This window comes from Bubalus kerabau, chromosome 5, assembly GCF_029407905.1.
Source record: "Bubalus kerabau isolate K-KA32 ecotype Philippines breed swamp buffalo chromosome 5, PCC_UOA_SB_1v2, whole genome shotgun sequence".
In the NCBI taxonomy this organism is placed as follows: domain Eukaryota; kingdom Metazoa; phylum Chordata; class Mammalia; order Artiodactyla; family Bovidae; genus Bubalus; species Bubalus kerabau.
In genome coordinates, this window is record NC_073628.1 from 19140739 (window position 1) to 19284917 (window position 144179).

At 43.4% G+C, this 144179-nt stretch overlaps 1 protein-coding gene across 1 annotated transcript; it reads right to left on the reverse strand.

Annotated features, from left to right (window-relative positions):
* Window positions 1–31390: 31390 nt before the first annotated feature.
* On the reverse strand, window positions 31391–112453 carry BARX2 (BARX homeobox 2). The gene is made up of 4 exons (XM_055581189.1): window positions 112037–112453; window positions 46136–46433; window positions 40656–40740; window positions 31391–32351 (listed from the first exon to the last, which is right to left on the reverse strand). Exons 1-4 carry the CDS (start codon window positions 112221–112223, stop codon window positions 32085–32087), a joined length of 837 nt encoding a protein of 278 aa, XP_055437164.1. The 5' UTR covers window positions 112224–112453; the 3' UTR covers window positions 31391–32084.
* Window positions 112454–144179: the final 31726 nt, after the last annotated feature.

The window sequence follows — 144179 nt, forward strand, 5'->3', positions numbered from 1 at the left end:
CGATCCCTGGGTTGGGAAGATCCCCTGGAGAAGGAAATGGCAACCCATTCTAGTATTCTTGCCTGGCAGATCCCATGGACAGAGGAACCTGGTGGGCTACAGTCCATGGGGTCTCAAAGAGTCAGACAGGACTTAGCTACTAAACAACAAGAGAAATGAGAGGGACTTCCCTGGTAATCCAGTAGTTAAGAATCTGCCTTGCAAGGCAGGGGACGCTGGTTCAGCCTTTGGTCAGGAAACTAAGATCCCATACGCCACAGGGCAACAAAGCCTGTGAGCCACAGGTACTGAGTCTGTGAGCTCCCTGCATGCCACAACTAGACTCCATGCGCCACAACGAAGGATCCTGCAAGTCATAACTAAGACCCAATATGTTTTTTTATAGTCTTTTTAAAGAAAAATGAGAAATGTGAGTTCCACTATAAAGTACTCCCTAAGAGAAACAGCTTATGACTTTTATGACTGTAAAATGTCTTGCCTGCCGGACCATCTGCACTCTCCCTCCATCAGCAGCACACCAGCACCCTTTCTTTCTCCAGTTTGTTTTCCTACCTTCTGACCCTCATGGTGTTGATCACCTGGCTCCTTCTCTTCTCCACCTTCATCACTGGCTTAGCCCCAATCGTAACAGGTAAACTACTCGAGGGTGGAGTAATACCTGTATACAGTCTGCAGATTAGTAAATGATTATCATTATTAAAGTAATAATGACACCTTTGTTTTTATCCTGATTCTTTGAGCTCAGATTAATCCTGCCTTACCCGCCCAAGATGACAAGTAAATAATTGCTTAGACTCTCCTAACTGAGGGATTTGTATTTTCCAAACGCTTCACATGCTCTGTGACAGCTCAGTGGTGTCCTCCCTAGTTTGCCAAGGAGATGACAGACACAGATGAGAGAAAGGGCTTTTTCAGAGCCTTGCAGGGTTTCAGTCCCTCCCCCCACTTCCTCTCTGATGGTGACAGGAAGCCATGAACGGCGTGGAAGGAGTATTTGACTGGGTTTTTGTGCTTCTGGGATTAGTTTTGCTGGAATATCTTGGTATCCTTAGGCAAAGGCAAGTCACTATATTTTCCAAAGCTTCATTGTCTTCATCTATTATAAGAAGGGATTAGACCAGATGATTGGTGAGCTTGGACCTTGGAGTCACAGACATTGCCATACTTCATTGTTGTTCAGTCACTAGGTCATGTCTAACTCTTTGTGACCCCATGGAGTGCAGCAAGCCAGGCTTCCCTGTCCTTTACCATCTCCCAGAGTTTGCTCAAACTCATGTCCTCGGTGTCGCCATCCAACCATCTTGTACTCTGTCGTCCCCTTCTCCTCCTGCCTTTACTGTTTTCCAGAATCAGGGTCTTTTCCAATGAGTTGGCTCTTTGTATCAGGTAACCAAAGTATTGCCGTACTTAGGAGTTTGGAAATTATTCTGAAAGCAGTAGGGAGCCATTAGACCAGGGAAGAAATATGATCGAGTTGTGTAGTTGAACAAAATTCTGGTCGTGATTTGCAAGTTAGATTGAAGGACAATGATATGTTAGATCAGGAGATCATTTAAGACCATTCCAATAACCCAGACAAGAGGCCACAATGGCTTGAATCCCTCACTATGGATGCAGAGGGGGTAGGGGAAGGGACCAGTGATGCTCACACAAGTGTCTAACTTGAACAACCAAGGGAATGGTGGTCCATTTACTTAGGTTAAGCATGAGAGTAGCTTCCGGGTTTTTCCGATTGGTTCCAAATTACTTTTCGTATTTCCTTTCCAGTCATCCCTTTTCTTCCTCCTTCTGCCCACTTCCAAATTGTGGAGGCCAGGATGGTAAACGCTTTCCTATATTGATTATGTTGGAGCCTAGAGACAAAGACCTCAAAAAGAACCTTTTTAATCCCTAACAAGGTCCCTGGATGGAAGCAGCGAAAAAGTGGAGTGTAATGGGCTATAGAGAAAAACCTGTTGATGGAATAAAGATTTATTTGGAAAGCGCTTGAGAAGCAATCATAGTCGCTCTTTTTCCCTCAGTAACTCAAGTCCTGACATGCAGTTTTCCTGCAGCTGCTAATTTGTCCAAGTCAAAACTTTCCTGGTGATGGCCATCCTTGGCCATGACTGTCCCATCTTAGTCCAAGCCGAGAAGGCCCATTTCACTCCACAGGAGTTTGCCACACAAAGAGCCATTGACAAAAGTAAATCTAACAGGTGAGAACCTTGAACATGACGGATTCTTCCTGACCTTCCCTTTTTGTTATGGACCAAGGGGCAGGCATGCATCCCAATTCTTAGGATTAACGGATTACCTTCAGAAAGGGAAAGAAAAATAGTGTTAATTAATTTTTATTTGCACCCTCCACCCTTTTCCTGTTCTCTATTCCTCCTTTGTCTAGTCCCAGGGAAGGCCTGTGGGAGAGGCCTGGCCTGTCAGCCAGCGGAGTTGGCTTCTCTGCGGCTGGCGACTGACTGCAGCCACTGTGAGCCATCCTGCGCCGACTGCTCCTCTTCCCCTTGCAGCTCTTACACAACAGCCAGGCAGGCAGATGGAGAGTCCAGATCGTGCTTTTCTTTCTGGGCTCCCAGGATTCTCAAAGGATCCCTTTGTTAGTGAATGTCAACCTCTCCCCAAAGGCCTGAAGTGGGAGCCAAGGAGGCCAAGCCCAGATGAAGTGGAGGATGGGGACTTGCCAGTGGCCCCTGGGGTAACCTTGGCTTCTGTGTGTTTTCCAGGGTGACTGTGGTCTAGCACATTCAAAGTCCTTGGTAAGACTCACCTCCTAAAGGAAGCCCTCCCAGATTACTCCTATGCTTGCCTGTTAAGTTGCTTCAGTCACGTCTGACTCTGCAACCCTCTGGACTATAGCTCCCCCACCCATGGATTTCCCACGGCGAGAATACTGGAGTGCGTTGGCGTTTCTGTCTCCAAGATTACTCTTACTTCTGCTCTGATTGTGTCTGCACTGGGCCTCCTCTTGGGCTGCTGTCCATGTAATGCCTCTCGACACACTTGGCACCATTGAAAGGGAAACTTGAGACCATTGAAAGGGAGGGAAAAAAACACGTGCTTGGGGCAGAAACAAATTCAAAGCCAAGATTCAGCTAAATCCTGTACTCTTTCTGCCACACCCAGCTCTGTGGTCCACACAATACTCTGGGATCAATTACCTCAGTTTCAGATGCCCCAGGGAGAGGTCAAGCCCAAGTGCAGTGTTCACTCAGAATTCTGTCTTTCTGGAAGCCTGGGGTATTTTGGAATATTTGAATGGAGGCCTTCATTGTTCTAGGGCTTCCCTGGTAGCTCAGATGGTCAAGAATCTACCTGCAATGCAGGAATCCTTGGTTCGATCCCTGGGTCAGGAAGATCCCCTGCAAAAGGAAATGGCAACCCATTCCAGTATTCTTGCCTGGAGAATTCCATGGACAGAGGAGCCTGGTGGGCTACAGCCCATGGGGTCACAAAGGGTTGGACATGACTGAGCGACTAACACTGCTTTCCTCATTGCTCTAGGCCATGGCACACTCTGCTTTTCCCAGCAGGCACTGTCGAGGACCTCTGACATAGTAACATTCAGGTTAGGGTACAAAACAGCCAGCCCCGTGAAAGGCATTAAGACAGGACACTTACGTCACCACATGTGTTCCCCATCACTCAAAGCTCTCACTGTCAGAGGTGACAGAGGGGCAGCTGGGGGAGAGGAGCTGCTCAGAGGGGTGTGCTAGAGCATGAACTGAAATCAGGGGGCATACACAGGGCTACCTTTTCTCCAAATCCTCACCAACACTTTTCTCTTGTCTTTGTGATGACAGCCATCTAACATGTATGAGGTGGTATCTCACTGTGGTTTTGATTTGCATGTCCCTGATGATTACTGATGAACTTGTTGGCCGTTTTTGTGTTCTTTGGGGGAAAATGTCTGTTCAGATTCTCAGCCCACGTTTCAACAGGTTGTTCCTTTGTTTTGTTTTGTTTTTTGCTATTGGGTTGTTTGAATTCTTTCTGCATTTTGGATATTAACCCCTTATCGGATACATGATTTGAAAATATTTTCATTGCATAGGTTGTCTTCATTTTGTTGGGCAGAAAATGTTTGGTTTGATATAGTCCCACTTGTTTATGCTTGCTTTTTGTTAGTGTTGTCTTTGCTTTTGGTGTCAAATTAAAAAAATCTTTTCCAAAACTGATGTTTAGGAATTTTACTCATTATGTTTCCTTCTAGGAAGAAACATGGCCTTCTTATGGTTTCAGGTTTTACATTAAGGGTTTTAAGCTATTTTGAGTTTATTTTTGTGGATAGTGTGAGACAGGAGTCCAGTTTAATTCTTTTGCATGTGTTTGTCCAGTTTTCCCAACACCATTTATTGAAGAGACTATCCTTCGCCATTGTATGCTTTAGACTGTGCTTAGTGGCTCAGCCATGTTCGAATCTTTGTGACCCCATGGACAGAGCTATCTTGTCATAAATTGTTATTGTTCAGTTGCTAGGCCATGTCTGACTCTGAGATCCTATTGACTGCAAAATGCCAGGCTACTCTGTCCTCTGATATCTCCCAGAGTTTGCTCAAATTCATATCCATTGAGTTGGTGCTATGTAACTATCTCATCCTCAGCTGCCCTTTCTCCGTTTGCCTTCAATCTTTCCCAGCATGAGAGTCTTTTCCAGTTGAGTTGGCTCTTTGCATCAGGTGGCCAAAGTGTTGGAGCTTCAGCTTCAGCATCAGTCATTCCAGTGAATATTCAGGCTTGAATTCCTTTAGGACTGACTGGTTGGATCTGCTTGCAGTCCAAGGGACTCTCAAGAGTCTTCTCCAGCACCACAATTCTATAGCATCAGTTCTTCGGCACTCAGCCTTCTTTATGGTCCAACTTTCACATCTGTATGTGACTACTGGAAAAAAACATAGCTTTGACAATATTACCTTTGTCAGCAAAATGATATCTCTGCTTTTTAATACGCTGTCTAGGTTTATTATAGCTTTCCTTCCAAAGAGCAAGATCTTTAATTTCATGGTTGCAGTCACTGTCAGCAGTGATTTTGGCACCCAAGAAAATAAAATCTGTCACTGCTTCTACTTTTTCCCCTTCTATTTGCTGTGAAGTGATAGGACTGGATGCCATGAACTTAGTTTTATGAATGTTGAGTTTTAAGCCAACTTTTCACTCTCCTCTTTCAACATCATCAAGAGACTCTTTAGTTCCTCTTCACTTTCTGCCATTACAGTGTATCATCTGTATATCTCAGGTTGTTGGTGTTTCTCCCAGCAAAGAATGTTAGGGAGCTCAGCAAATTTCCAGGAAAGCTGGAAAGACAGAATCTGAGCAGCGCAGCAGCCACACTCAACAGCTTCTCTAGCAAAACCATCACGACCAGATGCCACTTGGCCCCTGTAATCCCTGGAACCAAATGATGGAAAGGTTACAACTGCCCATGTGAAGAATCCCCTGCCTTCACCAAGTTTGCAGTTCAGATAAGCATCCCCTTACATGTAGCTGCCTCCTCATGGGATTCACTTCTGAATTCAAGTCCCAGCAGTGTGCAGCTGGTTGGTAGAATCTGGATTACATTCCTCCAGGCACCTTAGTTGGCTTCTTCCTTAGAATCAGTTCAGTTCAGTCACTCAGTCATGTCCGACTCTTTGTGATCCCATGAATCGCAGCACGCCAGGCCTCCCTGTCCATCGCCAACTCCGAGAGTTCACTCAGCCTCACATCCATAGAGTCAGTAATGCCATCCAGCCATCTCATCCTCTGTCGTCCCTTTCTCCTCCTGCCCCCAATCCCTCCCCGCATCAGGGTCTTTTCCAATGAGTCAACTCTTCGCATGAGGTGGCCAAAGTACTGGAGTTTCAGCTTTAGCATCATTCCTTCCAAAGAAATCCCAGGGCTGATCTCCTTCAGAATGGACTGGTTGGATCTCCTTGCAGTCCAAGGGACTCTCAAGAGTCTTCTCCAACACCACAGTTCAAAAGCATCAATTCTTTGGCACTCAGCTTTCTTCATAGTCCAATTCTCACATCTATACATGACCACAGGAAAAACCATAGTCTTGACTAGACGGACATTTGTTGGCAAAGTAATGTCTCTGCTTTTCAATATGCTATCTAGGTTGGTCATAACTTTCCTTCCAAGGAGTAAGCGTCTTTTAATTCCATGGCTGCAGTCACCATCTGCAGTGATTTTGGAGCCCAGAAAAACAAAGTCTGACACTGTTTCCACTGTTTCCCCATCTATTTGCCATGAAGTGATGGGACCAGATGCCATGATCTTCATTTTCTGAATGTTGACCTTTAAGCCAACCTTTTCACTCTCCACTTTCACTTTCATCAAGAGGCTTTTTAGTTCCTCTTCACTTTCTGCCATAAGGGTGGTGTCATCTGCATATCTGAGATTATTGATATTTCTCCCCACAATCTTGATTCCAGCTTGTGTTTCTTCCAGTCCAGCGTTTCTCATGATGTACTCTGCATAGAAGTTAAAAAAGCAGGGTGACAATATACAGCCTTGACATACTCCTTTTCCTATTTGGAACCAGTCTGTTGTTCCATGTCCAGTTCTAACTGTTGCTTCCTGACCTGCATACAGATTTCTCAAGAGGCAGGTCAGGTAGTCTGGTATTCCCATCTCTTGAAGAATTTTCCAGAGTTTATTGTGATCCACACAATCAAAGGCGTTGGCATAGTCAATAAAACAGAAATAGATGTTTTTCTGGAACTGTCTTGCTTTTTCCATGATCCAGCAGATGTTGGCAATTTGATCTCTGGTTCCTCTGCCTTTTCTAAAACCAGCTTGAACATCAGGAAGTTCACGGTTCATGTATTGCTGAAGCCTGGCTTGGAGAATTTTGAGCATTACTTTACTAGCATGTGAGATGAGTGCAATTGTGCAGTAGTTTGAACATTCTTTGTCATTGCCTTTCTTTGGGATTGGAATGAAAACGGACCTTTTCCAGTCCTGTGGCCACTGCTGAGTTTTCCAAATTTGCTGGCATATTGAGTGCAGCACTTTCACAGCATCATCTTTCAGGATTTGAAATAGCTCAACTGAAATTCCATCACCTCCATTAGCTTTGTTCATAGTGATGCTTTCTAAGGCCCACTTGACTTCACATTCCAGGATGTTTGGCTCTAGGTCAGTGATCACACCATCGTGATTATCTGGGTTGTGAAGATCTTTTTTATATAGTTCTTCTGTATATTCTTGCCACCTGTTCTTAATACCTTCTGCTTCTGTTAGGTCCATACCATTTCTGTCCTTTATCGAGCCCATCTTTGCATGAAATGTCCCCTTGATATCTCTAATTTTCTTGAAGAGATCTCTAGTCTTTCCCATTCTGTTGTTTTCTTCTATTTCTTTGCATTGATCACTGAGGAAGGCTTTCTTATCTCTTCTTGCTATTCTTTGGAACTCTGCATTCAGATGCTTATATCTTTCCTTTTCTCCTTTGCTTTTTGCTTCTCTTCTTTTCACAGCTATTTGTAAGACCTCCCCAGACAGCCATTTTGCTTTTTTGAGTTTCTTTTCCATGGGGATGGTCTTGATCCCTGTCTCCTGTACAATGTCATGAACCTCATTCCATAGTTCATCAGGCACTCTATCTCTCAGATCTAGGCCCTTAAATCTATTTCTCACTTCTACTGTATAATCATAATGGATTTGATTTAGGTCATACCTGAATGGTCTAGTGGTTTTCCCTACTTTCTGAAATGCAGTACTTGGATGCAATCTCAAAAATGACAGAATGATCTCTGTTCCTTTCCAAGGCAAACCATTCAATATCACAATAATCCAAATCTATGCCCCAACCAGTAATGCTGAAGAAGCTGAAGTTGAATGGTTCTATGAAGACCTACAAGACCTTTTAGAACTAACACCCAAAAAAGATGTCCTTTTCATTATAGGGGACTGGAATGCAAAAGTAGGAGGTCAAGAAACACCTGGAGTAACAGGCAAATTTGGCCTTGGAATATGGAATGAAGCAGGGCAAAGACTAATAGAGTTTTGCTAAGAAAATGCACTGGTCATAGCATACACCCTCTTCCAACAACATAAGAGAAGACTCTACACATGGACATCACCAGATGGTCAACACCAAAATCAGATTGATTATATTCTTTGCAGCCAAAGATGGAGAAGCTCTATACAGTCAACAAAAACAAGACCAGGAGCTGACTGTGGCTCAGATCATGAACTCCTTATTACCAAATTCCTTAGAATAGTAGGTCTTAAAATAAAGGAGAATAGCAAAATAGCAGAAGGATATTTTTCAGTGCTGGCTGCTAAAACAATATCTCCTCTACACAAACCAAAGAGCTGAGTTAAATGGGAACATAGGAATCATTGCACCTGCATTTTTAGTCTTTCAGTTCAGTTCAGTCACTCAGTCGTGTCTGACTCTTTGCGACTCCATGAATTGCAGCACGCCAGGCTTCCCTGTCCATCACCAATTCCCGGAGTTCACTCAGACTCACATCCATCGAGTTGGCGATGCCATCCAGCCATCTCATCCTCTGTCATCCCCTTCTCCTCTTGCCCCCAATCCCTCCCAGCATCCGAGTCTTTTCCAATGAGTCAACTCTTCGCATGAGGTGGCCAAAGTACTGGAGTTTCAGCTTTAGCATGATTCCTTCCAAAGAACACCCAGGAGACACAAATTTTCATGGTGTCCTTGGAGCTGAAGAATTGCTTGTGCTTCTTTGAAAACAGGGAATTTGTTAAGGCCCCATAAAACTTTATGGTAATTGCTAAAGACACACCTCTTTTCATCAGACCTAGGATGTGTTTTCTCTTTAGGAGTTCAAATAGAACATGGATGAACTGACTATTTCAGTTCTTGAGAACCTATGGTCAATTAGTCTCTGATAATGATCATTCCAGTTACTCCTTTACCCCTGTGTCAACATAAAAAATATTCACAACCTAAAGGTTAAGTTGTGTTTTATTTGGTACAAATTTTTAGGACTTTAAGCCCAGGAGACAGCATCTCAAGTAACTCTGAAAGAATGGCTCAAAGGAGGTGAGGGGAGGAACCAGGTTATACAGAAGTTTTTTAACAAAGGGGAGGTGTATGAATGTCAAAAGATTATTGTTAATTAAAGAAAACTAGATATCCCAAGTTAAGGAATTTAGCACTTTTCTATGTATGGGATGCCCAGGTGGCTCAGCGGTAAAGAATCTGCCTGCCACTGCAGCCATCACAGGAGACGCAGGTTTGATCCCTGGGTTGGGAAGATCTCTTTGAGGAGGAAACTGTGACCCACTTCAGTATTCTTACCTGAAACACTGCATGGACAGAGGAGCCTGACTGGCTGAAGTCCAGAGAGGTTACAAAGAGTCGGATGTGACTGAGCAACTGAACATGCACGCATTACTTTCCTCCAGAAAAATGGAAATACAGGTGACATAAAGAGGAGAAATAAGACCACAGTGCAGTCTTGCCTGAGACAGGAAGTCTAGATATGATGCCAAAAATGTCCCTCCTCCAGGAAATTCCATTGCTCTGTCACCATGCCACATGCCTCAGTGGCCCTTCCTCACCGCAGCCTTGCATACTGGTTCCTCTGTCTATAATGCAGAATTTCTGGGTAGAAGAGCCTTAGGGAATATCAGGCTGCCTCTGTGCCAAGCTAGGGTTAAGGTTCTCTACATCTCCATCACACCAATTGCTCCAAGAGAGACAGAGGCATGCTGTGGCTTAAATGACAGTGTCCTGCCCCACCCAAACAGCCCATTGTGCCCACTTATGGAACAGCTAGTGTTCTCTGCCCCTTCTGAGGATCAGGTGGCTGGAGACTGCAGCCAGGGCTCATCTGTATGGTGATGTGGACTCCAGGGTTTGCAGCAGAAGCAATATCGCCTGGGATTAAAGGATTGCTGCTTCTTTAAATCTGATCTCTTTGAGTTATTAGTAGACTGTTCTCTGGTCCATTTTCTCCTACCCTCATTCACCCAGGACTATACTTTGATCCTGAGAAATACATTTCTGGGTTCAGGAGGGTCTTTTCAAGCCAGAAGCATTATGTGGAATGATCATCATTAGCAAGATAAATAATTACCTATTATTAGTTGGTCTGCCAGGACTCTGCACACAGAGAAGCATAAGGTACATCTCCTGCCTCAAGAACATATAGCTTGGTGCAGATATGGAGGTTTGGGCAGGTCTGTAAAGGACAGACATGTGATGAAGAAGAGTAGGGAGGAACTTCCCTGCCGGTCCAGTGTAGAAGAGTTCTGCCAATGCTGGGGGTGCAGGTTCGATCCCTGGTTGGGGAGATAAGAGCCCACATGCCCCATGGCCAAAAAGAAACATTAAAAAAATAGAAGAAGCAGTATTGTAACAAATTAAATAAAAACTAAAAAAAAGAAAAAAAAAAAAGGTCCACATCAAAAAAATCTTAAAAACAAAAAAAAAACAAGAGAGCAGCTGACTCCTAGCCAGGCCACAAGATATGATGCTGTCCTCAAACCCACTGCTGTTCACCTCCTGCGGGTCCTCATTACTTCATTCTGGAGCTATCTGAGTGGCCTTCTCCCTGGCGTCTCCATCTTCAGTAGTTCCCTTCCTCAGTTCACCCTGAGCATCCATTAGTCTTCTGCTCAAACTCCCAGGATTGCCTTTTCATATTGTTAGTTGTTTCTGTTGTGCCAAAGCTTTTAATTTTGATGTCCCATTTGTTGTTTTTCACTTTTCTTGTTTATGCTTTTGGTCTCGTCACCAAAAAATCATTGCTAAGGCCAATGGCAAGGAGTTTCTTCCCTATGTTTCCTTCTAGGAGTTTTAAGTTATCAGGTCTTAGGTTTAAGTCTTTGATCTATTTTGAGTTACTCTTTGTGAGTGGTATAAGATAGGGTCCAAGTTCAATGCTCTACATGTGGTTATCCAGTTTTCCTAACACCATTTGTTGAAGAGACTATACTTTCCCTACTGGGTATTGTTTCTCTTGGTGAATATTAGCTGACTGTATATATAGAAGTTTAATTTGAGGGCTCTTTCTGTTCCATTGGTCTCTGTGTCTGTTTTTATGTCAGCACTTACTGTTTTTATTACTATAGCTTTGGTGTGTAGTTTGATATCAAGAAATAGGATTCCTCAAGTTTTGTTCTTTTTTCTTAGGGTTTCTTTGGTTATTAAGGAGGTATCTGTACCCCCCATATTATTTATATTAAATTAATAGCTATATTATTTATAATAGCTAAAACATGGAAACAACCTAAATGTCCTATAAGCATCTTCATTGAGTTCCTTGATTGTGTATTGTATATTCTGGTACATATAACAGAATACTACTCAGTCTGAGAAAGAAGGACATCCTGCCACTTGCAACAACATGAATGGACCTCCAACACCCCATGTCCAAACTCTCCCCAGCATTTGAGGCCTAATTTAAATACCACCCACATCAGAATAATCTGCATGTCTTTTTTTAAAAACAGCTTTCCTGGGCTTACATTATGCTAAGTGAGATTAGTTAGAGAAAGACAAGAACTGTATGATATCACTACATGTAGAATCTAAAAAAGCCAAACTTGTAAAGCAGAGAGTAAGATTATGGTTACCAATAGATAGGAGGTGAAGGGATATGATAGAGGTTAAGAGCACAAATCCGCAACAAGTTAGGAAGTAAGTCCTAGAGATCAAATGCACAGTATAGTTAACATAGACAATAATAATGTACTATAATCATCAAACTTGCTAAGAAAGTAGAACTTCATTATTCCAACCACCAAAAGAAAGGATAATTATGTAAATTGATAGAGGTGTTAATTATTGCTACGATGGCAATCACATTACAGTGTAAAAATGTATCAAGTGAACATGTTGCACATATTTATATGTAAAACATATTTCAATAGAAAAAGTAATAAGAGAATGACACCACCCAAACAATGGAGAAGGAAATGGCAACCCACTCCAGTATTCTTTCCTGGGAAATCCCATGGACAGAGGAGCCTGGAGGGCTACAGTCCATGGGGTCACAAAAGAGTCAAACACAACTTACTGACTGAACAACAACCACTACCCAAACAAACGGGGGTCCCCCTGAATCCACAAGCCCATCTGAATCTTTTGGTTAAAATAACTCATAGCATCTCACATCATGAAAATTGTACTCTAAGATCTGCTAAAAATAACCAAACACTACCTAGAATTCAGGAAGGCTTTTCTATATATTAATGTTATGTTGTGTTAATCCAAACAATATCCATTTAAAATGGATAAATCCATAAAAAAATAAAATAAAATAATACATGGGACATTATCTGTTCTGCCCAAGGACAATGATTTTTGCACGTAAGGAATTCAGTACTTTTTCTTCCTTCTCCCTTGGAGGAGGTTCTAGTATTCTTGGTAAAGGTTCAGTTTGTCGCAATTGAACCACCACCTACCTTTTGGTCAGCACTTCATCTGCTCCCTTGTACAGGCCATCTATCTGGTCCATGTGGTCCACTGACAACTCCAAAACTTGCTTCTCCTCTTTTCCACCTTTGTTCACACATTCGCTCTGGAGGCTTCTTCCTGCCAGTACCCACCTCCAACACCCCATGTCCAAACTCTCCCCAGTGTTTGAGGCCTAATTTAAATACCACCCACATCAGAATAATCTGCATGTCTTTTTTAAAAACAGCTTTCTTGGGCTCTCATTTTCCAGTTCCTTGGGCCTGGGACAAGGTCCAGGAATCTATTTTTTATTGTCCTAAATGATTCTTAAGTCCCGCAGACTTAGGGTCCATCCACTAGAGCTACGGATCCAAGACTTTTGGATTTCACAGACCAACAAGGTTTACATATGTATACACACAGTCAAGGGACTCAGTGTTGGTGCCATATATATTTTGCTCAATAAGGATATTATAAAACATCAGGAGAAAAGGACATTGTCATTTCTTTCTCTTGGATGAAGCTATCACCCCATCCATCAGCGTTACTTAGTGAAGCCCTGAGTGTGGGCTCAGCCCTAGCCCAGGTCCTGGGGGTGATGGGCACTGCAAGATGATCCCTGTTGAAGAGGCTAACAGCCTGGGAAAGGAGCAGGGCACGGGGTAAGAGTCATTGACTAAAGAACAATTCATGTCTGCTTCAGTGACAGAGAAGGTCAGAGCAGGAAGAGGCTCTGCCAGGCCAGTACCACAGAGCAGGACTTCACAGCTGAGGCTCCTGAATGGGAACCCCAGAGCTGGGAGAAGAGGGTGATATAAGGTTAAGGAAGCAGCCTGGACAAGCATCACCAGGCCCAAGGGCCTGTCTCCTCAAGAGTGAACTTAACTAGCTGTCTCCCCAAAGAACCAACTCAGTAAGGAGGGAACTAAAGACAGGTATAAGCTGAATTCCAAAGCTGGGCACTAACTCTGCTGTGTATCTATTATTTCAGTTCAGTTCAGTTACTTGGTCGTGTCCGACTCACTGCGACTCCATGGACTGCAGCATGCCAGGTCTCCCTGCCCATCACCAACTCCCAGACTTTACTCAAACTCATGTCCACTGAGTCAATGATGCCATCCAAACATCTCATCTTCTGTCATCCCCTTCTCCTCCTACCTTAAGTCTTTCCCAGCATCAGGGTCTTTTCCAATGAGTCAGTTCTTTACATCAGGTGGCCAAAGTATTGGAGTTTCAGCTTCAGCATCAGTCCTTCCAATGAATATTCAGGACTGATTTCCTTTAGAATGGACTGATTGGATCTCCTTGCTGTCCAAAGGATTCTCAAGAGTCTTCTCTAACACCACAGTTCAAAAGCATCAATTCTTCAGCGCTCAGCTTTCTTTATAGTCCAACTCTCACACCTATACATGACTACTGGAAAAACCAGAACAGACCTTTGTTGGCAAAGTAATATCTCTGCTTTTTAATATGGGCCTAGGCTAGTCATAACTTTTGTTCCAAGGAGCAAGCATCTTTTAATTTCATGGCTGCAGTCACCATCTGCAGTGATTTTGGAGCCCCAAAAAATGAAGTCTCTCACTCTTTCTGTTGTTTCCCCATCTATTTGCCATGAAGTGATGGGACCAGATGCCATGATCTTCATTTTCTGAATGTTGAGTTTTAAGCCAAATTTTTCACTCCCTTCTTTCATTTTCATTAAGAGGCTCTTTAGTTCTTCACTTTCTGCCATAAGGGTGGTGTCATCTGCATATCTGAGGTTATTGATATTTCTCCTGGCAATTGTGATTCCAGCTTGTGCTTCATCCAGCTCATCAGTTTCTCATGATGTACTCTGCATATAAGTTAAACAAACAGGGTGACAATATACAGCCTTAACGTACTCCTTTCCCTGTTTGGAATCAGTCTCTTGTTCCATGTCCAGTTCTAACTGTTGATTCCTGACCTGCAAACAGATTTCTCAAGAGGCAGGTCAGGTGGTCTGGTATTCCCATCTCTTTAAGAATTTTCCATAGTTTGTCGTGATCCACAAAGTGCTGCACTCAATATGCCAGCAAATTTGGAAAACTCAGCAGTGGCCACAGGACTGGAAAAGGTCAGTTTTCATTCCAATCCCAAAGAAAGGCAATGCCAAAGAATGCTCAAACTACCACACAATTGCACTCATCTCACATGCTAGTAAAGTAATGCTCAAAATTCTCCAAGCCAGGCTTCAGCAATACGTGAACCGTGAACTTCCTGATGTTCAAGCTGGTTTTAGAAAAGGCAGAGGAACCAGAGATCAAATTGCCAACATCTGCTGGATCATGGAAAAAGCAAAAGAGTTCCAGAAAAACATCTATTTCTGCTTTATTGACTATGACAAAAGCTTTGACTGTGTGGATCACAATAAACTGTGGAAAATTCTTCAAGAGATGGGCATAGCAGACCACCTGACCTGCCTCTTGAGAAACCTATATGCAGGTCAGGAAGCAACAGTTAGATAGAACTGGACATGGAACAACAGACTGGTTCCAAATAGGAAAAGGAGTACATCAAGCCTGTATATTGTCACCCTGCTTATTTAACTTCTATGCAGAGTACATCATGAGAAAAGCTGGGCTGGAGGAAACACAAGCTGGAATCAAGATTGTGGGGAGAAATATCAATCACCTCAGATATGCAGATGACACCACCCTTATGGCAGAAAGTAAAGAGGAGCTAAAGAGCCTCTTGATGAAAGTGAAAGTGGAGAGTGAAAAGGTTGGCTTAAAGCTCAACATTCAGAAAACGAAGATCATGGTATCTAGTCCCATCACTTCATGGGAAGTAGATGGGGAAACAGAGGAAGCAGTGTCAGACTTTATTTTTGGAGGCTCCAAAATCACTGCAGATGGTGATGGCAGCCATGAAATTAAAAGACGCTTACTCCTTGGAAGGTAAATTATGACCAACCTAGATAGCATATTAAAAAGCAGAGACATTACTTTGCCAACAAAGTTCTGTCTAGTTAAGGCTATGGTTTTTCCAGTGGTCATGTATGGATGTGAGAGTTGGACTGTGAAGAAAGCTGAGCACCGAAGAATTGATGCTTTTGAGCTGTGGTGTTGGAGAAGACTTTTTTTTTTAATTTTATTTTATTTTTAAACTTTACAATATTGTATTGGTTTCACCAATGTATAGAACAGTCTTTTGGACTCTGTGGGAGAGGGAGAGGGTGGGATGGAGAAGACTCTTGAGAGTCCCTTGGACTGCAAGGAGATCCAACCAGTCCATTCTAAAGGAGATCAGCCCTGGGTGTTCATTGAAAGGACTGATGCTGAAGCTGAAACTCCAATACTTTGGCCACCTCAAACGAAGAGTTGACTCATTGGAAAAGACCGTGATGCTGGGAGGGGTTGGGGGCAGGACGACAAGGGGATGACAGAGGATGAGATGGCTGGATGGCATCACTGACTCAATGGACATGAGTCTGAGTGAACTCCGGGAGTTGGCGATGGACGGGGAGGCCTGGCGTGCTGAGGTTCATGGGGTTACAAAGAGTTAGACACGACTGAGCGACTGAACTGAACTGAACACAGTCAAAGGCTTTGGCATAGTCAATGTAGCAGAAATATATGTTTTTCTGGAACTCTCTTGCTTTTTCAATAAGCCAACAGATGTTGGCAATTTGGTCACTGGTTTCTCTGCCTTTTCTAAAACCAGCTAGAACATCTAGAAGTTCATGGTCTATACTTCTGCTACCTAGAAAACTGTTCTTGAACATTAATAGTCCAACTTATTGAGTTAGATGATATTAATGACCAAAACACCACATCTACTTGCTAACTACCCTCCAAAAGCATTTCTGCAGTACACAGAGCAAGTATTCCTACTTTAGATGCAATAACATAAAGCCTATCATAAAAATAAATATCATAATAAATGAATAATATCTAACATACAATTATGTTAGAATATGCTTTATTTTTTATCTGATGCTAGAACTTCAGGTTGATATTATTCAACAGAACACAATTAGAGCAGTGTGAGAAAATGTCGAATTTTTCATTTGATAAAACAAAGCTGGTTATTTCTGTGGGCTTGGAATTCTAAAGATGTTTATGACTGTGCCGTAAAGTCAGTTTAAAATTTTGAGCATAAACAGTTAAATATTCACCAGCTTTGTTTTATCGAATGAAAAATTCGACATTTTCTCACACTGCTCTAATTGTGTTCTGTTGAATAATATCAACCTGAAGTTCTAGCATCAGATAAAAAATAAAGCATATTCTTCCCAGGGGAACTTCTTAAATTAGTTTGAGAATCAGAGATATATTGATGTTAAAGAAGAACCACTAAATAATGCTTTTTAAATTACTTATATATATATATAATCATTTAAGTTATTATATAGTCTTCATAAAAACACACTAGAATCATAAGGACACAAAAAAGTGAAATTAACATTTGACTGGAAAATCTATATTAGACAAATACTTTTTTATTAATTACACATATAATATTTATAAAAATTGACTACTTCTGTATTCCTGAACAAATCTTAACCAATATCAAAAGAATTGCTATCACAAACCATGTTCTCCGACAGTAGTAAAAGTATTTCTTAATATTTAAAATATGTTCTTGTTTCACATGTCAAAGAAAAAGGAAAGATTGAAAGTATAAAATAATTAAAACTAAATCATAAGAAAAACAGGATAAGAACAGTAAATTCCATTACCTAACATATATGTGTGTATACATGTATGTATAAAGTAGTGAAGGATAGTCTAAACATTAATAAGATAAATAGACAAATAAGAAGTTAGAAATAATGCAGAGGACTAAACATACACACATAGGCATATAGAGGGGAAAAAAGAAAGTATAATAAAAGAGCAAAACTTGATGAAAAAAAGTTTAAATACAGTAACACCAGGAATTTAAAAAGTGAAATAAATACAAATAAAATAAGATTTCTTTTTAAATTTAGGAAAATTCTATGGAAAGAATAGGGCAACCAGTTTTTTAAAAGGCATAGTCATTCTTGACATTGGTGAAGACTTGTGGGATCTGACATCAAAACTAAAGGCAACAAAAAGGAAGCCTAAACAAATGAAACTACATCAAGCTAAAAGGCAAAGGAAACCAGCGATGAAATGAAAAGGCAACCTACTGATGGGAGGCTATGTTTGCAAATCATCTATCTGACAAGGAGTTAATATACAAAATATATAAAGAACAATACAACTCAATAGCAAAAAAAGCAATCCAAATAAAATATGGACAGAGTATCTAAACAGACATTTTTTTTCTTAGAGAAGATATACAGGTGACCTGCAGGTACTCAAAAAGATGCTCAGCATCACTAATCATCAGGGAAATGCAAATCAAAGTCTCCATGAAATATCACCTCATACCTGTTACTATCAAAAAGACAAGAAATAACAAGAACTGTTGAGGATCTGGAGAAAAGAGAACCCTTGTGCAGTACTGATGGGAATGTCAATTGGCTCAGCTACTATGGAAAACAGTATGGAGGGTCCTCAAAAAATTAAAAATAGAGCTAGTATGTGAACCAGAAATTCCATTTTTGGATATTTATCCAAAGAAAATGAAAACACTAACTCCAAAAGATATATGCTTTTTAAAGTAAAAAAAAAAAAGGTAGATTACAGTAGATTACTGTGGTAAGGGAAAAAAAAGATATAAGTGTCACTCTGTTCATTGCAGCATTTTTTACAATAACCAAGATATGAAAACAACTTAGGTGCCTGTTGATGGATGAATGGATAAATAAGGTGTAGTTTATATATATGCAATGAAATATTATCCAGCCATAAAACAGAATGAAGTCTTGTCATATGACTTGAGGGCATCAGGCTAAAGTGGAATAAGTCAGACAAAGACAAATGTCATATGATCTCATAAGTAATAGCCAACAAAACAAAACCATACAACAAACAACCTTATAAATATTGACAGATACGGGAGACAGATTGCTGATTCCCAGAGTGGGGAGGTTGGGGGAGGGGCAAAATAGGTGAAAATGGTCAAAATGTACAAACTCCCAGTTATAAAATAAATAAGTCCTGGGAACATAATGTATAACATGGTGACTATAGTTAACAATACTATATTGCACATTTGAAAGCTGTTAAGAAAGTTGATCTTAAAAGTTCTCATCATAAGAAGAAAATCTGTTAACTATGTATGGTGATGAATGTGGTTAACAAGACTTACGGGGTGATCATTTGGAAGTGTAGACACATATCTAATGGAGAAGACAATGGCACCCAACTCTAGTACTCTTGCCTGGAAAATCCCATGGACGGAGGAGCCTGGAATGCTGCAGTCCATGGGGTCGCTGAGGGTAGGACACAACTGAGCAACTTCACTTTCACTTTTCACTTTCCTGCATTGGAGAAGGAAATGGCAACCCACTCCAGTGTTCTTGCCTGGAGAATCCCAGGGACGGGGGAGCCAGGTAGGCTGCCGTCTATGGGGTCGCACAGAGTCGGACACGACTGAAGAGACTTAGCAGCAGCAGCAGCAGCAGCAACACATATCTAATCATTATGTTGTACACCTGAAACCAATATACTGTATGTCAACTATACCTAAATAAATAAACAAAAATGAAATAATTTTAAAAGGTTGGCCAAATGGGCAATTTTCCAGGAAAATAATTTTTAAAACTAATTCAAGAAAAAATAGAACATGAATCAACCTAGAGTCATTAAAATTGATTGAGTAGGAAGAAAGGAGATTGAAAAATATAAAACAAAACTGCTATTGTTCTCAGAGGATATAATTATTTAGAATACTTGAGAATGTCTATAATCCTAATATTAGAATTTTAACAAAGTTCTACATAAAATCAGTATATAAAATCATCAGTGTTCTTACAGACAAACAGTTATCAAATGGAAAATATAAATTTTGAAAAATGATATCATTTGCAATGGGGCTTCCCTAGTGGCTCAGACAGTAAAGAATCTGTCTGCAATTTGGGAGACCTGGGTTTGAACCCTGGGTCGGGAAGATCCCCTGGAGAAGGGAATGGATACCCACTCCAGTATTCTTGCCTGGAGAATTCCATGGACAGAGGAGCCTGACAGGCTACAGTCCATGGAATCACAAAGAGTTGGACGCGACTGAGTGACTAACACAGCCACACCATTTGCAATACCAACAAAAACTATAAAGTACCTAGGAATAATTCTAACAATGATGCATAAGACTTTTGTGGAGAAAATTATTTTTTAATTATGAAAAGGAACTTAAAGAGCTTAAAAACAACTTTAAATAGACAGTATATCTTCCAAATTAAAGTACAAATTCAGTGCAAAATATAAAATTACTGGTAGAGTTTTTCCCACCTAGTTGATCATCTAATTCTAAATTTAACATTTAAAAATAGGCAAAACAATTGTGTACATGAAGAGTCTATGGAGATGAATTAAACTTACAGTAAGACTCACTAGAAATTAAAGGAACTCACTAGAAAATAAAATAAAGTGAGCATGGTATTATAACATAGATAGACAAAAGGCAAATTGAGAGAGCAGAGACTCCCTAGACACAGATCTAAAAATATATCAATATATCCATAAGTTTGGTGTCATTACAAGTCAGTGGAAGATGGCTATTTAAGGCATGATACCTGTCCATATGGGAGGAAAAATATGTCCCTACCCTACAGTGACTCAGCAGTAAAAGAATCTGCCTGCAATTCAGAAGACTCAAGTTTAATCCCTGGTCGGGAAGATCTCTTAGAGAAGGAAATGGCAACCCACTCCAGTACTCTTGCCTGGAGAATCCCATGGACAGAGGAGCCTGGCAGACTACAGTCCATGGCATTGCAAAGAGTTGGACACGACTTAACGACTAAAAATAACAACACCCTACATGATATATAAAAAAGATAATAAATATAAATAATAATGACAAAAATAACAACACCCTATATGATATATAAAAAACATATAGTCCAAAGATGTTAATTTTTTTAAAAGAAGCATTCCAAATTTATAGAACAAAACATTAAAAACACAAAGTGAAAAGTACAAAATGGGAAAAGATTTTTGTAACACTTTATAACTGAAAAAGAATTAATATCTATAATACATAAACAATTACTCAAGTAAGAAAAATGAATGAAGGATATTTATACACAATAAACAGAGGAATAGATCTGAACAATAACTATGTGAAAATATGCCACACCTCTCTAATAAAGAGAATATGCAAATTAAAATGATAATTAAATACCATTTCACCCTAATTAGATTGCAAAACATTAAATCTGATCACACTGTCATTCACTGCTTTCAGTTGGGACATGTAGGAGAGTGATTTGGCAACATCTATTTTGCTGGCCACGTACACCCTAGCAGACGCTAGAAGAGTTAGGTGTCTATTCTAGAGATGCTTGCAAACGTGCCCCAGGAGATGTATATAAGCATCTTTCTCATATTCCTCGTGTTCCAAATTTTCATGACAGTTGCCTTGATGTGGACCTTTTCTCATTCACACTAAGCATAAAGTAGACTTTCTTCATCTAGAAATGAACACACTCAAATTCTTGGAACTATTATCACACTTATTTCTTTGATAAATGCCTTCGCTGCAAACAACTTACAAACATAGGTACCCCCTGCCCCCCAAATAGGCCAGGTCCAAGCCTGAAAGCCCTATGGTAAATAAAGCCCACCAATTGATAATTCTACCTGAAGTCTCCATCAACTACCTCATGCATCATTTATATAGTTGGGCAAGGACCATGGATGAGAAAAGCTGCCATATGAAAGACAGACAAATCAAAGAAAAGGCAGAGGGAAGAGAAAGCGCGGGGCAGGAAAGAAAGTTCTTCCTCTGCAGCCTCTGAATTAGGAGCTGTTCTTGGGACTTGGGGTGGAAGTTACTCAAGGATCTCCAAGGAAACAGAGCCAGTGGAAGACATAGATCATCTATGGATAGACATGATAAAGAAAAAGATAAATATGTATTGGCTTATGCAATTGTGGGACTGGCAAGTCCTAAATATGTGAGGCAGATTGGTGGGCTGAAAATTCCAGCAGGAGTTGATGCAGTTTTGAGTCTGAAGGAAGCATGGAAGCAGAATTTCTTCCTTTTGGCAGCCTCAATGTTTTTAGTTGCAACTTTCAACTGATTGAAAGAAGCCCACCCATATTATGGAATATTATCTGCCTCACTCAAAGTCTGCTGCTCATTGTAAAACTTTCTTTAGTTTGACAATTTTTACATTTTTTTTTTCAGATAGAATTGACATGCAACATTGTATTGGTTTCAGGTGTACAGCATCAGTTCAGTTCAGTCACTCAGTCGTGTCCGACTCTTTGCAACCCCATGAATCGCAGCACGCCAGGCCTCCCTGTCCATCACCAACTCTCGGAGTTCACTCAAACTCACATCCATCGAGTCGGTGATGCCATCCAGCCATCTCATCCTTTGTCGTCCCCTTCTCCTCCTGCCCCCAATCCCTCCCAGCATCAGAGTCTTTTCCAATGAGTCGACTCTTCGCATGAGGTGGCCAAAGTACTGGAGTTTCAGCTTTAGTATCAGTCCTTCCAAAGAACACCCAGGACTGATCTCCTTTAGAACTGACTGGTTGGATCTCCTTGCAGTCCAAGGGACTCTCAAGAGTCTTCTCCAACACCACAGCTCAAAAGCATCAATTCTTCGGTGCTCAGCTTTCTTCACAGTCCAACTCTCACATCCATACATGACTACTGGAAAAACCATAGCCTTGACTAGACGGACCTTTGTTGGCAAAGTAATGTCTCTGCTTTTTAATATGCTGTCTAGGTTGGTCATAACTTTCCTTCCAAGGAGTAAGCATCTTTTAATTTCATGGCTGCAGTCACCATCTGCAGTGATTTTGGAGCCCCAAAAAATAGTCAGCCACCATTTCCCCAACTATTTGCCATGAAGTGATGGGACCGGATGCCATGATCTTAGTTTTCTGAATGTTGAGCTTTAAGCCAACTTTTTCACTTTCGTCAAGAGGCTCTTTAGTTCTTCATTTTCTGCCATAAGGGTGATGTCATCTGCATATCTGAGGTTATTGATATTTCTCCTGGCAATCTTGATTTCAGCTTGTGCTTCCTCTAGCCCAGCGTTTCTCATGATGTACTCTGCAAATAGCAACTTTGAAATATTCAACAAAAAGTTGTTAACTGTAGTCACCATGCTGCATACTACACCCCCAGGACTTATTTATCTTATAATTGGACGTTTGTACCTTTTGGTCACCTTCACCCATTTTGCTCACTCCTACCTCTGGAAACCGCCAATTTGTTCTTTGTATCTATGAGCTCAGTTTGTTCTTTTTTTTTTTTTTTTTTTGACGGGGGTGTATGTGTGGTTTGGTTTTTTTTTTTTAGATTTAATACATAAATGAGGTTATATGATACTTGATTTTTGTCTGATTTATTTCACTTAACGCAATGCTCTCAAGGTTCATCCATGGTGTCATAAATGGCAATATCTCATTCTTTTTTATGGTTGAATAATATTTCATTAGGATGGCTGGATGGCATCACTGATTCGATGGATGTGAGTCTCAGTGAACTCTGGGAGTTGGTGATGGACAGGGAGGCCTGGCGTGCTGCGATTCATGGGGTCGCAAAGAGTCGGACACGATTGAGCGACTGATCTGATCTGATATATATTATACATATATACACATACCACATTTTCTTTATTCATTCATCTTTCAGTATTCACTTAGGTTGCTTCCATATCTTGGTTAGCATGTATAATGCTGCAATGAATATGGGGGTGTAGCTATCATTTTTGTTTTGGTTTCTTCAGATAAATACCAGAAGTGGAGTTTCTGGATCCTATGGTAGTTCTAATTTTTTTTTTTTTTTTGAGGAAACTTCATACAGTTTTCCAGTGATTATAAATGGCAATCATATCTATCTGTGCAGCAGCATTTAAACTGATGTTTGACCAAACAACATAGCTTAGCTAATTTTGACACATAAAGTTAATCATTACAGGGTCTAACTGTTGTCCATGTCCCTCATATCAAACATTATTTAGCACTTACTTTCTTTTTTGGAGGGTGGGTTGGGGGTGTTCTGGGGCTTTTAAAAAATTTTATTGAGAATAATTGATTTATAATGTTGTAATAATTTCTGCTGTATAGCAGTGACTTAGTTATTGAGACTCCTAAATGTGATTGGTTTGAAGAACATCTGAGGGATTTAATTTTATGGTAGATGTCAATGCTAAAAACCTGGAAAATGAGATTTCTGATACAAAATCAAAGAGAGATGCAAGTATAATAAATAATATGGCTTAGGAAATGTGGATACCTAAAACCCCACTTTGGAAAAGAAAAGACTTTACCTTGATCTAGAATAAAAGAACAGAATGTAGAATGGAGACTCAGTTTTCACTTTGGTTAAATCTATACAGATGTAAAGTAACTAGATAGTATGAAAATTTCCAGGTTCCTATCTATGTGTACAGTGGAGGGAACCTGCAGGTTCTACCTTGAAGCTTCTTTGTATTATTTCAGCAGCACTGATTTAATGCTGACTTATTCTGGATAAAGGTTTCCATTGATAAGCCTTCACTGTTCTCTTGGGAACTAAATTGTTTCCTCCAGGGTTTTGCACCTGACTTGCCGAAAGTAACTGTCGTGTGCCAGAGTAGTTATAGATTGGAAACTACCCCAAATGGAAGATAATTACTAAATGTTGCTTATAAGCCAAAAAGGTTGAAAACTGGGCATTTCCCTTCACATATTCCCATTCACCAAAAGAGTCAGATTCTTTTGGCTGAGAGAATATGACCCCAAATAAATTTATTTATTTTAAAGAATTATTTGACTATTTATAAAAACTTTATTGAATGTGTTACAATATTGCTTCTGTTTTATGTCTTTGGGCCCTGAGGCTTGTGGGAGCTTAGCTCCCTGACCAGGTATCAAACCCACACCCCTCGCACTGAAAGTGAAGTCTTTACCCATGGACCACCAGGGACGTCCCAAATAACTTTAAATTAGTGCCTTTTTTTCAGTATATGTAAAAATTTAAAACATCCAGTGAGCATTTTTTGTAAATCTTGAAAGAAATTAAAAAAAAAACTGAGGTCAATTGAACATTGGAAACTTACCTGAATTGAGCTCATAAAAATTCTTTTATGCTATTTTTATAAATACTTTTTCCACCTTCATGAATAAGGCTAGCATTGAAGCACACTCTGTCAGCCAGTGTTTTAAATGGTTAGAACCTGACACCTGGTCTAAAAACAGCTTGATTCTGGAGAGTACGTCTTATACAACTGTGTGTGCAGCAGCCTGTGTTTAGAAATATGCACTCACTGTATTCTTTGATTACCATGACCATACTCTGGTGTTCCAGGGTCCAAATAGGCGTATAGTCTTGATAACAAAAGCAAATATTTGCCATTCTTAGAAAACAGTATAAAACAAGCATCTCCAACACATCTCAAGCTTTTTTATGCCTCATGAATACTCCTTGTTGCTTTCTATTCGTGTGTGGAACATCTGCTTGGATCATCCGTGTATCTGTGTAACAATGCTTGGATTCACAGTGACTTTCTCGTATTAGGGAATTTGTTTGCATTGAACACATACTACAAATAAAGAGAAATAAATGGCTGAGGGAGAAATCAAGAGAATGAGGACAGGGAGGAGCAGGAAAAGGAACACTAGCTTTGGGACCTCTGGGTCCAGAAGGCAAGCTCCAAGGCTGGCCTAGACCTCAGAGGGCACCCAAGACTGCCAAGAAGGCACAGCATCCATGTCCGGAGCCAGAACAGAAGTCTCAGGACTCCACATAGATCCTACCGGGGGTCTCCCAGCTTCTCTGTGCCCCTCCCACTTTGGGGTGGAAGCCGGTGTCCCCTGGCACTGCCTGCCACTTGGTAGCGAGGATCTATGCTGTCTCTGTGCTTCAGACATGACCCCTCCCATCGAGCTTCCTCCAGATGCCAGCAACCCTTTCCAAGGTCACTGCCAAGGACAACACAACCCCAAACTCCGACTCTTTCCAAGCCTCTGAAAACACAATAGAAGTGGGAGGGAACCAGGTATTCTCCATCACAGGTGGGTAGTTGGAGGACTTGATCATTCACACCCGAGGGGAAGACTGCGCTCTGTTCTCTGTACCCCGTGCTGTAAGAGCATGCCATGATGGGGACCCCAGTGACAGCTGTGTGGGAGGTGGGTGAGGGCACCTGCAGGGTGCTACTGACCTCAGATCAGACTTGGTCACCTCAGCCTTCTTAGAAGTAAGCCCAGGCATGGTTTGTGGGGGAGACAGACCCATAGCTGTGTCAGGGAGACCTCACCATGTTGGCCTCGCTTCCCCATCTCTGAGCCGAGATGCTAATTATGCTGCCATCACAGGGCTGCTGAGGTGTTAGGTGTGATGATGTAAGTGGTCCTTGTTGCAGGGCCTGGCATCTGGTCAGAGGGTATAGAGAGACACGGACCAGGGTCAGCTACCCTCTGTGTGTTTAAGCAGTGGGTGCTTGGAAAGAGATGCCACCTGGATGGAGGAGGGGAGCCCTGGCAGAACCGGCCCATCAACCGAGGATGCCCAAGGGGCACCGACTCACCCAGCAGGCCTTGAGGTTCTCAGAACCACTCAGAGCAGGCGCATGCAGCCGAGACAAAGGAGTGAACTCTAGACCCCACAGTCCCACGGGCGCGATGACACCTGTCTTGACGGACAGGGTGAGTGCAAGGCGGCTCCAGGCGCTGGCTGCATTCTTGAGCTGAGAGGCCGCGCTCCGGTTTCGGTCCCTCCTGGCCTCCTCACTGACCCGGGGCGCTACTTCCTGGTCCTCTCCTCCCCCCCATTCCTCCCCACCCTCTTGTTAAAAAAAATGTTTCAAAGGTTTTGTCAGTGAATAATCTTATTCATAAAGCAGGGGTGCTGACAGTTTGCAGAGCTAAATGGGCACTTAACTGCGTATCTAATAAATCGGCACCAGAGTAAACAGAGGGAAGAGGGTTTGGGAAGGAAAGGAGGTCAATATGAAAGGGGCCTGTCACGGTGACTTACCAGCCCTCAGCAACCACAGCGTCTGCCCGCACGATCCCGGCCACCACTGACCAGGAGCAGCCAGGGGCCGACAGTGCGCATGGCTGGATGAGCACACACACCTGGACGGGCACACACAGCTGCAGGGGCACACACAGCTGGATGGGGGAGGAGGCGGGGAGGACCACGCATCCCCTGTCCACAGGAGGGGCAAGAGCAAAAGGAGGCAGGGAGGTCAAAGCAGGCTGGTACAGAGCTCCGTTCTTTTCAGCATCTGCACCTGGATTAGAGGCGGTGTTACCAGGACCTTTTTGCCTCCCAAACCACCCTCCGCCCAGGATTGGGGCAACAATCTGGGATTAGAGGCAGGTTCAGGTGATTTATCGCACACCTGTTGTTCCAGTGTTAATCACCCTCCCAGGTGCACAAGGGTCCAACCTAAGGACTCAATGCTACCTTAGCAGCCTAGCCTGGTAAGGACATGGTGGGGATGCGCCCTCCATGAATCACCTTCCTTGTCCACAAAGAACACCAGCTCCTGGGTAGGGGCAGGGTAGAAACATAGAGATCTAGCTGGAATCCCCACCTTTGCTCCAACACTCACTCAGGTGTGTCTCTGGCAAGCTTACTGAGGACAGAAACATGTTCCTTGGCCCCCTCGCAGCTCCCCTGCCCTTGGCACCAGCCCTGGGCAGGCACGGGAAGCACCTGCTGACTCCAATGGGGCTGACACTGCTGCTGGGCCCAGAGGCCGGGACACCCCGCTTTCTGAGGGCAGAGGTTGCTGCTGGCTTCCCACCTGAGTGTCAGGCCTCTCTCTGCTGTCTCCCCCAGCCCTCCCTCCCCACAACCTGCAAGTGCTGCCAGCCCCAAGGCTTTAGACTTGAGCCCTAGGTGCAGCTGCCACCTCCCCCTTCCCTGTCCCCCCAATCCTCCAGGACCGATGCCTTCCCTTCAGCCACCTCCCACATCACCTCAGGAGCCAGATCAGACCGCCTCACCCACCTGCCACCAGCTACAAATAGGATTTGCGTCTAAATATGAGATTTAAACATTTTTTTATTTATTTATTTATTTTTGGCTGTGCTGGGTCTTCTATGCTGCATGGGCTTTTCTCGAGTTGCGGTGAATGGGGGCTACTCTCCAGTTGCAGTGCTTCGGCTTCTCATTGCAGTGGCTTCTCTTGGTGTGGAGCACAGGCTCCAGGGCGTGCAGGCTTCAGTAGTTGGCAGCACATGGGCTCCATATTTGTGGAGCACGGACTTAGTTGCTTCTCAGCCTGTGTGATCTTCCCCAACTAGGGATCAAACCTGTGTCTCCAGGACTGGCAGACAGATTCTTTACCACTGAGCCACCCGGGAAGCCCTAAATAAGATTTTAATTCTGTTTTAGACAAACACCTCTGTATGCATCTTTTTCCCAGGCTGCTGGCTGCATCCCAGCCTGTGATCTGGAGAATGTTCCAAGGGTTTCTTCTTCGAAGCCGCTTCAATGCCTTTCCCCTCAAAGGGTTAGCCAGATAGAGGTGAGCTGACCCTCGGCCCTGCAAGGCCAGCAAGTGGGGGCTCCCCATCACCCTCCCCAGTGCCTCTGTCCCTGGGGAAGAAGCCTGGTACAGCGTCCCTTGGCTGGTGGGACTCTTTCTGAGGACAACAGATGTTTTGCTCAGCCTTCTCTCTCCTCTCTGAAAAGTGCTGGCAGCCCCCTGCCCTGCCACCAGCAAGCGAGGTGCTAACAGGGGTCAGTGATGGGAGAGGTGGTGCATGGCTCAAAGCCAGACCGACCCTCCTGCTGAGAACACAGAACCCCTGGGCCAGGAGCGGTGTCAGCAGGTCCTGATCTTCCAGTGCCTGTGTGTGGTTCTTGGGAGCCTCTGTGCAGAAACTCAGAACGTATCAACTGGAAAACAGCCTGAAGGAATTCATGCTCTAACAGGGAAACCAAACAAATCCGTGTGCTCTTTGGAAGAATGGCAGGATCACAACGATGATGACAAAAGATGCATTAAGAGGAAGCAGGGAGAAAGGAACAGGTTAGACTGGCGTAGAGGTGAGCTTAATGAAAGAAGGGGAAGACGTGGCTTCAAACTCATGCTGGAGAAGGGGAAGGGAGAGGGAGCCAGTGGGGAGAAGGACATTGTCTCCTGAGTAGGGAGGGGCGCAGCCTCGTGGAGCGGGACTGGAAGGGTCCAAAGAGGAGGGAGAAGCCTTTGGAGAAGCCTGGAAGATTCAGCTCCTCCCTCCACGAGGATAGCAGAGAGGGGACTGCCAGGGAGTCTATGTGGACACAAAGCAGCAGCCTCCCACAAACTTTGGACAAACAGGCATTCAGTGTATAGAAATCCTGAGAAACAGGTGTGCGGGGTGTGTGTGTGTGTGTGTGTATATATATATATATATATATATATATATATATATAAAGCACATTTCAGCAGTCTAACCCCAGTACTTCCTGGTCTTCAAATAATGGATGTGGTAAGATTTCTGTCGCACCTACAGAAAATCGCCAGGGGCTCAGGCAATCATCCAGCAGGTAACCCAGGCAGGAGCTCTGTGGGGTGAGTCCCCAGGACAGCCTTTAACCCGGTCCTGTTAAGTCCCTGGTCATTTTCTGCTGAGTAGACAACATGCAAGCAGGCTGACAGAGCACAGCTTCCTGAGGAAAGAGCTTCCTGCCCTGCAGTTCAGTTCCAGCCCCGGCCCTTCTCAGGCCATGGGGCAAGGCCGGGTGATGAAGTTGAAAGGTGTTGAGAAGTGCAGGGGAATCTATACACAGCTCAAAGGGCAGATCACTGAGGTCAGCAGGCCCCCTTCTCTAAGATGGCTCTAGGACTGATCAATCTCTGAGACTGACTGGAAACCAGCCCAGTTAAGGTTGGTTTCTGATAGATCTGTCTGGGCTAGTGTGAGGGCTCGAAGCTCACAGCGTGACCCACTGGGAGACTGTGTGAGTCAAGCTGGGTGAGACCTTTGCAGACCATGGAGAAGTCATTCAGGGGGTGCCATGCCCCAGAACGTGAATGTAGAGCTCGGCAAGCAGGCCTGGGCACCCTGGGAGGCTGAGACCTGCCCTGGGAGTCCAGGTGGTGGGAGTGGAGGCAGGGAGGCCACCTTGCAATCTGGTTGAAGCTGTGTGCAGGGAGCAGACTGCTGCTGGAAGCAACTTCCCCACCACCACCCCAAGAAGGCCCAGGTGGTTTGCAAGTGGGGAGAGAGGGCAGGCCAGTCATGGAGACCTTCGGCAAGGACAAAGGCCACCAGGCTTAGTTCTCGGCATGGCTCCCTGCCAGCTGCACGACCAGGGTTAAGATGATCAACTTCACTCCAATGAGTAAGCTTCCTGTAAAACTGGGAAAAACAGTCCACATTACAGCCCGAGGGGCAGCATCAGCTATAGTGCTTGTAAGAGACTCCTCCATCCTCACAGGGATGCAGGAATCTCACGTGGTCACCTTCCCTCCGTGGTCAGTTTGCCTCAGCCCTCTTCCATCCTTTGAAAAACAAAAGGCAGCAGGTGAGCAGATCCTAAAATAAGACCCTGAACCCACAGGGGTCACCACCCTGGATGCTGGAGGAGAGAATGCTTTTGTTCAGCAGGGTCCTCAAAGGTAGACATCCAGTGGCTGCTGATAAAGGAGGCGGTCCCCCATAGGGACTTGTGGAGCTGGTTTCTGGGTGCCGGTCACGAGGCTTGAGACTTGGAAGGAAAAGGGAAGGATGGAGGTGGAGAAGGAGCTTGACTTGGCCCCTGAATCTGCACCCACCGGCTTTGGAAAGGCCCAGCCCAGACCCACCTCTGAGCCATGGGGCTGAACTCCACAGAGCTGAGGATGGAGGACAAGCTCAAGGCTGGTCAGTGGAGGTGACATTGAGCTTGGGGCTTCGAAAACAGGAGGCAAGATACCCCAAGCTCTTAAGACTCTGCACTCACCCCACCAACCAAGTGCTGTGCTGTGCTAAGTGGCTTCAGTTGTGTCCAACTCTTTGTGATTCCATGGACTGTAGCCCACCAGGCTCCTCTGTTCATGGGATTCTCCAGGCAAGAATACTGGAGTGGGTTGCCATTTCCTCCTCCAGGGGAACTTCCCGATACAGGGATCAAACCCCTGTCTCTTACATAGGGCCAAGAAACAATACCAAAGATGATGGGCCAAGAACCCAGGGCTGGAAGTCAGAAACAGTGCCCAGAGCCTGGCTGAGGGAAACCCAGATGTGTGCATACACCTCTCCCTGAGCCGTGGTGGCCTCTGTCGGACGCCTAGGAGAAGGACAGCATGAGAGCCCAGACCAGAGACAAAAACCAGCCTAAGAAAGCTGCGTCCTAATGAGGGCCTTCCTGGGGCAGGAGAACAGGACAGAAGGGAGACCCAGCTGGCAGGACTCACCTGCTTACTTTGGCCTTGGTGACACCGCCTGGTGGGCAGATCCTAAAGCCCTGGGTGGGGTGGGCTCAGCTGAGAGAGGCAGTGGCCGACAGCTGGGTGTGGGCTGCACGAACTGGTTCGCAGAAGCCAAGTCCTTACCTCTGCGTTAAGAGAGAGACTGCTTTCTCTTTGTTGATCTCAACGGCCAAGGGAAGGCACGGCCTTAGCAAAGTTGAAGTGGCAGTCATGATACTTGAATCCAGTCCTGTCGAAGGAGTTGTATACTACAAGCTCACAGGCTTACGAGTTTTGTTTTTTTGTTTTTTCTTAATTTTATCTTTGGCTGTGCTGAGTCTCTGTTGCTGTGTGTGGGCTTTCTCTAGTTGTGGTACATGGGCTTCTCACTCCAGTGGCTTCTCTTGTTATGAAGCACAGGCTATAGGGAGCTCAGGCTCAGCACACGGGCACACAGGCTTAGTTGTCCCATGGCATGTGGGATCTTCCTAGACCTGGGGTCGAACCCGGGTCTCTTGTGTCTCCTGCATTGGCAGGCGGGTTCTTTACCACTAGCACCACCCTCTTTCCATAGGATATATTCAAGAAGATCTAAATACACTCCCTGGAAGAAACAACACATCCCATCTTTTTTGAAAGATTTATTTTTAATTAAAAAATAAAAGTTATCTTAACATATCTGCATTGCAGCTTCAGGGACGGCAACTGAATCAAGCGAGAAAAACAAGGTTTATCAGTTCCTGGGTCACCTGACTACCTTATAATGGGTACAAAGGCACACGTGTCTTCAAACAAACTTTATTCTATTAACTCAAAACTCCCTTCCCCCAACTCTTATCTGCCCACCCTCACCGACCACCCCTCCCCCCCAAAAAAAACAACAATCAAAAACATTAAATTCTCTTTTAAAGCTACAGAAATAAGTGCTGAGTCAGCAAGGAACCTGGGCATGCTGCCCACTCCTCCATCTCTCTCTGCTTTGATGGCTAGCTGCTCCGAGGCTGGTCGGAGTGTCCCCCATCATGCCAGGGGGAGCTTGGACCTGGACAGCTCCACAGCGTCACCCCAACTGGGGCTGGCAGTTCCAAGGCACTGTGGCCCTTAGTCAAGGGCTTGTGTGGCTTAGGCAGCCTTTCAGGAAGAGCAGGCCAAGGCTAGCAAGTCTTCCTCAAAAGGTGGAGCTGAGAGCCGTGGGCAGGAGGGAGGGAGCTGGCTGTGGTCTTCTCCCCCAGGTCTCGGGCTCTTGGCAGCTTTCTTCTCCCTGGTCTCCCTGCCCTCTCTCTTTCCCTTCTTCCCAGTCTCCCCCTTCCCCCCGACCAAGAGTTTTATTTTAGCTTGATGGTGGGGGTTCCGGAGAGGCTACTGGCAACTCCTGGACCTGGCCTGGGGACTCGGCCACCTCCACAGAGACAACACGTGCCTTTGGTTCCTGCGTATCACAGAGCCCCTCCAGGCTCTGGGTGGGCTCCCGGAGCTCCTGGCTGTGAACCTGACTGTTCAGCTTCTCTTCAGCTTCTATCTCTTCTGATGTGGGGATGGAGTTCTTCTTGGGACGACCTTTGGGTTTTGTGGGTGCTTCCTGTCCACCTTTAAGAACCTACGTGGGAGACAAATGAGATCAAATCTAAGAAATAACTTCTTCCCTCCACTTTCCCACTCCCCCACCTCTGAACCAGCGGTCCCCAACATTTTGGCACCAGGGATTGGTTTCGTGGAAGACGGTTTTTCCACAGACTGGGGAGGGGATGGTTTCAGGATGATAGAGGCACATTACATTTTATTGTGCACTTTATTTCTATTTTTATTGCATCAGCTCCACTTTAGATCATCAGGCATTAGATCCCAGAGGTTGGGAACCCCTGCTCTAAACCATTCCTTCCCGGCAGTGAAGTTGCAAAGTTTGGCAAAAAATATTCTCCAGGAGTCACCTGCAGTCTACAAAGACAGCTTCATTCATGAAAGGTTCGATGTACTTTTAGTCAGTATCATTTCTATTAAATACAATGATCATAAATACATTAGAAATCCAACTTCAAAAATAGGGAAACAAGTGAAAATTAAAATATGAGTGTGACAGCAAGTCGATAAGTTAAAAGAAAAAAACAGTGTTTGTCACAAACAGGAAAATAAACACTCATATGTCTGTGTAAAAGTGTAATTGGTACAGCTTTTTCAAAAGACAACCTGAGGATGAAAATCAAAAGTCTTAAAAAAAATGTGCATAATGTTTGACACAGAAATTCTACTTCTAACAATTTAGCCTAAGGAAGTCATCAAAGATTGGGATAATGATTGATGTGCAAAAATGTTCATCACAAAAATGGCAACAACAGCAAGAAAAATACTCTACAGTTTCCACCATATAATTGAGTACATAATTATAGTATATGGCAAAGAGAGAAAACTTAACCATTACAATCATTATATGGGAGAACATATAATAACATGGGAAATATTAATATATTTTTGTGAAAATGGGTTCTAAACAAGCATAAATTAATTTGGTAGCTAGACAACTACACATTACCCTGCCTGTAGTCTCAAGATCAAGGATAATTTCAATTCTTTTTTAATGTCTTTTTAAATTTTTCAACAATGATCATGTATTTCTGTAATCAGAAAAGGAATATGAAACATATGGTTTTGTTGTTTGATGAAGCAGTAACACATAGGAGAGAGTGTGTTCTTGTTTTGAAAGTAGAATAACTAGATTAAACACCAACTGTGCCCCTTGTCTACTTTGTTTTTGGGAGAGTCCTTTAAAGACTCTGGGCCTCAGTTTCCTATTCTGTAAAACAGCGATGCGTGCGTGCGTGGTAAGTCACTTTAGTTGTGTCCAACTCTTTGCAACCCTATGGACTGTAGCCCAGCAGCTCCTCTGTCCTTGAGATTCTCCAGGCAAGAATACTGGAGTGGGTTGCTGTGTTGTCCTCCAGGGGATCTTCCCAACCCAGGGATAGAACCTGGGTCTCCCGCATTGCTGGCAGATTCTTTAGCATCTGAGCCACAGGGGAAGTCCAAGACTGAGGAATTTCCAGACTGTTCTCTTAAGGCAAGAGCACCATGTTATATTCCAATCAGCAGTATGTGAGGGCTCCAGTGCTCCACATCCTCTGCAAAACTCATTTTTTTAAGAGCTGTTTTGATGTGAACCATTTTTAGAGCCTTTATTGAATTTGTTACAATATTGCTTCTGTTTTATGTTTTGTTTTGTTTTGGCCTCAAAGTATGTAGGATCTTAGTTCCCCAGCCAGGGATCAAACCTGTACTCCTTGCATTGGAAGGTTAAATCTTAACCACTGGACCAGAGGGAAGTCCCAATACTTGTTATTACCTGTCTTTTTCATTCCAGCCATCCTACCTGTTGTGAAGTTGTTTTTCATTGTGGCTTTGATTTGCACATCCCTGATAATTATTGAAGTTCAGCATCTTTTCATGTGCTTATGGGCCAGTTGTATATCTTCCTTGCAGAAGTGTCTATTCAAATCCTTTGCCCATTTAAAAATGCGGTTGTCCTTTTTAATTACTGAGTTATGAGTTCTCTATTAATACTAATACATTGGATGAAAGCCCCTTATCAGATAGAAGATTTACAAATATATTCTCCTGTTCTGTGTTGCCTTTTCAAGTCCTTTCTAAAAATGTTTATTTATTTATTGGCTTTATTGCTCCTTGGCATGTGGGATATTAGTTCCCTGATTAAGGATTGAACCCATATCCCCTACATTGCATGGCAGATTCTTAACCCCTGGCAAATTAAGAAGGGAAGTCCCACCTTTTCACTTTGTTGATGATGTCCTTCAACAGAACAAAAGTTTTTAATTTTCATGAAGTCCAATTTTGTTGCTATTGCTTGTGCTTTTGGTGTCTTATCTAAAAAGGTTTTGCCTAACCTAGGGTCATAAGCATTTACTCCAAAAGAAAATGTTTTCTTCTAAGGATTTCATAGTTCTTTTTTCCCTTTTTAATATTTAAATTTAATTGGAGGAAAATTGCTTTAAAATATTGTGTTGTTTCTGCCATATATCAGCATAAATCAGCAAAAGGTATATGTATGTCCCCTCCCTCTGAGTTTCATAACTTTTTTTTAAAATTTATTTTTTTATTGAAGGATAATTGCTTTACAGAATTGTGTTGTTTTCTGTCAAACGTCATTATGAACCAGCCATAGGAGTTTCATAGTTTTAATGTTTAAAGTTAGGTTTATGATTCCTTTTGAGTTAACTTTTGCTTATGGTATAAGGAAAGCCATAAATTTGCACTAAACACCTCCATTTAGCTGGGCATCTACTCAGCCACTGTACTTTCAACCCAAACAGCTAACACAGAGATACGAAGGGGACTTCTAACAAGATAGAGATGCTGACAGAATCAACCTCTGGGGAAAAGAGGTCTCTATATTCCTTTTCATATGTCAGTATCTGATTTTGGTTTCAATGTGAGCACAGGCTGTTGAAAGCACCCAAATGTGCCAAGATGAAATTGACATGTTGAAAGCAGCTCCACTCAGTATGAAAGAGGTTATACAAAATCGAGTTGCCCCATGTAGTAATCAAGTTATAAAAGAGCAGGTCTAAGGAAGCCACCTAATTGGCAAAAGAAAGTCCAGCCCAGCAATTAGGGAACACCACCCACACAGCTTGGCTAGACCCCACCTGGCTGTTTTCCTATAGCATGAAAAAAAAAAATCAAAACAATCAGACCATTTTCTAAATGGAATAAAACATTCCAGCACAAGCAATAATTAGGACATAACTACACTCTTGGCTGCTTTCTGCACCTGACCTCTGGCCTCTGCCTCCCAGCACACCTGAGACATGCAATTATCTCGCAACCACCCCACGCTAAGACTACACACTCACATGCACTCTGCGGCCCTTCTCTCAGGACCCCTCCTCCTTAGGCATCTCTGGAGCCAATTTACTTTCCTTCGTCCAGAGAGGCCAGGCAACCCATTGCACGTGAGGTCACATGCCTCTGGGAAAAACACCCAGCACACCACCTACTTTTATTAACCTGGCCTGCTGGCAGCCTTCCTCCAAACTCTAAAACTAGACTCTCCTGTGCCCTCCTGCTGGGGATGTCAGGACCTTCCTTCTCGACCTGCACAGGTGGGCGGGGGACGGGCACACTGATGGGAGGGCCCGCTGTCAGCACAGAGAGAAACCTTCTACCTCCCTCACTTTTCAGGCAGAAGTGGTTTGTCATGGTGGAAAAGCAACCCAAGGCAGAGCTGGGATTTGAATACAAAACCTCGATTGCCTGAATCTAACACTCTTATTGCTATTTCATTGCACATAATGTGCAAGGGAAGGATTCAACTGGTATTTCTACCACATTTATCTTACCGACCTCCTAACCTCCCAGCAGACCCTAGGCCATGGACTCATTATCCCATTGCCTTTTGTTCCCTTTCTCTACCTACTGCTCTACGGGAATGAGAGCCATGCTGTTGTCTAATCGCTTCAGTCGTGTCTGACTCTTTGCGACCCCATGGACTGTAGCCCACCAGGCTCCTCTGTCCATGAGATTTCCCAGGCAAGAATACTGGTGTAGGTTGCCATTTCCTTCTCCAGGGGATCTTCCTGAACCAGGGATTGAACCTGCATCTCCTGCATTGGCAGGTAAATTCTTTACCATGGAGCCACCAGGGAAGTCCAGAGAGCCATGTAACTGATGCTATTTCTCTGAAGCTGAGACGTTCACCATCTCCAGCACAGATGTTTCCCCAGCTCACTGTTTAGCAGATTTTCTGCCAGAAGGTGGGATGTTCCACTCAACTCAAGCCTGAATGCTAAAGCACCAACTGACCGGGGAAGGCTTGCAGGTGGGGAGGATGCAGAAAAACACCTGACTGTCTTAACCAGCATCCCGGAAACTTGCAGAATTCATTTTCAGGTTATCTCTCCTGGCCTCCAAAAGTTGAGGTTTTCTGGAGACATGAATTTTGTGGATGGGTAAAGAATTAAAAAAACAAAACAAAACACTGAGACAAACAGCAGCTAACACTTCTTGACTGTATCCTATGGGGCAGACACTGTTCTGAGTCCTACAGATATTGGCTCAGATTAGCTCACTGACCTCATCTGCATCCCTGTAAGGTGGACATCAGGCATTTACTGATGAGGAAACAGGCGCTTGCCCACGATTACATAGGTAGAAACCGGTAGCAGTTACACATAATTGTTGACCAGCTGGAGACTTTCAGTGCACAAGATGACCGCTGTGCATGGTATGTGGTCCACCCAGCTCTGTGACTGGGAGAGGAAGGGACCACCCATCTGGACCCTCTCACAGAACAGAACCCTACTTTGGAGATGAAAAGTACCCCTGAATGATGAGGTACTTCCGGCCCGCTATGAAGCCTGCTGGGCCCTACTGGAACCCAAGCCAAGCAGAAACGGAAGGGAGGGTGCGGATCCCACCAAATGTGGGAGACCACATTTACCCAACCCGCCACAGGTTCTACATGCTGACTGGTAAAAACTAGTCAGAGATGCTATCTCGGTTCTGGCAGCATGCGAGTAACTCTGAGAAGCGAATGCTCTTTTTCCAGTTCCAATGAGATTACTTGCCTTGAGACATCTTTATTACTCAATTATTCTTTTCTTCCCCAGTCCTTGAAGAGACAGCCTTGAAAGTTTTACCAGGGGAAACTATGAAGCAATCAGGATCCCAACAATGCCTTGCTGTTTTGAGAAAGTCAGAACGTGGCCCACACCTGAACCACCTTGTTCTCCTCTTCTCTCCAGCTGTTCTGAGGTCCTTGCAGTGCCCCCGTGTACTTCTGTTCCTTCCTTCAGCCTTTGACACTGTTCCGAACTTCATCTGGCAGGTGTCTATTCATCCATTAAACCCAGCTTAGATGGCACCCCTTCCAGGAAGCCCTCCCTTCTCCTACTGATGCTGAATCTTTTATTTCCTTCCAGTGTTGCCCTGATCACTCTGAATAATGAGCGACTTACAGGTCAGCTACCTCCACTGACTGAGTACGTTTTTTGAATTTTTTTTAATGGATGGCCTGGTATCTTACTCATTGGAAAAGACCTTGATGCTGGGAAAGATTGAGGGTAGGAGGAGAAGGGGGCAACAGAGGATGATATGGTTGAATGGTGTCACCAACATAATGGGCGTGAATTTGAGCAAACTATGGGAGATAGTGAAGGACAGGGAAGCCTGGTGTGCTGCAGTCCACAGGGTCGCAAAGAGTAGGACACAACTTAGCAACCGAACAACAACAACAACTGGTGTCTTATAGCCACATCTCTACTGCCTGGTGAAAAGTAACTGCTCATAAGGTGAAATGAAGTGGATTCTAATTTCCGGAAGGGGCCTGCATTCGGTTGGCTTGTGGACTGCTCGGAGATTTAAATTTGTGCAGTTACTTCCACTTTGTTTTCTACGACATTGATAACCATCGACACGCGGCCTGCGGTGGTGCCAGCTGTACAGAGGCTGGTGGAAAACAGCTGACGTCAGTGGCAGGGGCACACGTGTTCCCCACGGGCACTGGGCGGTGCAGGCAGGGCTGGCGGGCTGTCAGTGCCTCCATCGTTTGAGTCACGAAAAGATCGCTGATAACCAACTCAAACAATGCCTCTGCCACTCAGGAGACATCAATTTTGATGACGATGATGGGACGGGGAAGGAGGTGGGTGGTGGAACTTGCACAAAAAGCAGTGAAGAGACTTGCCCAAAGCCAACCTGGGAGGGGCACGCCGGGAAACAGCCCAGTGTTTCCAGGTCCCAGATCTGGTTCCCTTAGAGATCAGTCCCCTAAAAGGCTCCATGGGTGTCTGAGCATTCTAGAAGTTGGGGAGTAACAACATGTTTAATCAAATCTTATTTATCTTTCCATTTCAATTTCTCCCTGCAGGCTGTCCCAATATTTCACTTCTCCTCTGGACTCGTGCTTGTGTGTGTTCAGTCATGTCTGACTCTTTGCGACCCCATGGACCGTAGCCCACCAGGCTCCTCTGTCCATGGAATTTTCCAGGAAAGAACACTGGACTTGGTTGCCATTTCTTCCTCCAGGGTATCTTCCTGACCCTGGGATCAAACCTACATCTCTTATGTCTCCTGCACTGGCAGGCTGGTTCTTTACCACTAGCACCATCTGGAAGCCTGTTAGCAGGCAATAGGAATAACCAAAGTTTTCAGAGAAAAAAATACATATATTGGATAGAAACACAAAATGGAGAAAACTCAAAATCTATTACCTATTATCAAAAAGTGCCTATTAACTTTTTTTGTTTCTGAAAACTAGGTGGCTGGTGCAGGGGAAGGGGGTCTTAGTTATTTGATCATTGTAGAAAATTCATACTCCAGCCCTTGAGACACCAAGGCCTGTGACCAGATGGCTTAGCAATTAGAACATCATGCAGGCAGGCCTGAGATGCTCAGTCCACAGGACAGGAGAGGGGCCCAGAGACCCAGCAAGAACATGAAAAGACCTGGGTCAGAGGTTTCTTCCCACTCTCTTCCCAACTCTCCTGTTTTCTCTGGGCTTTGACCCTTGGAATTTTCAAAACTGGAAGTGAGACAACTGCTTTGGAAAATCTGGATTTAACTGTTGCTTTTTCTGGAATAAGAAAAAGAGAGAGGGCTAAGCCATTATGAAATGAGTTCCTTAAAATGTAGAGATGTTTCTTTTTTAAAGAGCTGTTTACACTAATTTGTTGTTGTTCAGTCACTAAGTCGTGTCCAACTTTGTGCAGCCCCATGGATTGCAGCATGCCAGGCTTCCCTTTCCTTCAGCATCTCCCAGAGTTTGATCAAATTCATATCCATTGAGTCGGTGATGCTATGTAACTATCTCATCTTCAGCTGCCCTTTCTCCATTTGCCTTCAGTCTTTCCCAGCATCAGGGTCTTTTCCAAAGAGCCAGCTCTTCACATCAGGTGGCCAAAGTATTGGAGTTTCAGCTTCAGCATCAGTCATTCCAGTGAATATTCAAGACTGATTTCCTTTAGGACTGACTGGTTTGATCCCCTTGCAGTCCAAGGGACTCTCAAGAGTCTTCTCCAGCACCACAATTCTAAAGCATCAGTTCTTTATGGTCCAGCTCTTATATCTGTACATGACTACTGAAAAAACCATAGCTTTGACTATGTGGACCTTTGTCGGCAAAGTGTTATCTCTGCTTTTTAATATGCTGTCTAGGTTTTTCATAGCTTTCCTTCCAAGGAGCAAGCGTCTTTTAATTTCATGGCTACAGCCACTGTCCACAGTGATTTTGGAGCCCAAGAAAATAAAATCTGTCACTGCTTCCATGTTTTCCCCTTCTATTGCTATATAAATTCATTTAAAAACCAAATAGGGAACAACTCATCTGTAAGGCACTAGAGTGGTATTTGGGAAATCAGAGTCACTATACCATATGCATCAGAGGAACCTGGGTGCTAGTTAACATTCCCTGCCTTGGGCCAGCAAAGCAGAATCTTAGGAAGGGCCTTGAGTTCTGCATTCATACCTGCCACCCAGGTTCCTCTGATGCCCACTGGAGTCGAGAATTCTACAAGAGCAGGTGCACCCTACATGTCCTCTAAAAACAGAGAGGACTGACTTCTATTCTTAGCTATTGGTGGGAGTGGGAAGGAAGTTCTTTGAAAAGACTAGCAGGTGGGGTTAAAAGCAGCAACTGACAAGTCTGGGGCTTTCTTTTTCTTTTATTTCCAATGAAACTGTGAAAAAGAATATCCTTCTGGTCAGGAAATCCAGGTCAGAAAGAATTGCTTATCCTTTTGTTCAAACGGCCTCCCTCCCAGCCAGCATCGTAAAAGGCCTTCCAATCTCTGGAGCTCAATCCACCAAAGGGTCCTTCCTGCCTTCTTGCCAGCCCTGTAGTAAGAATTCTTCCGATCATGATGGGCCCATGGTTAGGACTTATTCTCTTTCTTACCATTTTTTTCCATTTCATCCTGCGGTTCTGGTACCAGGTCTTCACCTGCAGTTGAGTGAGTCCCAGAGACTGGGCCAAGTCCAACCTAGAAGGCACGAGAGATGGGAGGATGAGGAAGAGGGGAAGGCCTGTTACCAACACGTGGACCTCCCCATTAAACCAGTTCCTCCCAAAGAGCTCTGCTTTCCTTCCCAGAATCCTATGGAGGATACTGTGAAGCTAAAAAATAGATGCCCAAGCCTAAGAACTGTCTACATGGAACCTGAAAGGAATTTCTGAACCTTCACTGCAAAGTCCTCTCCCTGACCTGACAGACTCTTTACTCTGATCCTGTATAAAATGAAGGCTCTGACCCCAAATCCAAACTGGGGAGGAAAGGTAAAGTCCCATTTTTCCTGGCGGTAAGCCTCCCGCCACCCCCACCCCCAACCCCTGCTATCTCTACAAACCCCCTTGAAGGTTGCTTCCTCTGCACAGGTCACGTCTCACCCAGGGAGCTCTGAGTTCTCACTGGTCTCTGCTTCTCATGAGTTATTTCTGCCTCCCTGACTCCACTGCTTCCTTCACAATCACAAACGTGCTTACCGCATTCTAAATCAAGAACGAGGGCTCAAAAATACGTTTTGACAGGTTGACTCATCTTCCATCCCTGCCCTCAACTGTTCCAGATTCCAAAAGGAACATTACATCCGTACCCTTCCTGCTCCCCATTCCATGGCCAAGCGTGGTCCTACATTTCTCTGTAGCCTGCAGAGCCACCGGCCTGGGCCACAGGGACTTGGGTACACAGCCTCAGCTGCACCCAAGCTTCCCTGGGGCTTCCTTGGTAGCTCATCTGGTAAAGAATCCGCCTGCAATGCAGGAGACCTGGGTTCGATCCCTGGGTTGGAAGATCCCATGGAGGAGGGCATGGCAATCCACTCTAGTATTCTTGCCTGGAGAATCCCCATGGACAGAGGAGCCTGGCCAGCTATAGTCCATTGGGGTCACAAAGAATCGGACACAACTGAGCGACTAAGCACAGCACCTCAGCTTCAACTTTCTCTACCTGAGGAGTAACAAGCGACACCTCACCATCAGGAAGACCAGTGGTACAGGAGTGAAGGCTCCAGGTGTGGCTCCTGGTATGCCAGGTACCCTTCTCAGACCCCCTGCTTGGACCAGAGTGCCCAATTCAATCTCCAATAAGAAAAACCGTTTTCCTTCAAGGACTTCAGTTCCTGGCTTCAATCCCCATTCACACCTATCTGCTTGCCCAGTAAAAGGGCTACTGTAAGCTGACAGTTTTATTGAAAGTCATTAACAGACTGAAGCCAATAAATTCCTTGTGCTAGCAGTCCATAGCCTCCCCACTAATGAAGCCCTGCAGCCCAGGTGTGTGTGCATTCAGTCGTGTCCGACTCAGTGACCCCATGGACTGTAGCCCACCAAGCTCCTCTGTCCCTAGACTTTTCCAGGCAAGAAGTACTGGAGTGGGTTGCCATTTCCTTCTCCAGGGGATCTTCCCGATCTAGGGATTGAATCTGCACCCTTTGCATCTCCTGCATTAGCAGGTGGATTCTTTACCACTGGCACCACTTGGGAAGCCCAAGAAGCACATATGAGAATCTAAACTTTTTTTATTAAGGTAGACATAAATTTGCATAAGTGAAAACAAGATCAGTTTTTCTCACTTTTTTGGAAAATTTTTAAATTCAAAAACTTTTATGTTAATGTGATAGGTCTAATATTGTTATCCTGTAATGAGTAACTAAATATTTTTAAACTTTCTCAACTTTAATACTTGATTTGGTAAATATCAATAGTTTAACCAACAAAAGTTTTCTGGGGGGTGGAGCTCAAGAATTTTTAGGAAGGTAAAAGGGTCCCGAGACCAAACCCTTTGAGGACTGCTAATGTAAAGCACCTAACAATGCCTGTCACCCAGAGGGTACACTATAAGCAACAGTGTTATTAACAACCATATAGCAGTTTACGGTATCTCTGGATAGCTTTTTGGGGGGCATAGGTAAATTTTGCCTCATAGCCTTTCTGGCCACAATTTGGCATCCCAGGTAGCTATTCATTTAAACACCAAGAGCCCAGAGGGGCCATCCCATGGGTCTCCCAGACCTCCCTGGAGGCAGAGGGCTTCCCCCCTCCCCACAGCCTTCCTGGCCAGTTCACCTAAGGCTGTCAGGTGCATCAGTGAATGGAAGGATCAGTTCACAGTTCTGCCACGGCATTGGCAAACCAGGATGAGCTCACTTGGGAAAAATGCACTCCTGACTCATGCTGGCCCCAGAAACACACTTCGCTGTCATCAGCTCTCTCTCATTACCTGCCGCCGTTACAGATTCTCACTTCCCTGTGCAAATTTGCTTCAATGGGGTCACCTAGGAGACTGGAGAAACAAACACAGGGGAAGAGGGTGTGCGCCGTGGGAGGAGGCGTGCTCATGGCCCCGGTCACGTACGAGGTGAGGAACAGCTGGCGGGGCAGCTCAGGCGGCAGCCTCCACGCCAGCCAGATGGTCCTCTTCTGCAGGCAAGTGAATCAAGCTCACCTGAGAGGTGCCTGGGCAGGTAGCAGGAAGCCCCAGGAGGTTGATTTGGAACTAACATTTCTGCTAAAAAAAAAATTCTAACTTCTAAAATAAGCCTAGAATGTCATCTTGAGTGTGCTGATTCATAAATCCAGATGCCCACTCCACCTCTTATACTCCACGTGTGTTGAGTACAGGAGGTGCTTTGTTACACCAGGGAGCATCAGAATAGCAGAACACCGTGTGTGTGTGTGTGTGTGCGCGCGCGCGCGCGCGCGCGCATGCGTGAATGTGCTTAGTCACTTAATCGTATTCAACACTTTGCGACCCTATGGACTGTAGCCCACCAGGCTCCCCTGCCAAAGGATTTTCCAGGCAAGAATACTGGAGTGGGTACCCATTCCCTTCTCCAGGGCATCTTCTCGACCCAGGGATCAAATCCAGGTCTCCTTCATTGCAGGCGGATTCTTTACCATCTGAGCCACCAGGGAAGCCCCAGAGATCTCATCTATTAATCCCCAAATCACAGACCTGCCTCCATCCTCTGCCTGAAGGTGCCCCAAATTTCACATGTCCAAAACAGAACACACTCTTTCCTCACCAAATTCACTCTGCCCTCTGCCTTCCAGCTTCATTTAATGCTTGTCCCTCTTTCCCTGGTGGCCCAGGCAGGAGCCACAGAATTCTCAGCTCTCTGCCTCACGCCAATGGAAAATCTGTTGCTCTGGCTTCAAAACAGGTCTCAGATCTATTCTCTCGTCTCTGTTCCCACTGTCTCCACCTTAATTCTTTTCAATGACCCTCCCTGGACTCTGTCCACCTGCTTTCCCTGCTCTATCTTTTCTCACTCTTCCCTCTCTGTTACGTATGGTGCTACCAATATGAGGATTCCAAGATGTAAATCTCGGGACTTCCCTGCTAGTCCAGTGGTTAAAACTCCATGCTCCCCATGCAGGGGGCCCAAGTTTGATTCCTGATCAAGGAACTAAAATCCCACATGCTATAGGGCATGGCCTAAATTTTTTTTAATAAATAAAAAATTAAAAAAATAAAACGTAAATCTGGCCACAACACTCGCAGCTCTTCACAGCTACCGACACACAGCCTGCACAACAAAGTCCACATCTTTTGGTCAGACATACAGGGTCCTTCTCATCTCTGCAGCCTCATCTCCCCCCACACACCACCCCCCAACTCCTGAAGCTGGAGACATCTGACCACCTGCAGGGCACTCAGCATGCCCAGCAGCACATCTGTGCCTTTCGCAGGTTGTTCCCTCTGTGGGATGCGCTCTCCCTCCTGGGATCAAAGTGCTTCTGAAGTGCTGCCTCCTCTGAGAAGGCTTCCCAGCTGCCACCAGATACACTCAGCAATACCTTTGTGTTCCTGGAGCCCTCGGGAACATGTTGGCATCCACACCCCAAGTCATGATGTGGTTACTGCAGCCACATCCTCCCCCATGACCTCCTCTAGAGCAGGTCTCTTGTCTGCTATCTTCTGGACCCATAATCCCTGCCACAATGCCTTGCACACAGCTGCTGGGAGCTCAACTAACTGAATCAGTAAACAAATTCCCTTTTAATCAATGACTTGCAGGCTCCTCTCTCAAATTTTTATCGAGCAGCTAATAAACAGCTTGAAATGCATTTGAGTTTCCTTTCCTTCTCTTTAATAGGGTCAGACCTGAAATAGACAAGGCAGTAAGCAAAGAAAGAGCCAAAGTACCTGGAAAATCCTTCCAATAAACAGGGTCACACATTAGGCCAGTCATTCCAGAGTGAGTTTGAAAGAACAAGGTAGAACATACACTCTTGCAGCATATTTCTTTGCTAAGATGCTAAATTAAAGAAAGTGGGGAGGTAGTGAAGCCTCTGAGTAAAGCAGGGGTCATAGCCACCCTCACTAAGATCTCAAAAGGCTTTAAAGAAGAGACCTTCATCCAGATCCTCCTTGGTCTCAGCCAAATGGTTCTGACTTGCTACCTGTCAAGTCCATCAGGACATCTGACAGCTCCGCAGCCCCATTAATCCAGGCTGCCATGCAGAAGCCAGGTGTGCCTGCTAAGCCAGTTGGGGGTTGGAGGGTGGGCAGAAGCCTGGGAAGATCATGGACCTCAACTCCAGGTCTAGTCCCAGTGCATCTGATCCTAAGTGTCAGTGGTTTTAAACACCAAACCTGTTTCCCAGCTGAGCGCCTGGGCAACCATTTGCTAAGCTTTACCATGCTTGTTGTATGGTAAACAAGCTTGCTGGGCTTCCCTTGTGGCTTAGCTGGTAAAGAATCTGCCTGCAATGCGGGAGACCTGGGTTCGATCCCTGGGTTGGGAAGATCCTCTGGAGAAGGGAAGGACTACCCACTCCAGTATTCTGGCCTGGAGAATTCCATGGACTGTATAGTCCAAGGGGTCACAAAGAGTCAGACACAACTTTCACTTTCCCCATGCTTGTTGTACTGCAGTAGTTAACATACAGAGATGCAGTGAGGAGTAAAAATTCAGCATCAGGCAGGCTTCTGGGACTAAGTATGATGAATTCAGGTGAGCTATGTGTGTGCTTAATGGCTCAGTCGTGTCTGACTCTTCTGCAACCCCATGGACTATAATTAGCCCACCAGGCTCCTCTGTCTGTGGAATTTTCCAGGCAATGATACTGGAGTGAGTTGACCATTTCCTACTCCAGGGGATTTTCCCCACCCAGGGATCAAACCTGGGTCTCTTGCATCTCCTGCACTGGCAGACAGATTCTTTACCACTGCACCACCTAGGAAGCACTCAGGTGGGCTGGCTTTTGTTTACCAAGGCTGAGATTACTTGAGCCAAGGCATGGACAGACTCCTGCCCTAGTGTCCTGCACAAACCCTAGAACAGTCCTTGTGGCCCTCTGTGCCACATTGAGAGCACAAGGAGTCTCCCTTCTCAAGGGCCTTACCTGGAACAGTCCCTTCCCCGTGTCCTCACCTGTCTGGGGTGGACAAGTACTTCTGCTTCTGGAACTTCTTCTCCAGGCCCATGAGCTGCAGCTCGGTGAAGATGGTGCGGCTCCGGCGGGGCTTTTTCTGCCGGGGCGTGGGCTGTTCCGTCTCAGACTCGCTGCTGCCGTGGTTCTCGCCTGGGGCCTCCGCAGAGGCAGCTTCAGTGGCTGGGTGGCGGGACAGAGCCTGGGCAATTCCCGGGGTGGTGGGGACCAGATGGGAGATGACTGTGGGCTGTCGGGTGATCACCGAGAGGAGGGGATATGCCCGGAGGGAAGTGGGGCCTGGAAGACAAACAGGGAGGCGAGTCACATAGGGGCAGGGCAGGGGAAGTGGGCCAGAGATCCCCACAGTGAGACCCGTCTGCCTGGCAGGGCCTCCTGTTCACAACCAGGTATAAATGGGGAAGGCTGGGTGGGCAGGGCACATGCAGGTTAGACCAGCCTAATGGGTGAGAACATTCAAGTCTTACACGACAAAGAAGAGGGTCCCCAAATCCCTCTGGTTTTAAATGACTCTTTCCTCATCTCTTCCTTTAGAATCTCTAAATTTTGGTTTCACAGATATGGGTCAATGACACAGCAGATGGAAGGAAGTAGTCAGATAAAGCAAGGAACTGAAGACTTAAGGAATCCAAAAGAGATTCGTAATATACAAAGTACCTGAGAACCACCTCCGGTCTTTATAAAAAATATATGGTTGTAAGCATAAATTCTTCCTGGGAAGTCTACAAACCTTAAATCAAAACATTTTTCAGCGGTAGAAAGATGCTTAAAAGTTACTTTAACTCCTTCATTTCAAAGACAAGGAAACAGTTCTGGCCAGAAAGGCTAAAGACTTAGATGGTGTCACAGAGCTAGAAACAAGCACATTCAGGAGTCAAATAGGTTCTTCTGGCTTGAACTACGGGGCAGTTACCACACCATGAATCACACAGATGCATCATTTAGAAAAGAGGGGCCCAAAAGATTTTAATTCATATGAAAATTCAGATCTGTTATAGTGGCTGCCTCCAGCTCTATTGTTAAGGAGGATTCTCAGGCGGGTCAGAGTCCAGCTGATGGACGAGAGCTGGGGTTGATTAGCAATGTCTGCCCCAGGGTGTGCTGGGGTAGTGGGGCGTGGTAGTTCCCAGACAGTTCTGTGCCTCTTCTGAATTTTAAGAGAGGAGACCTTTCCTGTCCAAAAATATGTTTTCTCTTTTGTTGACTGAAAAGAACTGTACAACCTAAAAGTTGAGAGTTATGTTTTATATTTTAGGGACTTTCTTAAGACATGAAGCCCAGGAGCATCTTTGCAGAGAGCTCCAAGGGACTGCTCTGAAGAGGTAAGGGAGGAGCCAGGATATATAGGAATATTTGCAACAAAGACTAGGTGGTCACAACATCAAAGGATTACTATTAACTAAAGAAAACCATGGACAGACCTAGAGACTGTCATACAGTGTAAAGTAAGTCAGAAAGAGAGAAACAGATATCCTATAAGATTACGTATATGTGGAATCTTGAAAAATGGTACAGATGAACTTAAATTTCCAGAGTATGAATAGAGACACAGACATAGAGAATAAATGTATGGACAACAAGGCGGAAGGGTTGGTAGGATGAACTGGGATATTGGGATTGATATACATACACTGCTGCTGCTGCTGCTGCTGCTAAGTCGCTTCAGTCGTGTCCGACTCTGTGCGACCCCATAGACGGTAGCCTACCTGGCTCCCCCGTCCCTGGGATTCTCCAGGCAAGAACACTGGAGTGGGTTGCCATTTCCTTCTCCAATGCATGCAAGTGAAAAGTGAAAGGAAAGTCACTCAATCGTATCCGACTCTTAGCGACCCCATGGATGGCAGCCTACCAGGCTCCTCTGTCCATGGGATTTTCCAGGCAAGAGTACTGGAGTGGGGTGCCATTGCCTTCTCCATACATACACTACTATGTATAAAATACATAACTAATGAGAACCGGCTGTATAGTACAGGGGACTCCACTCAGTCCTTTATGATGACCTAAATGGGAAGGAAATCCAAAAAAGAGTGGATATATGTATACATATGGGTGATTCTTTTCGCTGTACAGCCAAAACTAACACAACATTGTAAAGCAACTATACTCCAATAAAAGTTTTAAAAAGAGAGGGAGAAAGAAAACACAGACATCTCACGTTAATGGATTTAGCACTTTTCCACACAAGAGAAGAACAAATCTGGACTCACTAAAGTCATTCCTTTGATATGCACCTCAGCTATCTGGGGCCAGTACCGGTTCCTTCTTCTCCTGAGCCCCCTCGGGGTGCACCGCTGGGGGCAGCTGCTGTGGTCAAGGGTAGTGGGCAGACTGCAGCCTGTTGGTCTCCCTCCTGAGTTTCCTCAGGCTCACCAAGGGGCGGGGGTAGTGGCTGAGGGCTGAGTGGCTTGAAGGCTGCACCATTTCTTATTTGCTGATACTTTTAAGGCTCAAGTGAAAAAGTCCTTCCTTTCCATTATTCCATAGAATTGTGTTTAAAATGTCACTATCACTACCTATGGAAATCATTTTATCCCTCTGGGCCTCAGTTTTATCAGCTGTAAAGTGAGTAAAAGGAGATAATTTCGAAGAATTCTTCAAGCTCTTATATGGGGCTTCCTCAGCGGCTCAGATGGTAAAAAAAAAAATCTGCCTGCAATGCTGGAGACCCAGGTTCAATCTCGGGGTTGGGAAGATCCGCTGGAGAAGGGAATGGATACCCACCCCAGTATTCTTGCCTGGAGAATCCCATGGATAGAGGATACAAGACTGAGCCAATAACACTTTCACTTGTTCACTTTCATACTAATGTCATGAAAGCACCTTTCATCCCGAGCCCATCTTGATATATGACGAAAACAGGAAGTTCTGGGGTGCCCTTTGGGACTCAGCCCAGTCCCGACAACTCACTACAAGAGCAAGGCGAATATCTGAGCCAGATAACACTCATACTTGTTTAGTGTTCACAAAAGCTCCTGCGTGCTATGTGTATGCTCTCTCCTCTAGGCTGGCACTTCTCTTCTTACTCATTTCCAGGCTTCTGTTTTTGGACCCCAGTCACAACTATGAAAACAGGTAACTTCTCCTGTTCTTTGACCACATGGCTGATAAGACCCAGTAGAAACCACAAAGTTGTTAAACAATAAATCATCAAGGGCTACTATTTCCAATAACTATCCAGACAAGGCTAACACTTAAGGTTTTCTTCTTTCTTTTAAAGAAAAGAATCTCTCTGCATCGAACCTGGACTGGCAACTCGTTTCATACATGATATTTTACATGGAATGGGGAGGGAGGAGGGAGGAGGGTTCAGGATGGGGAACACATGTATACCTGTGGCGGATTCATTTTGATATTTGGCAAAACTAATACAATTATGTAAAGTTTAAAAATAAAATAAAATTAAAAAAAATAAAGAAAAGAATCTGGGAATGATATTTTATAATAAGAAAAAGTAGGACACCTTGTACAGTGGTTTTGCATCTGTATACATTATGAAATGCTGCTTCTTCAAAAAGAAACGATCTAAAAGCTTCTTATACTACTATTTTTTAAAAATTGTTTATTTATTTATGGCTGCACTGAGTCTTTGTTACTATGAAGACTTTCTCTCGTTGCAGTGAGCAGGGGCTGCTTTTCCTGGTAGCAGGCAGGCTTCTCATTGCAGGGCTCCTCCTATTGCTAAGCAAAAGCTCTAGATGCACAGGCTTCAACAGCTGTGGCACACGGGCTTAGTTGCTTCGAGGCATGTGGAATCTTCCTGGACCAGGGATCAAACATGTGTCCCCTGCATTGGCAAGAGGATTCTTCACCACTGGACCACCGGCAAAATTCACTACTTTGTTTCTCATTACCAATGTGACACAATTTGTTATAAAAGAACTTTAAAATAATCGGAAATATATAAAATAGAAGTCTCCCCTCTCAGTTTTCAACCCCAAATCTTAGAGGTAAACTTCCATAACTGCCCCTGTGTATATACAAACATGGACTTCCCAGGTGGCGCTGGCGGTAAAGACCCGCCTGCCAATGCAGGAGACTTAAGAGACACGGGTTCCATACCTGAGTCAGGAAGATCCCCTGAAGGAAGGCCTGGCACTCCTTTATTCTTGCCCACTCCATTATTCTTGCCTGGAGAATTCCATGGGCAGAGAAGCCTGGCAGGCTACAGTCCATAGATAGGGCTGCACAGTCAGTCAGGACTGAAGCGACTTAGCACACACATATTCACAAATATACGTAAGTTCTAAATCTAATAATGTATATTCTAATCTGCTGAAACCCATAGTTACAAAGTGTTTATTTGGTAAAATATAAACATGTCACTTTAAACAGATAGCCAACAATTCCCCAAATCTGACTAGTCCATTACTTAAAATAACAGCTTTGAGACATTAAGTTCCTAAAGAAATGAAGTTGGGAATTTCTGTTTATCAGCATTCTGAGAGTCTACTGGGGAATTTTAGTCACCATAAGTATGAGAACTTCCTGCTTTGTAGAAATGCAGCCAAACTAGGACAAGAACCAGCCTTCTCAAGGGCTGCCCTCTATTAGTATGGTTATAAACAGGTGTAGAGCTGCTACATGAGGGCGCTGGGTGTGCAGGAGGAGGTGGGGTTGGGGAGGCTAGAGTTAGGAAACCAGGTGGAACAGAACGGGCAGATGTTGAGGGGGCTGCCAAGAGTCTGCACTTTGGGGAGAGTGAAGACTACTTTGAGAGGATTTCTGAAAAACATTTTAGGGGTGTACTGGGTAAAATCCTTGAATATATTCCTTTAAAAAAAACTAAAGATCTTCATGCTCAAGGCTTCTGTAATCAGATTTCAGTTGTCATTGAGTAGAATTCTACAGATACACTGGGTCCTATGGGGCCTTAGAAATAGATGGATTACTTTATATATACATGTATCTGTTTCTGGACTCTACTGAACTAATAATATATGATCCTGTTATAAGACCATTCCACTTTTATTATTGTGGGGTGTTGGGGAGTTTTATTATAGAACAAATTTCCCCTTTTTATTCTTTCTACAAAACTTTTTTGGCTATTGTCATTAATTAATTTTTTCAGTTGAATTTTAGAATCAACTTGTTAGTCTCTAAAAAAGCAAATCCTACTAAAAATGTATTAGACTTCCCCTGACCTTACAGATTACTGCTGCTGCTGCTAAGTTACTTCAGTCGTGTCCGACTCTGTGCGACCCCATAGACGGCAGCCCACCAGGCCCCTCTGTCCCTGGGATTCTCCAGGCAAGAACACTGGAGTGGGTTGCCATTTCCTTCTCCAATGCATGAAAGTGAAAAGTGAAAGTGAAGTCACTCAGTCATGTCCAACTCGTAGCGACCCCATGGACTGCAGCCTACCAGGCTCCTCTGTCCATGGGATTTTCCAGGCAAGAGTACTGGAGTGGGGTGCCATTGGGAAAAATTATTCTTTTGACAATCCTGGTCTCTATAGGCTGAAAGCAATTGTGGGTATTTAAAAATGGCTTTTGGAGATTTATAGTATTTGGTTCCACAAAGTTTAAACCCAATGAAAACCTCACATTAAAAAAACGCAAACAAAATAAAAAACTTCGGAAGAATGGTAGTGATTTAAGGCAACATTCTAACCACCAGAGTTTATAATTTCAGGAATCTTTACCCAATACTCTGGTGCAGGTTCAGTGACAAAATTGTACTCCCCCAGTAGGTTTCCCTGGTGGCTCAGACAGTAAAGACCCCTCCTGCCAATGCAGGAGACACAGGAGATGCAGGTTCGATCCCCAGGTTGGGAAGATCCCCTGGAGAAGGGAATGGCTACCCACTCCAGGATTCTTGCCTGGAGAATCCCATGGACAAAGGAGCCTGGAGGGGCTACAGTCCATGAGGTTGCAAAGAGTCAGACATGACTGAGCGACTAACGGTTTCACTCAGTGAAAAGAGCACCTTCTGATGTTGGAGATACCCACGAGGCCTCTGGGATGCTGATAAATGTTTGGAGGGTTCAAGGAGGCCATCATCGTAAATAAACACAATCACAGTGAGACACCATATTGTGTTTCTAGTGTTTGATGTGTGTCCCTAAGGAAAAAACAGCACGGCTACACCAGGACACAGGCTGGGTTCTGTTTGTGCAGCGAAGCGGGGCGTCTCCTGAGAGGCAAACCAGAGAGCAGAAAAGTGAGACCAAATATACTCCAGCCAGCTGCTCCCTGTCTTTCCTTGTTTTAATATATGACCTGATTTCCAACAAAACAGTACCCAGAGCTTTCATTCCACCAAGCACTTACACCCTCATTTCACATTCTCACAGAAGTTATGAAATCATCTAGCCCCCTATTTACATTTTGGCTAAAAAATCGAATTTAGGTTTTAAAAATAGAGGGGAAATGATAAATGAGCACATACAATGGAGGGGGGCCACTTGGGTTACTGAGAAGGCAGATAATGTATAACACTATGTATTAAGTATGCCTTTTTCTTTTCCTGAGAATTATCACTATGTGAAAATGTTGACTGAAGACAGCTGCCCAGCCACCCTGGATCATTTACATACACTTGTGAAATTTGAGCACATTATCTGCTACTGAGAGGGAGTAATGACTGTCATAAACCAAAGACTGTGTTTAAACAAACACATTTTAGTTGACAAAAGGAGTATAAACATGACCACAGTGAATGCATCTTCTAATAGCTGTTTTCTTTAACCCAGCCCCCAGACCAATAAGTCTGTAAGATGGGTATCACGTAACTGCGTGTACTGTCGACCTAGAAATAGCTGCCTGCCAAATGTGGGACTGTTTTGAGAAACTGTTTTGGGATTAGAAAACCTGAGCACGTTTGTGATAGGCTGATGCTCAGGGACATCCCGGGCAGCCTGGGAAGAAGTGGAACATTCAGGAGGCTAAACAGAATGTTCCATCACGTGGATTCCGCAAGTTGTTGTTTAGCTGTTCAGTCTTGTCCAACTCTTTTGTGACTCCATAGACTGTAGCTGGCCAGGCTTCTCTGTCTTTGGGATTGCCCAGGCAAGAATACTGCAGTGGGTTGCCATTTCCTCCTCCAGGGGATCTTCTCCACCCAGGGATCAAACCCTTGTCTCCTGCATTGGCAGTTGGATTATTTACTGCTGAGCCACCTGGGAAGCCCAAGTGGATTCTGCAAACTGAGTGGAAGTGACACTCGTGAATGCAACTGGGCCAAGTATGGGCACAGTCCAGAATGGCCAATTTCAGGCACAGCTCCCCAACATAATTCCTCCTTCCCCACTGGTAGACACCAGTCTACCCCTAGCTACAGCAGGACTTGAACCCCAGAGCACCGTGTCGGCACCCATACACCTCCTGGGGGTTCCTCTTCCATTCCTCCAAGACACCAAGTCCCTACATTGGCTCTCTACACCCACATTCTGGTTGACACAAGCGAAGGTCAAAGGTCTGAGTGGATAAGGATCTCTAAGCTGCCTGCTTGACTGATTTATGTCCTGGGAATGTGTGACCTATATACCCGCAGAAAGTTTCTGAGGAACAGAGGCAGCATACACAGAGACATGGGTAGAGATGTATTCAGTTAACCTAAAAGACAGACTTCGTGGAACAACTGGGGAGCTCTGGCTGAGTTTCCTGGGAAAAATCATAAAATCACCCACACCAAATGGCTCCCATGGACTCACATCCCTACACATTGGCTGGTAAGCTAGGACAATGGAAAGAACGGGACCTCACTGACTCCTGGAGGGACCTTGAGCGGGTTAGCAAAACTTTCTTAGTCTCAATTTCCTCTTCTGTAAAGCAGGACTAATAATAATTTCCCCATGTAGATTACTATACAGATGAAATGCATTTAATTGCCGTTAGCTCTCTTTTCTTTCCTCTTTTCACTTCAATAGTTTGATGCTCCGTGAATGAGCTCAGTGGAAGTTGGACTTAGCAAGAAAGCAGACTTAATTGTAAGCTACACAGGTGTTCTCTTCTTATCCTCTGCACATATGCATGAAAAGCAAGATTCAGCAACACTAGAATATGCCAGCTTCTCTTTGCCAAGTGGCAGTCTTTACATGCCCTAACAGCAAAACAAGACAGCTAGAGTAAATCGGTGACAGGGCTAATCTAGCAGTGCATGTGTGCTAAGTCGCTTCAGTCATGTCCGACTCTTTGGACCCCATGGACCACAGCCCACCAGGCTCCTCTGCCCATGCTATCTCCAAGCAAGGTTACTGGAGCAGGTTGCCATGCCCTCCTCCAGGAGATCTTCCCAACTCAAAGACTGAACCCACGTCTCTTATGCCTCCTGCATTGGCAGGTGGGTTCTTTACCACTAGTACCAGTGACGTCCTCCTAAAACCATCAAGAAATAACTACTGTGGTTTTGCACACCTGGATAAACAATTCATAGCCCTTCCCAAGGTTAGTTGCAGGCGAAGAAGGATGAAGGTGGTGGCACACAGGACCGTACCAAAGTCAATTTCTAAAAATTGCAGGGCAAACAGAGATGCATGGTTAAAATTAACATGCCTCATCTTGTGTTGAAGGTGGACTAAGAAAAGGCTAAGCTGAGGGTAAGTGGCAACCAGACATGAAAGTTCAGTGCTTGTTTGTCTATAAGAATAATCTTTTTTTAAGATTCTTTTTAACATGGACCATTATTTAAAGTCTTTATTGAATTTGTTACAATATTGCTTCTGTTTCATGCTTTAGCTTTTTGGCCCTGAGGCATATGGGATCTTAGCTCCCTGACCAGGGATCAAACCCAAATCCCCTGTGTTGGAAGGTAAAGTCTTAACCACTGGACCACTAGGGAAGCCTCCTCCCTTACCATTCTTGAAGATTATCCATATAGGGACTTCCTTGGTGTTCCAGTGGTTATGAGTCTGCCTGACATCACAGGGCACACCAGTTAGATCCCTGGTCCGAGAGGATCCCACATGCGATGGGGCAACTGAGCCCATGCACCACAACGACTGAAGCCCGCAGAGCCTGTGCTCCACAAGAGAAGCCACTGCCATAGGAATCCCATGCACCTCAACTAAAGAGTAGCCCCTGCTCACTGCAACTAGAGAAAAGCCCGTGCAGCCAATAAATAAGTAATTTTTTAATTAATTTTTTTATAAAAACACACATAAAGAAAGAAGACTTTCAAACTGTTTACAGCAGGTGAAAGTGAGTTTATATTTATTAAAATTGTATCATATGTTAAAAATTGTTCTCTGTTTCTGTTGATAATTGATGTAATTCATCCCAATACCTAAAGATACACTTACATAAACATTTTAAATACAGCGGTCTACACTGTGATTGCACCTGATGCTTATTCAGTCATTCCTCCCTTTGTGGACATTTAGGATAGTTATGTTTTTGCTACTACACGTAATGCTGCAATGAACATCTATCCCTGCTGGGTACATTTTTAAATGTAAGTTTCTGGACCAAACGGCATGTGAATTTTATTTAAATATTTGCATATCTATTTCTTTGGCTGTAGAGAAAGGTAAGGAAGGGAGGAAAGGGAATATAATGAGGCTGAATGGCCATTTAACTCTGTAACATTCTAAGTTTCTAGCCCAGTAAGAGTTAATGGAATACATGCTCCCTTTACAGGTTATGGCTTTGTATTACTAAAGAAAAAAGAAAATGTTTTAAGAGGCCAACTCAAAGGCTAACAAAACATCTTAGCCATTAACTACCTCATAAAAAAAAAAAAAAGCGGGTGGGCATTTTGATGAGTTAAGTGTAAATGAATTAGAAACATGTGGAATAAATTTATTCCAGCATCCATATGCGACTGCCATGATGTCGATTCTGGAATAAGCATCTAGTGAAATTAAAAACTGAAGAAGGTTCACAAAGGGATGGAGTGGGGAGAAGACATTTCGGGTATTTAGAGCAATGACGATTTGGGAAACAAAGAGGAGACATGAGAGCAACCCCAGCAGGCTGGACTGCATCACACCATCTTTTCAGATTCTTGATTTCGCAAAGAGACAAGCTCAGTCTTACCACATTCAACCTGCAGCATCATCAAAATGACAGATGCCCACAAAAATGCAGGGCTTCACCAGGAGCTCCGTGAAATCAATTAAGCCTGAAGATAGGTGTGTGAACCTTCCCATCCTGCCTAAAGTAACCCACCCAGATGTGGTCATCAACCACCCTCTAGCTGTCACTGCTCCACGTCCTCTGGCACCAAAGCACACATAAGAAACGACATTGTCTTTCTCCTCCTGGCCATTCTGCTGTCTCCATACACCCACACCTGCTTTTAGCCATTCCTTGTAACCACTCATGGATGGAAAGCTTCCCAGAGCAGCTGTTGTTTAGTACAGAGATTGAATTCATCACTCCTACTCCAGGCACCCCCACCCCAGCTTTTTGTATGTGTCCTTATTCACCCTTACTTAATTCGAACCTTGGAGCAAGAGTTAATGTGTTTACCCATCTACTGCTCACTAGATTGCAAACTTCTTCAGGACAGAATTAAAAAGTGCATCGTTTTATGGATACGGGTTGGGGCGGAGGAAGGAAGGAGAGGGTGAGATGAATGGAGACAGTAGCGTGGAAGCACATACACTACTATATGTAAAGTAGACAGCCAATGGAAATGCACTCAGGGAACTCAAACCGAGGTTCCGTAACAACCGAGGGGAGTGGGAAAGGGTGAGAGGTAGGAGGGAGGATCAAGAGGGTGGGGACATAGGTATACCTGTGGCTAATTCAGGTTGATGTATGGCAAAAACCAAAGCAATATTGTACAGAAATTATCCTTCAAATAAAAATAAAAAACAAATTTTAAGTGCATCTTCCCAGTGAAAATGCCATGCCTGACCTGAACTGATTTTACCTGGTATTAGAAGACTGGAGACATTGTTCTGACACGTTTGGGGTCTGTGGTCTTGGTCAAACCATCCTTCCAACCTTCCGCTTTCTTTCCTAAAAATGACACTAATTATACTTCTCCCAAGCTTGTTGAAAGATAGCAATGGATAATGAGTATAAAACAATTTTGTAAACAATGAAGAACTATACCAAAAAAAGGTAGTCTTTTTTTTTTTTCCAACAGTCAAAAAAGTACTAGCTTTCCAAATTTCAGAGATGCTTCTATTTCCAAAGAAATCATAATCCTGGGACTTCATTGGCAGTCCAGTGGTTAAGACTCCGTGCTTCCACTGCAGGGAGCATGGGTTCAATCCCTGGTAAAGGAACTAGAATCCCACAGGCCTTGTGACGCGGCCAAGAAAACAATCGAAAAAACAAACATTAATCCTGCTTTCTGTGCTAACCTACTCCCCCTTTGTCTTGTCTTTTGTACGCTGTCATTTCCAGTTAAGGTTCTATTGTCACAGGGACAGAGGCTACACAAAACTGACCAGGAGGGGCCCTCTGGTTCACTGTCACCGACATCTGTGAAGCCTATTGAAGCTAATTATCTCACTGGAGACATGAGGCATTACAATAAAGTTAATAAGTAGACAAAGAAGCGTATGGCAAATGCTGGATGGCAGAAGACCCATGGGAATTCAGGATGGATTTGTGCACTCTAGAGTGTACAGTGGCTGGTCACGAAAAAAGGAGGAGCTGGGGTTCTGAGAGGGAAGGAAGGAACAGATTTCAGAATCACTGTCTAGGAAGAACCCACAGGACCTGGAGAAGCACTAGATTGGGAAGAGAGAGGAGGGCAAACAGAGAAGATGCTGGAAGATTCAATACTGCAGCAGAACTGCTGGGAGCAGAGAGCCTCTGCCTCTGTCCCGTGACAGTGTTTCATTAGAAGAGATACGGCTTGCAGAGACTTATTTAGTTTGAGGTAAAATCATACACTGATTTTGACATATGATTCCTGGCAGGCATGCATGGTCATAAACTCATTTTTGCTGAAGGACTCGGAGATGAGTCTGTGGATTTTACATAGAATAAGAGTTGAAGAGCTGACTCACTGGAAAAGACTCTGATGCTGTGAAACAATGAAGGCAAAAGGAGAACGGAGTGGCAGAGGATGGAATGGTTTAGATAGCATCACCAACACAACGGACATGAATCTGAGCAAACTCCAGGAGATAGTGAAGGACAGGGAAGCCTGGAAGGTTGCAGTCTGTGGGGTCGCAAAGAGTCAGGCATGACTTAGCAAGTGAATGACAGCAACTCTTTCCACCTCTGTTATTACCAAGCTATAACCCAAGCTGCTGTACCTGGGTCATTGTGATAGCAACTGCCAGAGTGAAGTAAAATGCACATTTAAACATGTTACTTTCATGGTTAAAACTGTTCCTCAGATTTCCACTGAATTTAAAACTAAACCCAAACTATTCACCAAGGTCCATGAGGGCCCTGCAGGATCTGGACCTTGCCTGCTTTCTGAATTGTGGGACAGTCTTCTCACTCCTGTGCTTTGGTCTCACTAGCTTTCAGTCAGTGCCTCGAAGAGTTTTTTCCTCAACAAGGCATTGACCTTCGGTCAGGACATAACTAAAGGATTGAAAGTAGAATTCATCTCCCAAGAAGAAAGATTTAAGACCATCAGGGGATGAAGGACTGGGCCTTGGGGTACATCTTCATCAATGGAGCTGGGAAAGGAAATAGGACCAATAAACCAGAGACATTGCAGCGTAAGAAGCAAGCAGCACAAGTAGGAATACAGGGTCAGTGGAAATGACCAGAGAATTTCAAGAAGGATCCACTTTCAATAAGGTTACTCACTAGGAAATCTCTTGATGTAAGTTTTGAAAATGTCTCCCCTTCCCTGATATTCCAGACCTATCTTCATGGTATAGGAATCTCCACCAGGCAGACCGGGAAAATACATATTGTGCTAGGACCCTGGGCAGTGCCAAGGAGAAGCCACTGAAGATTACTTTCTGTCAGTGGTCCCGTGGGGCCCAGGCAAGCTCTTGACTACCCAGAAGGAGAAGCAGCCACCAAACACTGAGCATCTCATGCCAAAATGTAATTTTCTAAGTCCAATTTAGTTTTCCTCCTCTCCCTATACATTCTCTGTGTGTGTACTCAGTCATGTCTGACTCTTTTCCACCCCCTGGACTGTAGCCTACCAGGCTCCTCTATCCATGGGATTCTCCAGGCAAGAATATTGGAGCAGGTTGCCATTTCCTACTCCAAGGGATCTTCCCAACCCAAGGATCGAACCCACGTCTCCTGCACTGGCAGGTGAATGCTTTACCACTGTGTCACCTGGGATACCCTGGAACATGAAGGCAAAACATTAAACTGGAGGCCTCTCAAACCAGTGCCCGGTAAGCCCCCAGTACAGAGACTAGCACATCTCTCTCTGCTGTGATAACCAGCATAATGCAGGCATTTCCATCAAGATTCCTTGATGTCATGCAGATAGTCATGTGATTTCAACGGTTAAATCTCCTCTTCCTGGTGCCCCATTATTTTCTGATAAAAGTGTACTTTTGAAGCTTATGCAGTTACAGAACTGTGTTGCAAAATGCACTCAAACTTTGGAGGAATCTACTAATTGAAAAGAGAGGGATAGAACTCTGTTATTTGGTAGAAGGCTCTTGTTAGAATGAAACAATTCCTCTCCTTTTCTCTTTTGTTCAAGGAGTTAAGATCAAATGGCAGTCAGCGTACCCCCAAACAGTAGTGAAAAAATTATACAACAGATATCAATATTTACTCATACTTGCGTCTTGCTCTTGTAGGTAAAAAGAGAAAACAGCAATAAAATTCTGCAACACACTGAATGTGAATCATGTGGACCATGGTAACTAACTGGTCAACTGGGACCAAAGAGAGTTGTTTCCTACAGCAAGATGCTCCCTGCACTGAGCCCCATCCTGTCTAAGATCCAACTCTACTCAACAACGCCATTCCCCTTGCCTTGGCCTCAGTCCATGTTGAGGTCTCTCTTTCTCTGAGTTTTCCTCATCAGTAGTTGGGGGAGTTGGTTGGTTTCTAGGGTCCTTTTCAGTACCAAGATACAATGACTTTATGAACAATAACCACACTTGGACATACGGAGTCTCTTACATTTGTCAACTCTCGATTGTAAAGTCTTTGTTTTATACTTCCTTTCCCACGATGTACTTCCCATGCTTTGCAAATGGCATCAACTAAATAAATATTAGCTGCAGTTAATGAGTGAGCTAAGAGCAAGAGTATTAATGCCTGCACGTAAACTTCCCCAGAACCACTAAATCTTGTCAGTTCACAAGGGAGTGGACTGATGAATTATTTACTCATCTGATATCCTCATAGGTGATCCAGATTTTAACTATAAAGGCAAAAGACTATCTTTGAATTAATCTCACCACGCACAATTAAGACTTTGATGCTATTTGATTTATAGGGAATGACACATTGAATAACAAAACACAAAGAGTAGTTTTTCCTAACCCAGCCTTTGACGGGATAAAGTCACACAAAGTCTATGTCTGAACTAGGACCAGAGCCCAGACCTCCAGTTTGTTATTGTTGTCTAGTCGCTAAGTTGTGTCTGACTCTATGTGAGTCCATGGACTGTAGCACTCCAGGTTTCCCTGTCCTTCACTATCTCCCGGAGTTTGCTCAGACTCGTGTCCATTGAAGAGACAAATGTTCTTTTAACGTCACTTTTTTCACGTCACGTATTGCCTTTCTAGGCAAGAGCCTGCCAAAGTGCTGAGTACTGTTTGGCTTCAGACACTAATTCTTCCTCATTCATATAGTCTATTTATTTTATTGGTTAATGCTTTTATTCTGCAATCTAGTGTTAAAAGCACTATGGTTTTAATAATCTGAGAAGACATGGTAAATATTACCTTGGAAGTTACTAAGGTTTTACAATTTCACTTCTTTTTTTCAAGCTTTACTGAATCATTATTGACAGATAAAAACTGTATCTACTGAAAGCATATGACATGATGATTTTATATATTTTTGTATATATATACATTAGGAAATGATCACTGCAATTTAGCTAATTAACACATCCATCACCTCATACTGTTTTCTTTCAGGTGCGTGGTAAGAACCCTTAAGAGCTACTCTCTTAACAAATGTCAAATATATAATACATTATTATTACCTTAGTCACCTTGCTGCACATTAGGTCTTCAGAAGGTATTCATCTCATAACTGAAGTTTGTACCCTTGGACCAACATCTCCCCATTTCCCCCACCCATTAGCTCCCTACAAATCTTTTCTCTGTTTCTATTCTATGAGTTATACAGTTGGGTTTTTTTTTTTTTGCCACACAATGCAGCATGTGGGTGGGATCTTAGCTCCCAGACAAGGGATGGAAACTGTACCCCTGCAGTGGAAACTAACCACTGGACCACCAGGGAATTCTCAGTCCTACTATTTTAGAATTCACCTATAAAGGAGTTCATGCTGTATTTGTCTTTGTCTGACATTTCACTCAGCATGATGTCCTCCAGGTTCATCTATGTTGTCACAGTGGCAGGCTTTCCTCCTTTTTCAAGACTGAGTAATATTTCACTGCATAGAGAATGTTTATCTCATATTTTCTTTATTTATATGTCAACAAATACTTAGGCTGTCTCCATGTCTTGGCTGTCATGAATAACGTGGCACTGAGCATGAGGGCACAGGTGTCTCTTTAAGACAGTGATTTTACTTTCTTTGGATACATATCCAGAAGTGAAATTATCACATCATATGATCTATTTTTCATTTTTTAGGAACTTCCATACTGTTTTCTGGAATGGCTGTAATCATGTGGTCCAGTTTTTATGAAGTTTGAACATATTAGAGATTAACAGCTAATAATCTGATATTTTTATCAGCCAGTCTGAAAACTTCTGCTTGGAAACTTTTCCTAAATTGGGCTAGTAGATGTTTAGGCAAAAGGTGGAAATTAGACCTCTGACTATATTACAGTTCAATGGCCCAAAACATTGACATCGATTTGTTGATAAGAAAAAAAATAATAACCCAATCTCTCCAACAGAAGAGATGCTTAACAGATGCTAAGTCAACCTCACATCCCTTAAATTCCACCCATAACCTCAAGGTGATGGACAGATGGAGGGAACAAAGGGAAGAGAGTTTATTGGCACCACTACCACGGGCTAAACTTCACACATACATATCTCTTTTACTCCTCACAAAGATTATCTGATGATGAGGGCAAATATCTGGAATCTGTACAGAAATTTGATTCATGGCCATGCTCGTTATTATATCATGCTACCTTTCAGATTCCTAAAATGCACCTTACCAGGGACTTTCCCTTATGGCATTCTATTGTTCCAGACAGTTGATGCACATTCAAGCACAGTTAAACCTCTGCCTCTTCCAGGGTGTGCTTGTGAATTAGGCACTAATATTGACTCACATGGGCGTCCCAGGTAACACTATGGTAAAGAACACACCTGCCAATGCAGAAGATGTAAGAGACGTGGGTTTGATCCCTGGATGGGGAAAATCCCCTGGAGAAGGGCATGGCCACACACTCCGGTATTCTTGCCTGGAGAACTGCACGGTCAGAGGAGCCTAGAAGGCTACAGTCCATTAGGTCTCAAAGGGTCAGAAACAACCAAAGTGACTTAGCATGGGGCATACATGTTGGTTCACATGACATCCGAATAGTTAATTCTTATCTCAAGGCTCCATAATTTTCATGACTCAGTGCCCCATTCCCCCTCTCCAAAAGAAACAGACAAAGGATATCATCTTTTGTTTCTTCTTAAATCACATTAATTTTTTTCCCAGTAGGAAGCAACATGTTTCAGTGTAGAAAATTTAAATCTACAGAAACACAGACACCAAAAAAAAAACCTGTGTACATTCCCACATACAGAAAAACCAGCAAAGCTCACAGATTTCTGAAAGACATAGGCGGTCCTATTTGGATAGACTCTGGTCTGCCTGGAAGAAAGATGGTGCCATGGTTTTAGTCCAACAAGAAAAAGAGGACAAACAGTTGTGTTTCCTGGGGAACAGCTTGGATGGAAACAAAGTATGACATACTGAAACCCATCTAACATAGCAATCATGAGCCTGTTACCAAGACCAAAGAGCTGAGCCAAGCCACACACAGAGCCAGAACTCAGATTTGTAGCCAGATACCCAGGTATTTTCTCATTTTCCATTAGCCATTTCCCCACTGACCATGTGAGAAGCAGAGAGGCATTTTTATAGAACTTGCAACTCTTATTTCTAGAGATATACATCAACGCTGCTTCTCCCAATTAGTCAAATTTATTTCCAGAGCTGGGAATGTGTTAACAATTGCTGTAGAAAAGTTGTACAAGCACAGATAAACCCTACTTCTCGCTAGAGTCTAAGCTCAGGACTACTGGTTCAAAAATTGTCAATTATTAACAGAAAAAAAATAAGGTCAATAAACTGCAGTGTAGAATTCTACCAAGATATCTCAAAGCACAGAATTTTTTCAATTGAAGTAGAGTTGATTTACAAAGGGACAAATTTTAAAAATAAACATATATAATTCAATACCCTGAGATAAACCATAATGAAAAGAATATTTTTTAAAAAGAATGGATATATATATATGTATAACTGAATCACTTTGTTGTATAGCAGAAATTAATACAACATTGCAAATCCACTATATTTCAACAAAATAAATTAATAAATAAAATAAGGCTATATATATACTAATTTAGGGTCTCTTCTGCCTATGAGATGAATATTAGAATAAGATTTTGAAATTTAATCAGAAAATGGAAAATTATACAAATGTCAATATAATAATTGATGTACTTCACTTACATATACTATTTTATACTATTATGCTGCTACTGCTGCTAAGTCGCTTCAGTCGTGTCTGACTCTGAGCAACCCCATGGACTGCAGCCTACCGGGCTCCTCCGTCCATGGGATTTTCCAGGCAAGAGTACTGGAGTGGGGTGCCATCGCCTTCTCTGTTATACTACTATACCACTATATATATACTATTCTAAACTGAAAAGGGCAATACACCTATAGACTAAGAGTTATCATCCGACAGGGACCCCCAGACAAGCACAGTCCTTCCCAGAACTTCTCCCTTCCTGCCTTCAACATGACAGAAACCAGTTCCCACATGAAGCATAACTAAGTACTAGCTCAGACTCAACAGGACTCTGCAGTAGCTTCAACAGTCAAAAAAGATTCATCTCCACTTTTTAGATTCAGCACAGAAAAGAGAGTTTTTGACCAAAGCACCTCGGGCCCCAGTGAGAAGAGCTGAACACACAGTGTGTCCTGTAGGCACGAGCTCTCTTCCAACGGTCCAACCCCGCAGGCCCTGCGCCCAGCATCCCTGGGTCCTTATTTCAGGCCAGAACCAGCCTTCCCTCTCTCATCACACATCTGAGAGCTGAGCTGAGAGCTGCCCCAGGAAGCATCTTCTCAGTCCTGGGAGCGGAGCTGAGAGAGTCAGAACACAGCGGGGTCCCTCGCTGGTCTGCTGCATCCACATCATTACCCCACAGCTCATTAGAGGGCTGGCAGAGGCAGGAATGTGGTCATGTCATTTAAAGTACAGATAAAGACCCTGGTTGGATGAACTCCCTGGACACTGCAAAAGCCTCCCAAAATAGCCTCATGCCAATCTACACCCCACCAGGATCTCAGTGGCAAACATCCATTCACAGAGAAGATGAAGAACCGCAGTTAGTCTTTTATATTTTTAGGCCTATAGTGAAGTTATTAGAGTCACGCTCAGGCTGTCACTTTTCTAAGGTAGCAATTAAATACAGACTCGTGGTGACACCTGTTTTCCTGCTCACGTAACTGATGGGGCACCTGGCTCGTCAGAGTTCAAAGGGGAAATAATCAGCACGAACACACCAACTCTAAGTACAGGTCATGGGCAACACAATTTCTTCTTATTCTTAACCAGAAAGAATCTCTATAATCCTGAGTTTCGAAACTCTTTGGGCATTACAGTCAAAGATACACAGCCATTATAGCTTCCTTCAGAAGCTCCAAGCCAGCTCGTTTCTGCTAAGGAATTTCTGAGAAAGTTCATGTAGTAAGAGCCTGTCCTGCCAAACTTTTCCACCCCCCACGTGGCTCCTCCCACTGTCCACACACTAATGTTTGCTAGTCTTTCATAACCAGCGTTCCCACCTCCACCCCAGCCACACCCTACTCTCCCCACAGCCACCATCCGTGTCACCTCTTGTCAAGGCCGGTAAACAATCTCAGAAGCCACACACAGCATGGATCCCAAGTATGAGATACAAGAGACCCAACTCAGAGTCAGGCATAAGGATCAAAAAAGCACCTCCAGGACTTTCCTGGTGGTCCAGCGGTTAAGGCTCTGCACTTCCAACATAGGGGACAAGGGTCTGATCCCTGGTAGGGGAACTAAGATTCCCACATGATGAGAGGTATGGCCAAAAAATAAAAAACAAATGAAATTTCAAAAAAGCACACCCTAGCCTTATCCTCCTCCATGGCAGCCTCAGCCCTGAATCCACCTGCAGACCCAACAGAGTGTCTACATGGAGGTCAGCCAGCCCATCTAATCCAACCTTTCCCACACAAGACAAAGATGAAACAAAGGACAGGAGATTTCTGGGCTTCCCTGGTGACTCAGTGGTAAAGAATCTGCCTGCCAATGCAGGGGACACACGTTCAATCCCTGGGTCCAGGAAGATCCCACATGCCTCTGGAACTAAGCCCATGTGCCACAGTTATTGAGTCTGTGCTCTAGAGCCTGGGAGCCACAACTACTGAAGCCCACATGCCCTAAAGCCCATCTTCAACAAAAGAAACCACCACAATGAGAAGCCCGCGAACCACAACTAAAGAGTTAGCCCCTACCATCCGCAACTAGAGAAAAGCCTGCACAGCAACGAAGACCAAGCACAGCCAATAAATAAATAGATGTGTGTGTGCTTAGTCGCTCAATGGCATTCAATTCTTTGCAACCCCATGAACTATAGCCCACCAGACTCTTCTTTCCATTGGATTCTCTAGGCAAGAATACTGGAGTGGGTTGTCATGCCCTCCTCCAGGGGATCTAGCTAAATAAATAAATCTTTTTTTAAAGGGGGAGGGACAGAAGATTTCTAAAAAATCCACATCTCTGAAACCGATGGGTCTCTCTGGGTGTGAACTCTGAGAAGCCAAAAAAGGGAGAGAAGAGCCCAGGGGAGGTTGGACCTTGGAAGAAGGGGCCTCCAGAAACAGAATCGTTGAAAGATTCAGGGAAATTAGTGGGTCTTCAGCCACACTTTTACTTCAGAACCAGCAAGGGTCAGCTAAGGCTTCTGAGAAGACCTAAACTGGCCTATTGACCTCTTTTCTTCAGAAGGAGGAGAACAAAGAAAAGTTAGGGTTGGGGGAGAGCAATTTGTTCAACCAAATCTTGATAAATGTCTTGTGCAAACATAACCTGTGCAATAAAGGACAGGATCAGTCCTCGGCTTACAACTCTTTGAACACTTTAGTTATGGAAAGAAGCCCAAAGTTTCCAGGACTGAGTGTTCTGTGGTCTGAGAAATGGTTTGCAAGCAATCTGGTCTTTCTTGAGGAGAAGGGAGAAACGCTGAAGGTGATAGGAGAGGCACTTAATATACAAATTAGGAGAAATGGGCTCCGGGGAGCACCCAGCATTGCTTGTCTGGAATCTGTGGGCAGGCAGTTGTAGGAGGGGAAGCTTGCTGCCTGGGTCAGTTGTATGCCGGCAGTTCCCATGACATCCTGGAGGCCTGGCTATGGAAGTAAGGTGAAAGGCTTTTCCCGATACTTCTGGATCTAAAGGGAGAAGGAAATGGATATCTAAAGGGAGGTCCAGTGTACAGCATGCTCAGTTGCTCAGTTGCTCAGTTGTGCCTGACTCGTTTGCGACTCCATGGACTGTAGCCCGCCAGGCTTCTCTGCCCTTGGGATCTCTTGCCCAGGCAAGAATACTGGAGTGGATTATCATCAACACACCAAAACACTTATTGGGACCTTTATTATGGGGCCTATCACAGGGAAGGAAATCAGAAAGTTCAGTTCAGTTCAGTCATGTCCAACTCTTTGCAACCCCATGAATTGCAGCATGCCAGGCCTCCCTGTCCATCACCAACTCCAGGAGTTCACTCAGACTCAAGGCCATCAAGTCAGTGATGCCATCCAGCCATCTCATCCTCTGTCGTCCCCTTCTCCTCCTGACCCCAACCCCTCCCAGCATCAGAGTCTTTTTCAATGAGTCAACTCTTCTCATGAGGTGGCCAAAGTACTGGAGTTTCAGCTTTAGCATCATTCCTTCCAAAGAAATCCCAGGGCTGATCTCCTTCAGAATGGACTGGTTGGATCTCCTTGCAGTCCAAGGGACTCTCAAGAGTCTTCTCCAACACCACAGTTCAAAAGCACAAATCACCAAAAGAATTCTTGCTCATAAGGTTTATGATGGGGTGGGTATGAGGGATGGAATCTAATTTTTTAATTAAAATAAAAGACTTGGGACTTCCCTGGTAGTCCACTGGTTAAGACTCCACGCTCCCAATGCAGGGGGCCTGGGTTCGATCCCTGGTCAGGGAACTCAATCCCACATGGTCCAAGTAAGAGTCCGAATACTGCAACTAAGACCCGGTGCAGCCAAATAAATTAATAAAATAAAAGATTTGATATTAAATTAAGATTAAAACTAAAAGAAATGAAAAGTAAAATAACGATCAAATAAAGGTATACAATAAGTATTAAATAAAGGTATAAATGAACAATATTACTATTAGTCATCATGACAAAATGAAAGGCTTAATGTCCTGGAGCCAAAAAGAACAATGGGCCGGTTCATTAATTGCCATCTCATTATTTGGTTGCTCTTCTGGTAGCTCTATTGCTCACTCTAATTATTTTTGGCCCAAACACTTCGGCCCTTGTGAAAATCATTAGTAATAACGCGCCTGGCTCACCTGGTATTTTCTCACAACCAGGATCCCAGTCATCAAGGCATAGAGTCTTTCCTACGCTAGCACAGGACAGCAAGAGCAGAGAGCTCCAGGCAGACTCGGAACTGTCCCCTGCTTCTCCCTGCTGTCACCCCAGGCAGTGCGAGCACAGCACTTGAAGACACAGGTGTCATACAGCATTAGGGAAGCCCAAGATAAGATCTGGAAAGGCTTCCCATCCAAGACTTGGAGAAGATCTCATTTGGTAAACTCTTGGGTTATTAAGGAAAGATCTATACACAACCCGGGACCTGTAATTAATACTAAAGAAAACAGGGGAAATGAGAACTAAGGCTTATTGGCTCGCTGAGAAAATATTACCAGTTCTACATCAGAAGGAAAGGTTGAACTTACATAATTCCTTTATCTCAGAAGCTCTAAGATAAGCCACGTGAAGTAGCTTAGTCCTTAGTCTCAGGGCCTACATTGAATAATATCCAGGGCTGAACTGAATCAAAGGTTATTCAATCCTTACAGGCTAGAGCTAATTTAGATAAAAGGTAAACAATTTCAGAAAAATTGCCATTGGCCTCTTTCTTAAAAGAAGGAGAGACATGCTCAACTCCAAAATCTCCCTCAGTTCAGTTCAGTTCAGTCGCTCAGTCGTGTCCGACTCTTTGCGACCCCATGAATCGCAGCACACCAGGCCTCCTTGTCCACCACCAACTCCCGGAGTTTACTCAGACTCACGGCCATTGAGTCAGTGATGCCATCCAGCCATCTCATCCTCTGTCGTCCCCTTCTCCTCCTACCCCCAATACCTCCCAGCATCAGAGTCTTTTCCAATAAGTCAACTCTTCGCATGAGGTGGCCAAAGTACTGGAGTTTCAGCTTTAGCATCATTCCTTCCAAAGAAATCCCAGGGCTGATCTCCTTCACAATGGACTGGTTGGATCTCCTTGCAGTCCAAGGGACTCTCAAGAGTCTTCTCCAACACCACAGTTCAAAAACATCAATCCTTCGGCACTCAGCCTTCTTCACAGTCCAACTCTCACATCCATACATGACCACAGGAAAAACCATAGCCTTGACTAGACGGACCTTTGTTGGCAAAGTAATGTCTCTGCTTTTGAATATGCTATCTAGGTTGGTCATAACTTTCCTTCCAAGGAGTAAGCATCTTTTAATTTCATGGCTGCAATCACCATCTCCAGTGATTTTGGAGCCCCCAAAAATAAAGTCTGACACTGTTTCCACTGTTTCCCCATCTATTTGCCATGAAGTGATGGGACCAGATGCCATAATCTTCGTTTTCTGAATGTTGAGCTTTAAGCCAACTTTTTCACTCTCCTCTTTCACTTTTTATCAAGAGGCTTTTTAGTTCCTCTTCCCTTTGCCATAAGGGTGGTGTCATCGGCATATCTGAGGTGATTGGTGTTTCTCCTGGCAATCTTGATTCCAGCTTGTGCTTCTTCCAGCCCAGCGTTTCTCATGATGTACTCTACATATAAGTTAAATAAGCAGGGTGACAATATACAGCCTTGACGTACTCCTTTTCCTATTTGGAACCAGTCTGTTGTTCCATGTCCAGTTCTAACTGTTGCTTCCTGACCTGCATATAGATTTCTGAAGAGGCAGGTCAGGTTGTCTGGGATTCCCATCTCTTTCATAATTTTCCAAAGTTTATTGTGAGCCACACAGTCAAAGGCTTTGGCATAGTCAATAAAGCAGAAATTTCTGGAATTCTCTTGCTTTTTCCATGATCCAGTGGATATTGGCAATTTGATCTCTGGTTCCTCTGCCTTTTCTAAAATCAGCTTGAACATCTGGAAAAGTTCACGGTTCACATACTGCTGAAGCCTGACTTGCAGAATTTTGAGCATCACTTTACTAGCGTGTGAGATGAATGCAATTGTGCGGTAGTTTGAGCATTCTTTGGCATTGCCTTTCTTAGGGATTAGAATGAAAACTGACCTTTTCCAGTCCTGTGGCCACTGCTGAGTTTTCCAAATTTGCTGGCATATTGAGTGCAGCACTTTCACAGCATCATCTTTCAGGATTTGAAATAGCTCAACTGGAATTCCATCACCTCCACTAGCGTTGTTCATAGTGATGCTTTCTAAGGCCCATTTGACTTCACATTCCAGGATGTCTGGCTCTAGGTCAGTGATCACACCATCATGATTATCTGAGTCATGAAGATCTTTTTTGTACAGTTCTTCTGTGTATTCTTGCCACCTCTTCTTAATAGCTTTTGCTTCTGTTAGGTCCATACCATTTCTGTCCTTTATTGAGCCCATCTTTGCATGAAATGTTCCCTTGGTATCTCTAATTTTCTTGAAGAGATCTCTAGTCTTTCCCATTCTGTTGTTTTCCTCTATTTCTTTGCATTGATCACTGAGGAAGGCTTTCTTATCTCTCCTTGCTATTCATTGGAACTCTGCATTCAGATGTTTATATCTTTCCTTTTCTCCTTTGCTTTTTGCTTCTCTTCTTTTCACAGCTATTTGTAAGGCCTCCCCAGACAGCCATTTTGCTTTTTTGCATTTCTTTTCCATGGGGGTCTTGATCCCTGTCTCCTGTACAATGTCACGAACTTCATTCCATAGTTCATCAGGCACTCTATCTATCAGATCTAGGCCCTTAAATCTATTTCTCACTTCCACTGTATAATCATAAAGGATTTGATTTAGGTCATACCTGAATGGTCTAGTGGTTTTCCCTACTTTCTTCAATTTAAGTCTGAATTTGGCAATAAGGAGTTCATAATCTGAGCCACAGTCAGCTCCCGGTCTTATTTTTGCTGACTGTATAGAGCTTCTCCATTTTTGGCTGCAAAGAATATAATCAATCTGATTTCAGTGTTGACTATCTGGTGATGTCCATGTGTAGAGTCTTCTCGTGTTATTGGAAGAGGGTGTATGCTATGACCAGTGCATTGTCTTGGCAAAACTCTAATTAGCCTTTGCCCTGCTTCATTCCATATTCCAAGGCCAAATTTGCCTGTTACTCCAGGTGTTTCTTGACTTCCTACTTTTGCATTCCAGTCCCCATAATGAAAAGGACATCTTTTTGGGGTGTTAGTCCTAAAAGGTCTTGTAGGTCTTCATAGAACCATTCAACTTCAGCTTCTTCAGCATTACTGTTTGGGGCATAGACTTGGATTACTGTGATATTGAATGGTTTGCCTTGGAAACGAATAGAGATCATTCTGTCGTTTTCGAGATTGCATCCAAGTACTGCATTTTGGACTCTTTTGTTGACCATGATGGCTACTCCATTTCTTCTAAGGGATTCCTGCCCACAGTAGTAGATATAATGGTCATCTGAGTTAAATTCACCCATTCCAGTCCATTTTAGTTCGCTGATTCCTAGAATGTCGACGTTCACTCTTGCCGTCTCCTGTTTGACCACTTCCAATTTGCCTTGATTCATGGACCTAACATTCCAGGTGATGGACAGGGAGGCCTGGCGTGCTGCGATTCATGGGGTCGCAAAGAGTCGGACACGACTGAGCGACTGATCTGATCTGATGGAATATTGCTCTTTACAGCATCAGACCTTGCTTCTATCACCAGTCACATCCACAGCTGGGTATTGTTTTTGCTTTGGCTCCATCCCTTCATTCTTTCTGGAGTTATTTCTCCACTGATCTCCAGTAGCAAACTGGGCACCTACTGACCTGGGGAGTTCCTCTTTCAGTATCCTATCATTTTGCCTTTTCATACTGTTCATGGGGTTCTCAAGGCAAGAATACTGAAGTTTTTTGCCATTCCCTTCTCCAGTGGACCACGTTCTGTCAGACCTCTCCACCATGACCCGCCTGTCTTGGGTGGCCCTACAGGGCATGGCTTAGTTTCATTGAGTTAGACAAAGCTGTTGTCTGTGTGATTAGATTGACTAGTTTTCTGTGAGTATGGTTTCAGTATGTCTGCCCTCTGATGCCCTCTCGCAACACCTACCGTCTTACTTGGGTTTCTCTTACCTTGGGCGTGGGGTATCTCTTCACGGCTGCTCCAGCAAAGTGCAGCCGTTGCTCCTTACCTTGGAGGAGGGGTATCTCCTCACCGCCGCCCCTCCTGACCTTGAACGTCTCCCTACCTTTCCTTAATGTAATGTAAGGAAATTCAAACTCAAATCAAATCAAAATAAGCCCCAAGGTACTTACTATCCAATCCCACATGCTCTGCCATCTTTGGACATGAAGAACAGATATTCCTCTCTAAGGTGCCCAAAATCGAATGCTTCCTTGTCCCTCTGTCACTGACCTTGTTCAGGCCCTTTGGCCTTCATGCCTTGACTTCTGAGACATTTTTTAGAATTTATTTTATTGAAGTATGTATGTGTGTGTGTGCTCAGTAGCTCAGTCATGTCCAACTCTATTGCAACCCCGTGGACTGTAGATTACCAGGCTCCTCTGTCCACGGGATTTCCCAGATAAGAATATTGGAGTGGGTTGCCATTTCCTACTCTAGGGAATATTCCCAATCCAGGAATTGAACAGGCATCTCTTGTGTCTCCTGCATTGGCAGGTGGATTCTTTACCACTGTGCCACCTGGGAAGCCCTTATTGAAGTATAATTGACTTAAAATGTTGTGTTAATTTCTGTTGTATAGCAAAGTGATTCAGATAATATATATATATATATAATATATGAAAATAGTTATATATATATAATATATAAAATACTGAAAATAGCTCCCCGTGTTGTATAACGGGACCTTGTTTTTTATCCATCCTGTATATAATAGTTGCATCTGCTGACCTCAAATTCCCAATCCATCCCTGTCCTGCCCCCTTCTCCCAGGCAACCACAAGTCAGTTTTCTATGTCTGTGAGTCAGTTTCTGTTTGGTAAAAACAGTTCGTCTGTATCGTATTTTAGATTCTATGTATAAGTTTTATCATATGGTATTTGCCTTTCTCCTTCTGACTTACTTCACTTGGTATGATCATCTCTAGGTTCAACCATGTTGTTGCAAATGGAATTATTTAATTCTTTTTTTTCAAGATATTTTTTGATGTGGACCATTTTTAAAATCTTTATTGAATTTGTTACGGTACTGCTTCTGAATTATGGTTTTGGTTTTTTGGCCATGAGGCATGTGGCTCCCTGACCAGGACTTGAACACACACACCCTATATTGGGAGGCAGAGTCTTAACCACTGGCTCGCCAGGGAAATTCCTATTTCATTCTTTTTTATGACTGAGTAGTACTCCATTGTATAAATGTACCTCATCTCCTTTATCCATTCACCTGCTGAGAGATCTATGTAAAGTTACCCATGAAATGGACATCAAAATCTCTGATAAACTGAACTGGGCCCCAACTCACTTTTTCAATCAAAGGTCTACTCCACCTCACCAGCTACTTACTCAACATGCAAGAAATGTACTTTGCCTACCCTGGCCTTCCCTCTCTGCTCATGCTGGTCCTACAGACATGAGTTCAAGCCCAGTCCAAGAGCCACACAGCCCTGGTTTTGAATTTAACTCTACCACTTTATACCTTGTGTGGCCTTTGACAAATGTCTTCATAAGCCTTAGTTTTGCCACCTGCAAAAAAGAGATAATAATAACATAGTTCAGAAGCATACTGTGATCACTGAATGAGATAATTCCTGCAAAGTGCTTAGCATGCTGCCTGGGAAGAAGAAGTATGTCCTCTTTAAATTGTAGAATTAAATTATTTGCAGTTCTCTAAGGCAAAACTCAAATTCTACCTCCAACTAGAAACTTTCTCCAAATATGTTTAATGGTATCTCTTCAATACTTTTCTTGGTGGGGGAGGTGAGGGAGGTGCAGCGGGGGTACAATGCACAGCTTGCAGGATCTTAGTTCCCTGACTAGGGATTGAACCTGCATCACACAGTGAAGGCACCAAGTCCTAACCACTGAACCACCAGGGAATTCCTTTTCAATATCTTAATGCACTTAAATTCCCAATCATAATTTACCATAGCAAATACCATTCTGGTTTTTTCAAAGTTGTTAATTCTGTTTTCCTCTATATGAAACAGATGTTTCTTGTGTGTTATTCTCCTCTGTATCTCCTTCAGAATTTATTCCAAGGCTGGGTACATAACTGACATTTAATTAATTGTCCCTGACTGCAGCCGTGAAATTAAAAGATGCTTACTCCTTGGAAGGAATGTTATGACCAACCTAGATAGCATATTCAAAAGCAGAGATATTACTTTACCAACAAAGGTCCATCTAGTCAAGGCTTTGGTTTTTCCAGTGGTCATGTATGGATGTGAGAGTTGGACTGTGAAGAAGGCTGAGCACCGAAGAATTGATGCTTTTGAACTGTGGTGTTGGAGAAGACTCTTGAGAATCTCTTGGATGGCAAGAAGATCCAACCAGTCCATTCTGAAGGAGATCAGCCCTGGGATTTCTTTGGAAGGAATGATGCTAAAGCTGAAACTCCAACATTTTGGCCACCTCATGCAAAGAGTTGACTCATTGGAAAAGACTCTGATGCTGGGAGGGATTGGGGGCAGGAGGAGAAGGGGACGACAGAGGATGAGATGGCTGGATGGCATCACTGACTCGATGGACGTGAGTCTGAGTGAACTCTGGGAGTTGGTGATGGACAGGGAGGCCTGGTGTGCTGCAATTCATGGGGTTGCAAAGAGTCGGACACAACTGAGTGACTGAACTGAACTGAACTGAACTGAAGTATCCCAAGTACAAAAATATGTCCCTACTCTAACCTCATCTACACATGTTACAAACTCCTCACATGGCACAGGCTTTGTGTTATCACTTGAGTTGTCATTGTTAAATTTCAAGCTCCAATCAAGCCCCTTAAGGACAGGAGTTGTATTATACATCTTATTATCTTCCAAAGAGACTCCATGCCTGTAAATCTCAATCCCAGTTGCAAATTAAAATAATCTTGGGAGCTTTTAAAAATATTCATTCCCAGGCCCCACCCCTAGAGGTTCTGATTTAAATGGCCTGAGGTGGGCCGTGAGGAGTCTGTTGTACAGCCAGGGTTGAAAAGCAACTTATCACCAAGTTCAAACTGTAAGTCAACAAATGCTTGTTGATTTACTGATTGACATGCTTACAAACTTTCATGAAGCCTCCCAGTCTTCATGTCTCTAAGTGAGTAAACCTCTTTTCTCTGAACTCTGCCTTATAGGAGCCTCATGGCAATTCTACTCCTGATTTCATGTAGCTCATCATCCCACGATTCCATTGCTGAATCTCCATGTAAACATGGCTCTGCCATATTTAAAAGGCAAGTTATTGAGCATAACTCCATCATGTCCATATTATTCTCATTTATATCTACTCACTGCCTCTTTTAAAATCATATTTATTTATTTTGGCTGCACTGGCTTTGCCCTGGCTTTCTCTAGTTGCAGTGAGCAGTGGCTATTCTCTACTTGTGGCATGTGGGCTTACTGCAGTGGCTTCTCTTTGTTATGAAGCATGGGCTTTAGGGTGCACAGGCTTCTGTAGTTGCAATTCATGTACTCCAGAGCACAGGCTCAATAGTTGTAGCACATGGGCTTAGTTGCTCCAGCAGCATGTGGGATCTTCCCAGACCAGGGATTGAACCCTTGTCTCCTGCATTGGCAGAAGGATTCTTTACCACTGAACCACTAGGGAAGTCCCCCTGACTTTCTTTATAGACTCACTTTTACAGGGAGGGTCACCACAGCATAAGCAGAAAGGTTGTGACATCCCCTGAATCACAGACCTACTTTGAGACTGTCCAAGAATATACTTGGAAAGAATCTTGCTATAATGTAGCCTCATCTATAATATGGCCATCACTGTGGATTTTGGATAGTGATAGACTCCCCTTTGGTCAGCCTGAGGTCAGCAAAGGTCATTGCCCATATCCTAGGGTTCATGTTCCACCATATTTGATGGGTGTTCACATAGAAACTTCCACATTTAATAGCACCTAAATATTTCCTGAGCACCTGTGGTAGACAGAGACCTGGTCTCTCCTCTCAGAAAGATTCCAGCCTATTTGCTGAATGACTCAGGGAACTCAAACTGGGGCTCTGAAACAACCTAGAGGGGTGGGAAGGCGTAGGAGGTGGAAAGGAGGCTCAAGAGGGAGGGGACACATGTATACCTATGTCTGATTCATGTTGATGAATGGCAGAAACCAACACAATATTGTAAAGCAATTATCCTTCCACCAAAAATAAACAAATTAAAAAAGAAAGCTTATAGTCTAGAGAAAGAGACAGAAGATGAATAAATAATATGGTAGAAAGTTAACAAATATATAAGTATACTCGTATTAAGTATATGCAAGAAGTGTTCAGATGGAATGACGGAAAATATCCAGATGGGGTTTGGGATTAAGAAGTCTGAGATACAGCCCCTGAAAAGACCTTTTAGAAGACATCTCAAGGCTGAGGACAACCAGCCATAGAAACAATGAGTGTATCAGGATGCGGAATGACTGAGGCAAAGGACCAGAAACAGGGAAAGCTTAGCGCATCCAAGGGACAGCTGAGAGGATGTGCACGAAGCAGAGCAGGAGTCTGGGGAGACCGGAAGGGCCAGGTCAGGAGAGTGAGCAGGTGTTGTAAGACCCGCAGCTGCTCGCTGACCACCCATACTCAATGCTGTCGAATGGCTACCTTCATGTCAGGGGCCTCTGTCCATGTGTTAGTATGCCTTTTCCAGTGTTTTTATCCAAAATTTATCTGGAAACAGAAAAAGTATTCTTACCAAACCGTCCTCTCATGCCACAAAAAAGTAATGCACTACACGATGTTATCAGAATTTGTAAAGCTTGGCATGGGCTAAATTCCACAGACATAAATAAATTCTTCAGTAGCTTTTCAAGACAAAATCCAATCTCTCTAACAAGGCATGCAAAACCAGCCCACCTCTGCAGCTTCCTCACTCATCACAGACCCTGTTCTGGTCAGTCCTCCAAACACTCTCAGGCATTCTCAGCCACCCTCCCGCCCCTGCCCACACACACACACACACACTCTCACAAAGGTTGCCCTATTTGCCCTGTTCTCCTTCCCCTGATTGTTACTTTTTTTTTTCTTTTTTGCTGCTCCAAGCTTTCACAGAATTACCAAATCCCCAGGAATCCTTCTATGCCCCCTCTCCACCTTCTTCCCTTCCAGGGAATATCCCTCCTCTATGACTGTATGTGTATGTGTTAGTCATTCAGTCGTGTCCGACTCTTTGCGACCCCATGGACTGTAGCCCGCCAGGCTGCCCTGTCCATGGAATTCTCCTCCATGCCCTCCTCCAGGGGATCTGCCCAGCTCAGGGATCGAACCCAAGATTCCTGCACTGCAGGCAGAGTCTTTACCACTGAGCCACCAGGGAAGAGGCTTGTGACTATATAACACCTCGCAAACACATTTCTGTCACAGCACTGTCACACTCTGTGGGTAATTTCTATTATTTATGTCTTTCCTACTAGACTGAGTTCAATTTCTTTTCAAAGAAATTTTATTTATTTATCAATATTTTTATTTTGTATTTTTGGCTGCTCCAGGTCTTCATTGCTGCATGCAGACTCTTTCCCTAGTTGTGGTGAAGGGGGGCTACTCTCTAGTTGCAATGCACAGGTTTCTTATTGCAGTAGTTTCTCCTGTTGCAGAGCACGGGATCTAGAGCGAGGGCTTCAGTAATTGTGGCACATGGGCTTAATGTCTTGCAGTATGTGAGCTCTTCTCAGACCAGGGATCGAACCTGTGTCCCCTGCATTGGGAGGTGGATTCTTCACCTCTGGACCACACAGGGAAGTCCCTGAGCTCAATTTCAAAACTCCATCTAAGTCCAGAATTAAATCTTAGAAACAGCATCTGGTAGAGTACTGAGCATTTAGTAGATACTCAAAGTTTACTGGGCTTCCCAGTGGCTCAGCGGGTAAAGAATCCACCTGCCAGTGCAGGAGACACAGAATCGAGGGTTCGATCCCTGGGTCGGGAAGATCTCCTGGAGGAGGGCATGGCAATCCACTCCAGTATTCTTGCCTGGAGAATCCCATGGACAGAGGAACCTGGTAGGCTACAGTCCACGAGGTCGCAAAGAGTTGGACACGACTGAAGAAACTGAGCAGGAGCCAAGTTTACCGAATGAATAAATGAATTAAACAGATATAACATGGAAAACATGATTTAACAGCTGTCTGTGGAGCAGGTATGGGTGAAAGGGGGGATGTGAGTTGATTACAGTTTGAATCACTAAAGACCAATCTCACAGAGCACTGGCCCCAATTGTTGAAGGCATCCTTTAAATGAGACTTGACTCTCCAGGAGAGGGTGATGGGATCAGGGTAATTAGAAATAATGTTCTGTCAAGAATTGCTAATTGAATCAGGCTATGAGTTCCTGGAGAAAAAGCCTGGTCTCAATAAGGTTAGGAAAAGGAATCATGGGCACAAAGGCACAAAATGATGGGCATAAAAATATTATTTTTTATTTTAATTTTAAATTAATTCTTATTGGATTATAATTGGTTTACAACTTTGTGTTAGTTTCTGCTGTACAGAAAAGTGAATCAGTTATACATATAACCATTCTTTTTTAGATTCTTTTCCCACATAGGTCATTACAGAATACTGAGCAGAGTTTTCTGTGAATACAGTATTCAGGTCCCATTATTAACAGTTATCTATTTTATATATAGAACTGTGTATATGTCAACCCCAGTCTCCTAATTTATCCCTTCCCCCCACTCAAGGAATATTAGATAAATGTGTGGATATCATGGTTGGTACCATCCATCTGCTTTTTAAAGTATTTGTTTAGGGGTTACCTTATGCAGGGCACCATGCTATGCTCTGCAGATAACAAATATGTTTAAGGGGAAAAAACATCCAACAACAGATGACTAGTTTAAGGTGTGGTACATATATACAATGGGATATTACTGAACCATAGAAAGAATGAAGTAATGCCATCTGCAGCAACATGGATGGACCTAGAGATTATCATACTAAGTGAAGTAAGTCAGAAAGAGGAAGATAAATATTATATAATATCACTTACATGTGGAATTTAAAAAAATAACATAAATTACCCTATACATTATATATTATATGGACTTCCCTGGTGGCTCAGATGGTAAAAGCATCTGCCTACGATGTGGGAGACCCAGGTTTGATCCCTGGATTGGGAGGATCCCCCTGGAGAAGGAAATGGCAACCCACTCCAGTATTCTTGCCTAGTAAATCCCATGGATGGATGGAGGAGCCTGGTAGGCTTTAGTCCATGAGGTCCCAAAGAGTCGGACATGACTGAGAGACTTCACTCACTTTCATACATTATATGAAACAGAAAGGGACTCTCAGACATCCAAAACAAACATAGTTACCAAAGGGAAAAGGGAGGGAGAGGAGGTGTGTATTAGGAATATGGAAAACCACTAATACACACTGCTATACATAAGCCAGATAAGCAACAAGGATATACTCTATAGCACAGGGAACTATATTCAGTATAATAGCCTATAATGGAAAATAATTTGAAAAAATATCAAATTACTTTGCCCTACACCTGAAACTAACACAATATTGCAAATTAACTAGACTTCAATTTTAAAAAAACACAGTAAATAAAATAAACCCCCCTTTAGTTCAGGAATCCATAATCTAGTAAGGAGACAGGTAAGAAATATACACAGGAAACTAGAAAGCAAGGTATTCAAAATGTGGAATAAAGCATATTAGAATTCTGGAAATTCAGTCAAGGGAGTGAAGATTTCTGCCTGGGATGTTCAGGAAGGACATAGCTATAAGCCACTCTGATTAACAGAGAGGATTTTGATCAGCAGAAGGAAAAAATGAATGCCAGCATTCTAGGCAGAGGGAGCATTGTGACACGGGTAGAAAGACAAAAACTTGCAGGACTGGTCAGGGAGGAAAAGCCATGGAAAATAACTAGAGACCAGCACTAAATAGTGAAACGTTTCTAAACATTTAACCACTGCCGTCTCTTGAATGTCAATGTCTCTTCTCTGTTCTCCCAAGCGTCTAAAGTGTATGAGCTTTCCACATCTTATCATATTATTATCCGAAATATTTTATGTATGTCATTAAATGTAAAGCTATACTATCAGTTAGGAAACTGTTGCATTAGTTCTGATCAGGTCAATGACCTGAACTCTGTCAATGAAGAGACAGACTAATAGAGAACATTTATGGAGACTGATTGGAGGTTGACAGCAAAGGAGACTAGGTCACTCCAGGGTTTTGTGCCTGTGAGCAGGCAAATGGTGGTCCCATTAAATAAGTGATAAGTTTCAGAAGAAAGACCTCCTTGGGAAGGAGGGGCACAGAAAAGAAGATGAATTTGGCCTCAGACTTGCAGACTCTGTTGTCTAAGTGTAAACTCATCGCCTCTACTACACAATCAAGTTACCTGCCATCTACAGTGTGAGTAGCCTGCTTTTGGCATGTTAAGGAGGGCTGTCTTATTACACTTGAAATGATTACAGTTGGAATGTCTCAGAACTGCTGCATGTCCAAGGGAGAGAAATGCTTCTGCCCAAGTGCTCTGAGTCCTTAAACTCCTCGAAGCATTAAGGGACTGGATTTTACTGCATCCGATGAAAATCTCAGACCCAGCGATGGTCACAAGGATGCAAGACCAGATCAAGAGGATATGTGTGCGAACGTATATATAACCCACATATTTTTTGCATACTTCCAAATTGCATGTTTATGCAGCTGTCCACAAACTCAGCTTCTCTGTTTATTTTTGTCCTTAGAGGAAACAGAGAAGAGGGTTCTGCCTATTAGGCGAAGCGAGATCAAAGAGTCCCCTTCCTAGCCCAAGAGGGGATCCCTCTAAAGCCTCCCATCTGAGTGAAGATCAAAACAAGCCTGGTGCCCCCCGAATGGACCAGAATGCTCCCCCAATGGCACCTGTTGGCCTCCTCCCTCCACTGTTCGCACCAAATGGACAGGCTCTGTGTGCTCCTGGGAAGGAAGCATGCAATAACAGTAGGCTCTCCAAAAAGAAAAGCATTTCCCACCAGATTCTTTAAGACTAAATGACTCTCACTAAGCAGGTAGCAACTCTGCTGTTTCAGAAACCAAGAGGGAGAAGAGCCCAGAAAGGTCAGCGGACAAGCTAAAGGTGTCCAACAGTTTACAAGGGCACTTGTGAAGCGGGCAGATGCAAATGCTTGCTCTCTCTCTTGGGCCAAGAGAAACCAACTGACACCCTCTGTGTTTTCCTTCTCCATCTCTGCTATGTGTCACCCTCTTAATTGGTTCTAATCACCTGAAGCAAGATTAGAAGAGTGACATCTATCCTGGGCACCATTTTGCTTGGCACAGGAGACAGGCCCGCCCTTGTACCCTGTGAATGGGGGAATTGTTCCCCCATGTCAGCCTGCAGCCTCCCATGATGACCTCTCCGATCTGGGTTTACTTAAGGATGTGGCAATCGCAGTCAGAACTGTAACAAAAATGGCTGTGTCGGCAGGTGTGCCTGTGGGTCTCAATAATGCTCCTTCTGGAAAATCTCAGGGTGAAATGGACACTGGATTCTCTCTCACGGAAGTTTTGATCAAATCCTTATTTAGAATGGGTTCCTGCAGATACGTAGCTGCCAAGGATGGAGTGGGAGTTTGGGATTAGCAGGTGCAAACTAGTATATGTAGGATGGATTAAACAATAAAGTCCTACTATATAGTACAGGGAACTATATTTAATATCTTGGGATAAATCATAATGGAAAAGAATTTGAAAAATAATGTATATGTGTGCATAACTGAGTCACTTTGCTGTACAGCAGAAATTAACACATTGTAAATCAGTGTTTGTCACTTAGTCATGTCCGACTCTTTGCGACCCCATGGACTGCAGCCCGCCAGGCTCTTCTGTCCATGGGATTTCCCAGGCAAGAATACTGGAATGGGTTACCATTCCCTTCTCCAGGGGATCTTCAGGACCCAGGGGTCGAACCCGGGTCTCCTGCATTGCAGGTGGTTTCTTTACCACTCAGCCACCAGGGAAACCTCCAAAAAAGAAATGATCCTTGGTTCAGCATCCCATCACTTGTTCTGATGCAGTCCTTACTCCTACTGACCTTTCTTTGCCTACAGAAAAGTACAAATTTCCATTGCATCCAAATCCACTTGCAATGGAAGCAATCGAGATAGATCTCAGCAAGAAACAGGTGGAGGCTCTATTACTGCTTTCACATCCCGGCACCCACCACTCCACATCAGCTCTACAACACAACATGCCAACTCATTATACAGGAAACGTAAGATGGAACCTCATGTGGTAGTAGTACTGTGCCCTCCACAGTCACCAGCAGCTTGGGAAATACTTATGCTGAGTGAGCACTGTAACCAAAGGTGCAGGGTGGGGAGTATACTGAGAAATGGTGGTCCAAGAGTGGAGGCTGCCACCGGGAAGCCAAAGCTTGAGAAACCAGAAGCAGCCTCACAGATGAACTGGGCATAACATCTCCAGGCAGATGCAAATTTCACACAGCCTTCAAGGATGTCCAAGAAGACAAAGCAGCAGTCACCCAATTTCCATGATGAAAATGAAGTTCACAACCCTGCCCTGTTACATCCTCTTCTGTTTCTCCCACCACCTAGTCTGTATATAAAAAGCAGTGGAAAGAAGAAATTTCAGAGTAATCAGTGACCACCATTCCAAACGAGCTCCTTCCTGAGTAAGAAACGTAAAGAGACCGAGGAAGCTGCTGGGGTCAGAGCTCCTTGAAGTCACAAAGCTGCCAGGGAGACTACTGCAGCTCAAGGAATGGGATTATTCCAAGGGCACCACTGGTCTTAGCAGCTGCCATTTCTCCAAACATAGTGCATCCGCAAAAAGAAGTGACTTGCAAATGTTCTCCTCCTCTTCTGAACAAGTTCCTGACCGAAAACTGTTTGAGCTCCTGACACGGCTAGAATCACTTCTACCCTGGAACATCATGTCTTTTGTTAGACTTTAAGCTCCTCATGGACTTTTGTTGTTGTTTGTTTATTGTGGCTCTCCTTCAGTGTCTAGAATGTTCTCTTACATACATTAGACATTCAATGAGTCATTGCTGCCTGGAGAAGGAAATGCCAACCCACTCCAGTATTTCTGCCTGGAGGACAGAGGAGCCTGGCGGGCTACAGTCCATGGGGCTGCAAAGAGTCAGACACGACTTAGCGACTATGCACATACGCATGAACGATCGCTGATTGACTGCTTACTTGACAAATTTCTCCTTTAGAGGATTTACAAGGAAACTGACACAGAAGAAGATAGCCAACCAGTTAATCGTCAGTACTGTGAAATGTTTCCTTTAACTTCTGAAGCATTAAATTTCATACAACTGTTTCATAAATGGCTCCTTTTTCTCTTAATAAAATTCTATAAATGAAAGGGTGCTATTATTAGCCCTTTTCCACAGATGGGGAAATTGCAACATTCCAATATTAAACAGCCTGCCTAGTCAGGTGCTGATTTTCACATTAATTCTCTTAGTCATTCCTTCAAACAGTTGTTGAGTGCTTATCCTGTCTATGCTAATAGGGGACACCCTAGAGTTTACATACACAACTTTCTCATTTAATTACCACATTAACTCACTATAGTGGATATTATTATGCCTTTTCTAGAAACGAGGAAACAAACGCTAAAAGTATCTAGATGATTTGCTCATGTTTACACACTTAATGGTAAGGGACTTGGAATTCTAACCAGGTCCCTGCCATAAATAGCTGTGGGCTATTATTAATACACAATGTACTATTTTTTAAACATATGGGATTTTTAAATATTTATTTTTATCTGTTTATTCCTTTGACTGCACCAGGTCTTAGCTGCAGCATTTGAACTCTTAGCTGCAGCATGTGGGATCTAGTTCCCTGACCAGGGATTGAACCCAGGCCCCACAAATTGGGAGCTCACAGTCTTAGCCACTAGACTGCCAGGGAGGCTCCTCCAATGTATTATTATTCATACACAAGATTTCTCAAAGAAACCTTGAAAAACAGAGCCACAATTAAACCCCATGCCTCACAACCCCAAGGCAACAGCCATTTCTCTCAATCCCACTATACAGTAATTTACATTTGTCCTTACACTGCTATGAAAGGATATGTAAGTCTTCTACATATTTTTTTTCTTTAGCCACCTCCTTATCATAAACCTCAATCTTCCTACTTTCCTTTAGACCGAAAAAAAAAAAAAAAAAAAAAAAAACCAGGTGCTCAAGTCTTAGCCATGCTAAGAAATGTGTCTTCTTTTTTTTAACATATAATTTTTATTTTATTTTATTTTGGCCATGCTGTGTGGCATGCGGGATCTTAGTTCCCTGACCAGGTATCAAACCCGTTCCCCCTGCACTGAAAGCACAGAGTCTTGACCACTGGACCACCAGGGAGGCTCCAGAAATGTGCCTTGTTGACTTACACCTGTCTCTAACAAACTCACTTTTCTGTCTAGGTCAAGTTTCTTTCAAGACAACATGAGCTCCACTTTCTCATTTTATATTAACTCCCAAATTGTCTGCAGTGTTGATCCTGTCCCAGCCACTCCAATAAAGATGATCTGTCCAGATCGTCACCAGCCATCTCTACATCCATGTCTCTCAAGTGTGGGTCACGAGTTTGCTCTTGTAGCCAGCCCCCAGATACTACTGGCAGTGCTGGGCCACAGACCACCACTTTGGACACTTCTCAGTCTTTAGCCAACTGGATCCCTCAGCTACATTTAGTAGCTTCCATCACCCATTACTTCTGAAATCCTCTTCTTAACACTCTTTGCTGATTTTTTATTTTCTCTCTTTAGGGTTTTGCTTAGGTTCCTAACTTTCTGTGACCCATTAAGGCTCCATCCTTGGTCCAATCCTACCACTGTCCCGTGTGCATTCACATGTGCTCAGTCATGTCCGACTCTTTGCGGCCCCATGGACTGCAGCCCCCCAGGCTCCTCTGTCCATGGAATTCTCCAGGTAAGAATACTAGTGGGTTGCCATTTTCTCCTCCAGGGGATCTTTCCAACCAAGGAATTGAACCTGCGTCTCCTGCATTGGCAGGCAGATTTCTTACCACTTGAGCCACCTGACAATGGGAACTGTCCTAGTCCATCATCTTTTCCCTGGATGATGCCAAGAGCCTCCTAACTGGTCCTCCTGTGTTCAGCCTTGTTCCTGCAAAGCCATCCCCCATAGTGATTCTCCCCAAAGCCAAACTCGATTGCTCTTCTCCTGCTTAGAGCCAGGTAGGGACTCTCCAGAGTCTACAGAACAAAACCTCTATGGTGTGGTCCTTTCCCACCCCACCTCTCAGCACTTGCTCTCTGCACTTCACCTCCTATTACTATTGAGCTGCCCGCAGCTCCCAGACACATGCTATCTCAAGCCGCCTCATCTTTGGTTCTATTTCCCCTCTTCCCAGGATGCTGTTAGCCTCACCCCAGGACTCTCATTCCCCTGGCTAATTCTTTTCATCCTTTAAGATTCAGCTTAGGTTTTCTCATCCATAAAGCCTCCCCCAGCCCTTCCCGCTGCCTCCTACATGGACAGGGCTGAATCTCTTCCTTTGTGCTCCCACGGTGCCTCCACGGAGCATTTAAATTGACTTATGTTTGCAGCCCTTTACTGCTCAGTAAGCTCTTTGAGGGGATAATTCATCATTGTACTGCTCCCTCAACCTGGCAAAGAGTGGGTGCTCCAAGAATGTTTTCTGAGCTGACACACACCTGTTTCTCCTACGCCAAACAAAGGTCCTTAAGATGAGCAGCCTCAGTACCTTTCAGGTCTATAGGTCTACAGTTCTAATCAAAGACTCTCCAGGCTTGGGACAAGCAGCAGCTGGCTTACAGTCTAATCTGTTCTCCTGGCTTTCTAGAACCACTGGTCCTCCCACTCTGCCCCTCCAGTCAATCTGCAAGTCTTCCCATGAGAACGGTAATCTCAAAAATAAGCTGCCTAATTAACTCTACTTCAGGAGAGCCTACAGCGCCAAACCCCTAAGGGTTATGAATGCAATCAAGAAAAACGAGAAAGTGTCAGTCACTCAGTCGCGTCCGACTCTTTTGTGACCCCATGGATGGTAGCCCACCAGGCTCTTCTGTCCCTGGAATTCTCCAGGCAAGAATATTAGAGTGGGTAGTCATTCCCTTCTCCAGGGGATCTTTGACCCTGGGATTGAACCTAAGTCTCCCGAATTGCAGGCAGATTCTTTACTGTCTGAGCTGCCAGGGAAGCCCCTATAAATGCAGTACTGATGGACTACTCTACTAGGTGGACATGAGCTGATCCACGGACTGCCAAGTGGTCTGTATGATATTCCTTGAAGAGCTATTGAACATTGTAAAGCAACTATACTTCAATTAAAGATAAATTTTTTAAAGAGGACAGAATAGAAAGAGAAAGAAGTTGGTAATAGCTTGAAATGAGTATGAGGAAATGTAACTATACTTTCAAAATGATTAAAAAAATAAGAGCTATGGAAAAAAGTGGCTACATTTTTTTCTCTTTCTGAAAATATCCCTAGAGTTGAACTGTAATCCCAAAATAAGTTAGGGAGGTAAAGTAGTCAGGAATGGTTTTCTCCGAGCCACTATATTACCAAGGAACAAAACACAGTTATCCTAAGCCTCTGAGGATAAGGAAACTCATAGCTACACAGCACCTTCTCTCACAAACCCCAGCATGGTCACTGGGCTCTCTTGAGGTTCCATAAAGCGAGTATTAGAACTCAAACTCAGCTTTTGCAAATGGTGCTGAGCTGTATCCTGCACAAACCAAGCTAACATATCTCCTGAACTCCCATGCAGATTCTGATGAACTGAGCTAACCAAATGATGAATGGAGCAGAATCAAAAATATTCACACACCTATGCTTTCACTGCCAAGGGCCGGGGTTCAATCCCCAGTCAGGGAACTAAGATCCCACAAGCTGTGTGGTATGCCCAAGAAATACTCTCACACGACGCTCTCAAAGTCCAATAGAATTATCAGGGAGTTTTTTTTTCACCTGCTGCAACTAGGATTCCAATGCTTTACAATGAACTATGAATGGTTAAATTCTCAATCAGACTTACTTCAGGACACACTTATCATACATCTGCTTGGAATAGGCAAACCCATTTGTATGTAGAGAATCATACTTTACATTTTCCTAAGTTTCCTATTTGATATTTAAGAATCTCCAAGCACTTGACTAATGAGCACACTGTGTCTGTTCTAAAGGAAAAAGAGTTCAAAAGAAGTGAAACAGCTTACCCCTGTCACTCCAGGGGCTCATTATAAAATTAAAAGTAAACCCAGTACATCAATGAACCTCCATTCCTGGTAAAACACAAAGTCCTAACTTCATTAAAAGACATGAAAAATAGTATGACCTTCCAAGGGGAAAATGATGAAAAGGGGGAAAAAATAGATTTATGAAGCAACAATAAGTCACGATTCAAAAACACACAATTCATCCTAATGGTTTTCATAGTCTTACCACAGTAGTATTGAGTTTTATTTTTAAAATACAGCTTCTAAAGATGCATTTCAGACCATGTTGTCATTAATATTACTACATTTGATACAATTTCATCTGCAATATTACATAAATACTGATGATAAAAATATTATTCTTGGGTTTAGCAGATGGAAACAAGTATATTTAGATAGATAAACAACAAGGTTTTACTGTACAACACAGGAAATTGTATTCAATATCATGTGATAAACTGTAACAAAAAAGAATATAAAAAAGAACATATAAACATGTGTAACCGAATCACTTTACTATACAGCAGAAATTAACACAGCATTATAAATCAACTATACTTCAATTTTAAAAATACTAAAAAAAAAATAATAATTACCCTGAAGGTCATAAGATCTTCAACCATCAAAAAAAAAAGCTCAACTACATTTACTACAGCATTCAGGAACATGAACTCAGTTTAGCAATGTCCTGCCTCTGCTGGGACACCGCTTTCAGCCTGCTGCTTCATCCCACAGTTTCATCTTAATGCTGCCTTCCGTAACTGCTACGCCATCCCAGCCTGGGTTAGACGCCCCTCCGCACACTGACCTTCCCATCATGGAACGTGTCATGTCTTGTTGCGCAGGTAACTCCACATTTATTCCTCCGCATATTTCTCCCACAACCACAAGGGCAGAGCTCTGAGGCTCTGTCCCCATCATAACCACAGTCTTAGCACAACAGCTGTTTTGTTTTTAATGAACTCTACTTGAAACAACAAGTGCTATTAGATTTTCTTCATTTTAGCCAGAAAGTTAAGTATAGATCACTCCATCAATCAAGGGTTAGATTGAATTCACTAAGGTTTTCAATGGAGACACTAAGTTTTTGATAAACTTGTTCAGAATCTAAGTTTGTATAAAATCCAAAAAATAACAGCCATCGACAAAATTTCCTATGCACAAAAAAAAGGCAAGTGAGCTTATTAATAATTTTTATTTCCAAATGGACCCACACTCTTTATTTAAATTTATTTTTAAATTGGAGTATAACTGCTTTACAATGCTGTTAGTTTCTGCTGTACAACAATGTGAATCAGCTATAAGTATACATATATCCCCTCCTTCTTGGGTCTCCCTCCCACCCGCCTAGGGTGTCCACACTCTTAAAATACTTTCAACTAGGGCATTTTTCAATAGCCACTAACTTAGACTAGATTCTTTCATGAAAAAAATGTTGAATGCCAGTTACATGCACTGGGTGACTTCTTTCCATTTCTTACCACTTTTCATCTCTGAAAGTTTTAAAAGGTTTTGCAATTGGTTTGATCATCAGCCTTACAGTTTCATGAAGGGGGCAAGTCTGTATGTCTCTATCACAGGGAACTTGAAGGAAGAAAGGAACGGGTGGTGTGTGACGACAGAGCGTAAAGGTCCAGGGAGCTACACCGGAAACTTGCTGGTAACCCCAGCAGCCCTTCTTGGGGGCACCATGGGGCTGAAGGGCTCAGGAGCTCTCTCTTTGGAAGCATGGTCATTGTCTGCAACTGCAAGTTCACGTCCCCTGTCCTGTAGCATTCAGTGTCCTCATCAAATTCCAGCATATTCTATTACTCCGATTCCTTTTTCATGTTTAAGCCCTTGTGAGGAGTTGCTATGCACTGCTTAACAGCTGCCATTTAACTCCGGTCTGCCATCAAATAGGCTACACTTTAGTCTCGTAGATTAACTTGAAATGAACCGTTATCCCTCATGGTGAAGTACAATTAGGGTGAACTAAGAGAATTAAAAAAAACAGCAGACACAGTAAAATAGACAAATAAAGCCTTCAACTTAAGGATTCTCACGCTGAAGCAGACCATTCCAGATAATAAAGCCTATTAGCTAAGTGTGGCAAGCTACATATTATAAATTTTTAGACCCCACCCCCAAAAAAGGGGGTGTACAGAGGAGCAGCAACGTGTGAAAACTGCATGTGTAGGATCTGGGTGGTCCCCAGACCGGGTAAAAAAGTCAATTGTGTGGAGGAAGCAGGGAAGGCTGAGTGAGAGAGAAACCCATTAAATACAGTAAGCAAGATTTCTGTAGGGACTTCCCTGGCCGCTCAGAAGTTAAGACTTCTACACTTCCAACGCAGGCGGTATGGGTTCGATCCCTGGCCAGGGAACTAAGATCTCACATGCCCGAAAGTGTGGACAAGAAAATAATAAGGAAAAAAACAAGTTCCTGTAAAGAAACACCAGGGACAGACAATTCTCAACAGTTTGTTGCTCTTGTTCAGTTGCCCAGTCATGTCCAACTCTTTGCAACCCCATGGTCCAGCTCCTCTGTCCATGGGATTCCCCAAGCAAGAACACTGGAATGGGTTGCTATTTCCTTCTCCAGGGGATCTTCCCAACCCAGGGATCTAACCCTCGACTCTTGCATCTCCTGCACTGGCAGGCTAATTCTTTTTCACTAGCTGGGAAGCTTAGTACCTACCATGCTTAGTACCTACCATCTAATATGTTAGATGCCAGAAGCACAAAGAAGAATGAAGCACAAACCTTGCCTGATGGAAGCTCAGAGCCCCACAGGAGGGACAGCGACAGTTTCAGTATAATATCCCCCCTGTGTCAGTGCTGCTGGAGTGCAAGAGGAGGGCACGGGTGTGTGACCAGGCTGGACAGGTCGTGAGCCCAGCAACCAACCACTAGCACTCTGGCCTCTTGCAAATGTGTTCCTGGTTTTGATGTAAAACCATAAGGAAATATGTGGGTTTTTTTTTTTTTTTCCTCAAATGTATTTCAGAGGTGAAATTATTTGTATAAAATGATGGAGATTCAGCTCAAAAAAGCAGTATTGGTACTATTATACCTGCTTCACAATAGAAAAGGAGAGACCCAGGAAAGGATGGTGGCTGGTCCAGAGTCACCAAGAGAGGAGCCGGGCTGGACCCTCAGTCTCCACGGTGTCCGCCAGGCTCTGTTACATTCCTATCAGGTCTTTAAACAGATTTTAAGCTTTCAGATTCTCCTGAAAGGAAAAGGAAGTCAAAAGCCACCCCGGAGCAAATGCAGGGCTCACCAGCAATTCCCGCCCCCCTCCCGCTGAATTACGGCTATTTCAGGACGGGGCAGAGGGTGGGGCTCCGTGGGGCACTGGAGGGAGTGACAGGAGGGCAGGGGCGAGTCCAGAAACACAAAAAAGCCTCACACCCAGCCCCAAACACCCGGTATCCACTGCCTGCGATTGCAGCCTGATTCAGATGATCTTGCTGCCAATGCACGCGGCGCAGGACTTCCCTGATGGCTCAGACGGTAAAGCGTCTGTCTACAATGCGGGAGAACCCGGTTCAATCCCTGGGTTGGGAAGATCCCCTGGAGAAGGAAATGGCAATCCACTCCAGTACTATTGCCTGGAAAATCCCATGGACAGAGGAGCCTGGTAGGCTACAGTCCATGGGGTCGCAAAGAATCGGACGCGACTGCACTTTCACTTTCAGGCAGGCAGGTTCAATCCCTGGTGAGGGAAGTAAGATCCCCCGTGCCTTGCTGCACAGCAATCCCTGGTGAGGGAAGTAAGATCCTCCGTGCCTTGCTACACAGCAATCCCTGGTGAGGGAAGTAAGATCACCTGTGCCTTGCTGCACAGCCAAAAGCTTTAAAAAAAAAAAAAAGCACAGAAGATGGTCAATAAATTTAAAAAGAAAAGAAGCAAAGCTGTGGCTTCTAATTTCAAAATGAAATAATAGCTCACAACACTGTTTTAGAGAAATCCTATCTAAAAGGCTAGAGCCTTGCTGTGATGGTGGTGAAGTCATCTAATTATTTGGAGCTTTGGTTTTCCTTCTAGTCCAAAAAAAAAGCAGAGTGAACTCTAAATCCTTCTCCAGTTAAATCTCTGTGCCTGTGCACAATTCTAGCAGTGATTTCACAAGTTTTTTCAGTCCTATCTTTTTAAGTTGGAAAATGTTAAAAATTTCTTTTCTAGTCTCCAAATAAAAGAAGGGGGCAATGACCCTCTGAGCTACATAATGAAACATTGTTTGTTGCTCTGGATGACAAAAGTTTATTTCATGTTTAATTTAGAGAAGAAAGTCCTTCACATTCTAATTTAACTACTATTTTCAAACTTGTTTATCAAAATATTTACAAAGCCATTCCTGTAAAATTGGGCAGTTTTTTTCACAGTCAATGCTTCGATTTGTTTATCAAATAAAATACACAGATCATTGTCAATTCGGGAAAAAAATTAACCCCAAAAGCAACTAAAAATAAACCCATGTAATATGTAATATGTGCCCCCAAATGAAAACTACATTTGTCTGTGCAAAGAACAGGCATTATAATTTTCATTAAGCTCTATTTTTTTAATAAAAAAAAAATTAAATGAGTCTTCCTGGTCATTGTTTTTTAAAAAAGACTTTAGTAATAATATTCAAGCAGCAATATTGGTAATAAGAACCGGAAACAATGCAAAAGTCAATGGAGTGGATAAACATATTATATAATATTTATATACTGGATTCTATACAGTAATGAACATGAGTGAACTGCAGCTACACACAGCATAGGTGATTCTTGGAATCTACATGATTCCAAATCTTGGATGTTATATGAGAAAACAAGTCACAAAAATACATTTATAACAAGTTCAAAAACCAGCAGAGCTAATCAATATGTGATTAAGAGATGATGGACTCTTTGTGCAATCAGTCCATTCACATTTTAATTGCACTGTGGTTTAACTGTAAAACTTGTAATTTGAAAGGGAATGGTGGGTATGAAACCCAACAGTACTTCTCTTAACAATTTTATTTTATTCTTTCCATGAACCATTCTCTCACAATTAAAATGATAAGTAATTGATTTCTTGACCTGTCAGAAGTCTCTGATGAATAATCAATCAACTGACTCAGTGATTTTATTTTGCAGTTTATATTTAAATAAAAAGGGAAGAGGAAATTCTTCCAAGAAAAAAAAAAATATATATATACAGTCAAACTAAAGGGATTAAGAGATATAAATATATGATGTGCATGTGTGCACACTCAGTTGTGTCCAACTCTTGAGATCCCATGGTCTGTAGCCCACCAGGCTCCTCTGTCTATGGGATTTCCCAAGCAAGAATACTGGACTGAGTTGTCATTTCCATGTCCAGATAGATGGTAAAGTGTCTGCCTACAATACAGGAGACCCGGGTTAAATCCCTGGGTTGGGAAGATCTCCTGGAGAAGGAAATGGCAACCCACTCCAGTACTCTTGCCTGGAAAATCCCATGGACGGAGGAGCCTGGTAGGCTACAGTCCATGGGGTCGCAAAGAGTCTGACACGACTGAGTGACTTCACTTTCACTTTGTCCAGATCCAGAAATCGAACTTGCATCTCTTGCATCTCCTGAATTGGCAGGCTGGTTCTTTACTAGCTGAGCCATCAAATACATGGTAAAACTGCAGAAAACCACAAGGTGTGCATAGCGAGCTGAGATACGGGTTCCTTAATGGGCAAAGGGCTGAGGACAGTGTCAGGCCAGAGCATAGGCAGCCTGAGACAAAATGCCCTTTTTCTTAAACCGAGTGGCAGGTACACAGCTATTCACCATTACTTGTTTTTATAGAAGTGTAGTTGATTTAAATGTTGTATTAATTTATGCTGTGCAGCAGTGATTCAGTTATGTGTGTGTATATATATATATTCTTTTTCATATTCTTTTCCATGATGGTTTACCACAAAATACTAGAGTTCCCTATGCTATACAGTAGCACCTTGTTTATCAATTCTCTATATAATAATTTGCATCTGTTAATCTCAAATTTGCAGTCCCTCCCTCATCTACCCCTCTGTATTGTTATTTTTTCTATCCTACATGTCTTATATAAATATTTTTATCTACCTGGTATTTATATTAACAATATTTATAATCAGGTGACATTTATTTATTTAAAATTTTTATTGGAGTATAGTCACTTTACAATGTTGTGTTATTTTCTGCTGTACAGTAAAGTGAATCAGTTATACACACACATATATCCCCCTTTTTGGGGATTTCCTTCCCATTTAGGGCGCCACAGAGCACTGAGTAGAGCTCCTTGTGCTATAGTGTAGGTTCTCATTACTTATCTACTTTATACATAGTGGTGTATATATCTCCCAATCCATCCCACCCCTCCTTTCCTACCTTGGTGTCCAACAATCAGGTGAAATTTACTTAAATTGTACTCACCCTGGAACAATACCTAAGGAAGTGAAGCATAATGGATAAAATCGTGAATTCCGTCCTTCACTGGCACACCTGGCATATTTGGGTATTGAGACATTCCCTAGGGCTCCAGCTGTGTAAGAATTTTACTGCTCCTTGAGAGCAAAAAAACATGTCCTCATCACTCTAGGGGTGTTTTTATTGCCTAGAAATAAAGAACTAGGTAAGGGAAAGTCAAATTGGTTGTAATAAAAGAAAAATAAATTTAAATGTTGCTGAAGACCTACTTTGTACCCAGCACCATGCTTTTGAAAATAAATTCTTCAGGTGTTTAAGCTCCAAATGAGGCAACACAGTTCTCTATGCATGACAGGGTTTGATTTCTCCTCTGCCTTCCCTCACATATTTTTTTTTCCTCACACATTTTTTGAGTAGAGTTTTTGTCTTTCTGTATTAGCATCATAGAGCTCAAAGATTATCCCTTAATGTAGTCAATCTCTATACAACCTAGAATCCTGCTGTCTCTCCTCTTCTCTCCCATAATCTCCCACCCAAGAAGAGGTCTATCTCCCTACTTCTTTCTATCTGCTTCCTCCTCTATTAGGTGCTTTCTCGGTGGCTCAGTTGGTAAAGAATCTGCCTGTGATGCAGGAGACAAGGGATCTATCCCCAGGTTGGGAAGATCCCCTGGAGAAGGAAATGGCAGCCCAGTTCAGTACTCTTGCCTAGAAAATCCCATGCAGAGAGAAGCCTGGTGGGCTACAGTCTAGGGGTCCCAAGAGTCAGACACTACTATTAAATAGGAAGAATAATAGTGTCTCAAATGCAATGAGGCCTGAAAACAGCAATTAGGAGGGAGTGTCATTGATTCTACCCTCTCCCACATTCTAGGCTTCATTTCTCAGCTGCAAGTGAAACAGGGATTATAAGAGAACTAGTCTGCACAGGAAATTACATTCAATATCCTCTGATAAACCATAATGTAAAAGACTATGAAAAACAGTATACGTATAACTGATCACTTTGCTGTACAGCAGTAATTAAAACAATGCTGTAATTCAACTTTACTTCCAAAAAAAAGAAAAAAAAATAGTCTCATATGATTGTATTAGGAATTAAATAAGTTAATTCACGTAAGTCAACAGAGCAGTGCCTGGTATATAGGAACAATTACGTAAGTGTCTGCTATCATGAGTATTTGTTTTTACAGTTCTTTTGTTTATTATTGTTATTATTGTTGCTTTGTGACTTCACCTCTGATTTGGTGTAAGAAAGTCTGATGAAGTGCGTCCCACACATACTTCTCTTCCAGGTAGAATTTTACCTGCAACATCAACCACTTTCTCCTCTGAAGTTACTCTGCCTTCCACTTGCCCTCACACTCTCCACTCCATCCCAGTGGCAAGGGTTAAACCTAAAGGATTCTCAGGCTGGTGGCTGGAGCAACCCAACACAAAGAGGAAGTTAGCGCCTCATCAGGTTAATTTCAGTCTCCCACTTCCCCTAACACTTCATGGCTGCTTTGGAACCCAGAAGCCTCACTGGAACTCAAGTGCCCAGACAAAATCAAGGATGGGACAAGGCACGCTTGGTCCCTCCAGAGAGGCCTGGCAGCCCTGACCTTGGTGAGCTGATGGTTCTGATGGACACACACAGATGTGTGTGGAAACCACAGCAGAAAGGACCACAGCAATTATGCACTTCATCCAATGATACACACGCTTCCAGGTGGGGTTGTGCTACCATAATTGCACAATGTTTATTATTATTACTATTACTTCAAGGGCCAGGCAACAAATTAAAGTCAGAGAAGAAGCATATAAAAGTCACCCAAACCTCAAACGGAAAAAGGCCAGTAATTTTGCTGCTCCCAGCCTCTCATCAGTCATCATTCTCATATTTCCTCTGGGAAATCTAAAGATTTCCTCTTTAGAACTATAAAGAAAAGTCCCCCCAGTTCAGTGGAATCCCAACCACTTTCCTGTAAGTATTTTTGACCCCTGTCTCTGTGCAGAAAATAATCTAGTGTTATTTCTAGAAAGGCATGGAAATGTCTCTGTAGAGCTAAGAGCCTGATCCCAAGTTCAGAGAGTCTGTGTCAAATTCCCGACTAAGCTCCCACTTTCTGGCCTCCACACATTTCAAGATGACTACACAAGCCTGGTGTGTGAGGCATCAGGCTGTAGCCTAGAAGGACATCCCACGTGTGGATCGGTAACAACTTCATTTCACAACCGAGGGACCCTGTTTCCAACAGTCTCATTCAAGGGTCTGCAAACTCTTCCCACAAAGGGCCAGGATAGTAAATATTTTAGATCCTGTGGACCACACTTTCTCTGTCAAAAGGACTCCATACGTACACAAAGGGGAATGGCTGTCCCCAGTAAAACTTCATAGACACTGATACCTGGACCTGATATAACTTTCACATGTCATGGAATATTGTTCTTCTGACTTCTGTGCACAGGTGTAAAAGCCATCGTGAGCTCATGACAACAGGAAGACAGGTGTTGGTCCAGGTTTGGCCTCTCTGGGGTCCAGCCATTTAGGAAAAACAGAATGATCCTGACACTGAACAGCTGCCCTCACGTGGAGACTGTGCTTGTTCATTGCACCTTGATCTTCTCAGGGCATTAAGTTAATAATCCTTAATCAACCACTCTTACCCACACACCGGGGAGGCAGGTCTGTCTTATCAATGCAGAAACTGAGGCACTGAGCCAACCCAGAATGAGCCCAGAGAAAGGGGGCCCCAGAGGAGGTTCTCTTTTTTAAAAAATTTTATGTTTATTGGGTCTTAGTTACGGCACGCAGGCTCTTTGGTCTTTGTTGCAGCATGCAGGATCTTGTAGTTGCGGCACGTGAACTCTTAGTTTCTGCATTTGGGATCTAGTTTCCTGACCAGGGATCAAACCCCAGCATCCTGATTGGGAGTGTGGAGGCTTAGCCACTCAACCACCAGGTAAGTCCTAGGGGAGGCTTTCTGAGAGCAATTCCACCTTGAACTCTGTGCCCCCGTTGCCTGCTCATCTCGAGTACACACATCTCCTGCAGAGCACTGCAAGAGCACTATTACTGCATCCTAATGGGATAATAGTATCTTCCATGACCCAGGATGGTGAAACTCTTTAATGCATCATTAATATACATTATCATAATATATATGATAATGAGGCAACCTATGTGGCTGAGCAAGTCCTGGCCCAACCCCAAGTCATTGCTGCTGTCAGTTCTGAGTTACACCTCTGAGAAGCAGCACGTACTCACAGGGCCATTTCCCAAATGAAATGTCCCATTCTCATTTTCAAATCTGGACAACAAGTGCTGAACAAGCACATAAGGATCCACGCATCGGGAGAATAGCCTGTTTAAGCCTTCCGCTGACTCCTCTCTCCCCATCTCCCTCATTCTTTCTCACCCCCCACCCATCCCTGCCTGCTCCCCTCCCACCAGAGTAGAAACACTGCTTCTCCAAATTCACCAGGAACAGAGTATTCTCAACAGGCTGCCACAGATCCATATCTCTTTGTTATCCACCTGAAACTATCACAATATTGTTGATTGGCTATCCTCCAATATAAAATAAAAGGTTTAAAAAAATCATGAAAATAGGGACTTCCCTGGTCGTCCAATGATTAAGACTCCTTGTTCCCAAAGCAGGGGGCATACGTTCAATCCCTGGTTGGGGAACTACATCCCACATGCCGCAACTAAGGCACAGCACAGCCAAATAAATAAATAAATAATGGTCTTCAAAAGTAAAGATAAAGAGAAGGGAGAAAGATCCTTATCTCCAACTGAGTCCTATTTCTACAATGGTTCTGAGGAGCTTAAGGGATCACTTTGGCATTCTCTCCACAAATTAATACCACCCCAAGGCACCTCCTCCTTCCTATCCCACCTGCTTCCAGCCAGCCCCCACCCCCTCTGAACCTGGATGATGTCACTAGAAACTGTCTGCAGGAACCGCCACTATAAATGGTTGGACAGAGCTGCTGCCCTGGTCACTGTAACTTCCTTCAGCCCATGGGAATCTTCTCACCCTATGAAGGGGATCCACCAGTTAGTTTCATTGGCAGATAATTGGCTTCCTAAGATACCAGTGAGTAGTTAAGAAACACAATTCCAGGAAAAATCCATGCAGAACCCTGTGCATTGAGCCCCTTCTATACAATGATCATCGTTACTGATCAGAAGGCAATCGTAAAAGATCCCCATGAGCAACTGAAAGCTGTAATACAGGGGTTTCCTTTAGAACTCCCTCTGAATCACAGACTTAATAATATAGGAAGACAAGGATTACCCCCAACCTGCCACCTTTTTCCACACTACCAATTAGAAAGAAAAATATCAATTGCATTTCTTTCCTTCTCTTAGTACTTTGAGATAAGAAAATAAAAACACTTACATTCTCTTTCAAAAGAAAAGACTTTTCCTAACTCTATTCTTCAAAGGAAAAAAAAAAACATGCTGAGAAATTCTGCCACTTTTCTAAAACAGTTCTTGAGATGCATAGATGTATGGTGAAATATTTCCTAGGGGTAAATGAATCCCGAGAAATTCTTGTAAAAAGTAAAGTAACAAAGCACATTTTGTGATGCCGTAGTGTTTGACTTGTTTGTGCCACTCATGTATGAATTCACAAAATTCTGAATTCACACTATAAACCAGAATGGTGGAGAGAATGAAACATACCTACTCATGAAGACTTCAACAGCTCACAGACCACCCAGGTTGCAGAGGACTTACGAGGCAGCCAGTACAATGACATAACCCACAAGAATGCCCTAGAGTGAAGTGGTTTTTAAAGGATATTTAATTTTTCTTGAGTTTCATTCAGCAGGAATAGTAATCATTCTCTAAAGGGCTGTGCTTCAGCCAACCAAGATGAGGTTATTATTATAAGATAATTAGTTATAATAGAAGCTATCAATTACCAAGTACTTACGTGCCAGGAACTAATGCTAAGTGCTTTATACACATTATCTCATTTAACCTATATGACTAACCCTATTAGGTAGCTATTACTATCTTCCTTTTACAGATGAGGAAATTGAGTGTCAGAAAGACTAAATGACTTGCCTAAGGTCACACCAATAATAAAACACAAACAAATCCAGGACCATCTGACTCAAAATCCATCCAGTAGGATCATTCTGCTCAACAGCTTCATATATTTGAGTCATGGATATAAATTACCTCAATCTCATCCTTAAGCTACGATCTACTACAGTGATTCCCAAACTTGACTTTTCATTACAATCTCTTTTTTTAAATGGAGATTTCCAGAACTCACCCCAACCCGACTGGATAAAATATGAAAGAAATTAATCTTTTATTCTTTTGTTTTAAGCGATGCCAAAAAAATGGCCAGATTTTTTTCTCTCACTTTGAATTTCTCTTGGCTCAGTAATACTGCCCAGGCTTAGTTGCCCCTCGGCATGTGGGATGTTAGTTCCCCAACCAGGGATCAAACCCAGGTCTGCATTTCAAGGCAGATGCCACTGGACCAGCAGGGAAGTCCCAGATTTTTTTTTCCCCATTGAACTTAATAATGAATATTTCACAAAAAATACTCAAAATCTTAACTCTCAAGGCAATTGGCTAGCATTCCATCGTTCAGTACTTTCTCTCTGGTTCACCAGAATGAATAAATGAATGAACACAGGCATGCCTGGGAATTCCACTCTGGACTCCCACAGAAAAGCTTTATCCAGAAGAAGAAGCTTCCAGGGGCTTCCCTGGTGTCCAGTGGTTAAGACTCTGCACTTCTGATGCAGGGGGTGTCAGTTTGATCCCTGGTCAGGGAACACTAATGTCCAGAAATAATGACATGAGTTCAGGGTGACCCAGCCAGACGGCTGCAGGCCCAAAATCTGCCCACCACTCACTTCCTCCAAAGAAGGCACTGCTGCTTAAGATTCATCTGGAATTGTTCAGAAACATGTGAAATGATCATAAATACATTTGTATAATACATGTGTAAAGGAGTTAATACATTCAAAATAAATCCTTAGGGAGCCAGCATTCACTGACCTTTCCTTACACAGAGCATGGTGCCTCCATGCAAGAAGATATACTTGACTCCTAATTGACACACCTTCGTATGATCTCAAAAAAGGTGATGGGTTTTATTTTCTTGGGCTCCAAAATCACTGCAGACGGTGACTGCAGCCAAGAAATTAAAAGATGCTTGCTTCTTGGAAGGAAAGCTATGACACACCTAGACAGCATATTAAAAAGCAGAGACATCATTATGCTGACAAATGTCTGTAGATTCAAAGCTACGATTTTTCCAGTAATCATGTATGGATGTGAGAGTCGGACCATAAAGAAGGCAGAGTGCCAAAGAACTGATGTTTTCGAATTGTGGCGCTGGAGAAGACTCTTCAGAATCCCTTGGACTGCAAAGAGATCAAACCGGTCAGTCCTAAAGGAAATCAACCCTGAATATTCATTGGAAGGACTGATGCTGAAGCTGGCCACCTGATACAAAGAGCAGACTCATTGGAAAAGGCCCTGATGCTGAGAGAGATTGAAGGCAAAAGGGGAAGGGGGCAACAGACAATGAGATGGTTAGATAGCGTCACCGATTCAGTGGACACGAGTCTGAGCAAACTCCAGGAAATAGTGAAGGACAGGCAAGCCTGGCATGCTGCAGTCCATGGGGTCTCAAAGAGGCAGACACGACTTAGTGACTGAACAACAACAACATATTATCACAGGATGGAACTTGATATTGAAAGAGACAGACCTGAGTTCCAGTCTCAACTCTGCCACTTCCTCACGGGATCGTGTTACGATTTTCTTCACCTCTCTGAATTTTACTAATACTGTCCTCCTCTGAAAAACAGTGATAACCATAACTACTTCCTATAGAGTATCCACTTATGGTTAAATTACTCAGTCTAGAGGAGCACCGTTGGCTCCTCTACAAATGGCTCACAGTTACCATTTATAATTGTTATTATTTTTACTTTCCCGTTCTCTGAAAAGTGAAACACATTTTGTTTATGCAGCTAACTGCCCAGGCTCAATGTCCCAGTTAAAAAAAAAAAAATCCAGCCCTCCAGTAGGACATTCCTTTCTGCTGTCCTCCCAACTGAGGATTGAGAGCATGCTTCCAAGACACACAGCTGTCTAACATGCTAAAAGCAATAATGAGTTGCCATGATATCCAGGGATAACAAAATTAACAACATTCTCTCCCCAAAAAAATCTCCTCTGGGGAAAGTTACGAATTATTTCAATCAAATGTTCAGTGGTGACAAAGAAAGGTCTTGGGTTGGAACCTTAGTGAGATATATCCCCTTCTGTCAGTGAAACTTGTTCAAAGTTACCATAAATACACCAAATCCTTGCTCGTCCTTTCCCAAGTCGTTCCAAAGAGAAGATCAAAGGTGGAGCCGTCAGATTTGCTGCCAGTAAATGGGCAGTCAGGGCAGCAGGAGCAAGACTTGCATTTTATCTTCCTTGGACAGCCGCACACAGACCATGGAGTGTGTTTCTCAATAGTATTCACTCCGTTCAGAGCCTCAAGCCTGGTAAGTCCATCTTGAAGGAATAAGATTTCACTAGAGAGACCCAGGAAGGGGACAGAGTGTGGCACAAATGAAGTTTCAATCTATTCTTCTCACCGCGGCCATTCTGTGCTTCCATACAGATAAGATCAAATGCAGAATGCCTCGCTCCTGTAGCCCTGAAAGTCTGTCCACTGGCAGCAGGTCTGCTAGATCCACCGGCCTTTCAGTCACGTGCAATTTGGCCACCACCCTCCAGATGCGGTCATTAATTCCTGCAGACCTCGCCACACTGCCAAGTACCGAAGACAGCACAGCGACCCTGGCTATGGATGGTAGGGATGGGATGTGGGCTCTGGATACTTTGATCTATTTGCTTCTCCATTTATATATGGATTTTGGAGAGGGGCTTCCCAGCTGTTGCAGTTGGTAAAGAATCTGCCTGCCAATGGAGGATATGTAGGGAAACCCAGGTATGATCCCTGGGGCTGGGAGATCTCCTGGAGGAGGAAATGGCAACCCACTCCAGTATTATTGCCTGGAGAATCCCATGGACAGAGGAGCCTGGCCAGTTACAGTCCACGGGGTCGCAAAGAGTCAAACATGACTGAGCACTCATGCACTCTGTTCCTTACTTTGGACAGAGGGGTGGTTTTGGAAGGAGAAATGCTTTGGCAAACTCTTGACTATACAGACTGTTTCATTCACACCAAGGAGTACATTCCCTCTGAAGGGACATAGAAAGATAGAGCTCCCAAAGTGTCAGGGTTTTGTCACAGTACCTTAAAGCAACATTTATACATTGCAACTATTCTGCAGAGAAAAGAAGAATCTGTGGGCTGTTAAGAGAGGCTGAACAAAGCACCTGCCACCACAGATGTCACTGGAGAGTAATGTGGTCCAGGTTAACCTCTCCAAACCACAGGACGGCCATCCATCACCCCTAACAGACAGCTCTCTGTGTGATTACCATGGTAATAGTTCTCATTCCTTCCTAACAATCCCTGACACCACACATCAAAGTTTTAAAATCAAATCATGGTTATAGACTATAAAGAGAACTCACCAGCTCATGTGCCAACATCCACATGATTCTTCCCAGCTAAGAAGCTATGTTTTTTAAAAACAGTTTTTGATTATTTGATATTCACCAATGTCCCTAGACAAATTTTAAGTTAAACTGTTAATAGCAATGACCACTTGTCAAAAGCCAAGGGTGGCATATCATTTGAGCAGATAAATAGCAAAGCAGGATGCAATCAAAGGCAATTTACTGGGATTTTGAAACATCATTAAGAAAGAGGGGGAAAGAACCTCACGACTCTTGCTTGCATGATCACTGATGGGTATTTAGGGAAAATAAACACACAGTTTATCAGCAATTCCCTCCTGCCTTCAAGCCCAACTCAGAGCCCATTTATTCAGATGCCAAAGCATTACTTGGGGGAACAGCAGTTATCTTGGTGATAAACGACATCCCCATCCAGCCAGGGTAGGTAAGTGAGATCCAAAACCCAATTTCAGAAGCTGCTTTGGTTGTTTCAGGGTGAGCATACACATGTGTCTAATTATAAAGTTCTTTCCCTACTGTGAGTATGAATACAGGAAGCTTGTATTTAAAAGTTTCTGTTTCAGGATAGAAAGCTATGAAGAAAACCATCAAAAGTCCCCAAGACCAAGAGGTGTATGAATATGTGGAGTCTCCTGTACTATCATTTTCAAAGTTTATACTATAAAAAATTTCAAACATGCAGAAAAGTCCACAAAATAATGTAAGGAATTTTTTGTGCCTGTGACCAAACTTTGTCCAATATTTATGCCTGGCTATACTGACATTAGGCCTTTTCTTTTCCTTAATAAATAAATTATTACACAGGAAAATAAAAAATCTGTGTGTAGCCTTCCCAATTCCATGCACCTGCTTTCCTAAACAATATAACAGTATCAGTCTGCACGTTTTCCAGCATTATATACATGGTGTCAACCTACAGCTTGTTCTTCCTCAGCCTTGTAATTCTAAATCTTATCTATCTTCATACAGTTAGGTCTGAGTCATCCATTTTCGGGTTTCCTTAGTGGCGAAGTAGGAAAGAATCCACCCAGCAATGCAGGAGACAGGAGACGAGGTTTTGATTCCTAGGTCGGGAAGATACCCGAGAGAAGGAAATGGCAACCCACTCCAGTATTCTTGCCTGGAAAATTCCATGGACAGAGGAGCCTGATGGGCCACAGTCCATGGGGTTGCAAAGAGTTGGACACAAGTGAGCATGCACAAACTCACACACACACACACACACACACACATTCATTTTCATTATTGCATGAATTTAACTGCATGAATATAATACATATGATTTTTTCCTCTGAAGGCAGTTAGACTGCTTGAGATTTTTCATTAGCATAAACAACAGAGACATGAACATTCCTCTCCCAGGGTCCCGTTGCCCACATGCAGTGATCTAGGGCGAAAACAGAGGTGGAAGTGCGGGATCGAGGGCTTCTGTGCGTATGTGCAGTTTCAGGTGCTGCCACATGGCTTCCAGAGTAATTGTACCAAACAACACTTCCACCATCAGGGGATGAGAGTGCCTATTGTTCTGCACCCTTCTCATCTAGCGATAGCATCAGACTCTTTCATGCTCGCCTGTCCAATGGGTATGAAACGGTACCTCGTTTTCATTTGTGTTTTCTTGATTACCAGGAAAGTCCTTTTCATATTCACTGGACATAGATCTTCATTTCTATGAATTGCCAATTTTTCTACTTGCATTTTTTCCTTTTTTTAGCTGTCTTTTTAAATTTATTTTGGGCTGAGCTGGGTCTTTGTTACTTTTTGTGGGCTTTTCTCTGGTAGCAGTGAGCAGGGGCTACTCTCTAGCTGGGCAAGCGCTTCTCTTTGCAGTGGCTTCTCTTGTTGCGGAGCATGGGCTCTAGAGCTTGGGCTTCAGTAGTCATGGCACATGGGCTTAGTTGTTCCCCGGCATGTGGGATCTTCCCAGACCAGGGATCAAACCCAGTCCCCGGCATTGGTAGGCAGATTCTTATCCACTGCGCCACCAGGGAAGTCCTACTTGCATTTTTTTTCTTAATTGGTCTGGAAGAGATGTTTATATATTCTGTGACTTTGGGAAAGTGACTTCATTTCTCAGCCTCCTATTAGAAAAGTAGAGATAACATCTCTTAGGAACAATCGGAAGCAGATCAAAAAGCACTGACTCCAGTGCCTAGTGCACATACAGCCTCAAAACAAGTCACTGTTTCCATTATTGTGATGACGATGAAGAATGAGGTTTCGAGTATGCATTTGTAGCCTTCCTCCCCAGTTCACAGCTCCTTTGGGATAAATGTTGCAGGACTCAGGAAGGGGACTCTGATCATCTCTTACTCCGACTTCCCCTAGATACAAGAACATAATAGGATTCTGTTGTTTACAAGTTTCTATGAGGAACGTGTGCAGTGCTGATTCTCCCAGACAGCTTAAACGAAACATCAAAGTGACACATCCTCCAATCCACAAGCGATTGTGATCTTGTCTGCAAAAGGACCATGATCCTGAATTTCAAGTACCTGCATGAAAAGGGAGGGGGGCAGGAGGTGGTAGAAGCCGGCAGGTAAGTCAGTGCTAGAGACCTGTTGGTGTTCCTGGGATGGAAGCACAGCCTTGACTTCATGAGATGCCTCCAAGCCCAAGACCTCTGCATGTCCCTCACATAAGAACAGCAAAAAGACAATCATCCTATCACGTATCAAACACAGAAGTGTTTTTTATAATAGTGACCAAAAGTACACTAACATCACCTCGGTGGCAAGCACTCTGTGAAAATACTTATCTATCCCTGCTATCCAGAAGCACATGTTTCTAAGGGCATGGTGGTGAGCTGGAGAGATGCAATAAAAAGGAATCACGTAAGCCTCTCTGCTTAGACTCTTAACATATTTAATTTTGTGCCAAGAGCCTCCCAGGTTGGCTTCTGCTCAGTTGCATCTTGGCTTCTCCTTGGAGAAGGGCCACGTTCATCCTCATGAACTCTGCCAGGGGAGTCAGGGAGCATTTACAGCTGACCTCCAGGCCGATTAAGAAGTCCTGACATCAGCTTCAACAGGTGACTGGCACCTCATCTCTCCCTCCAGATTCAGTTTCCACCAGCACTCAAGAAACCAGAGACTTTCCTCAGTGACCCTCCTCCTGCCTTCTGCAGAGCAATCATGTGTAAGTGTCAACTCCAGCCCAAATATAATTAGACCCTCTTGTGATATCTATCTGGGTGTACTGCTTTCTTCCCTAAATGGGTGCCAAGTTTCTGCTTCCAAGAAGTTAAATCGCCATATAAAAATGCCCTGGTGATGATAAGTAATTAGACACTGTAATGGAAAATTAACCTTGTTTTTATTTAGAGCATTCATTTTAACAAGACATTTCTTTTTCTAACTGTTATTAAACTGCAATAAAAATAAATTAAATTCTGAGGGTTTGCAAGGTATTTCTGGTGAAAAACAAACAAACAGCTCTCCTCCTGGACCAAGAGTATTTCTGATTTTATTAATATCACTAAGTTGGTGCACGGTCCTGGTCTGAACCCCGCTCTTGATCAATCCTAAGGCCAGTTCCAATCCTGTCATCTGTGTTATGGAAGGAGAAACAACCATTCCAACATCACAGCAGCTGAAACGGAGGCAGGCATGCCGGGTGGGAGGGAGGGCCTTTGCCTCACATGGGAAGTCTCTACCCGAAGGTTCTCTATTTTTCTTTCTCTCCTTCCTCCTCTTTGTCGTACTGTTCCCAAAAGACCTGCAGCCCAGTGATTCGCAGCAGGCCAGAGAGCACCTGTTGGTTTTGGCAAGTTCTGGGTTAGAAGGGGGTGAATCTAGCAGAGTCGGGGGTCCATGAGAAAAACTCCACCGTCTCAAGATCAGAATGGACACTGACACTCCCCAAGAGAACGCAGAATGAGGCCTCTATCTATCCATCTAACCAAAGCCCCACGGCCTCTAATCATATTCCAGCTAAGAGGTCAGCAATGGTGTCGCCAGGGGACCCAAAGTGTCTTCACTCTGGATGGATGAGTGGTGAGTGCGGCCTGTAGGCTCCAACACCAAAGTCCCCAGGCTCCTACAAAGGAGGGCGCTTCTGGTCCGTGCCCTGCCTAACTTCCACCCCTGCTCCTCTTCCTTCTGACCTCAAAACAAAGTGCAAACAGCATCTATAAATGCTCTGGGTTCACCCGGGCTCAGTCCTGCACTGTGAGGCCTAAATGCCAGGCAGGGCACTGGTGCCAGGCTCTTCCCTGAGGGGTCCCCAGGGAGGTGTCTAAGTAAAATCAGCATTGGTCATTTCCTCTCCACACAGGGACAGAAGAATCTTAGAAGCCACCTTTGTGTCACCCCTACGGTCATCCTGAAGGACGCTGTGCTACATACAAGGTGGAATCAAGTGGCTTCAAGAGTTTCAAAGAAACCTACTCTTTTTCTTTTTCCCTATTCCGTCTCTTTTTTCATTTTCATCTCTCTTTACAATCTCAACAACATCTTACCATCCTTACTGCTTTTCACATAGATTTCTTGGATGTAAAAATGTAACAATCTTTTCATTTAGATTTCTGCCGAGCAACTGTATACAGGCTATGCTGGGATCACAAATTCTATTTTCAACCCAGAGGTACAACTGACACTGTAGGAAACTGGTTTCATAAAAGATTTATTATATATGCAGTGTCAGTTGAGTTGCATTTAAGGAGGTTAATATGACAATTTTGGTGCTGATAATACCCTTCAGGTGGAGTTCAAAGAGAAAATTCCAGATGGTAAGCAAAAGGATTTAATTGTCATGCATGCGTGCTCAGTTGCTTCAGTCATGAAGTTCAGTCATCTCTGACTCTCTGCAACCCTGCCAGGCTCCCCTTTCCATGAGATTCTCCAGGCAAGAATACTGGAGTGGGTTACTATGCCCTTAATGTCCACAATTCTAAATTGCCTGAACAGACTTCAGAGGACTACAAAGTAGGCAGTGGCTCTACAGGTGCTTCAGAGAAAGGTTTAAAATATCCCCACTGTTAGTCAAGACTTAAAATAAACTTAAAAATAATGGGACTGCCATCACCAACCAAGTGTAAATATTTGTTGAATTAAATTACTGAGTTAAATGATACTGAAGATTATAGACTTTTGGAAAGGCATTTTTAACTTGCTAAATTTGGAATCACTTTCCCATTTCCTACTAGAAAAAGCAGAACCAGAGAAGAAACTGCTAATAAACTCCTTAAAACTGACTCCTAAGGAATCCCCTTAGCCTCTCTATTTTGCAGAGGCATTATAAAATTTAAAGAGGAAAGAGACGACAGCTGAGAATCCCAAACTCAGTATCCAAAAAGAACTATGCTCCAAATATATTCTGACTCTGAGTCCTCTACCCCATGCATTCCTCAGTTTATTTACCCTGAGAATGGGAACAGGAAACACAGAGATGAGTAATTGCTAATAAAAGCCCATTTGCCTCTGGCAGAAATACAAATGCCTGTTGATAAAGACCATTTTCCAAACCCACAGTTTGTATTTCTCCATCAACATTTCAGGGCCCAGGAGCCAGGCTCCCAAGATTCAATGGGTTTTGGGCTCTAATTTTAAAAAACTGAGCTACAATCTGGGGACTCACTGGAGCCAACTCATGAAGCAGTGGCCAGCTCCCTAACTCCCAAAGAAGTCATCACACATGTCCACACCTCATTTCATTCTTAACCAGGATGACACTCAATCTTTATGATAAAAAAATGAACCCAAGGACACCACCCAAAAGAACTTGTTTCTCTTAGACCCACCAAAGAATAAAATGTTCTCAAAGCCACCTCCTAAGATAAACACCCTTCCCCACATGCCCCTTTTAATTGACTGGTTGACTGTCTCTTGGGTGTGACTATGCGGATTTATCCCGGGTGTGTAACTGAGTTGGAAAACTCTTCCTGAGTTCTGAGTACCCTAATATGAAAGGCAGCAGTGTTCAGTGCGGGCTGAAAGTATGTCTAAGCTGTCATATGTCGCTGATGTGACCACAGCACTTTTTTTTTAACTTTTAATTTTGTACTGGGTATAGTCAATTAACAGACAATGTTGTGATAGCTTCAGGTGAAGTGAAGGGTCTCAGCCATACATTACATGAAACTCTTCTCCATATTGTGGCAGCCTGGATGGGAGGGGAGTTTGGGGACTTTGCAAAAAATAAAAGCATGTCTACTTGGGAAGCTTGGTCTGTGATTGGTATGTTTCCTTCCAGCTCTAAAACTCACCAGTCAGCTCTATAAGACTGGCCACTGGAGGTCCTGGAGACAGTCAGCAGAACCCAGAGAAGAGAAAAGGAATTAAACTATAGGTTTCAGTAAGATCACTAAAAATCATGTAGCGGTCACGGGTTGTAAAATGTTCAAATATCATAGTCAGCTCCCCCTAAATGTGCATGTCCAAGACCTAGGGTAATTCTAGGTTATAAATATCAATAATTATAATGCTATATGTAATTATGCACAGTGCATTGGTTTCTCAGTATCCTCATATGAAAACTCTTAGGGTAAATTGTAACAACTCGCTTTTGTGATTCAAGTTACTCATTTTTTCCAAACACTCCTCAAATATAGAAACCCTGCCCATTTCTAAAGATCAAACTGAAAGAGATTCTTCCAAAGGAACCGAGACGATACCTCTGCAATGTTCTGTCCTGAGAAGCCAGTTCAAGCAACTCTGCCACCAAGAAACAGTCATCACAACCAGAAAAATAAAACAATGCACCAGAAAGTTAAATATGATATCATACACTGCAAGTCATATTGCGCTTCAATCACTGTCAACATTCTAATATTTATGAGAGATCATCACTGGCTTCTAAACGACAATATCGTTCTCCTCTGAATAAAGATTACTGTTATCAGATTTTAAAATATGAACAACATGTTATAAACTCAATTCTAAACATGTTCCACATTCATCAATGGTCGGAATAACAATGTTTTTTCAAATGGAGACTCTCTTTAAGTTATTTCATTTTAAATTTAATGACAAATATTCCTTTAGTTTGGCTTTAAGAAAAGGATTGCTTCACTCAATATCTATTATATGATGTAAGAGATCCATTAGGAAACTTAAATCCGTTTAGAAATTGCGTCCTAAAACTAAAATTACTATATTTTAATAAGAAAAGACCTGTTCAAACAAATAAGTTTTTTTGAAGATGAGTATTCCGTCAAGGTTAAAGTATCTAATAATAAATTACTGTCAAGCGATTATCTGCCTGATGAAAAATGTTTCCATTTCTCAGTTTACTTGAATACATGCTCTTCTGCCTAAGGAGATCAGTATCATAAATTGACATTTGGATTGCTAAATCTAAACAATACAGATTGTTTAATTATGTAGAGGCTTTTAAAACACTGTAGTTTTTTTCTCTACAATTTTATGTACTTATTGTGGAGGGTGGTCACTTTACTATCTTAGTTTTCATTATTTTATCTGACAAAGTTCATTTCTCTTAGTTATTTAAACCTTAAAACAGCAAAACCAAAGGATGAGACAGTTCAGTAACTTTAATTCCAAATTATGCCTTTCACTTGATTTGAATATTTTATTCATTGGTTCCACCAAAGTGCTAAGGTACTTATTTCTATCCTATATATACATATATATATGTATATATAGTTTCATTATGGATGCTAGCAACTTATTGCTATTTTTTTCAATTAATAAAAATTAAGTTAAAAAAAAAATTAAGTTCATCCAATCTAAGATTTGTGAACCTGAATATTACTGTTAAAAGCAAAACTTTCAAAGCGTGGTATTTGCAAAGCCTTTGAGAAGTCGTTAATGGTATTCCCATGATCTAATACATGTAAGGCTTTAACTGTAATCGTAAACCCACTGAAAGCTTATGATCTGAAAGGATGGACTATTGTAGCCAGTTTTCTTGGGTTTAATTCCACTGGCCAATCCCAGCTTCTATATTTTAAATCTCAACTACAGCAAAATCATAACACACATTTCAAAAGAACAACCTAAAGAAATCAAGCGCGGGAATGATAGGGAAAGAATGTCAGTGCCAACAACCAAGCTTCCCAACAAACCATCAAAGAACTTCAAGAGCACAAGACTGAGCAAAACGTTTAGTTTGTGAAATATGTGCAATTCACTCTTAACACTCACAAAAGTACATATGAATCATTGTATTTTCCTCTGATTTATGTCCCGCACAAGGTTCAATAAAACATAGAACTTACTCAGCCTTGACTGATGACTGGATCATTGTTTTTGGAGGCTATTTATTACTCTTTTTATGGCATAATTTCTTCTGTGATCCAACTCTGTGACTGCTAAAAGCCAGGAAAAGCTGCCTTCCAGTCAACGCATGGTACAAAGTCACTAAAAAGTTTGCAGGCATCAGCCTATGCCAAGGTGCTTAGGAGAAGCTGTTCTGCTTTGTCCTAGGGACCCCCAGGTATGCAATGTCTTTGCAGGGTTCATGGAGATTTATGATTAAAACAGATCCTCTCTTTTTCCTTTAAGGGATTTGAGTTTTTTCAGGAAATGATTCTTCGTACTCAAAATAAGGTTCAGCCTACCTCCTCTCTTCATTCAAGATCTATGTGGACGAGTCATCCCAGGGCTAACACACAGCAGACACACAAAAGTAAAAACATCAACATCAACCATATCTGTCTTGTTTCTAAAATTTCTTCTTCATTTCTTGTTTCGTAAATTTCTTGGCTTTTGAAATTCAGTATTTCAAGTCTTGCTCTGGGCTATCAGACCTAACTTCACCTTACAGACAAATTGTATTTTACAAAAGAGTAACTGAATAGAATATTCATTTATTACCAAACACATGTAGCAACAACTTGGTTGTGAAAAAACTTTATCTATTCACACACTTATTTACTGATTTCCCTAAAGAGCCTGTCAATGGAGCCAACAGAAAATGTAGTATTCCAAGCATTGTGTACCAGCAGTTGGCCCGAACATTACAAAATTGTCTTTGAAAACCACTGCTAACACTTCCCTTTACTTTTTCAACGTTAGTACAATTAAATTCATTTATTTCATATCACCCATGCAACAAACATAACTTCAAAGGGTCTTTCAGTTTGGAAATACTAAACTTTTTACCTTCAGTTGAAGCACAGTCAACAGGTTTTTTTGATTAAAAAAAAATTTTTTTTTGCTACACCCACGTTTGGATAGTCCAAATCCAAATTATAATGATTTTATAATTATAATACCAGGGCACTATGAAACTTGGAGCTTCTCTTAATGTAAAGTTTTATTTTCTATATAAACCTACGACTTTTAAAATATATTTATTTATTAAGTGCTCTTTATCTTCCCCAAGGGTCTTAGCTCTTATGGAGAAAGGAAACCAGACCTGAGGACCGTTTTTATCGTAAGCATTGTTTCTCACTCGCTTAGAACTCAGGGGGTTGTGTTTGCCGCACAACGCCACACTTCTTCCCCAGAAGTACTACTTCCCCAGAAGGCGATCCTTTAAAGCAAACTTCAGCGGATTCACGATTTTTCTGGGAACCTCAGGATACTACTGATTTACATGTAAAATTCTCACTGGAGACAGGAGGGGGTTGGACGAGTTAACTCAGGTGAGAAACTGTGATTTAGGCGCTGAACCAGGTCAGGGGGTTGCCTTTTGTGCCCGAAAACAAGCCTTTTCTGCCGGAAAACCACAGCGGCGCTGGGAAGACGAAGGTTCTCCTGCCGGCGGATCCCAGGGCGCTGCGGAGCCACAGTTTCTCGGGGGCGCGCTGCCGTGACTGCGTTTCCAGCCTGGCCATCGACACCTTGCGGGGCCTTTCCCCAAGTGGCAGAGGCCTCTGCCATGCTAGCCGCGGAGAAGCCTAGTTCCCTTGCAGCGGCCCAGAATTCCCGGGTTCCTTCCTCTCGCCCTCGAGTGCGAGAACAGAGGTGGTCAAGCGCCCGACCCTTGTGCCAAAGCTGCCGCACCCCACTGCGCCCCCGCGGGCCGTCTTACCGGTACAGGAATGCAGAGGCTTGGGTCGCACGACCAGCGACGGGCACACGGAGTAGAGGGAAAGTTTCTCAAAGTAATCGCAGGTCTCCTTGGAGAGGATCTCGTCGATCATGAAAGTCTTGTAGCGCCGCCTGGCTGCTTTGAGTTGGCCGGGCGAGCTCAGCCTCAGCTCCGCGTGGCAGTGCATGGTGAGCCCGGGCGAGCGCCCGCCAGCCGGGGCCGTGGGGCTGGCGCGCCGGCGGGGGCCTCGGCCCGGCTCCTCCGCGGCCGGGAGGCGGCGGGGCTCAGGAGGCGTGCGGAGGGGAGGCGGCACCGGGCGCGCCGGCCGCGCGTCTAGACCCACCCGCGGATCAGCATCTTCGCGGAGCCTTTTGGGGACATCGCAGCTGTCAATCAGCGCGCGCTTCCTGCGGGACAGGGTGCGGAGCTGCGCCGAGGGCTGGCCGCCGAGGGGCGTCGGCGCCCACCCCGCCCAGCCCGCCTGTGCAACCCGGCGCGGGCCTGCGCGCCTAGTGCCTGCCGCTCGCGATCGCCTCCTCCCGCCTCTCAGCGTCTAGCGCTCTTCTGCCTGCCTATTTTAAGACACTTGCTTTGGCTCTCCTCCCCACCCCCTTCCCGGGACGAGCTCCAGGTGTGTGTGCAGTGTGCGCGCCCGTGTGTGCGCGCGGTGAGGGGAGCGCGCGCCGCCCCCGCCTGCCGGCCAGGCCTCAGCTGGCCGCTGCCCTCGCCGAGCCCGACGCTCCGGGCATGCAGCGCTCCTGGTCCCGCTCCCATCGCCAGCACCCAGCCGGCCGGCACCTCCTGGTCTGTTACTAGAAAGAAGTGGAGACCTCGCCGTGGCTCCCGAGACTGCGGACTCCAGAATCGGCGACCCCCAGCATCTGGTTGCCTTCTTCCCTCTTCACCTGGACTTCCGGAGGCCGTTTCCCGAGGACCACGGCATCCCCTCGCGTTCCTTAGGCTCGCAGCCCGCGCCCAGCCCGCGCGCTCCAGCACCCGGAGTGTGCGCTGGGATCGCGAACTTAATGGTTCCACGGAGATCCCAAGCCATCAATGACCCTAGCGCTGTCCGTTATCCCACCAGTAAACTTAAAAAAAAAAAAAAAAAAAAAAAAGAGGAATCAGTAAAAACATGTGTGTGGGTTTTTTTTATTCTTTAACTCTGTTTATAAACCTTTTTTCGTCTCCAGGAGGGCCAGCGGAGCGTGACTGCCGGTGCGGCCGGTCCTCGGGCAGCCGGCCCGGCGGTGGCTCCTGGCGCCGAATACTCGGGCACCGCAGCGTTCCTCCCCCAGGTCCCTGGCGACGCGCAGGGTTCGGGGACTCTCGAGGACACGCGTTCATGAAATGTTTTGTGTTTTGCCTCCTGGGTGCCTAAGTTCCGAGTCTGCTCCAATTAGTAGCTGAACGAAGTTTTGTTTTCAGTTGAAATTGTTGGGCGAGGGGACCCCACCCAGCGTAGGCACCCGGACTGACAGTGCTGCCGGCATCCTCCCCGCGCGCCCGCGCTCGGCAGAAACTGTTGGTGCTGCCAGTTCCTCGCGATTTTGTCTGGAAATGGGTTTGCGCGGGGCCGTAAGGAGTATTAAGAATTACAGATGCGGATGGCCTTCGCCGAGACCGAGTTTGTGGCTGGTGACACCTCGCGGTCTCGATCGCGGCGGGCTCCCCGCGGAGCTGCTTGTCCCGGAGCCGGAGTCGCCGCAAAGCAAGAGAACGCGCGCGCCTGGGCGAGTGGTTCTACTCCGAGGGAAGGGCCACGCCTGGAGAACTAATAACGAGGCACTTAGAAAAAAAGTAGTAATAAACCGAATTATAGTCTTACATTAGACGTGGCCCGCTACGCGCCTTTGAGGAACTTCATTCCCAAAGTGTTTGCGTGCACCCTGGCTCCCCTCCGCCCCTTCCCTGCATTTAGTACGATTTTCGTTTATTCTCATATCTTCTTATGCTCATTCTTCCCCCCCCCCCCCCCGGAGAGACAGCTCGAGGGCCCGCGGGAGCTGCGGCCATGTGTCCGGGTGCGGCGCGCGTCCCGCCGCAAGGCCTGGAGGTCGCCCTGCTGGGCCCCGGTGCGCCCCCGGCCGTGGTGGCGGGTTCCGCGGCCTGTCCTCTGCCCCAAGCCTGGCCGAGGATGCTCCGGGCTCAGTCCGGGCAGCGCCACCCGGCGCCTTCAGAACACGCTGCGCCACGAGCTGGGGACAGTCCCAGGGGGTACGGCGTTGAAGCAGAGGACATTGTTGGGTGCGGAGCTAAATTTCCTGCTGAAAAGTGCAGCGCTGTCTGCAGCGAAGAGAAACTGAGTGTTTGGTGGGAGCGGAGGGCGCGGTGTGCTGGGGGGGTGGGCCTCTGCATCGCACCCAGCGACCCTGGCGAGGGATCGAGCGTTAACCACTTGAACCCTCTGTTGGGCCTTCACGGAACGCGCGCGCCCTTTGGCCCCTGTCTTTTCCTCCACCTCTTGCGCGGTCCTCCCCTCGCCGGCTCTTCCTGGCCCTTGCACCGCCACCGTCCCTTTCCTCCGCTTGCGCCCATTTCTCCTTCCCCCAGTGTTCCCAGCCCTTCGGGCCTCCTCTGCTCGATCGAACTCCCGCTTTTCCCCTTCTCCCCATCTGCCAGCCTGATTTCTTTTTCTTTCTTTCCTCTCTTCCTTTCCTTGCTCCTTCTTGTCCTCTCCCTCCCCCTCTCTTCAGACACGCATCTGAAGCCGCTTCCCTGTGCTCCTGCATCGCCGCTCTGCCACCCGGACGGCTGCGGGTGGCTCGTGGGACCGGACTGCGCCAAAGCCCCAGGGGCCCGTTCTTGGGCGAACCGGCCTCGCCTCTGCCCTCCGCGCCCTCCAGCCCGCGTTCCTCCCAGCGTGCGCAAGAGCACTGCACAACGTTCGCTCAGACTCTCCCGCAACTGGTCCTGCGATTGGAAATCGGCAGCGTATTCAAATAGCTACATAATAAATTAAGTAATAATTCTTGGACTTTCCGTCTTTTCTATTTTCTACCACAGACGCAAGAAATCTCAGAAGGGGTCTGAGGGCGCAAGTCTCCAAGTAGAGTGGAGAGGGATGCCGGATCTTGGAGTCTGGAGCCTCCAGTTCTGTGTTGCTTATAATCAAAGACAAGCCTGTTTTTTCATTTGTACGTGACCATCATAATATCTATTTCACAAGGTTGGCATTTCATGATCCGTGCCTTTTTACAGCTCTTGCCTTCAATAATGCCCAAGGCACCCCATCCCCTGCCTCGTTCTCTGCCTGAAAAAGTAATTCAGGGCCTATCTCATATGTCACCTCCTCTGGAAAAATATCCCCCACTTCTCAAGACTGGGGTTGCTGTTCCTATCTTAGGGGTTTCTTTACCGAATTACTGTCTTCTCTGTGTTAGTGTCAGCCACTGAACAATTCATCTTGTATCACCAAGACCAGCATAGCACCTGGCACATAGTAGGTTCTCAGTACATGTCATGAATAAGTTAATGCATGAAAGTTTGGATCATTGTATAATGTGTGTAAGACTGAAGAACTTGGTGGGACTTCAGAATCTTCACTGGTTGTACTGAATTTGTCTTTCTCCTTAAATCCATCTCTCTTTCCTTTGTAGTTTTGATTTTTCAGCAATGGCATCTAGCCCAGCTCCCATTTTGCTCTCATCTCTCTCTTTACACTCCTCTTCTCCTGATCTCAGATTGTAAAGGGCTTCGGTAGAAGGAAGCACACCCCAGCTGTCAATCACAAAGTGAGGCTTTGGTCAGGAATAGTCCGGGGTTTAGTTTCCAACAGTAATGAAGTGGCTGGAACAGCAAACATCTGCCAAAGAGCCTCAAACCTTTTCCAGCTGCTGGAGACCCACAGGCACTTCCCAGCCTCCTGTGACGACGGTGCCCCGGCGGTGTCTGCCCCTCTACCGGGAGGAACACACACGGAGAGAAACAGACCCCTGTGTACCCAGCCATTCTTGCTCAGGCAGGCAGGGAAGGGGATAGAAATGCACACCCCCAGGAGGCTTCAGGAGCTCAGCTCCCCTCCCCCATCTGGCGCCTGATTCCTGGGATAGGGCCAGCCAGAAAGAAGGGGCAAAGACACCTGTGTAAAGTTTAAGGTTTTGACAACTAGAAACCAAAGACCTGCTCTTTCCCATTTCAGCTGACACCCAGTGTCTCTACTCAACCAGAATACATGAAAATTTAATAAAACAAAATGGTATTTAAAAATCCTAGGGTGGCATTTAAATTGCCTCTAGGAGCTAACCCTAGGTAAATGAACTCAGCTTCATTTTTTGTGTAACTATCATTTTATAACCTTGGGCAATGTGTCAAGGTAGATACCGAAGTGGCCAGTGCATAAATAAGTCTTCTGAGTAAACGAATTCATTCCCCATCGTCTTTTCTCCAAGTAGGGGGAGGGGAGCAAAAGCACTCCTTAGACTCCAGTAAAGTGTGTTTAATAACTTGTATTTCAGTCGCTAAGTTTTGAAATAGTTTCAGACATGTAAAAGCAAAATAGGGAAAGCCTTGTAAGTTAATATTCCCCTGGGCTCCAGGGCCATGCCAAAACTGCTGCCTGCAGAGCCCGGCCCAGCAGTCTTGCACAAGAAGTCAAAGGAAGCAGACAAGAAAGCCAGCTTATTTTTAATGATGATATTAATTTACAAAAACTGCTCTCATACTCTGTAAAGCATCTTTTTAAGAGAGGGTACAAATGCAATGCACTTGACAAATGGGCTTGGAAATGTCTGAATAGGTCCTTCTTTCTCGAAACATCTTTCTGGTGGAAAAGTTTTTAAACTGAAAAAAAAAAAAGACGATTGCTGTATCTACAGGGCACCTAACATTTATGTGAAAAGTGAAAATGCAGTGAATCATCCAAATGTTTCCAAATTTTTAGAAGCTTGGTATACAGGTTTAAAAATTAAAACACACACACACACACACACATTTGTTTTGAGGACCTACTGTATAGCACAGGGAACTCTGCTCAGTGTTATGTGGGAGCCTGGATGGGAGGGAGTTTGGGGGAGAATGGATGCACGTATGTGTATGGCTGGGTCCCTTTGCTGTCCACCTGTAACAATCGCAACGTTGTGAATCAGCTATACTCCAATATAAAATAAAAAGTTCAAAAAACATTTGTTTTGTTGATATTTCCTTTTTAAAATTGCTCTATCCTAACATTAAACAGTCTTCTTTCTTTTTCTTTTTTTTTAACTTTTTATTTTATATTGGAATATATCCGCCTAGCAATGTTGTTTTAATTTTAGGCGGACGGCAAAGGGACCCAGTCATACATATACGTGTATCCATTCTCCCCCAATCTTCCCTTCCGTCCAGGCTAAACAGTCTTGTTTCTGCCTATTTTTTTCAATTATCCCATTGGATATAGCCAGGAAAATAAAATTTAAGCACTCCTATGTTTTTCATAATGTTGTAGAAATGGATATTGATGTTTGGGACACCACTGGTTTTGATTTGTTCTTTTTTTGTAAATGATATCCCTCACTCATGAGGAAGCTGCCACAAAAGAGGAGAATCATTTTTCAATATGTCAGGGAGCAGTGCTCTGAGCCTGGGGTAAGTGGAAAGAACTTTTGAGTCAGGCAAATGTGTGTTCCATTCACAGCCCAATCAGTTAGTAATCTCCCTGACCTCTGGTCTTCACCCGCAACATGGGATGATGATAGCCAACTCAGGTTTGCTGGAGGGTTCCATGGAGGATTGTATGCACTGTACTAATTTATGAGAAGCCGGTGCTCCCACTGCCTTTACTCTGAGTTCAGTAAAATAAGCTATTCACTTTCAAAAACCATCACACAATACAACTGCATTTTTCAAAAAGCATTTGAGCCTTTGGTTGGTTTTTTTGTTCAATGTTCAGAACCTAGGAAGCAATTTGCTTTCAAAAACCATCACAGGGCTTCCCTGGAAGCTCAGTGAGTGGTAACGAATCCTCCTGCCAATATATGAGATGTGGGTTTGATCCCTGATCTGGGAAGACCTCACAGGCCTCGGGGCAACTAAGTCCATGTGCCATAAATGTTGAACCTGTTCTCTAGAACCTGGGAGCTGCAGCTACTGAGGCCCATGCACCCTACAGCTTGTGGCTGGCAGCAAAAGAAGCCGCTCACCCCAGGAAAGAGTAGCCCCCACGCACTGCAATGAGATTAAAGCTTTTGTGCATCAGTGAAGACCCAGTGCAACCAAAAAATGAACTAATATATATATATATAATATATATATATTTGTTAAATCACAAAGGGATTTCCCTGGCAGTTCAGTGGTTAAGACTCCAAGCTTCCAATGCAGGGGGAGTGCAAGTTAGATCCCTGGTCAGGGAACTAAGATCCCACACGCCTTGTGAAGTAGCCAAAAAAAAAATTTTTTTTAATAGATAAACAACAAGGATTAGGCTAAAAAACCATCACCAAATACAACTGCATATTTTAAAAAGAGTCAGAGCCACTGCAGTTTCATATACGTCTGGTTTGGGCTTTTGTTCAATGTTCAGAACCTAAGATCAACCAAGAAATGAAGAGTGGGAGGAACCGGTATAAGAGTAAGGGACTGTCGTTAACTGAGGGGAATGGCGCTGGCCACCAAGCGTCCCTGAGTGCTACTCAACATCTGGCACCTGCAGCCCAGACTCAGCGCATCTGTAGGTGTCAATCATCCTAACCAGCACTTCACAAGAGACTGGCTCATTGATCGTTGTTGTTTTCTGTCTGCAGAAAACAATGCTAAGATCCTGCACCCACTGGGTGACAGCTCACCCAAATCATCTCATAAAGTATTTTTATTCTCTCCTCTGCCTCAAGCAGGCCTCAGTTAGGTTTCATGTGAATTCTCTGTAATCTGCCCTAATACAGGGCCGGCCAGTAACCAACCCAGAGAGGCCAGATTTCAAAGAGAGCGATCAGTCGTTTGGTTGTTGGCATGGGCTGTTATCAAGGACAGGAAGGTTCCTGTGTCAGCCAGCGCAGGGAAAGACTTGTGGAGCCAGTCTGCCTCTGACCACATGAAGGGAAAACAATGCTCAAATGATTAACTTGCTGGCGGGTTTGTTATTATGCTCTTACAGAACAATATTTACCAAGAACACTGGGTGCAGAGTGCCAATCAGAACGTAATGGCTTCTGCTCTCCAAGCTGGTAAGGAAGAGGAAGTTTGCTTGGACTCCTGGACACAGGTGCTAATCACCCACGTAGTTCTAAGTGTAGAGGAGGTGAGTGTGCACACTTGCCAGAGCCCAGGTTCTATACATTTTTTAGAATATAGGAATGAATGAGTAGGAAAAAACAGGAAAAAGGGGAAATAAGAGATATTTAAAAACCTTGTTTCCTAAACAAATTCAGGAGGAATCTTTAATCTTAGAGGAGAGGGAAAAAACAGGCTTAAAAAAATAAAACCTGAGGCCAAGTGAATTGTCCAACCCAAAGTTTGACGTTTGTTTTCTGTCTGCCCTGTGGTCTTCCCAGGTTGGCAGACTTTTGGACACAGAAAGATGTGTAGACTGTTTTCTTTTTTTTTTTTTTTCATTAGACTGTTTCCTTTTCTAAGGAATAAACCACAATTTAAAATATTTCTTTTGTTTATAGGCTTTTAAGAGAAAGTTGACTTTAGTGAGTTATTTATGATGAATATTTTTAATTATCAGTAGAGATTATAACACAGAAGTGTGCTCAAAGCAAAATGGAGAATCAAAAAATAACATGGAAAATTCTGGTATTAAATATTTTCTCAAAAAAACACTCAAAAACTTAAGGCAAGCAATTGTATCATTTTCTAGATAATTTGAGTCAAATGAAATTCTGCTTCAATCTTTTCATCTGGGGATTCTTATGCAGAGAAGTATTTCATTTCACTTGAGCAGACAGCCTCACAGACAATTTTTATAGCTCTCTAATGCTGAAGCTTTTCCTTGCTTTTTTTCTGAAAGTTACAGAGTTGCTCAGATCTACATAGGCTATAAATTACTAAAGTAAATGAATGAGATGGTGCCAATCTCTGTTGTGCATTTCAATTACACAAGCAGCCTTCCTTTTAAAAAGGGATTTGAAGTCATCACAGAACAGAGAATCCCCAATTCTATTGCCAGTCCACATCCTGATACGTTTACTTAAGTCAATTACTGAGTTTCTTAGATTATGTCTACATAAGCTGCCAAAACATCTGGTCATTTCAATCAGTTCAATAAAAGATTCTGCCAAGTCAGGGGAAAAAATTAGTCAAATTAGTCATTTGTACAGCAGAACAATGGGTTGTTTTCTCAGAGTAGACAGTAAGTGGATACAGCTCAAAAGGTTTTAATTTTCTCTTCTGAAACTGGTTCCTGAAGGAGGTTGCGATTTTTATCGGTTAATGTTTGGGAGGTGTTCTGACAGATCTTCAGTCCAAAATGTCATGGGTATGAAGATGGCTTAGCCATGTCTCTGAGACGATTCTGTGTTCGTTTGAATTCGACGTTCTCAAGGTTGGGATCATGCCAGAATTAAGCCAGACTGGTGTTTGTTAAATGTTGAAAAATAAAAGCAGCAGTATTAGAAATCACCGAATAGTGTTTATTCCCCTGGAATTTACTAGCATTCCTGTCCGCCTATGTCCTCACTTAAAGGAAATCTGATACATTATTTGAACGACCACATATATGAGAATACAGCCTTTTCTTTGAATCACTGCTTCATAGAATGCTTCTCTGTAAAATCATCAAAACAATGAAATCCTTTTATTTTTTTCAGCCTCCTATATGGAATTGTCAACGAATATTTGTGATTTCAAATCACTACCTTTCTAGATGACATAGAGACAGCTCCAAAGAGAAACAAATGCTCAGAGAAGGGAAGAGAAAGTGTCAGGACCTCAGCCCAACATTCTGCTTGTACTAACCCGTCTTCCTTTCACATTCATGCTCTCATTCACAGACTAAAAATCTTCTGATCTGAAACAGTTTATAAAATAATTTGTTTCAGAAAACTGTATCAGAACGAAAGCTCTCACTTGCATAAATGCATTAGAAAAAGAAGACATTTTTATATTCTTTTGGGCAAAATGAAATCCAGATAACTTACCTATGCCTAATTTTACAGGGCTTTATTCTCTGCATATAGATTTAAATATTTTTATAAGATACAGACAATTAGAAACAATTACTGTCATAAATGAATAATGTAAACTTTAAGTCTGAGATGACTCACCCTCCTACTGAATATTCCAGAGTACATGGTCACTTAGGGGCTGTCTGTGTATAACTTGTGAATTGTCTGTATCTTAATTGTTAAAGGTTAATAGTTAACGAATGGGTAAAAAAAAAAAAAGTCTGTCTTCTTTAGGAGAGAAAATAACTCTTTACTTTGAGGACAAAGAAATTCAAAGAAATCCAGTTTCCTAGGTAGGAAGAAGACAGTTTTTGAAAAGGAGAAAATGAGTTTTATTTAGAACTTTAGTACAAGGAGAATCTTGCTTCATAAACTCTGGGATCCAGTAAAGGAATGATGTTCACGTAGACAAGGGGGAGGACTTTAGTTCTGACATGGGGAGACTGGAGGTTGGTAAGATCAAGACATTTTGGAGAATTTGGCAGAAGGATTCTGGGTTAAGAATAGGATAAACTAGGGAGATCAAACGGGGGCAGAAGGTAGATTATAGTTGACTTCTTGTGGAAATAACAAGAATCTGTTTTCCACCTGGAGGTACTAATTATGCAGTTTATACTTTCATTTATCCAGTAGGATTTTAGAAAAATATGTTTTACAGCCCTGAAGACAATGGCTTGGAGACCAGAAAGAGAACAGCATCAGGCAAGGTGTTAGAGAGATGAGACAGCAAGAGAAGGTAGTGTTGAACAGAATACACACAAAGGTTCCTGAACTTCAAAATAATTAACATATTTCAAAACAAGTGCTCAACCTCAAATTGAAACTTTAGCGCACACACACACACACACACGCTAAATAGCCAACAAGTAGGTTACTGTCCTGATGACAAACTAGGAAACAATTTATAAGATACTATTGTGGAATAGAAAAAGAGATCCAAGCAAAAGAGCCTAAATTAGTCACACGGTTTGTGGGAATGTAAACTGGTTGACATTTCTGGAGGGCCGTTTGGCATTATGTCTCAGATTTAAAACTGATCCAGCAAACCCAGCCTAGGAATTTAAACCAAGGTTGTGGTTCTCAAACATGACTGTACACATAACAACTTCCAAGGAGAGCTTGTTTAAAAGATTCTCAACCCCTAAGTCTCTTTCCCCAGAGATTTGCAGGTATGAGAATCGACGTATTAAATAAGTAGCTCTCTTGATTTGATTACCAATAAACAGGGTGCTGAAGACATAATAATAAAAGTAGAAAAAGCCATAAGCAGAAGCAAATATGTTAGTTCTAAGACTCCTTAAAGTGGCAGGAAATTGGAAAATGTTATTTCACTTCTCTGAACCTCAGTTCCCCATCTTTACAATAAAAGTAGATACTCAATGCCACTGCTCTGAGATTAAATAAGGGTTCACTTAAAAGGCTTAGATAAAGCTTGACACATTATTAAAGATCAATAAATATTAGATATTATGCAATGTTGAGTGGAGGAAAAGGCATTTAAATAAGAGAATGTGGAATACAATTTAACTTTTGAAACACTGTTTACATACTTATGTAAATATGGACATGCCGAGTTGTCTGAAAACATTTTCAAATACTAACAGTGATAATTTCTTGATAGTGAAATTTTGAGGCACTTACTTTCCTTTCTGTAGTTTTTCATATTGTTTGAATTATTTTTCAATTAACATTTCTCATTTTCCTCAAAAGCATTTCATTTAAGTTCATATGATATACTTTTAAAACATCTTACATGTGCAGAACACTTACATTTACAGAAAATTTCCAAATAGCTTATTTCATTAGAGGCTTACAAAGTCCTATGAATGAAAAGGGACATATCTCATCATTTGTGTTTCAGGTATGAACAATTAGTGTTTTACCTGAGGACCCCACCCACAGCTACGAATGTTGTAGACCCTAATCTCAGAGCCTCAGGCTCCCCAGGGGGTTCATTGGTAAAGAATCCGCCTGCCAATGCAGGAGACAAGGGTTCAATCCCTTGGCTGGGCAGATCCCTGGAGAAGGAAATGGCAACCCACTCCAGTACTCTTGCCTGGGAAATCTCATGGACAGAGGAGCCTGGCCCGCTACAATCCATGGAGTCACAAAAGAGTCTGACAGGACTTAGCGATGAAACAACCCAGACCCAGGTCTTTTGAGTTCAAGTTCACTATACCTCCCACTGGACAATGATTCTTCAAGAATACCAGTTTATTTTTCCAAACAGGAGGGAAGGGGGTGGGAAAAGTTATAATTACAGTTATACAAATATCTGTTTTTCATCTTCCACATTAAGATTAATGCTCAGCACTTTATAAAACTGAGATGTACTGAATACTAAGGAAGCTGATATGAAAACATATTAAAGTCAGGAAATAGCAAAGTTGGTCTCGGATGGTAAGCCGAAGCATCTCATGTGTCCTGCAGCTTCGGTTACTCTAAATATAGACAGTCCCAATCACCTGTTGAAAGTTAACAGAAATTTCATGAGCAAGGAAAATGAGTTGATAATCATGTAGAAGGTAGACTGTCAATGGGCTTTCTCGGAGTTCTCACAAGTTTTTCACCTCCTAGCAGTCCTTCGGGCGCCCCCGGAGGGGCTTTAGGGCCCAATCGCCTTGGCTTTCGGAGGGACCCTGCCGGGAGTCAGCAGCGGATTGTCCGGGAGCCCGCGGTGTCTAGGTCGGCGGCCGGCACTGCCCCCTCCCGGATGAAAGGAAGAACTGCATCTGTGCTGTGGTGCCACGTCTCCCTCTATTGGCAGAAAAATCTCCGTCGCCCAAGACTGGTTTCAGAGAGGCGCCGGTGGGCTCAGAGCATCACCTGGGCCCAGACCAGCACCCGAGGTCCTCAGGAGGTACCATTCTATTGTATTTCAGTGCAGACGTTTAAGGAATGCCCTCCCTGGACAACTAGTTCCCCTGTCCTCCACTCCAGGGGCTCCCAGACCTCAGTGCTGTCTCAGAAGTACCACAAATCCCTATCATGTCCTGAAATAGGGAAGATCAGGCATCCTTTCTGGAAGACGGAAATGGTAACCCGCTCCAGTATTCTTGCCCGGAGAATTCCATGGACAGAGGGGCCTGGAGGGCTACAGTCCATGGGGTTGCAAAGAGTTGGACACGACTGAGTGACTAACACACACACACACACACACACACACACACACACGCACTCACACACACCAGAAGTGATGGCTCCAGACCTGGCTCTTCAGAGCACCGGCGATTCCACTTTTTGTCCCTTGGAAAGTACATACTATACAAGAAATCCAGCTCCCCTGACAGACCACAGACCTGTGAGGAATACCAAATTCTTGGGAGGAGAGTGGCCATGCAGAGGGGTCTCAAGGAGCCAGGCATGTGAATGCTTTTGGATGATCTGGCCCCACCATGGTCATGACCTCACAGCATGGAGACAGGGCAGGGAGCTCCTGCACTCCCCTGCCAATTCCTGCCTGAATTCCCAGCCCACGGAATCAGGAGAAATAATAAGTCATTGTTTCGAACCACTTAGTTTCTTGCGCGGCACCAGAAAACGTGCCTCCTGGACATGTTCAGGCCTGATCTCATAGATATTGGTTCCATCCTATGCTGACATGCTGCTCTGTGGTTGCATTTAGTTGTATGACAAATGTAGTTTAGTCAAACAGTTCAGGTTACAAACTCACCTCGTGTCCCATCGTCAGACATCTCGTCTCTGCCAGGACCCAGCTGTGAGGTGGCTGTATTTGCAAATACAGTGTGGTTGTTCACAGAACAAGCATGGCTTTGCCCCTGGGGTCTCCTGTGGGAGCTGGGTGGAGGTTGCATCTCTGTCTGCCAGGGATGCCATAATTTTAGGTCTGCTGGATTTTACAGTGAAACTGGTGGGACAGTTTGAAATGAAGCCTGCAGCTCTGCCGAGGGTTCTTGTATCCGGCTCCACTCAAAATCAGCAGCCTAATGGGGGACCCAGTGTGTGAGTCAAAGTAGCTCAGCCAAATGTCAGATACGAAGCCCCACAACCCAAACAGTCTTGCAAACAGGGTGCTTTTCCTTTGTGGTGAACATGCAAGGTGCAGGAGTCTGTGCCTCACTTAGCAGTGGCTGTTAAGCCCCAGACCATAGCAGCCCTGGAACTGTCACTGATGGAGCAAGCACTTCTGAGCTCCCTTCTAGCACGCATGTATCTTGTCAGCTGCTGCTGCTAAGTCGCTTCAGTCGTGTCCGACTCTGTGCGACCCCAGAGATAGCAGCCCACCAGGCTCCCCCGTCCCTGGGATTCTCCAGGCAAGAACACTGGAGTGGTTGCCATTTCCTTCTCCAATGCATGAAAGTGAGAAGTGAAAGTGAAGTCATTCAGTCCTGTCCGACTCCTAGCAACCCCCATGGACTGCAGCCTACCAGGCTCCTCCGTCCGTGGGATTTTCCAGGCAAGAGTACTGGAGTGGGGTGCCATTGCCTTCTCCGATCTTGTCAGAGTGTTCCCTAATTCTTTCTTCCAGATTCAACTAGAAAAAAATGTCATCAATGTCAGGGGCCAGCATGATGTTCCACGGGAGAGCAGGACAGTCAAATCCTTCTGGATTTTTTGTGTCAGAGAGCTGGAGATGTGGCGAGGCTCTGAGACAGGACTGTAAAGGTCTTCCTTCATTCCACCCAGGTGAGGGCAGACTGCTTCTGCTTATTTTTTCTGATAGGAGTGGAGGTGGAGGGGGGCCTGGAGGTATGATCAGTAGTTGTCAATCAGGGACCAAAATCCCTGGAGAAGGAAATAACAAACTACTCCGGTATCCTTTCTTAGAAAATCCCATGGTCAGAGGAGCCTGGCTGGCTATGGTCCATGGGATTGTGTGAGTTGGACACAACTTTACAGGGAAACTAAGTGATAAAGCGTCCCCATGAACTACAAAATGCAAGCAGTGAAGGCAACCCACCCATGGCACAGGCCGGTAGGGCATTGGCACGTGTGCAGATGGAAGCAATGGGGTATCTGAGAAGTTGACAAAAGGTGAACCCCAAAAGAGCAACTAGTACTCCCTAAAATCTGTGATTGTCTAACTTGAGAGCAGCACCTGACACCGAACAGTTTTAACAGCATGGTAGTACCATTTACTTGGGTAATAGGTGAGTGCAAGGAGTCCAAGGTGAATGTGAAAAGGTCTAGAGAGCCTACCCTCTGTAGGTCTCAAAACTGACTTCCAAGACTCCCTCCCAGGGACTTCCCTGGTGGTCCAGTGGTTAGGACTCTGAGTTCCCAGTGCAGGAGCATGGGTTCAATCCCTTATCTGGGAACCAGGATCCCGTATGCCTCATAGTGAAGCCAAATAAAGAAATAAGAGTGCTTTAAAAAAAATTTTTTTAAGTGGCTGTACCATTAAAAAAAAAAATATACTGACTTCCAGAACAGAACCTCTACTAAGGAGAAAGTCCCAAGAGTGAAATCAGATTTCACAGGACAGGGATGAAAAAGACAATGGAAGAAAAGGCCCAGACAAAGTTGGGGTGGAGGAAAAGAGACCAGAAATCTCAGAAAGCAAGCTATCATGTTTGTTAATGCTTTTGGAAGTTAGATGGGCCTCTCTCAACTCTGCCTCTTTTTAAAAACTCAGAGAAACTAACCTCACATAAAAAATAGCAAGAGGAAAGTATCAAAATGAAATCTTATGGAAATTCTTACAAGAAAAAAAAAAAAAGAATAAGGAGTAAAATAACATCCTTACAGATAAGAACATGCCATAATCTTACAACAGAGAACAGTGAATCTCTATTTCAAGATAAATTTAAATTCATTTTTTAAATAATACAAGTTTATTTCCTTCTTAAAGAATTGAATAGAAGAGCCACTGGTGCTCAGTCGTGACTGACTCTGCGACCCCATAGATTGTAGCCTGCCAGGGCCACTGCCCATGGGATTTCCCAGGCAAGAATACTGGAGGGGGTTGCCACTTCATACTCCAGGGAATCTTCCTGACCCAGGGATTGAGCCCACGTCTCCTGCATTATACGCATATTCTTTACCACTAGCTCCACCTGGGAAGAGCCATTAGGGGACCCAAGCAAAGAAGGAGATTGGGCAGAGAGGTGGCTTAGCAGGTGGTTAGGACAGAGTGAGGAAGATGGCCAAGTGAGACCCAGGGATTGGGGGTGAAAAGATTGATTGCCTAGGGTGACTGAGCAAATAAAGTAATATTGAGGACAAAAATAATGAGGACAGCAAGAGTCATAGTTTTCATTGTCTGAGATTTGAAATGAGGGCAAGGTGAAAGGAATACTCTGCTGTTGGATTGGAATTGCGGGTGTTGATGTGCACTCACAGGTTTCTATAGAAACAGGATATGTAAATATAGGTGTGTGTGTGTGTGCATGACCCTGTGCACCCGTGTACACACACAGTCACACAGGCACATGTTAGTCTGCTTGTGCTGCTATAACAAAATACCATAGATTAACCATAGACTTAAACAACAGACATTTATTTCTCACCGCTCTGGAGCTTGGAAGTTCAAGACCAAGGTGCTGGCTGATTCACTTCCTGGTGAGACCCCTCTTGCTGGCTTTCAGACAACAGCCTTTGAGAGGAAACCTTAAGTGTTCCCACACATACATATGCAAAAGATGACCACGTGAGGTGATAGATGTGTGAATTAGCTTGACTGTGGTCATCATTATTTCACAGTATATATGTAGATATTATATATAAATATGTGTCAAATCATCCTATTATACACTTTAAATAAATACATGTATTGTGGAAATTGGGGATGTCTCTAGAGGTTCAGTGGTTAAGACTCCACGCTTTCACTGCAGGGGTCACAGGTTCTATCCTTGGTCACTGAACTCAGATCTCACATGCTGCATGGAGCAGTCAAAAAATAAATTAATTAAAAATAAATAGTTCATGGGGGAGGGGACAAGTATACACCTGAGGCTGGTCTTGTTCTTGTATGGCATAAACCAACACAGCACTGTAAATCAATTATCCTCCAATTAAAAATAAATAAATATGTTTCATTTGTCAATTATACCTCGATAAAGCTGGGGAAAAATAAAGGTCCTCAGCACTACGAACACAGAAAAGTAACCCCAAAACTGATGAACATTAAGCCTATGCTTATTTGTAAATTTAAGGCTAAATGAAAATTAAAAGGGAGAGAACATTGTGTAATGGTAATATGCTCTATACAAATATAGTAGAGCTATATGAGGAAAGTATAAGGAAGAGCTTTCAGCCTTTTTAGTGATTATATGATGAAAATATTCCATTATATAACATAGTTGGTAGTTTCAGTGTTGTTATCCTGGGACTGTAAACCATATAATGAGGGATAAACTTTATTTTGTCTTGTCCATTAAAGAAGCTAAAAGTAATCACCAATCCAGTAACAATGAGCATCCCAAGCATATTAGTCTGTTCAGGTTGTCATTTAAAAAAAAAAAAAAAAAAAGCACTGATTGGATGGCTTAAACAACAGACTTTTATTTCTCCCAGTTCTGGAAGCTAAAAGTCCCAGATCCAGGTGCTGGCTGGTTCACTTGCCTTCCCAGCTTGTACATGGCCACCTTCCTGCTGTGTCCTCACAAGAGAGAAAGAACTGTCTGGTCATCAGAGTAGGGCCCACTCCTCTAACCTCATTTAACATTGGTTACCTTTGAAAGGTCCTAGCTCCAAATGCAGTCACATTAGGGGGCTAGGGCTTTGACACATGAACTTGGGGAAGGAAGTGGACACAATTCAGACCATAGTACCTAGTGTTCAAGCTCAGTAGCTTCAGTGGTATCTGACTCTTTATGACCCTATGGATTGTAGCCCACCAGGCTCCTCTGTTGGAGAAGGCAATGGCACCCCACTCCAGTACTCTTGCCTGGAAAATCCCACGGACGGAGGAGCCTGGTAGGCTGCAGTCCATGGGGTCGCTGGGAGTCGGACAGGACTGAGTGACTTCACTTTCACTTTTCACTTTCATGCATTGGAGAAGGAAATGGCAACCCACTCCAGTGTTCTTGCCTGGAGAATCCCAGGGATGCGGGAGCCTGGTGGACTGCAGTCTCTGGGGTCGCACAGAGTCGGACACGACTGAGGCGACTTAGCAGCAGCAGCAGCAGGCTCCTCTGTCTATGGGATTTTTCAGGCAAGAATACTAGTTCAGTTCAGTTCAGTCACTCAGTCACATTCAACTCTTTGCAACCCCATGGCCTGCAACACACCAGCCATCACCAGCTCCTGGAGCTTGCTCAAACTCATGTCCATCGAGTCGTTGAGGCCATCCAACCATCTCATCTTCTGTCGTCCCCTTCTCCTACTAGAGTAGGTTGCCATTTCCTCCACCAGAGGATCTTCTCAACCCAGGGAATCGAATTCATGCCTCCAAGGAATCCCATGATACCTTTCAGTTGAAACCTGATACCATTTGCACTATTAATTGAAGATATTAGTACTTCTTGGACCTCCCTGGTGGTCCACTGCTTAGGGTTCTGTGCTTCCCCTGCAGGGGGCACAGGTTCAATCCCTGGTTGGGAAACTGAGATCTCACATGCCATGTGGCCAAAAAATAAAATAAGTTTAAAAAAAATAAAAGAAACTAGTACTTCTTGAAAAAATGGCTGACTTTCAGGTCTAGGGAAGGAAATGTTGCAAGACTAGAACATCCTGTCTTTCTAGATAACAAGGAAGCTATCAAATATTCCTAGGATCTTGCCAGAAAGAACCAAGACAAAGAGACTCTCACTGGCCAAAGAAAATCCAGCTGGAGCTTCAAAATGAAAATAATTGCAATTCTTTGGAACTCCTCAAACAGGTTTAAATCTATGAATTCAAAATTATATTTTAAAAAATCAGTGAGTTATCGATGAGAACAACTAGCTCTCTGGATCTCCAAATCTGTGGGTCTGCAGAGGGGTGACTGTCCATTGCCATTTTAGAAATGAAAGAAGAGTCATTACGACTGATACCACACAAATAGAAATGATCTTAAGAGACTACTATGAACAAATTGAACAAGGCAGAAGTGCATAAAATCCTAGAAATACACAATCTATCAAGACTGAATCTTGAAAAAGTAGGAAATCTAGACAGACTAATCGGTTAAGAAGAATGAATTAGTAATCAAAAACTTCCCAACAAGGACCATGACCAGATGGCCTCACTGTTGAATTTTAACAAACGTTTAAAGAATAATTAATACCAATCTTCTCAAACTCTTCCATAAAATACAAGAGGAGAGAATACTTCCAACTCATTTTATAAGGCCAGTATTTCCCCAGTACCAAAATTAGACAAGGACAGTACAAGAAAATCATAGGCCCATATACTGATGAAGTGAAAAAGCATTAGTCACTCAGTTATGTACAACTTTTTGTGACCCCATGGACTGTAGCCCACCAGGTTCCTCTGTCCATGGCATTCTCCAGACAAGAATACTGGAGTGGGTAGCCATTCCCTTCTCCAGGGGCACTTTCTTGACCCAGGGATCGAACCCAGGTCTCCCACATTGTAGGCAGATTCCTAACAATCTGAGACACCAGGGAAGCCCCATACTGATGAATATGAATGCAAAAATTCTCAAAAAAATACTAGCAAATGGAATTCATTATGTTTAATGTATTCAACAATACATTAAAAGGATCATATATAATAATCAAATTATATTTATTCCACTTAAAAGTTTATTTTTTGTTCTGATTTTAAAAGAAATTGAAACATTTTTATAGGTCCCTAAAAATATGAAAGACTCCAGGCCTTCTGCATGCAATGAATTAAGTTGGCCCTGGTCTTTCCACCATGTCTGTACCCCTAGTTCTAATACTGAGCAAGTCAATACTCAGTAAATTTTTGTTGAGTGAAGGCAATATTCTAGACATGCCTACTTCAAAAAAAAATTGAAGCCAATGAGAGAGTAGTTTCAGAAGAAATTTCTAAACTTTATGCAAATAAAGGGGATTTGAGGAAGGGAGAGAGATGTTAATTTGGTGAATGGAATTCAAGTTTTCATCCCCAAACCGGGGAACACCAGGCTGTTAGCATCATTGAAAGGCAAAGCAAGAGAAAATCAAAGACAATTTTTGCCTCCTGCAGTATTTTGCAAAGTCCTGGGCCTGCATGGGTCTCGCCCCTGGATTTGGACAACTGTCAGGAAAATCAGCAGGAAAAGAGAACAAACATATGTCAAGACACAGGCAACATTAGACTGTGAAAGGCGGTCCGCGGGCCCCGGTCCACCAGATGGCAGTGTGTCAACAGGGAGTCGGACAGCGTGTCCAAGAGGTACCAATTGCAGGAATTTGTGCTGATGCCAAAACAGAGGCACTGTTTGTTTGAATTACTGCTGATAAATTTTCTTTTTATTATCTAATGAGGATTATTTTTTATTGACACAAAGAACACATAAAGGTGTACATTATTACAGTCCTTGCCAAGGATAAGACATGCAATCAAGATAAAGACATGCAAATACATCAGTAATATTTATGGATAGTCACTGTACAAAAGTTAAATCACTGGGAACTTCCCTGATGGTCCAGTGGCTAAGACTCCATGCTCCCAATGCAGGAGACCTGAGTTCAATCTCTGGTCAGGGATTTTGTTCCCACATGCGCCAACTACGACCCAGAGCAGCCAAATAAATAAACAAATAAAAGTAAGTATTAAAAAAAGATGAAGACATGCAAATACTCCAGCAGTATTTATGAATAGTCACAGTTCAAAAATTAAATCAGCATTATTTTTATTTTCTTCAATGTGGCTGCACCAGGTCTTAGTACAGACTCTTAATTGTCACATGTGGGATCTTATTCTTATATATAGAATGGATAAATAACAAGTTTTGACAGTATAGTACAGGGCTTCCTAGGTAAAGAATTCTTCCCTGTAAAGAATCCACCTGCCAGTACAGGAGACACAGGATTGATCCCTGGGTCAGGAAGATCCCCTGGAGGAGGATATGGCAAACCAATCCAGTATCCTTGTCTGGAAAATTCCATGGATAAGAGGATCCTGGTGGGCTACAGTCCATGGCATCACAAAGAGTTGGAAACGACTGAACTGACCACATACATACTGTATAGCACAGGGATCTATATTAGATATCCTGTGATAAACTATAATGGAAAAGAATATTAAAAAAAAGAATGTCTGTGCATGACTAAGTCACTTTGCTAAATAGCAGAGATTAGCACAACACTGTAAATCAACTCTACTTCAAAAAATTAATAAAATTTACAACACAGAAATACAAAGGATCATTAGAGAGTACTATCAACAATTATATGCCAATAAAATGGACAACGTGGAAGAAATAGACAAATTCTTAGAAAAGTACAACTTTCCAAAACTCGACCAGGAAGAAATAGAAAATCTTAACAGACCCATCACAAGCATGGAAATTGAAACTGTAATCAAAAATCTTCCAGCAAACAAAAGCCCAGGTCCAGACGGCTTCACAGCTGAATTCTACCAAAAATTTAGAGAAGAGCTAACACCCATCCTGCTCAAACTCTTCCAGAAAATTGCAGAGGATGGTAAACTTCCAAACTCATTCTATGAGGCCACCATCACCCTAATACCAAAACCTGACAAAGATCCCACAAAAAAAGAAAACTACAGGCCAATATCACTGATGAACATAGATGCAAAAATCCTTAACAAAATTCTAGCAATCAGAATCCAACAACACATTAAAAAGATCATACACCATGACCAAGTGGGCTTTATCCCAGGGATGCAAGGATTCTTCAATATCTGCAAATCAATCAATGTAATACACCACATTAACAAATTGAAAAATAAAAACCATATGATTCTCTCAATAGATGCAGAGAAAGCCTTTGACAAAATTCAACATCCATTTATGATCAAAACTCTCCAGAAAGCAGGAATAGAAGAAACATACCTCAACATAATCAAAGCTATATATGACAAACCCACAGCAAACATTATCCTCAATGGTGAAAAATTGAAAGCATTTCCTCTAAAGTCAGGAACAAGACAAGGGTGCCCACTTTCACCATTACTATTCAACATAGTTTTGGAAGTTTTGGCCACAGCAATCAGAGCAGAAAAAGAAATAAAAGGAATCCAAATTGGAAAAGAAGAAGTAAAGCTCTCACTATTTGCAGATGACATGATCCTCTACATAGAAAACCCTAAAGACTCCACCAGAAAATTACTAGAGCTAATCAATGACTATAGTAAAGTTGCAGGATATAAAATCAACACACAGAAATCCCTTGCATTCCTATACACTAATAATGAGAAAACAGAAAGAGAAATTAAGGAAACAATTCCATTCACCATTGAAACGGAAAGAATAAAATACTTAGGAATATATCTACCTAAAGAAACTAAAGACCTATATATAGAAAACTATAAAACACTGGTGAAAGAAATCAAAGAGGACACTAACAGATGGAGAAATATACCATGTTCATGGATTGGAAGAATCAATATAGTGAAAATGAGTATACTACCCAAAGCAATTTATAGATTCAATGCAATCCCTATCGAGCTACCAACAGTATTCTTCACAGAGCTAGAACAAATAATTTCACAATTTGTATGGAAATACAAAAAACCTCAAATAGCCAAAGCGATCTTGAGAAAGAAGAATGGAACTGGAGGAATCAACCTACCTGACTTCAGGCTCTACTACAAAGCCACAGTCATCAAGACAGTATGGTACTGGCACAAAGACAGAAATATAGATCAATGGAACAAAATAGAAAGCCCAGAGATAAATCCACACACATGTGGACACCTTATCTTTGACAAAGGAGGCAAGAAGATACAATGGATTAAAGACAATCTCTTTAACAAGTGGTGCTGGGAAATCTGGTCAACCACTTGTAAAAGAATGAAACTAGAACACTTTCTAACACCATACACAAAAATAAACTCAAAATGGATTAAAGATCTCAACCTAAGACCAGAAACTATAAAACTCCTAGAGGAGAACATAGGCAAAACACTCTCTGACATACATCACAGCAGGATCCTCTATGACCCACCTCCCAGAATATTGGAAATAAAAGCAAAAATAAACAAATGGGGCCTAATTAACCTTAAAAGCTTCTGCACATCAAAGGAAACTATTAGCAAGGTGAAAAGACAGCCTTCAGAATGGGAGAAGATAATAGCAAATGAAGCAACTGACAAACAACTAATCTCGAGAATATACAAGCAACTCCTACAGCTCAACTCCAGAAAAATAAATGACCCAATCAAAAAATGGGCCAAAGAACTAAATAGACATTTCTCCAAAGAAGACATACAGATGGCTAACAAACACACGAAAAGATGCTCAACATCACTCATTATCAGAGAAATGCAAATCAAAACCACTATGAGGTACCATTTCACACCAGTCAGAATGGCTGCGATCCAAAAGTCTACAAGTAATAAATGCTGGAGAGGGTGTGGAGAAAAGGGAACCCTCTTACACTGTTGGTGGGAATGCAAACTAGTACAGCCACTATGGAGAACAGTGTGGAGATTCCTTAAAAAACTGGAAATAGACCTGCCTTATGATCCAGCAATCCCACTGCTAGGCATACACACTGAGGAAACCAGAAGGGAAAGAGACACGTGTACCCCAATGTTCATCGCAGCACTGTTTATAATAGCCAGGACATGGAAGCAACCTAGATGTCCATCAGCAGATGAATGGATAAGAAAGCTGTGGTACATATACACAATGGAGTATTACTCAGCCATTAAAAAGAATACATTTGAATCAGTTCTAATGAGGTGGATGAAACTGGAGCCTATTATACAGAGTGAAGTAAGTCAGAAAGAAAAACACCAATACAGTATACTAATGCATATATATGGAATTTAGAAAGATGGTAACAATAACCCTGTGTACGAGACAGCAAAAGAGACACTGATGTATAGAACAGTCTTATGGACTCTGTGGGAGAGGGAGAGGGTGGGAAGATTTGGGAGAATGGCATTGAAACATGTAAAATATCATGTATGAAACGAGTTGCCAGTCCAGGTTCGATGCACGATACTAGATGCTTGGGGCTGGTGCACTGGGACGACCCAGAGGGATGGAATGGGGAGGAAGGAGGGAGGAGGGTTCAGGATGGGGAAACACATGTATACCTGTGGCAGATTCATTTTGATGTTTGGCAAAACTAATACAATTATGTAAAGTTTAAAAATAAAATAAAATTTAAAAAAAAATAAAGGAGAAAAAAATAAATTTAAAAAATTTAAAAAAAATTAATAAAATTTAAAATGTATATATATCCTGTTTGTAAAGGGACTCCACTCATTTTGGATTAGGGCCCATCCTAATGACCTTATTTTAACTTGATCATCTCTTTAACGACCATATCTCCAAATACAGACACATTCTAAGGTCCTGGGAGTCAGGACTTCAGCATATGGACTTGTTTGACACAGCTCCTCCAATAACAACACCCCAGTTCTCATCCTGGTTCTCCCACTAAGTAACTGGGCAATGTAGTCATGCGGAGCAAGTCACTCTCTGGGCCTCAGGCTTTGGCTATAAAATGAGGTCATTGGATGATGTCATCTCTGTGGTCTAGAAGTCTGTGATCCTGACAATCAATACAAGTCTGAACTTTGCAAGACCGGGAACACAACGATTTCCAAACCAGCCACAAAGGACAATTGTCTCTGTGCATAGACATTGGTGTGTGTGTGCATACAGATGTCCTCTCTACTCTTGTAGGTAAAAAGACAACTTTCGTCCCCTTATGGGAGTTGTCTTCCCCATGCACACAGGCATTCAGTGCTTTCAAGACAACGGCAGCACAAAACACAGTGAGATGTATTTTCTCCAAGTAAGTTGGTCGTTTTCCCTTTACTGCATCTTTGAAAGAAAGGAAATGTATTTAAGGACCTACAAGTAATCCATGGACTGTGTTTTCCAGTCACCCCATCCTCTTTCATGAGTCTTTGTTCATGCAAGTGATCTTCTCCCTGCATGTATCACTCTCTCCTATACCTCCTCCTGCCCTATTTCTGCCGGCAAACAGCTATATGAAGTGAAAGTGTTAGTCGCTCAGTTGTGTCCGACTCTTTGCAACCCCATGGACTGTAGCCCACCAGGCTCCTCCATCCATGGGATTTTCCAGGCAAGAATACTGGAGTGGATTGCAGTTTCCTTCTCCAGGGGATCTTCTTGACTCAGGGATCAAAACCGGGTCTTCCACATTGCGGGCAGACTCTACTGTCTGAGTCACCAGGGAAGACCAAACTATATCAATACTTAAGTCAAATGTTACCTTCTCCATAAAACCTTCCAGAATCATCTGCTCTTTCCACCTTGCTCATCTAGCAAATGGTATGCATGCCTGCTAAGTCGCTTCAGCTGTGTCTGACCCTTTACAACTTTATGGACTGTAACCCGCCAGGCTCCTCTGTCTTTGGGATTCTCCAGCCAAGAATACTGGAGTGGGTTGCCATGCCCTCCTCGAGGGCATCTTCCCAGCCCAGGGGACCGAACCTGAGTCTCTTATGTCTCCTGCATTGGCAGATAGATTCTTTACCACTAGCGCCACCTGGGAAGCCCCAGCACATAGTGTGCTCATCTGTAAAAATAATGATAGCTGCCCACACACACATAGCATTTACTTTGTGCCAGGCAGAAGTCTATATGCTTTACGTATAACTCATTCAATTCTCACACCTACCCTATGAGGAAGACAGACACTGTTATTATCCCCATTTAATAGATGAGAAAACTGAGACACAATGAGGTTAATTGACGTGTCCAAATATACTCACAAAGTGAGAGTAGTGTGATTCAAAGCCACACACTCCAACTCCAGAGGCGGAGCAAGCCATTCAGTACCAAATTCTATACCACATTGTTTTGTAATTAGTATTTATTTAGATATCTGTCTCAGTAGATAATATGCTTCTTGGTGACAAGGACTGACTCTTTTTTCCAAAACAAATAACTTTTTATTGAAGGATCATTGATTTGTAATGTGTTAGTTTCAAGTAGACAACAGACTGATCCAGTTATATATATATGAAACTTTTTCAGAATCTTTTCCATTACAGGTTAATACACTACTTTATTGCACATAGTTCCCTGTGCCATACAATAGGTCCTTGCTGTTTACCTTATTTTGTGTGTAGTGGTGTGTACCTGTTCATCCCAAACTCCTAATTTATCCCTTCACCCACCTTTCCCCTTTGGTAACCATAAGTTTGTTCTCTATGTCTGTGAGTTTATTTCTGTTTTGTAAAAATGTTCATTTGTATCAGTTTTTTAGATTCCATATACAAGTGATATCACGTGATATTTGTCTTTCTCTGTCTGACTTACTTCGCTTAGTATGATCATCTCTAGGTCCATCCATGTTATTGCAGACAAGGACCATTTCTTAGTCATCTTTTTTCTTACAGCCTGGTACAGACCTGGCCCATGATAGATAGTTTAATAGTGAATAAATGTATTTGTTACTTGATCTCTCTGCTGTTTACTGAGCACGTGGTGCCTGGAACCTCTCTTCTCCCTGGATCTCCCCAGCTCCCATTCTTCTCTTAACACCCACTAGAGCATCTCTTTCCTGGCCTGTGTTCCTCAAGTCCAGATAAACTCTGAGGTGTATCTGTCTACCACTGGGGCTGTCAGTGGGATAGAGATAGGCCCAAATGACTTCTAATAAATACAGTACCTAACGTGCATATCTCAGCTTCAGGTTCAGACGTGACCCCTCCTTTTCCCATTTTCTTTGGTCCCCCATCTGCTCATTTCCACCATTACCACAAGCTGTCTGCTCAGAATTACTGAAATAGAGGAGGGCAACAGACAGGTAAGTGGGATGATTATCCATGGGGCTATTCATTTAAAAAGAACGTGACACACATGGCAAGTCTTGTCCCATAGCCCTCAAATACACATTTGAAACATGCAGTTTTGTTAAAGAATCCTATCCCTAAGATAACACAGAAAATATAGGCATGGCTCCCACAATATACATTCTCTTTCTCTTAATACAATAAGTGGCTACCATTAACATCCAACCACTGTATTAAGCTCTTTACATGCATTATCTTTTCTAATTTTCACAAAAACCAATGAAGGAAGCTGTCCTTTTCATCTTCATTTCACCAATGAGTAACCACAAGCTCAGAGAGTTTAAATAATTTGCTGGGACTTCCACAGCTAGCAAAGGTCAAAACCAGGATTCCAGCCTCAAGTCCAGAGCTGAAGTGCTCCACACTTCTCCCTGTGGCCTCTGGGGTCACTCTCAATTGACTCCTAATTTCTCTATCTCTCATTTGCACGAGAGAAAAACATGGGGGAAGAGAAAAGAGGGAAAACCAAGGATAGGAATCGAAGAAAAAGAAGCAGATTAAGATGGAAAGGAGAGAACAGGCTGTAGAGGAGAAGACATGGGGAGAAAAAGAGGAAACAGCATGGCTACTGTGTACCCCTGACTTGTCGTTAAGTTCAATGTCAGGTATGAAACTGCTGAGTAAGTCTTTTTCCATTTGTTTTATTTTTAATTTATTTTTCTTAAAGTTATTTATTTACTTTATTTTTGGCTGCGCTGGGTCTTCGTTGCGGTGCGTGTGCTTTCCCTAGCCGCAGTGAGTCGGGGCTACTCTGGTTGTGGTGCGTGGGCTTCTCAATGCAATGGCTTCTCTTGTTGCCGAGCACCGGCTCTACAGTGCAGACTTCAGCCGTTGCGGCACCCCGGCTTGGTTGCCCCACGGCATGTGGGATCTTAGTTCCCAGACCAAGGATTGAACCTGTGCCCTCTGCAGAGGAAGTGAGGGGTCCTTACCACTGGACCACCAGGGAAGTCCCTCCATTTGTTTTAAATAACAAAATTCAGTAAATACACCTCGGTGGGACATGGTAAGGCTGAGTCCCATGAGCCAAGGCTGTCCATGCAGACATGTTCTGTGGGCAGGAGGAAGACCCAGATGCAGAGAACCAGAGACGCTGACCAGCAAGGTTGATGTAGTTGTTCTTCCTAAATCTCCTTTCCATTTTTTTCTGTCTCTTTCTCTTAATGTGAATGCATGGAAGTGTAAAATTGAGTCATTTAGTTAGCAAAATTCAGGTTAATTTATGTAATCTTCTGTTTAGCCCTGCAGGGTTAAATCAGTAAATGTAGAAAGTGTGTGTGTGTGTGTGTGTGTGTGCGCACGCGCTCAGTCTCATCAGACTCTTTGCAACCCCACGGACTGTAGCCCACCAGGCTCCTCTGTCCTTGAGATTTCCTAGGCAAGAATACTGGAGTGGGTTGCCATTTCCTCCTCCTCCTGACCCTGTGATCAAACCCTTGTCTCCTGAATCTCCTGCAGGCAGATTATTTACTCTCTCGCCACAGAGAAAGGTCAGACATTAAGCATAATCAGATGCAAACCAGCCTATTCTATGCCCATCTTGTGTATTTCTCTTGGGCATCCTCCACACCAATATTCCCCACCTGATTTGAACAATGTGTTAGAAATAGTCCCTACATTTTTCTGTGCATGTAACTGAACAGGACCCTATGGGGCCTTCCCTCCATCCCAGCATCATCTGCTTTAGGTCCTCTCTGAAGTACCTATTGAATAGATAATAGTATTTGATGCGTATTTCCTGAATTGTTTTGTAGATGTAAAAAAAAAAAAAAAATCCACTAAATGAAAGAACTACTTGATGAGCCTGAGCACACAGCCCCAGGACTCCTGAAGCCTGAGGACTGATCATGTTCACCCCTGTAAAACCACTCTGCTCTCTCACCATCAGCAGATCAGAGAATTGGGTTCGATAAGATCCATCTAGCACCCTTTGAACCCCATCTCCCTCGCCTGGCTTTTAAAAGTCCTTTGCTGAAACCCTCCAGGGAAACCCTTTATAGAGCATGACGCACCCATCTCCTTGCATGGCCTTGCAGTAAACCTTTCTCTGCTTCAAAGTCCCAACATTTCTGTTTGTTTTGCCTCACTGTGCATTGGGAACACAAACTTGTGTTAACACGTCTTCACATTTCTCATGGAGGAGGGAAAGCTTGTGTTCATTCCAAGCGTGTAGAGTTGGAATTAAGAGAGGCAACACTGGCGCTCAAGAGGAGAGAGGACTGGGAGTCCTAGCCAGAAGACAAACTGCCCAGGCAAACTCCGGAAGTCCAAGAAAAGGCAGAATATAACACTCTTTAAGGGACTAACAGCCTGTCAGCAACTAGCTGTGTGACTGCAGGCTAATCAGCAACCTCTCTGATGCTTTTATCTGCAACAAAATAAGATGTTGAACTCTAAGATTACCAAGACACTCATCTGGCTAAAAAATCCATCCTGAGGAGATTTTTCTGAAGAAAAATAACATCTTCAAGACAAAGGAGAAGAAAGAGTGATAGATAGGAAATTACAGCCTCACTGCTTTCTCTTGATGAAAAGAGACCAATTCACAACAAATTATCCTACCTACTGACCAGGAAAAGAGCTCTCGATATAAGCCAGTCATTTATATTTCAGCTTTTCACTAGTGAAAATACTTGTCTATTTTAATTGAAGATTGAATTTGCTTAACTACGGAGTTGGTTTAATAGGCTGGCATTAGAATAGAAGATCTAACATGTATCTCTGTAATTTATCGTTTTTCATTCTGAATTCGATCATACATTTTGTATAAGTGCAAATGTAAAACATTTTGATGCAAAATTCATAGAGCAGAAGTCTATTAAAATGAAATTAAAATGGAATCCTTTCTCTTTGACAGCTAAGCTCAATAACTTTAGTCTCAGATTTATTGGGTTGGCCTAAAAGTTGATTTGGGTTTTTCCATAAGAAGTTATTTTTAAGCACTGGACTATAGGTGGGGCTTGGATTAGGGGTCTGGGTAGGGGGAATTTGTCTGAGCACCCTCTCCCTTCCCTGCCACACCCCAGGCCTCTCCTCTTAGCCTCCCAGTTGGAATGACCTCCCCAGTCACCCCCACTCCTATTTTATATTTGATTTTTGAGGGAAGGGAAGGGGAAGGGGAACCTTCCCTCCCTGCATTTTTCCACCTGTGATAACTCCCAGCTTGACTTTGTCTTTCTCCCCAAACTCCAGCTCTCCAGATAGCTCTCCACCCTATTTGCATCAAAACTCAGCTGCCCTGTCCTCCATTTCCTTAGGGCTGCATTCCTGAGAATTTGCAGTCGATTGTGGTGGCCTCCTAAAGGCCTGAATGCTCTGCAGGTGCGTTGGTAGAAAAAGAGGGCAGGGGGCAAAGAAGGAAGTGACTCTGTCCAGGATGACTTTGCCCTCTGCCCCAAAGCCTGGAGGGCAATTCCTGGTGCTCATCTTAAAAGGGTTCTTAATAAACAGGAGTGATTTCTTGGGCAAATACTCTAATTTATGCTCATAAATATGATCAATTATTTGAAGAGAGTCACCCAGGCAATGAGCACTAAGAAAGCTTGTCATATAAGAGAAAATTCAAGTATTTAGAAATGTTTAACATGGAAAGATATAAGCATCTGAATGCAGAGTTCCAAAGAATAGCAAGGAGAGATAAGAAAGCCTTCTTCAGCGATTAATGCAAAGAAGTAGAGGAAAACAACAGAATGGGAAAGACTAGAGATCTCTTCAAGAAAAGTAGAGATACCAAGGGAACATTTCATGCAAAGATGGACTCGATAAAGGACAGAAATGATATGGACCTAACAGAAGCAGAAGATATTAAGAAGAGGTGGCAAGAATACACAGAAGAACTGTACAAAAAAGATCTTCACGACCCAGATAATCATGATGGTGATCACTCACCTAGAGCCAGACATCATGGAATGTGAAGTTAAGTGGGCTTTAGAAAGCATCACTACGAACAAAGCTAGTGGAGGTGATGGAATTCCAGTTGAGCTATTCCAAATCCTGAAAGATGATGCTGTGAAAGTGCTGCACTCAATATGCCAGCAAATCTGGAAAACTCAGCAGTGGCCACAGGACTGGAAAAGGTCCGTTTTCATTCCAATCCCAAAGAAAGGCAATGCCAAAGAATGCTCAAACTACCACACAATTGCACTCATCTCACACTCTAGTAAAGTAATACTCAAAATTCTCCAAGCCAGGCTTCAGCAATACGTGAACCGTGAACTTCCAGATGTTCAAGCTAGTTTTAGAAAAGGCAGAGGAACCAGAGATCAAATTGCCAACATCCACTGGATCATGGAAAAAGCAAGAGAGTTCCAGAAAAACATTTATTTCTGCTTTATTGACTATGCCAAAACCTTTGACTGTGTGGATCACAATAAACTGTGGAAAATTCTGAAGGAGATGGGAATACCAGACCACCTGACTGGTCTCTTGAGAAACCTATATGCAGGTCAAGAAGCAACAGTTAGAACTGGACATGGAACAACAGACTGGTTCCAAATAGGAAAAGGAGCACGTCAAGGCTATATATTGTCACCCTGCTTATTTAACTTCTATGCAGAGTACATCATGAGAAATGCTGGGCTGGAAGAAGCGTAAGCTGGAGTCAAGATTGCCAGGAGAAATATCAATCACCTCAGATATGCAGATGACACCACCCTTATGGCAGAAAGTGAAGAGGAACTCAAAAGCCTCTTGATGAAAGTGAAAGTGGAGAGTGAAAAAGTTGGCTTAAAGCTCAACATTCAGAAAAGGAAGATCATGGCATCCGGTCCCATCACTTCATGGGAAATAGATGGGGAAACAGTGGAAACAGTGTCAGACTTTATTTTGGGGGGCTCCAAAGTCACTGCAGATGGTGATTGCAGCCATGAAATTAAAAGACGCTTACTCCTTGGAAGGAAAGTTATGACCAACCTAGATAGCATATTCAAAAGCAGAGACATTACTTTGCCAACAAAGGGCCGTCTAGTCACAGCTGTGGTTTTTCCAGTGATCATGTATGGATGTGAGAGTTGGACTGTGAAGAAAGCTGAGCCCTGAAGAGTTGATGCTTTTGAACTGTGGTGTTGGAGAAGCCTCTTGAGAGTCCCTTGGACTGCAAGGAGATCCAACCAGTCCATTCTGAAGGAGATCAGCCCTGGGATTTCTTTGGAAGGACTGATGCTAAAGCTGAAACTCCAGTCCTTTGGCCACCTCATGCGAAGAGTTGACTCATTGGAAAAGACTCTGATGCTGGGAGGGATTGGGGGCAGGAGGAAAAGGGGATGACAGAGGATGAGATGGCTGGATGGCATCACCGACTCGATGGATGTGAGTTTGAGTGAACTCCGGGAGTTGGTGATGGACAGGGAGGCCTGGCGTGCTGCGATTCATGGGGTCGAAAAGAGTTGGACACAACTGAGCGACTGAACTGAACTGAACATGGGAAAGAAGTTTCTTAGAAAACCAAATATCACCCTGGAAGAGGTATCTGATTTGTAATTTTGACTCCAGAGGGCAAAGTAGAAAGAATAAAGGCAGATTTCAATTCCATTTAAGAAAAATCTCTGAAAACGTTAAGAAGTACCTGTTAGTGGAATTGAAACAGGAGGGAAGAGGGATAGGGCACAACCTTTGAAAGAATGACATGACCACCGGACCTGACAAAAACTGGTTAGATCCAACCAGGTCCAAGATAGTGGGAGATTCAACTTCCTGTGGACCTTGAGACTCATTATACACGCCCTGTAATGCATTAGCTAAATGACACACCCACAGGTTTCACAACAGTTCTTAGGCCAACCCTAAAAGGCCAAAAAATTGGGCACCCTAAAAGCCCAATTCCTGGAAATCTCTGCCCCTTCCCCAGAATAGTTGGACTAATCCTTCCACTTACTAGACTGTGAAATTACACAGCCCGTAAAACCTAACCACCTCACATTTCATGCCCACTGGCCTTCCGACATAGCCCACACTGTCTGTGGAGTGCATTTCTTCCAAGGCTGTTCTCCCCTTTTGAGATAGACCACATTTTGTCTCTTATTGTTCAGTAGCTAAGTCATTTCCAATCTTGGCAACCCCATGGACTACAGCATGCCAGGCTTCCCTGTCCTTCACTATCTCCCAGAGTTTGCTCAAACTCATGTCCATTGAGTCAATGATGCCATCCCACCATCTCATCCTCTGTCACCTCATTCTCCTACCCTTAATCTTTTCACAGCGTTAGGGTCTTTTCCAAAGAGTCAGGCCTTTGCATCAGGTGG

Excerpts from the sequence above, each read along its gene's own strand:
- BARX2 (XM_055581189.1), bottom strand. The coding sequence starts at position 112,223 with ATGCACTGCCACGCGGAGCTGAGGCTGAGCTCGCCCGGCCAACTCAAA. Across the intron at positions 46,434-112,036 it reads GCCTCTGCATTCCTGTACCG|GCCCCACTTCCCTCCGGGCA; the intron begins GTAAGACGGCCC and ends TTTGTCTTCCAG. Across the intron at positions 32,352-40,655 it reads GGATGAAATGGAAAAAAATG|GTTCTTAAAGGTGGACAGGA; the intron begins GTAAGAAAGAGA and ends TCTCCCACGTAG.